General features: G+C 44.2%; 2 protein-coding genes and 1 long non-coding RNA gene across 3 annotated transcripts; 1 reads left to right on the top strand and 2 right to left on the bottom strand.

The window, feature by feature from the left end:
* Positions 1 to 942: 942 nt before the first annotated feature.
* On the top strand, positions 943 to 22,376 carry LOC129047158 (uncharacterized; the record flags this gene model as incomplete). Its single annotated transcript, XM_054518503.1, has 14 exons — positions 943 to 1,068; positions 4,377 to 4,500; positions 6,122 to 6,257; positions 6,346 to 6,373; positions 7,797 to 7,922; positions 9,553 to 9,690; positions 12,384 to 12,518; positions 12,797 to 13,123; positions 17,176 to 17,288; positions 17,931 to 18,048; positions 18,732 to 18,831; positions 19,235 to 19,431; positions 20,794 to 20,931; positions 22,290 to 22,376. Coding segments are annotated over 14 exons (1,893 nt in total), but the record flags the coding sequence as incomplete, so codon positions are not given.
* Positions 22,377 to 43,526: 21,150 nt separating this feature from the next.
* Positions 43,527 to 44,572, bottom strand: LOC118699388 (uncharacterized). The gene is made up of 3 exons (XR_004982066.2): positions 44,481 to 44,572; positions 44,162 to 44,218; positions 43,527 to 43,846 (listed from the first exon to the last, which is right to left on the bottom strand). It is a non-coding gene; the product is annotated as an uncharacterized LOC118699388 (long non-coding RNA).
* Positions 44,573 to 44,837: 265 nt separating this feature from the next.
* LOC118699389 (uncharacterized) lies at positions 44,838 to 100,630 on the bottom strand. Its single transcript, XM_054518502.1, is given in 22 exon segments — positions 44,838 to 44,891; positions 45,063 to 45,218; positions 45,350 to 45,526; positions 45,721 to 45,858; positions 45,915 to 45,969; positions 46,422 to 46,559; positions 46,681 to 46,829; positions 47,030 to 47,252; positions 47,415 to 47,563; positions 47,748 to 47,994; positions 48,550 to 48,679; positions 83,931 to 84,227; positions 87,529 to 87,597; positions 88,120 to 88,290; positions 89,590 to 89,725; positions 92,670 to 92,780; positions 95,036 to 95,211; positions 96,046 to 96,162; positions 96,928 to 97,317; positions 97,320 to 97,419; positions 98,637 to 98,825; positions 100,469 to 100,630. Coding segments are annotated over 22 exon segments (3,534 nt in total).
* Between the last annotated feature and the right edge of the window lie 19,445 nt (positions 100,631 to 120,075).

The raw sequence follows: 120,075 nt of genomic DNA on the forward strand, positions 1-120,075 counted from the left end.
AAATGGGCAAATTTGGGCTGGGGAGCTGCATGGCCAAAAGGAGCCAGGTTTACTGCTGGCCTTGAGCCACTGAGGATGAGGCAGCATGTGGCCAGGTGGCCAAGAAGGCCAGGCATGGTGGCCTGTGTCAGCAGCAGTGGGGCAGCAGGAGCAGGGCATGTGAGCGTGGCCCTGTGCTGGGCTGCGCTGCGGCCACAGCTGCAGTGCTGGGTGCACTTGTGGCCCCTGGGCAGCAGAAAGTCCTTGAGGGGCTGCAGCGCGTGCACAGAAGGACAGGGAGCTGGGCAAGGGGGTGCAGCACAAGGCCAGTGAGGAGGTGCTGAGGGAGCTTTAGCCTGGACAGTGGGAGGCTCTTGAGGGACCTTCAGGCAAACTTCCATCATTCCCTGCATGACAGTGCTCAGCACAAGGGCTGGTTCACACCAAAAATTCATCACTCATTGCATCCAAGGGCTCTAGACACTGGAGTGGGTGGCACTTCCATCTGGTGGTTTGTTGGCTCGTTGTTTTGCTAGCATGAGAAGGCCTGTTCATTTTCCTCTTTTTCCAGTAAGCAATGATGCTTCTGTACAATGTTTCCTGCCCTTTTGCAGCCCTGGATGGGATTGTGGTCCAGTTTGAGTTTTTACGTCTGCAGCAGCAGTAGCAAAGGCATTGCTGTCACTTTCCTAGTTTTCCATTTCAGTGCTTTCAAGCTCTAAAAGCTCCGTTTTTCTGAGGCAACTTGCTTGCTGATGGCAGCCATGGAGGAAAATCAACTTCATAGCCATCTAGAGTGGTGTTGAATTGGCCCATGTAATTTGGTGGCTGTGATTTAGAACCCCTCTGTCACCATGAAACGTTATGATTTTTTCCTTAGAAGATGTTGTGGTAGATCTGAAAAGAAATGAGGTTCTACATGATAGGAAATGGCCTGTGCCTCATGCTCCTCTCTTGCCACAGATGACAGAAGCAAGAGCCGCCTCTCCCCTGGCCCCCGCTGCTCCTGGAGAAGAAGCCAAAGAGGAGCAAACTGAGGTGGATGAGCGCCAGCCTCCATCAGTGGTCAGACCACCATATTCTCAACGTGTAAGTGCCAGTTGTGTGTGGTGCTGTCTTTAGTGCAAGGCAGAGCTGCAAGGTTTGGAGCAGGCAGCACTTTGCTGTTGCTGGCTGAGGATGCTGGGTGCTGGAGTCCTGCCAGGAGCTGGGGATTTCCTCCGCTAGCGACCGCACAACTTGGCCTTTGAGCTGTCGTGTTGAGGCAGCAAAGGGCTGGTGCCTCTGGGAGAGCATCTGGCTGCTTGGCTCAGGGAAGCTCTATCGCTTGGCTTCTGCAGTGCTATGGCCAAGGGCAAAGGAGGGAGTGCTGGAGGTGCCAGGCCTTGGTTTGTTTGTTTTCCCTTTCTGGAAAGGCGTGTTTGGCTTGTGAAAGCGGTCGGCACTTTCCTTGAGTAGTTCTTCACTTGTACAGTCTCTTTTGGGCCAGCTGTCTTTTGGCTTTTGATAAGCTGCAAGGGGAGGATTGTGTGGTCCATGCAGCTGTGGGGGGCCATTCCTGTGCCGCGTGGCCAAAGAAACAAAGTGCGGTGTCGCGAAGCTTTCTTGTGAGGCCAAAAGCAGAAGCGGCCAGTTTCTGTTGATGCGTATTGTGGTGCAGTCTGCAGCTTTGGCAAGTGCCTCTGAGCCTGCAGTGGGGTGAAGCTGCAAGTCCTTGACTGCTGTCTTGTGTTGCTCAGAACAGGAAGGCCATTGTACAATGGTGCCTGCTGTATCTGAAGTGAAATGGGCAAATTTGTGGCTGGGGAGCTGCATGGGCCAAAAGGAGCCAGGTTTACTGCTGGCCTTGAGCCACTGAAGATGAGGCAGCATGTGGCCAGGTGGCCAAGAAGGCCCAGGGCATGGTGGCCTGTGTCAGCAGCAGTGGGGCAGCAGGAGCAGGGCAGTGAGCGTGGCCCTGTGCTGGGCAGCGCTGCGGCCACAGCTGCAGTGCTGGGTGCACTTGTGGGCCCCTGGGCAGCAGAAAGTCCTTGAGGGGCTGCAGCGCGTGCACAGAAGGACAGGGGAGCTGGGCAAGGGGGTGCAGCACAAGGCCAGTGAGGAGGTGCTGAGGGAGCTTTAGCCTGGACAGTGGGAGGCTCTTGAGGGACCTTCAGGCAAACTTCCATCATTCCCTGCATGACAGTGCTCAGCACAAGGGCTGTTTCTCTGCCAAACATGCCATCACTGCATCACCAAGGGCTTTAGACACTGGAGTCGCTGACACTTCCCAACTTGTGGCTTGTGGGGTTTCCTAGAGGTGAAGGCCTGTTCATTTTCCTCTTTTTCCAGCAAGCAGGGATGCTTCTGCGCAAACTTTCCTGTGCTTATAGGCACTGGGAGGGATTCTGAACCCTTTTTGGTTTTTCTTGTCTACTGCAGCAGTAGCAAAGGCTTGCTGTCACTTTCCTACTTTTCCATTTCAGAGCTTTCAAGAACCAGAAGCTGCCTTTTGCAGAGACAACCTTGCTTGCAATGGCATCCAGGGAGGAATATCAATTCATAGCCTTATACTCTTCTATTGGATATGCCCATTTCAATCTGGTTGGAGTGACTTTGAATGCCATTGCTAACAAAGTTGATGATTTTCCTTAGAAGATGTGGTGTTGATACGAAGAGAAATGGGCTTATAAGCGTTAGGTAACGGCCTGTCCCTATGATTCTCTCTTTGCCACAGGTGAGAAGAGCAAGAGCCATCTTTCCCTGGCTCTCTCTCCTATTGCAGAAGAAGCCAGAGAGGAGCAAAATGAGAAAGATGACCACCGCCTTTGTCCAGCCGTGGTCACACAGAACCTCCTCATCATTCCAAGAGAGTAAGTGCCAGTTGTGGGGGGCACCATCTTTAGTGCAAGGCAGAGGTGCAAGGTTCTGGAGCTGCCAGCACTTTGCTGTGTCTGGCCAGGATGCTGAGTGCTGGAGTCCTGCAGGACGTAGCCATTTCCTGCAGGCAGTGAGAGCTAGAAATTGGCCTTTGACCTGTCATGTTGGGCCAGTTAAACTCGCAGCTCTCTGGAGCTTCTGGCTGCTTGGCTCAGGGAAGCTCCATCTCTGGGCTTCTGCAGTGTTATGGCCAAGGGCTCACGTGGTAGTGCTGGAGGTCAAAAGGCTTTGTTGCTTGCTTTTCCCTTTTTGGAAAGTGGTGTCTGGCTTGTGAAGTGTTCTGCAGTTTTTCTTGAGTCGTTCTTCACTTGTAAAATCACTGCTGGCCCAACTGCTTTTGGCTTTTGAGAAGGTGCAAACAGCAGAAGGGGAAAGTTTCTACTGATCTGTGTAGTGATGAAGTATGCAGCTTTGGCAAGTGCCTCTGGAGCCTGCAGTGGGGGTGAAGCTGCAAGTCCTTGACTGCTGTCTTGTGTTGCTCAGAACAGGAAGGCCATTGTACAATGGTGCCTGCTGTATCTGAAGTGAAATGGGCAAATTTGTGGCTGGGGAGCTGCATGGGCCAAAAGGAGCCAGGTTTACTGCTGGCCTTGAGCCACTGAAGATGAGGCAGCATGTGGCCAGGTGGCCAAGAAGGCCCAGGGCATGGTGGCCTGTGTCAGCAGCAGTGGGGCAGCAGGAGCAGGGCAGTGAGCGTGGCCCTGTGCTGGGCAGCGCTGCGGCCACAGCTGCAGTGCTGGGTGCACTTGTGGGCCCCTGGGCAGCAGAAAGTCCTTGAGGGGCTGCAGCGCGTGCACAGAAGGACAGGGGAGCTGGGCAAGGGGGTGCAGCACAAGGCCAGTGAGGAGGTGCTGAGGGAGCTTTAGCCTGGACAGTGGGGGCTCTTGAGGGACCTTCAGGCAAACTTCCATCATTCCCTGCATGACAGTGCTCAGCACAAGGGCTGGTTCACACCAAAAATTCATCACTCATTGCATCCAAGGGCTCTAGACACTGGAGTGGGTGGCACTTCCATCTGGTGGTTTGTTGGCTCGTTGTTTTGCTAGCATGAGAAGGCCTGTTCATTTTCCTCTTTTTCCAGTAAGCAATGATGCTTCTGTACAATGTTTCCTGCCCTTTTGCAGCCCTGGATGGGATTGTGGTCCAGTTTGAGTTTTCTACGTCTGCAGCAGCAGTAGCAAAGGCATTGCTGTCACTTTCCTAGTTTTCCATTTCAGTGCTTTCAAGCTCTAAAAGCTCCGTTTTTCTGAGGCAACCTTGCTTGCTGATGGCAGCCATGGGAAAATCGAAAATCAACTTATAGCATCTAGAGTGGTGTTGAATTGGCCCATGTAATTTGGTGGCTGTGATTTAGAACCCCTCTGTCACCATGAAACGTTATGATTTTTTCCTTAGAAGATGTTGTGGTAGATCTGAAAAGAAATGAGGTTCTACATGATAGGAAATGGCCTGTGCCTCATGCTCCTCTCTTGCCACAGATGACAGAAGCAAGAGCCGCCTCTCCCCTGGCCCCGCTGCTCCTGGAGAAGAAGCCAAAGAGGAGCAAACTGAGGTGGATGAGCGCCAGCCTCCATCAGTGGTCAGACCACCATATTCTCAAGTGTAAGTGCCAGTTGTGTGTGGTGCTGTCTTTAGTGCAAGGCAGAGCTGCAAGGTTTGGAGCAGGCAGCACTTTGCTGTTGCTGGCTGAGGATGCTGGGTGCTGGAGTCCTGCCAGGAGTGGGATTTCCTCCCGCTAGCGACCGCACAACTTGGCCTTTGAGCTGTCATGTTGAGGCAGCAAAGGGCTGGTGCCTCTGGGAGAGCATCTGGCTGCTTGGCTCAGGGAAGCTCTATCGCTTGGCTTCTGCAGTGCTATGGCCAAGGGCAAGGAGGGAGTGCTGGAGGTGCCAGGCTTGGTTTGTTTGTTTTCCCTTTCTGGAAAGGCGTGTTTGGCTTGTGAAAGCGGTCGGCACTTTCCTTGAGTAGTTCTTCACTTGTACAGTCTCTTTTGGGCCAGCTGTCTTTTGCTTTTGATAAGCTGCAAGGGAGGATTGTGTGGTCCATGCAGCTGTGGGGGGCCATTCCTGTGCCGCGTGGCCAAAGAAACAAAGTGCGGTGTCGCGAAGCTTTCTTGTGAGGCCAAAAGCAGAAGCGGCCAGTTTCTGTTGATGCGTATTGTGGTGCAGTCTGCAGCTTTGGCAAGTGCTCTGAGCCTGCAGTGGGGGTGAAGCTGCAAGTCCTTGACTGCTGTCTTGTGTTGCTCAGAACAGGAAGGCCATTGTACAATGGTGCCTGCTGTATCTGAAGTGAAATGGGCAAATTTGTGGCTGGGGAGCTGCATGGGCCAAAAGGAGCCAGGTTTACTGCTGGCCTTGAGCCACTGAAGATGAGGCAGCATGTGGCCAGGTGGCCAAGAAGGCCCAGGGCATGGTGGCCTGTGTCAGCAGCAGTGGGGCAGCAGGAGCAGGGCAGTGAGCGTGGCCCTGTGCTGGGCAGCGCTGCGGCCACAGCTGCAGTGCTGGGTGCACTTGTGGGCCCCTGGGCAGCAGAAAGTCCTTGAGGGGCTGCAGCGCGTGCACAGAAGGACAGGGGAGCTGGGCAAGGGGGTGCAGCACAAGGCCAGTGAGGAGGTGCTGAGGGAGCTTTAGCCTGGACAGTGGGAGGCTCTTGAGGGACCTTCAGGCAAACTTCCATCATTCCCTGCATGACAGTGCTCAGCACAAGGGCTGTTTCTCTGCCAAACATGCCATCACTGCATCCAAGGGCTTTAGACACTGGAGTCGGTGGCACTTCCCAACTGGTGGCTTGTGGGTTTTGCTAGGAGGTGAAGGCCTGTTCATTTTCCTCTTTTTCCAGCAAGCAATGATGCTTCTGTACAAACTTTCCTGTGCTTATAGCACTGGGAGGGATTCTGAACCCTTTTTGGTTTTTCTTGTCTACTGCAGCAGTAGCAAAGGCCTTGCTGTCACTTTCCTACTTTTCCATTTCAGAGCTTTCAAGAACCAAAAGCTGCCTTTTGCAGAGACAACCTTGCTTGCAAATGGCAGCAGGGAGGAAAATCAATTCATAGCCTTATACTCTTCTATTGGATATGCCCATTTAATCTGGTTGGAGTGATTTGAATGCCATTGCTAACAAAGTTGATGATTTCTCCTTAGAAGATGTGGCTGTTGATACGAAGAGAAATGGGCTTATAAGCGTTAGGTAACGGCCTGTCCCTATGATTCTCTCTTTGCCACAGGTGAGAAGAGCAAGAGCCATCTTTCCCTGGCTCTCTCTCCTATTGCAGAAGAAGCCAGAGAGGAGGAAAATGAGAAAGATGGACCACCGCCTTTGTCTCAGCCGTGGTCACACCAGAACCTCCTCATCTCAAGAGAGTAAGTGCCCGTTGTGGGGGGCACCATCTTTAGTGCAAGGCAGAGGTGCAAGTTTCTGAGCTGCCAGCACTTGCTGTGTCTGGGCCAGGATGCTGAGTGCTGGAGTCCTGCAGGACGTAGCCATTTCCTGCCGCAGTGAGAGCTAGAAATTGGCCTTTGACCTGTCATGTTGGGCAGTGTTAAACTGCAGCTCCCTCGGAGCTTCTGGCTGCTTGGCTCAGGGAAGCTCCATCTCTGGGCTTCTGCAGTGTTATGGCCAAGGGCTCAAGGGGTAGTGCTGGAGGTCAAAAGGCTTTGTTGCTTGCTTTTCCCTTTTTGGAAAGTGGTGTCTGGCTTGTGGAAGTGTTCTGCAGTTTTCTTGAGTCGTTCTTCACTTGTAAAATCACTGCTGGCCAACTGCTTTTGGCTTTTGAGAGGTGCAAACAGCAGAAGGGGGAAGTTTCTACTGATCTGTGTAGTGATGAAGTATGCAGCTTTGGCAAGTGCCTCTGAGCCTGCAGTGGGGGTGAAGCTGCAAGTCCTTGACTGCTGTCTTGTGTTGCTCAGAACAGGAAGGCCATTGTACAATGGTGCCTGCTGTATCTGAAGTGAAATGGGCAAATTTGTGGCTGGGGAGCTGCATGGGCCAAAAGGAGCCAGGTTTACTGCTGGCCTTGAGCCACTGAAGATGAGGCAGCATGTGGCCAGGTGGCCAAGAAGGCCCAGGGCATGGTGGCCTGTGTCAGCAGCAGTGGGGCAGCAGGAGCAGGGCAGTGAGCGTGGCCCTGTGCTGGGCAGCGCTGCGGCCACAGCTGCAGTGCTGGGTGCACTTGTGGGCCCCTGGGCAGCAGAAAGTCCTTGAGGGGCTGCAGCGCGTGCACAGAAGGACAGGGGAGCTGGGCAAGGGGGTGCAGCACAAGGCCAGTGAGGAGGTGCTGAGGGAGCTTTAGCCTGGACAGTGGGAGGCTCTTGAGGGACCTTCAGGCAAACTTCCATCATTCCCTGCATGACAGTGCTCAGCACAAGGGCTGGTTCACACCAAAAATTCATCACTCATTGCATCCAAGGGCTCTAGACACTGGAGTGGGTGGCACTTCCATCTGGTGGTTTGTTGGCTCGTTGTTTTGCTAGCATGAGAAGGCCTGTTCATTTTCCTCTTTTTCCAGTAAGCAATGATGCTTCTGTACAATGTTTCCTGCCCTTTTGCAGCCCTGGATGGGATTGTGGTCCAGTTTGAGTTTTCTACGTCTGCAGCAGCAGTAGCAAAGGCATTGCTGTCACTTTCCTAGTTTTCCATTTCAGTGCTTTCAAGCTCTAAAAGCTCCGTTTTTCTGAGGCAACCTTGCTTGCTGATGGCAGCCATGGAGGAAAATCAACTTCATAGCCATCTAGAGTGGTGTTGAATTGGCCCATGTAATTTGGTGGCTGTGATTTAGAACCCCTCTGTCACCATGAAACGTTATGATTTTTTCCTTAGAAGATGTTGTGGTAGATCTGAAAAGAAATGAGGTTCTACATGATAGGAAATGGCCTGTGCCTCATGCTCCTCTCTTGCCACAGATGACAGAAGCAAGAGCCGCCTCTCCCCTGGCCCCCGCTGCTCCTGGAGAAGAAGCCAAAGAGGAGCAAACTGAGGTGGATGAGCGCCAGCCTCCATCAGTGGTCAGACCACCATATTCTCAACGTGTAAGTGCCAGTTGTGTGTGGTGCTGTCTTTAGTGCAAGGCAGAGCTGCAAGGTTTGGAGCAGGCAGCACTTTGCTGTTGCTGGCTGAGGATGCTGGGTGCTGGAGTCCTGCCAGGAGCTGGGGATTTCCTCCCGCTAGCGACCGCACAACTTGGCCTTTGAGCTGTCATGTTGAGGCAGCAAAGGGCTGGTGCCTCTGGGAGAGCATCTGGCTGCTTGGCTCAGGGAAGCTCTATCGCTTGGCTTCTGCAGTGCTATGGCCAAGGGCAAAGGAGGGAGTGCTGGAGGTGCCAGGCCTTGGTTTGTTTGTTTTCCCTTTCTGGAAAGGCGTGTTTGGCTTGTGAAAGCGGTCGGCACTTTCCTTGAGTAGTTCTTCACTTGTACAGTCTCTTTTGGGCCAGCTGTCTTTTGGCTTTTGATAAGCTGCAAGGGGAGGATTGTGTGGTCCATGCAGCTGTGGGGGCCATTCCTGTGCCGCGTGGCCAAAGAAACAAAGTGCGGTGTCGCGAAGCTTTCTTGTGAGGCCAAAAGCAGAAGCGGCCAGTTTCTGTTGATGCGTATTGTGGTGCAGTCTGCAGCTTTGGCAAGTGCCTCTGAGCCTGCAGTGGGGTGAAGCTGCAAGTCCTTGACTGCTGTCTTGTGTTGCTCAGAACAGGAAGGCCATTGTACAATGGTGCCTGCTGTATCTGAAGTGAAATGGGCAAATTTGTGGCTGGGGAGCTGCATGGGCCAAAAGGAGCCAGGTTTACTGCTGGCCTTGAGCCACTGAGGATGAGGCAGCAAGTGGCCAGGTGGCCAAGAAGGCCCAGGGCATGGTGGCCTGTGTCAGCAGCAGTGGGGCAGCAGGAGCAGGGCAGTGAGCGTGGCCCTGTGCTGGGCAGCGCTGCGGCCACAGCTGCAGTGCTGGGTGCACTTGTGGGCCCCTGGGCAGCAGAAAGTCCTTGAGGGGCTGCAGCGCGTGCACAGAAGGACAGGGGAGCTGGGCAAGGGGGTGCAGCACAAGGCCAGTGAGGAGGTGCTGAGGGAGCTTTAGCCTGGACAGTGGGAGGCTCTTGAGGGACCTTCAGGCAAACTTCCATCATTCCCTGCATGACAGTGCTCAGCACAAGGGCTGTTTCTCTGCCAAACATGCCATCACTGCATCCAAGGGCTTTAGACACTGGAGTCGCTGACCCTTCCCAACTTGTGGCTTGTGGGTTTCCTAGGAGGTGAAGGCCTGTTCATTTTCCTCTTTTTCCAGCAAGCAGGGATGCTTCTGCGCAAACTTTCCTGTGCTTATAGGCACTGGGAGGGATTCTGAACCCTTTTTGGTTTTTCTTGTCTACTGCAGCAGTAGCAAAGGCCTTGCTGTCACTTTCCTACTTTTCCATTTCAGAGCTTTCAAGAACCAGAAGCTGCCTTTTGCAGAGACAACCTTGCTTGCAAATGGCATGCAGGGAGGAATATCGAATTCATAGCCTTATACTCTTCTATTGGATATGCCCATTTCAATCTGGTTGGAGTGACTTTGAATGCCATTGCTAACAAAGTTGATGATTTCTCCTCAGAAGATGTGGCTGTTGATACGAAGAGAAATGGGCTTATAAGCGTTAGGTAACGGCCTGTCCCTATGATTCTCTCTTTGCCACAGGTGAGAAGAGCAAGAGCCATCTTTCCCCTGGCTCTCTCTCCTATTGCAGAAGAAGCCAGAGAGGAGGAAAATGAGAAAGATGACCACCGCCTTTGTCCAGCCGTGGTCACACCAGAACCTCCTCATCATTCCAAGAGAGTAAGTGCCCGTTGTGGGGGGCACCATCTTTAGTGCAAGGCAGAGGTGCAAGTTTCTGAGCTGCCAGCACTTGCTGTGTCTGGCCCAGGATGCTGAGTGCTGGAGTCCTGCAGGACGTAGCCATTTCCTGCAGGCAGTGAGAGCTAGAAATTGGCCTTTGACCTGTCATGTTGGGCCAGTGTTAAACTCGCAGCTCCCTCGGAGCTTCTGGCTGCTTGGCTCAGGGAAGCTCCATCTCTGGGCTTCTGCAGTGTTATGGCCAAGGGCTCACGTGGTAGTGCTGGAGGTCAAAAGGCTTTGTTGCTTGCTTTTCCCTTTTTGGAAAGTGGTGTCTGGCTTGTGGAAGTGTTCTGCAGTTTTCTTGAGTCGTTCTTCACTTGTAAAATCACTGCTGGCCCAACTGCCTTTTGGCTTTTGAGAAGGTGCAAACAGCAGAAGGGGTAAGTTTCTACTGATCTGTGTAGTGATGAAGTATGCAGCTTTGGCAAGTGCCTCTGAGCCTGCAGTGGGGGTGAAGCTGCAAGTCCTTGACTGCTGTCTTGTGTTGCTCAGAACAGGAAGGCCATTGTACAATGGTGCCTGCTGTATCTGAAGTGAAATGGGCAAATTTGTGGCTGGGGAGCTGCATGGGCCAAAAGGAGCCAGGTTTACTGCTGGCCTTGAGCCACTGAGGATGAGGCAGCAAGTGGCCAGGTGGCCAAGAAGGCCCAGGGCATGGTGGCCTGTGTCAGCAGCAGTGGGGCAGCAGGAGCAGGGCAGTGAGCGTGGCCCTGTGCTGGGCAGCGCTGCGGCCACAGCTGCAGTGCTGGGTGCACTTGTGGGCCCCTGGGCAGCAGAAAGTCCTTGAGGGGCTGCAGCGCGTGCACAGAAGGACAGGGGAGCTGGGCAAGGGGGTGCAGCACAAGGCCAGTGAGGAGGTGCTGAGGGAGCTTTAGCCTGGACAGTGGGAGGCTCTTGAGGGACCTTCAGGCAAACTTCCATCATTCCCTGCATGACAGTGCTCAGCACAAGGGCTGTTTCTCTGCCAAACATGCCATCACTGCATCCAAGGGCTTTAGACACTGGAGTACCTGACACTTCCCAACTTGTGGTTTGTTGGTTTCCTAGGAGGTGAAGGCCTCGATTCCTTTTCTCTTTTTCCAGCAAGCAGGGATGCTTCTGCACCATCATTCCTGCTCTTTTCAAGCTCTTGAAGGCATTCTGCACCCTTTTTGGACCTTGATCCAGGTGAAGCTTTTGTGTTTCCAGGCCTTCATTCATGGCCTTAAAGATTACTTTAACAGTGCCTGTGACTTTCTACAGTCCAGGGAATCAGTGTGTGTTGTGTTAGGGAATTGAGCAGGAGGTCAATGCCCTTGCATTCCAGCTGCTCCTCAGAGATCATAGCACTTGTGGGGAGTTGCTGGGCTTTATTTCTGTTTCCAGCCACTTTAGCACCATCAGTGTGCTTGAGTCCAAGAGAACTTACCCAAGCACAGACGCATAAAGACTGCAGTTCCCAGTGCAATTCTCTGGGTCTGATCTCTTTTCATAAGGACCTAGACACTCCAAGTTCCCCAAGTGTGTGCTTTTCTGAAGCAACAGGAGAGCAATCTCAGGATTGCGGGTGATTGGGGCACTGGCTACCAAGTTTTGATGTGTGAAGCAACAGAGAGGACAGTAAAGGGAGGTTATAGTAGTGAGATCTATCTGCCTATATTCCTATCTATCTATCTATGTAACATTTCCATAATTGAATTTTCCTGGCTCTGGTCCAAAGCTGTTGGTGGTGTAAAGGTCACCTAATTCATCCCTCTCAGGAGAGGATTAGAGACATGTTCCCTTGACCGATTCTGAGCAGGCAGAGATATTTCCCCCTCCAGCTATGTTGGTTTTTCCCTTTAGAGTTGTTTTCCTCCTCCAGTCTCTTGTGCCCTCAAGTCCTCAGTTAATTTGTAGATTTCTGCCTGTCCTAAAGAGGTGGAACAATTCCATGTTTAGGTGGTGTTTGGTGACTCTGGTCATACGTGCCATGCCATACGTGACACATGGTTTCCTTCACTGGCATCCCCACGACTGTGTAAGTGCATTCGTTAATGGGGCCTTAGGAGAGTCTCTGTTTCTGCTGGTCAGAATTCTCAGCTGACAAAAGAGGGAGAAGAAACACCTTGGTCCTCTTCCATATACTGAGGTAGCCATAGAGGCTCTGTGACCTCCATCAAAGATCTTTGCACACATTCTTATCTCCTGAATGACCAGGATTTCTTACAAGAGTATAGATGTCAGGTATGCAGGAATGCTGGTGCAAGCCTGAAATGAACTAGAACTCCAGAAGTGTCTCTCACAAGGGCTGAGCTCACCCAGGAAGCCACCTGCAGAGCCAGGATGGAGCTGTGGGACAGGGTGGGGTGTCAGTCACTATTGAAAGACAAACAGGACATGGCAGAAGCAGAGGGAGGCCCTCAGCAGACCCTTGAGAAATGCCACACCTTCCCTGTCAGCTGCCTGAGAGGCTGTTGGAGCTTCAGTCCCAGATGGCCCCTGATTGTAGGGCCAGGGTCACTTTGGAATCTGTGCCTCCCCTCGAACAGAGAATGACCCAGCAGAGCAGCAGCACAGTGCTTTGGGAACGTGTGAGCCCAGCAGTCTTTGAGTCTTGGCCCACAAAGGTCCTATGGGAAGTTGAAACCCATCTTCTCTTCCTTTCTGTTCAGGTGCTTCTAGAGAAAGAGCAGGAGCAGATTGCTTCATCAGAGATGCCATGGCAGACTCAGGGAGAGCTGTTCCCAGCGCGAGAGCAGGAAGAGCAGCTCAGGCAGCAGGTGGAAGAGCCACAGGAGAATGGCCAGGTAAGCCTGACTGGCCAGGGGACAGAGGGAAGGGCAGGAAGAGGGGCATAAACCAGAGCTCTTGGGACTGAGGAGGCCAGGAGTCCCACAGGCACTGGAAGCACAGAGCCTTGGAATCTGCAGAGATCAGCCCTGGGACAGGAGGTTTGCAATGGAAGCAGATGTGGGGAGGGAAGCAGAAAGAAGGGGCTGAATAAATGTGATTTTGAGGCTTCAAGACGGAAAAAGCTGAGCCTGATGGCAGCTCCCAGTCACTTGCTCTGCACTTGTGTGTACAGAACATCAAAGCAGAGCCACAAGCAGAGCTGCCCGAAGCTCAGAGTGCCATCATGGCAGTGAAGAGGAGGAACAAGGAAGACATGAGTAGAATTCAAGAGGAGAATCTCCATCAGCAGAGGAGCGATCAACAAAACCAGGTGAGTGAAAGAGTGGCAGCCACTCCACTCATGAAATGTCCTCTCCCTTCTCCTTCACAGTCTATCAAGGGACACGTGCAGGCAGAGCTGCAGGACTCTGAGGCTAGCAACAAGGCAAGGGAGAAGAGGCTGGAGGAAGAAATGAAAATCATCAGAGAGAAACTTAATCGCCTCCCTCAGGCTCTAGAAGTGAGTGAAAGAGGGATGCAGTCACTGCAGTCACCAAGCTGGTGGTTTCTGCCCTTCTTGCCTTTCCACTCAGAGCAGAAGGGAGTGGGGTGATGCCTCTGATCCTGCTGTAGTATGTATCACAGTCACTCTGAAGGACATTTCCTGGTGTGCTGAATCTCAACTGCTGCCCTGGACAGTGACACTTGTCCTTTGGCCTTTTGGCCAGCAGTCATCCAAGTTGATTCCTGCTGGCCTGTTCCTGCTCTCCTTGTTTCTTGAGGTGTTTTTACAGTAGAATGTGGTGACCCAGATGGAGGATTGGAACAAGCTGTCTGTATCCCTTGTCAGTCTGTTCTTTGCCTTTCCTGACAGTTGATGACTCCTGGCTGACAGGGACAAGCTGTAGTGTCTGACTGCTTTGTTCTGTTTGACTTGAGGTGCGAGTGTTGACATCTCACCGGGCAGCCTGCGAAGACTTCCAGCGAATGTCTGGCAATGAAGAGCCCCAAGTTTGCCATGAGGCACAGGAACAGTGCCCACCAGAAATGCTCCAAGTGCAGCACATCATGGGCTCTGAACCTGCTGCCGCAGCAGCATCATCTCGAGGAAGCCTTTCTGTCAAACCTGGAAGCTCAAGCTGGGGCAGTTCCTTCATCTCCCTGGAAGAGGAGACTGAGGAGAAGTACCTGGAGATGCTGGGTACGTCTGGGGGATTTCTTGTCTGAGGGACAATGTGTTGTGTGCAGGTGTCAGCAGAGCTATACCAGATGCTCCTCCTGAGTTTGGTGTCACAGGGCCATTTAGGACTCCCCAGAGGAAGTGCTGTGCTCCGAGGCAGCGAGAGAGTGCTCTGGGTGTTCCTGCTGCCTCTGAGGGCACCTTGGACTGGCTTGGGTTTGCCTGAGCTTCCCTCTCCACTAAAGGCTGAAGCAAGGATTGTTCTTGGATCAGCAGAAGGCTGTGACCTAGCAAATGATCTAGGCAAATCCTGTGTGCTAGTGGCCACACTAAACAAAATTTTTAGCTTCCTAAATTCTCCTTAGACTCCTGACTTCCAGCCAGTCATCAGAGCAAAAACACTTCACAGAAATGGACTGCTTTTGGAGTTTTGTCTTTTTGGTTGGGGATTTTTTTTTTTTTGGGGGGGGGGGGGGTGTTTTTGTGTTTATTTTTTGTAGGGGCCTTTTGGTATTTTGTTTCTGTGGGGTTTTTTTGTTGTGTTTTGGGTTTTTTTGGTTGATGGTTTGTGGGGTTTTTTTGGTGGAGTTGGTTTTTCCCCATCCTGAAAGAGCCCTTCTGCCCCACATCTTACTGATGGCATTTTTATGACTGTTACTGTTACCACTACTGCATCTGCATTATATTTTCATGAGAATGTTATCTTTTTGTCAAAGAGAACTACTTTGAAAGAACATCACATTACAGGACAAATAGAGAGCACGAGGTGTTTTCCATCTGCCCCCAAAGAAAAAAGCAATACTTTTAGAACAACTTTTATTTAATCTTCTAGTTTTATGCTTATCAAGATGTGTCCAAGAGACACATCCAAGTGGCATGATCAGATAAAACTGTACTGCAGGCATTTCTCAGGAGAGAGCCTCCAGCCCAGCCATGGTATATTCTTTAGATCCATGGGTATTTTTCCATACCTGATTCCCACTCTTTCCCATGACTGTTAGAATCCTAGCCATTGGCCCAAGCCCTGCTCAGATCAGTCCCTAGGAAAACACATCAAGTCCTTTGTGATTCTGCAGCACCACCCAATGAATCTGCTTCTTGCCTGGAACATCTGCCAGTGCTGTGCTCTCAGATAAGACCTGGTGGGGCTGAGACCAGAGCCCGGTGGATTCTGTGTCTACCATCACCTGTTGGGACCAAAAGGGCATTGATCTGTGCCTCGGTGGGGCTGATCTCAAAGCCCATCCTGTTGTGTTCTGAATGGGGCAACAGCTTGTAAGGGGCTCAGGCTCACTCTGGCTTCTTCCCATCAGTGCCTGTCAGTGCTCATGCTTGGGCTTTGCCAGCCTTGTTGTAGTCACTGCCCTGCCCCTGAGGGCTGGGCTGGAGGGACTGCAGAGGCTGGAGCCTTCCTTAGCTGGGAGAGGGGCATCTTTGAGCTCAGCCTGCTCATAAACAGGTGAGGGTCCTGATGCTGAAAGTCCTGTCGGAATCGATTATAGCATGAGCTGCTCTGGTTTACAAATGGGAAGGAATTCTTTTGGCAAATTGCTGAAAGGTGGAGAAGATTTCCTTCTCTCCTGGAAATGCATCACCCTGGGCTTTGTTTCTTGTCAAAGAGAACTCTTCAAAGGACTGTACAAAATCAGTCTCTGTGCCAGCCATCTGTACTGCAGGGCTGCCTGTCCTGTTCCTGTTGCTGTTGTGGTTGTTGTTACCCAGCTGAGCACAAAGGGCTCAGAGCCCCAGGCAGTGGGGCTGCCTTTTATATCTCCTGAAAGCTGCGATCTCTGCTTTCAAGTTAGCATCCTGCATTTTATTTCCCTTAGGGAGAATGGTCAACCAGGAAAATCCCATGGTGAAATACACTGAACTGGAACATATTGGCAGCGGGTGAGTCCAACCGCAGTTACTCCTGCACAACCATGGGCCAGGTGTTTTTCTGGTGGAATGTCTATCCAGCGTGAAGTCAGGCAAGCTGCAAAGATGTTCACACACTGGGGATAGATTGTCCCATCTCTCAGTGCTGCTCAGAATTTGTGAGTAGGCTCAGAAGGCATTGTTAGCGACATCTCCATGTTGCCAAGGTCTTGCCTGCATCAAGGAACAGGACCTGGAAGATCTCCTTGTCTCTCAAGTGTGGGACAGCTCTGTGTTAATTTCTTTAGCATTTTTGGATGTCTCAAAATCATACTGGCACACTAATGATAAAAGAAGAAACTTGCTTGCCTGAAAGAGCAACCTACCCCCATCAAAGCTGTGAGATAAAAGTTAGCAGGAACATTCCTTTCCCCTGGTTTGCAGAAGGAAAGTCTCTGTGGTCAGCATAGGAACCACACAGTTTAGAAAGTGAAACCCAAGAGGAAAGACTAAACTCCCTTTAGAAGTTGAACCCCAGTGCTTCAGGAACAGGCCCAGTGCCCATGCACTTGAGAGGAAAATGCATCATCTGCCTTCTGGCAGAGCCCTCCTGCATCCTCTGCAGGTTTTGACACTTCCAGCAGAGATCTCCTGTGTGAGCTGGCTTTCACTCTAGGAGCTAAACAGCTTCTCCTTTCTCTGCTTCTGTTTTGTTTCTAGGGGTTTTGGACATGTGGTCAGAGCACTCAACAATGCCACAGGAGGAGAGGTAAATGTCAACAGGCCCTGCAAACTCTGCTGCTCTTGAGGGGCTTTCCCCTCTGGTGTGAGCTGGGGCTGGAGCTTTGGGTAGAGCTGTGCTGAAAGGCACAAGAAGCACAGACTGGTGCCAGCCTGCAAAATACATTTGGGACTTTGTCCTCCTCAGCCTTCCTCGGAAGGAAGGCACGGAGCGCAGCGGTTCCTTTCCGAGAAGGACGCGCTCACTCGCTCTCCATTGCTAAAACAAAGGTGGTGCCTTTGAGCACCTCACTGCTCTTTGGGGCTACAGCTTCAGAGTCTTGGATCCTCATTTCTGGCTGCCAGCAAATACATCTGAAAGTTCCTGGTAGTTCCTTAGCCAGCTGCAGTGCTGCACTTGGGAACTGCACGTAGGGAGAGATCTGTAAGGTGCCCTAAAAGCCCTGCCCATAGGCCAAGATGTATCCACAGAGTATTAAGGCATGGATTACTTCTTCTGAATCCCATCCAAAGCAGCAGAAAGTGTGGTCAGAGGTTTGTGGGTGATAGGTGAGACACCACTGTTACCAAGTGGTCAAGGCAAAATGTCAGTGGCCCCACGTGTGCTGTAACTGGCCCCCAAGGGAGCAGAGAAATGGGCTGTTGGAATGTCAGTTCCTCATTACTGCAGTGCCTCATCACAAGGCAGTTTGGCACAGCTCAGCTGTGTCATTGCAAAATCACTTGATCCATGTGCATTGTGGTCTCATGCCACCAACTTCTCAAGTTACTGATTTTCAATGTCATTTTAGGTGGCCATAAAGAAAATAAATCTCCAAGGACTGGGGAGGAAGGAACTAACTGTTAATGAAATCATGATCATGAAGAGGTATAGGAGTTCCAGTGTTGTGAATTATTTAGACAGGTGAGAGGTCATGGTCTTATCCCATCAATGGGCATTTACATACAGCAAACATGAGAAGTTAAAAACCCACTTTGATTAGTGGCAGAAAGTAGAGCTGTAAATTATTATTTATTCATATTTCTCTACTCATCTCCAATGGATGAGAAGAGAGTGCATCTTGTCTGCATGAGTTTTCCCTGCCACTCATCGTTTGAAAATTATTCCAAACTTATTCATAACCTGGATCAGCTGTATCTTCCTAAGTCAATACCCTCAAAGTACACTGCCTCCACATTTTTTCAGGATTGATTTTTTAAAGTTTCTTAAATGCTGATGGACCATCCTAAAGTGGATTTCCCTTAGATTGTTGCCCCTCTTTGCCATTGCTGTGCATGCCAGGAAGACGAGGTGCTTATTTCCAGAAACACCATGCCTGACAGGTTTTTACCTGAGCTGTTACTAAACTGCATTTTTCACTTGCTGGCCATCTAAGACTTCTTTTTCACAGCTGTGTCTTTCTCCTCCAGAACTGCACAGACTTCAGATTGTCTATTCCTTTGATTCTGTCTTAGTCACAAAGGCACCTGGAAACAAGAAACCTGGAGGCAAAAAGTCAAGCTAGCCATGCATGTTTATCTCCTTGCCCTTGTTTCCTTCTTTCAGCTACCTTCTGGGTGAGGAACTCTGGCTGGTTATGGAGTACATGGATGGAGGCGCCCTCAGTGATGTCATCCACAAGACCTGCCTGTCTGAAGACCACATTGCAGCCATCAGTCGGGAGGTCAGCAATCCCATCTGTGCTTCTGAGGGCTTGAGCAGGATTGTCTGGGAACAGGGGCTCAGAAGAGGAGTGATTTCCTGTTCCAAGCTTTGTTTCTGTGTGGCTGCTATGCTATGGGCAAGTAAAAGCACCTCAAGTGAAAGGCCTGCCAGTGCCCCTGCACTCCCTGTACTCAGTGCCAGTACTCTTATCTCCTGCTGTTGTACTCTCGCTCTGTCTCTTGTATTTGCTGTTCTCCATCTTGCCTCGCTAAACTTTTGCCTGTCTTCACTGCATTCCTTGCCTGTGAGAGCAAAGGTGCTGGTGGCAGGATTTGAAACAAGCAGCAAAGAAAAAAGAGACTTAATTTCTCTCAGTCCTCAGCTAAAAAGGACAGGAGTGCAGCCCAAATGCTCTTTGCTTCTGAGCACATGCACTGCAGCAGCAGTCATTCTGGCTGGTTTGCAGGGGACAGCCTACAACAGCAGGTGCTGTTGCTCTTTCAAAAGCTGACGTGCCTTTCCTCAGAAAGGACCTGCTCTGCCAGTGTTGGAGCAGCAAGCTCTTCCTCTCAGTGGCCATTACTGTTCTGCCATTACTCCCCATTCCCCTGGAGAGGGAATCTTTTAGATTCTTTGTTTCCTTTCTGGTGTGATGAAATAACATCACTCATTTTTCCCTTCTCTTTCTGTATTCTTTCTCAGTGCCTGCAAGGACTGGATTTTCTTCATTCAAACGATGTGATCCATCGAGATGTGAAGAGCGACAACATCCTTCTCAGAACTGACGGTTCTGTCAAGCTGAGTCAGTATATTATTGGTTATGTGCAACATTCCAGGGATGTGGGTGTGGGGCTGCTTTGCGTGACTGCCAGCTCCCCAAAAATGGTGCTGGTGGCAGTGCAGGGACACCCGCTGTGAGCTGAGGGCACAGTTGCAACATGCTCAGAGGTAGGACAAGGAACAAGCAGTCAAGGGTGGCCTTGTTCTGTGTGTGTCCCCCTTCCAGAGGGAGGGAGCTACAAGTCTAAAGTTTCCAAAGAACAAAAGCCACTGCTGGAGGCAGTGTAAAAAATGGGGGAATTTTTTAAGTCGCCAATGCCAGGAGATTCAACAGCACATTTTCCAACTTCTACTGGGGAATTCTTTTGTACGCTTTCCTAATTGCACAGAATTGAAATAAAACCAGTATTTTGCTTTCTCCTCAGCTGATTTTGGCCTCTCTACTCAGCTCACCCCTGAGCAGAGCAGACCGTGCTTGGTAGCCGGGACTCCTTGGTGGATGGCACCTGAAGTGGTGACAGGTCAACCATATGGCCCCAAAGTGGACATATGGTCTTTTGGAATTGTGGGGATTGAAATGGTAGAACAAGAACCTCCTTACTGGGACCAAAGTCATGCCTCGGTAAGGAGCAAATACTCACTCATCCCACTGTCTTTCTCGCCTGTCCCATGTCCTGTGTGCCATTGGACAAAATCCCATTGCCATCTGCTGGAACTACTTCCATCAAGTTTCCCTCTATTCCACTACTTTCCCTCCTAAAAATGTCCCTGCAACACATCAGCATCTGCTGTAGATTTGGATACATCAGTGGTCGAACTCAACCTTACCATATGCAAACAAACTCCATTCTCAGGAAACACTTTCCCTTGGGTTGTAAGTGGCTCCAGTTCTTTTTTCTGTGGAGATGGCCCCAGTAACAGGAAACAAGCACCTTAGAACTGGTGTTATCTTTCCATAAATGAAGGAAGGAAACCCAAACCCAACAAAGTTTCTAAAACTGTGGTCTTTAGAGAGGAACCTAACCTCCTGTGCAGTTTCTTCTCACTGGGAAACATGCCTGAAACCTGGGCATGAGGGTGTAAAGGACACAGAGTCTCTTCTGCTTCTTGTGCAGTGCTGCTGCACTGCATTTAGTGACCGTGTTTCTCTCCTAGCCCAAGGCCCGTTCTCTGCATCACCAAGCCAGAGCCTGGTGATGTGGAGAGCCAGCCAAAAGCTCCTGTTTGTTTCCTGGCACTTTCTGGGATGGGCCTACCATTAATGTATTGACTTGAGTAGCCAAATGAGCAGAGGGTGACCACAGGGATGCCACCTCTCCTCCTTCTGACCATGACAATTTTTCTTTTGCTGCAAAATGGGAGGGAAGCTGAAATTTTCAGACTGCTGAGAGACAGAGCTGCAGGTGGCTCCTGTGTGGCCAAGCAGGCATTTTCATCCCAATACATTTGTGCAGGCATCTTAATGTGTCTGTGTTGAAGATGAGATTGTAAATGTTTGTTTCCTTCTCTGGGGATTAACTGATGGATTTCCTTTCTTTCCTTCCAATTGCCATTGTTTTCAAGAACAGCACAAAAAGCTTGATGAGTTTTGTTCTATGGCATGTGTGCTTAAAGGACCAACAAGCACTGCAGAGATGCCTTTCATGTACTAACCCTTGAAATTAGTTTGTATAGCACAGCTTCCAAAACGCCTCTCAAGCTGGTATAAATCCTCAGAGAAGCAAATGTGCATTTGTTGATGTAGTTCCCACGAACTAGGTCAGTCAATCAAATCAGCTGCCAAGGCAAGATCTGCGGGATGGTGGAAAAGCTGTGGCTGCATGGGGGTTTGGGTTTTTGGTTGGTAAAGGAAAGTCATCTCTGGGTCTTTGCAAGGGCAGAAACTGCCACTGAAGAACAGAGGTTAAACAAAGGGATCTGGGAGAGCCTTAGAGATGTGAAAGCAGCAGGTGGAGCCTCGTGGTTTTTTTTTTTTTTTCTCCAGGCTCGACGCCTGATAGCCACAGTAGGGACCCCAAAACTGCGGCAGCCCAAGCTCCTCTCAGCTTTGCTGCGGGACTTCCTGAGCTGCTGCCTGCAGACAGATGAGGAGCAGCGCTGGTCTGCCAAGGAACTCCTGCAGGTAAAATGTAAAGGGGCTGCAGGTGAAACAGGCTCTGAGGGATGGGCTCCTCCTCCACTCAAGTCCAAGGCATCAGATAAGCCCCCTTCCTCCTCACCTCCACTCTTGGTGCTCTTCAAATGAAAATGGTGAGGAATCCTAGACTGGGCTGGGCTGGCAGGGCCCTGTAAAAGGTCCTGTGGTGCAAGTGTCCTGCAATGAGCAGGGACATCTTTAAACAAATCAGGTTGCTCAGAGCCCTTTGCCACTTGACCTGGAATGGCTCCAGGGATGGGGCACCTACAAGCTCTTGGGGCAAGCTGTGCCAGGGTTGCACCATGCTCTGAGTAAACAAGTTCTTCCTTAGACCTACTCTGACTTGATCCCCATTTTGTTTAAAAATATTCACCCACATCCTATTGTAACTGGCCCTGTTAAAAAAGATGTCCCCCACTTTCTTCAAAACCACTCTGAAGTCTTGGAAAGCAACAGTAAAGTCTCCTTCGGGCCTGTTCTTGACAAAATTGAATAATTCCACCTCTCTCCTCATTTCCTGAGATGAGAGCTGCTCTGTTTTCTGTTTCTGTCGCCCTCTTTTGTAATTTGGTGGGGTGTTCAATTTTATCTAACAGCAAAAGAATTGAAGTAGAGCAATGCAGGGTACAGAGACATGAAATGGTGGTGGAGGAACCCAAGGAAGCCAGGCCCAGCTGAGCAGTCAGAGATTTGGCTGTGGGCTGGAGGGGCTGTGGGGGGCTCACTGGGAGCCTCGGAGGGGCCCTGGTTTGTGCCCCCCAGCCCACCCTTAGAGGTTTCTGCCACGCAAACAGGGATAGCTGGGAGGGACTTGTCCCAGCCCCATCTGCTGCCTAGCATGCTCAAGCAGATGGGAACTGTGCCAGGGTTACTGCCAGGTTGTGTGGCAGAGGGGGAACTGCAGGGCCCAGTGCCACTGGGCTGGCCCTGCTGGGAAGGAGGGTGCCATCCAGCACACGAGGGGCAGGCCATGGAAAGGCAGACACTGCTCTGTCTCCCTGTGGGAATCAGCACAGTGCCTGTCTTGCAAAGGCAGGGACCTATGTGAGTCATTGGAGTTTCCTGAAAAGAAGAAACTCCAAGGACAGAAAGCACCATTTCTACAGCACTGGCAGGGCAAAAATCTCAGCAAGATGAAGACACCTGGATAAATGGATGAGTGGGATTCTGGGCCAGGTTTGCCTGTGATGGCAAAGTCCTGCACATAAAGATGGAGCTGTAGATGGTCCCATTGGTCCTCTTCCTGCATCCTTCTAGAAGCCAGAGGAATCCTGTGAAGCACTGAGCTTGGAAAGTCAAGGTTCCTTGGTTTTTGTTGATTTGGTTTCTTTCCCTTTGGGCAGCATCCATTTGTAAGATTTGCTGAGCCTGCGTCCAGCCTGGTGCCACTGATTGTTTCAGTGAAGAAGAGGAAGGAGACAAGAATGTGACAATCACATCAGGATCATTTATTCCTCAACCTTCTTAGAGTAGGATTGTAGGTTAGGATTAGGATTAGGATTAGGATTAGGACTTGGACTGGGATTAGGATTAGGATTAAGGTTAGGGTTAGAGTAGGATTGTGTAATAGGACTGCAGAGTAGGATTGGAAATGAATAAAGTTTCTGAAACCACAACTTGCCTTGAAGATTCCCTTCCTTCTCACTCTGCGAATAAACTCAAGAATTCCATCTGCATTGTCTGTTATTTCTTAAAGGTGGAAAGTGACACAGTGTCTTTGGCATGGTGTGAAAGTGGGGAAGGATCTTCTCCATTCATCCTCTCCAGACCACACTGCCTTTGGAATATGGCGCACTGGTCTGTTTTTGGCCAGCTTTGGTACTTTCAATTTGAGGCAGAAAGGGCAATGGCATTTGAAGGCAAAAGCAAAGGAGAAATGAGGCAGGCCAAACATCTTGTGCAGATGCAGGCGTTCAGCTGTGACTGGAGAGCATTGGGGTTCCTGCCACTTGGATTTGGATCCCTAGGTGCAATGTCTTTGTCTGGAGGAGAGCCTTGCTCAAGTGAGAAAGCAGAAAGATCAGAGAGGGTGCTCGGCAGGGTCTCCTGTGGTGCAGAGCTGTGAGTGCCTGTGAGGTGAGAGCGGGCCCGGCCTTGCCCGGGCTGGAGCCCCAGCAGAGCCGCGGCAGAGGCCGGAGCAGGCTGAGCCCCGGCAGAGGCAGGCTGGAAGGAGGCCCTTGGAGCTGCGAGAGGCAGCAGCCGGGCCCTGGGTGCCTGTTCCTGGGAGCGGGCGAATCCTGCGCTCTCAGAGCCCAGGTGGCAGCTGGCTGCTGCCAAGGGGAAGCGCAGCCGTGCTGGGCACAGCCCGGCCTGGAGGCATTGGCCGTCTGGAGTGTGCCCAGGAGCAGAGAAAGGCCAAGGGCAGCCGAGGGCCGCTGGGCTGGCTGAGGATTCCTCCTCTTCTGCCGGCTGCCCTGCAACTCCTGGCCAAGGTCAGCAGTGTGTGCAGCACTCTGGGCACCGGGGCAGGGAGCCGGGCTGCTCGGCAGGCTGGAGCACAGGGCAGCCTCCTTCAGGCCCGGCACTTCTGCCAGGGGAAGCGAGGCCAGCGTGAGGCAGGGACAGCTTGGCAGGGCACGTCTGCAGGAGCCAGCGCCTCACGCAGCTCTGGCAGGAAGCGCCTGCAATCCTGCAGTTCTGCACTCAGCCAGAGCAAAGGTGTGAGGTGCAGAGTGTTTGGCAGAAATATTCAGGCCCACCAGGCCAGCCTGCTTTGTGCTCTCTGGCACGCAGCAAGCGCTGTGCAATGCAGCTCTGAGCTGCTGGGAGAGAGGCAGTCAGGGATGTGCCTGAGGCTTGTGCTTGAGGAGTGAACTGATTTGGAAGGGAGGAGAATAATTTCAGTAGGCGATCTGTGTTTTCTTTATTCCTTTCTGAAAGACAGATACAATGTGGCTTCATTAAGCAAAAGCACAGCTTTTTTTTTTTCCTGCATTTTAGTATGACAACCCAGGCAAGCCCTTCAAAACCGCAACTGAAGCATTTCCCACCCAGTGAGCACAAAAAACCCCCAAACCCCCCTCCCCCCATCTTTCTATTGTAGATCTTGACATTTTGGGCTGTCCTGCAAAGGATGAAGCTGCCTTTAAGGTCTGAAGCACCTTCTTGTCTTGCCAGCAAGGACACAGATGCTTGAGCAGTTCTGGAATGAGGCTATGAGCTTGTTTGCTTTTGGCTTCTCGTGTTGTTGCAGCCCCTCTGTGCAAATAACCCTGTGAGCTGACTGAGCCTTGCTCACTCTGTCCCTCCCAGTGTCTCGGCAGAGGCAGCAGATGGAAGTCTCTTCTGCTGGAAAGGGAACCTATTTGCAATGGTGTAGTGATCCCAAAGTCCATACAGTACCACACCAAAGGATTAGGCCCTTCACTCTTCAAAAGCTTGTTACTGATCCTGCCTAAGGTAGTTCTACTGCGTATCAGCCAGGGCTCACACCTCTATTGCAGGGCTGTTCTTCTCAGTAATCATCGCTCAGCTGTCTCTCACTGACATAGTGCTGACTGAAGACCTGTCTCTTCCATATCCCCTATGAAAAGATCTTACCTTAGAGTCTCAAATTTAGCATGCATGCGTGTGTGAAAAAAACCCCACAAACCTTTAGGAAAATCAAGACATTAAAGCAGATTTCATTTATCAAACCCACAGCAACTGCATTAAAATGTGGGTCTATGAGCCTTCCTTCAAAATTTTTCTTAATCATAGCTCTAGAGTAATTTTTGAGAGATAAGTATGCTGCCCCTAACAAGCCCAGATGACTTAGCAAGGGGTAATTAGTCATCCATTAAGCATTCCAGCAGTTGCATAGCATTTTATTCTGATAACTGATCCCTGGATATTGCAACCAGCTTGTGATTTGTGTCTGCCCACTTCTTTTCCATGTTCTGAGCCAAGAGCAATAGTATCCTTGTGAGTGCATCTGAACACATTTGACAGTGACACCTCATCCTATTGCCTATATTCTCCCATGGAATATTCCTTGCTCTTTTTTCTCTGCCACCAATGGGGATCTGCAGTCCCTGCCCGGCACTGCTCCTTGTGGCTTGTCAAGGCAGAGGCGATGCTCTGGTGCACCTGGCGCAGTTGAGCCTCGGGCCCGGGCAGGGACTGATGCTCCGAGCTGCCACGGATACGGCGGCGAAGGCGAGCGTTGCCGAGGCCTTGCTGGGAAGCTGAGCGGCGCCCGTGGCGCTGCCTCCCCGGGCAGGGCTGTGCTCTCAGCGCCGCCGGGGCTGCCGAGCAGCGCTTTCCACGCGCCTGCGGCTCCGGAGCCAGCCCCGCAGCCACGCTCTCCCGAACCGCACTGACCCGTGCCCATTCTCGGCCCGGCTGCAGGACTCCCTGATTCTGGGCTCTCCGGCTTCCCGGTCCGCCTGCAGGAGCCTTCGCTCCCGAACTCCCGCCGCTGGGCTCTCTTCTCCCACGTCTTTCCCCTCTTTCCCAGGCCCTCTCCACTCTACTCCGGATCTCCCCCCTGTTCTCAGGTTCTCCCCTATCTCCTGGGTTCTCCCTCCTCTCTCGGGTTTTCCCCAGTCCCAAGCTACCCCTTGTCCCAAGCTCCTCCCTCTCCCAGGCTGTAGCCAGTGCTTTTATTCATCTCCCTGGATCTGCCCTTCTCCCAATTACTCCTCCCTCTTCCAGGATCTCCCCCCTCTCCCAAGGCTCTCTCCTCTTTCTCTGGCTCTACCCTCTTGGAAGGCAACCCACCCTTTCCCAGGGATCTCACCCCCCCTCTCCTGTGATCTCCCCTACTCCCAGGCTCGTTCCCCTCTCTTGGGATTTTCCCCCTCCTCCCAGCATCTCTCTGCTCTCCCACTCACTCCTCCCTCTGCCAGGTCTCTCTCCCCTCTGCCGGGATGTCCGCCCATTCCTGGAGCGCCCCATCCCCCGGCCCCTCACCGCCCGTCCCTCGCCGCCTCGGCCGGGCTGCTCTGGGGCCGCGCTCGGAGCGCAGCGGGGCCAGGCCAGGGCCACGTCAGCTCCGCGGTGGGGGCTCCTCCGGCCTCGCTCCGGACACGAGGAGCTCCTACCTGTGCTCGCTTTGTACCTTCAAGGCTGCTGGATGCCTTGCAGTGACGCTGGAGTGCCTGGGCTATTCTGGTCGCTTCTTGTCCTCAGCTCAGCAGTGTTATAAATGATCAATCGAAAGCCAAATTATCAAAAATGCAAAAAGATTTATCTTTTTCTGTCACCAAAATACAATCCTCAAAACCACCACAGGCAAAGAGACAGCTTCAAGCCTCGGATCGGCGCTCGGTGAACCTGGATCTGACCTCTATCGCATCGGACCCCCCTCGTTCATGAGAGCCGCTTCTTGCGGGGATATTTTATAGTTTATTATGCCCGAGGCAAAGGAGTCCAAGTTTCTTTTGTAACTTTTCACAGTTGGTTCTTTCACTGTGCAGAGCTGGACAATCGCCGTTTCCTGGTCGACAGCCAGCGTTGATCAAATCCAAGAAGTCTTGTATTCACATGCATCTTTCTGGCGACTTTGGCTATCTTGATCGATGTTATCAACAGGGCGATGATCGATGATCACTCTTAGGCGTCTTCCGATGGCTCGGGATAACAGTGATCATCACACTGGGTGTGTCTATTCATGAGCTAACTGCTGATTATTCTCCTGCCACCTTCAGGAACTTCAGAATTTGAATAGACGTCCGCCTCTCTGGCTGCTTGTGGTCTGAGACTCGTTTGGATTTTGCAATCTTTATAAAATACATTCTTTTATAGCATGAATTATTTCTAACATATATTACAGCAGGAAGATGGTTCCAAGCCATCTTGGGTGTGAGGGATGTGTGTGCAGTTTGTGTCCTTGAGTCCCTGTGTGTTGGAGTTTGATGTGTTCACTCTGGCAGTAAATTCTTGGGTATCATGATTATGAGCCTGGATTTACCTAGGCTTTTAAGTGAAGAGAACAAGGAGACATTTTTCTGTGCAGTTCCTAGAAAACAGGTATATTTTCCATGGAGGTTCTGTCCTATTTTGATTTGTCTCGGAGGAGCTTGTGGGTTTATTTGCTGCTGGAGTAGTTACTGAATATGAATAATTTTGAGTAACTAGAAGAAAATACTACCTCACAAAAAAGGATGCTGACTTTTAAAATTTCAGAGGTTTATTATAAAATACAACAAGACTGAATAAAGAAAAATTGCACCAGTGAAAGCATGGAATCAAACTGCCATGTGCTTCTTTACACAGTGGCTGCTCCGCCTTTTATACCCCTGTGGTTACATCACTAACCCTGGCCCTTCCCAAAGTCTGTCTGTCAACTCTTTTTTACCATCCATTGGTGGAGGCTACTGTCTTGCGCTTTGATTGGAGGTCAGGTGGTGTCACAGCCGCGCCTGCTAGCAACAAGCTTTTCCCATCTCCTGCAAGGGGCACAGTGTACTCATCCTCCCTTTGAAGCAAAGTAGAAATTTTCCAGGGTAGAAATCCATTTTGATTTAGGTGAAATGTACATTTTTGAGTTGAGTCTGTGGTTAGAAAACATAGCTATTGCTATTTAGCCTGACTGCAAAACCTAGGCTCAGAGAAACTGCTTCAATGAAGGACAGAGATAAGGGGTGGGGGGGAGACAGAGCGTGATAGCGAGAGACAGAGAGACTGCTGTGAGAGCCATCGACCTGACCTAGGAATTCTTCCTGATAAAGAAAAGCTATCGGCAAATGTCATGCGAAATTCGTAAAAATGAACATGTATGAACCTATTGTGAAATTGTATGCATATGTATCTGAGATATGTATCTGAGAGGGGGATAGAAAAGGACCTGAAGTTCCCAGAAGTACGCATGTCATTTTGAGGGGAGCAATTCCCACATGCGTCCAGTGCTGTAATAAACATACTGGCTTTACAACTTTCACAAAAGTTGTGGAGTTTTGAGTATCTCCGCAAAACATTCTGGAGACCCAGATGGGACCGTCTCTGTCCCCTCAGGGGCAGAGGGGAAAGACGGACCTCCAAGGCGTGCCCCGGGATTTTCCCGGAGGAGCTCTGCTCATCTCAGCTTGTCTCCTGCGGAGACAGACAAGGCCCTGCTGGTGTGCAGAGGATACGGTGTGTACATCACCTTCACAAGTCTTTCGCAGCCAAGGCTGTCTGGTGGTGACAATAGCGAGGGGGGAAGGGGACTATGGGTAGAACAAAGGATGTCTAAACAAGATTACGATAACATAACTACATATCAATAAACTTATTTTAACATATATACAATTTTCATCCCTTAATTCTGAAAGTAAATCCATCACATTATGTATCTATAACACTGAGATGTCGAGGGTTTTTTGTTGCCAGGTAGTAGTGGCTTTGCAAAGTGTTGTTTGGGTTGATTAATTCTATGCTTTGGGATTTCGTTTTGTTTTGTTTTGGGACTTTTCTTTCCCAATGGTTTATGAATAGCTAGCATAGTTTTGAATAGGAGGCTCCCATTGTGGTACTTCAAAATAGGAAAGATTCCAGGAAATAATGGAAGCTGCAGTTTTTCTTGTAGTAGTGTAAAAATGTATTTAGTGATATAGTTGATCACTTCTGTGTAGAAATATTCAATAACTAAAGCATTAAGAATGAAATATTGTAGGTGTACAGGTAAACTATTCTTAAAAAGATTTTCTGTGTCCTGGTGCTGGTGCATCAAGGATCTCTATTGCTTGCTTCCAAGGATTACTGTTTCCAATTTGGGGTTGCTTTTTTATTGTAACAGTGCTATTACTGTTGTTGAATCTCAGCATTTGAGTAAAATCTGTATGCAGTGATCTTTGTGTTTTAGGCTGTAGCAGATCTGAGTCACTGCCATCAGGATTGAATTGGTCTTGTGAACGGTGGTGTGAAAATGTTTAAGGGCAGTCTCTGACACGAAGAGCTGCATTGTTTGCTGTTCTAAGTCCCATTCTTAAATAGTTGATGTGATTCTGTGCAAGTGCCATCTCCTAACAATCCCGGTATAATATAGTGCTGGCTTACAGATGAATCCTGTGAAAAATGAATTTGACATCTCTTTCAAGAGGTGCTCCTAAACAAGACGTTTGTAGTCTGTACTTTGACAAGATCTATGGGCAATAGTTTTTTGGGAAGTGGGTGAATGGTGTTCTGCTGGTGAATCACAGGCATCCTGTACAGACCATCAGTGTGGTGTGAGCTTGCTGGATCAACATCTGCCTCAGATTCATTGGTCATTTAATTATTGGCATTGTGTAGCACTTTTCCCTCTGTCACATTAAAATATCCCCATGGACAAGGTCCTACATTAAGGTTGAGGGAGATGGGGATTTGGCTCCAAATCTTTGCAGTGTTTCACTTTCTGTTCCAAGTCAACACTTGGTTCTGTGGCACTTGAAACAAAGTTTTTAAGAAGCAGCCTCTAACCAGTCTGGCTGTAAGCAATTCCTTTTCCATCTCACTGCCTCTTATGCAGTAGGATCTGCATTGTCGCTGTAAACCCTGAATATTTTGCCCGAATGTCAGTAAAGTCAGGAACAAGAAGAAAACCATTGCAGTTCTCAGTTCATATATATATTTGAACATTGTATTTCTGCCTCTTCTAAGGCACATAGTCATTCATGGGAGTACAGGTTGTGAAAAATGTGTATTTTATGATTGGATTTTCACAAATATTAAAATTAATATTATATGTGTTATGTTAGAAAGTTATGCTGTATTAATTTTCTTAAGTAGTGTGTTAAATATAGTTTTATGTTATAACGTAATGTTAAAATAGAAACTATGCTATGTAAGATAGTTTTTTTAAAGAGAGGAATGAAGTACTCACACTGAGATAACAGCCACAAGACACCTAAATCTTTCAGAGAAAAAAAATTATTACTCCCTTATCAAAAGAAACTAACTTCTTCCTACCTCACTCAGCCCTGAGACACCATCAAGATTAAGAAGTTAACACTAACCAGACAGAATCCTTTGTTTAAATAAAAGTTATGCTTCATATATCAAATATATGAATATACAGCAAACTATTACTTTTAAGAATTAATCCTCTGTAAATGTGTGTCCTTTTTCAAGCTTATTTTGCCCAGAAAAAGGTACCCAGGTTGTCCATAACCCTTTGTTTTTATTGTCTCATATTGCCCTAATCCTAATTGTCCAAATTTTTCTTACTCTAATTTTATTGCTATTTTTATAACCATTTTATTACTATTAAACTTTTAAAATTTTAAAAACAAGTGATTAGCATTTTTCACAAGGTTAAAGCCAAGAAGCCAACACTGTAATACTGAGTGTGAATGCATAGGAATGTGAATGTATGATGTTCTGCCTTTGCAGTGTGTGCTTCTAAACCAACATTTTCCTTCTGAATGAAGTTATTTTTGGTGGTGGTGGCAGTGTTGATTAAGTTCCTGTCTGGTAACTGAATTCCTCTTAAGAATTTAACATTCATATCTGATGTATATCCTAATCTAGATGAAGAAAAGTGGACTGCCATTGCTTTTTTGAGATTTTTTTTTGTGAAATGTACCTGCCCATTTGACTTGTGGAGCTTGGTTGGAGCTGATTCGAAGGCAAATACTCATTTCCCTTAAATGAGTATTTATAAATAAATAAATAAATACTCTTTTCCCATTAAATGCAAAGCTGGCTTTTAATGCTGAAATCTGTCCTTAGCAAGAAGGTAACCAAATGAAGGCTGAAAGCTGGAATTCCATAGAAAAAGTGAAGACACTTAAAAGGTGGGTTTTGGGTGTGATAAAAGTTGTATATGTCAGTGCAAACAGACTTCTGAACTCTCACCTTTCCTCTGGCTGTCCAATAATCTGATTTTCATCATTCTTCCAACTGATATGGGGTTGTTAGCCACTTGCTGGAAGAATGTGCTGCCAGGTCTGACAGATCTCCGGAAGGTTTTGCTTCAGGTCTCTGAAAGAAAAATAAAGTCTTTATTCTTTAGCACTGCAGCTGCACATGGAACAGCCAGCACTAGAGTGTTTTCCACATCACTACTTTCATGATATACTTTTTCATGATACAGCTATGCAGACCATGGGAAAATAACTTAAAATAGCGTATGAGCTAATGAACTTGGGCAAGTGCTGAGGGGCTTCTTTGTGAGCTACAGACCTGAACAATAGCAGTGCCCCAACTGAGAGTTTTGGAGGGTCTTTTTCTACTTCACTTTGAGTCACTGTGACAAATTTTGCAGCCCTGGTTGTTTGCCCTGGTTGTAAGTGACCTAATTATGGAGAGATCATGTTAATCTCCTTTCTCACTTAGACCATGCAGATTCCAAGTAGTATTTAGCTGAAAAGGAATGTCTCTCCATTATATTGTCTTCAATTGCAAGTGACCTGGAAGCAAAATTCAACTGTAGTTTTTCCCATAAGGTAATTCAGCTGTGCACATTCTTCTCTAGGCCACTCTTTTCTTCTTTCACCTCTCTTGTTGATGAAGATCTCTGTCTGGTGATGCAAAATGTGCACAGAGGCACTTGAGAGGATGTTGTTGAAGACACTTGTGTGGCTGAAGGACAGGTCCTGGTTTCAGCCAGGAGAGGGTTAATTTTTGCAGCATCCAGGAGGGGGCTTGCTTGGATCTCAGATGTTAGTCAGTAACAGCTCACTTTCAGGACCACCTCATGTCTTTGCCAGAGGTGGGGGACATGACTCTCTCTCTTCTGGGGAAAGGGAGTCCCTTCTGGTTGAGACAATGTGGTGAACAGAGCAGTCTGGCATGTGTTTATTGTCAGGGCATGCCTGTGTAATTAATTTCTTTTCTTATACTTTTTATTATAGTATCAGTGCTATTACTGGTAATTTTCTTACCTCATTGCTGTTTCCTGTAAACTGTCCTTATCTTGACCTGTGATCTTTACCTTTTGTGCATTCAGCTGGAGGGGGCAGGGGATGTGGAGGTGACGTGGCGGTGTTTTTAGTGGGAGTACTAAATTGGAGAGCACCATTTGTAAACTACACAGTCTTAATTGACACCCAGTATGCAGCACTAGAGGTTGAGATAACAACAGATCTGCCCAGAACAGGTTGGACACCAAATTGATTTAAGCATTTGTTGTCTTAGGTAGGGAGCCACTGGTTTCTGAGAAAAGAGAGAGGATAATTCAGATCCTCCCAAAATCTGTACTGTGTCGCAAATTGGTGCTTATGTGCCCTCATCACTCAGCATCCCTCTATTAGCCCTACTGGGTGAATATTGCCCTCCTTGGGGCATTCCTTGATCAGGGAGATCTCCTCCATGCTCTCAAAATCAAACCAACCATTTCTGTCTACACAGTTATGTTCTACAGAATGGTATTTTTTTATACAATGGGACAAGAACTCTAAGCCTACTAATGCCAATAGCCAAAGCAAAAGTATGGACACCTCTAAAAAAGAAAGAAGCAGGGGCTACCCTTTATTTGCCAGTGGGCATCACAAAGAAGATGCACAGGAAGAAGGAATGTCTGATATGCAAAAATTGCAAGGCAAATGCTCCACCTCTACCTTTGTGGAGCATCTAAGACAGGCAGACCTGAAGCTTTGATGTGGGTGAGCCGTGTCGGCAAATGTACTTCTGGAAATGAAGCACTCAGCAAAGGTGTTCTTACAAGTTGTATTGAATATTCTGTGACTATTGGTATTACAGCCATGCTCTGTGTCTAAAACCAGCGACTGCCAACTATGGAGAAGGTCGTGTGAGCCTTATTATTACCATATGCAGCTTCTTCCAAGTACAAAGCTCTGAAGGACTTTTTCAACCCCACACAGCTGGTGTTCTCTGACTTTTTAAAGATCTGCTTGTGGCCGTGCGGCAGAAGCTGCCAAGACCACCGCCTTGCCAGGAGCATCTCCTCTAGGAAAGGGATAGATACCAGACACTCGCACTACATGTTGTATCTTGAAGGTCAATGGCTAAGAAACAGGTGGGAGGGGCTCTTTCTTTGGAGTTCCAGTGGTGGTTTATTGGCCAACACTCTGAAGAGGTTCAGGGACAAAAGAACCAAGAGCAAAGGAGGGTTTAGGGTTTTATATGGGACAAGGGAGGCAGAGCGTCAGATCTGTGGGCCAATGGGTAGAGGGAAGAGAGGCGGTACAAAGGTGGGCTTGCAAAGGGACAACAAACTGGAATTCAGGGGAGGAGCTGTAAGGAATGGGGACCAATAGGAAAAGCAGGAGCGTGGAACATTGTAGAACTGGGGAGGAGAAGAGAGATGATGTGACTTGGGTCATCAACATATAATGGCAGTGAACTGTGAGAGAGCATCTTTTGGTCTCACTCTGACCTAAAGGGGTGTCTCCTTCCAAGGCATCCCTGCCTTCACATCTCCCTCTGTGTCCTGGGATGCAACATCTGCTTATCACAAGGGTCAAATTCTGCTTTTTTGCAGGACTTAAAGCAACTTGTACTGCCTCCACACACCCTGTATCATCAAGGGAACAACCAGACCACTTCATTCAAGTAAAATAGCAGTTAACTCTTGCCACTCTACAATGAGGAGCAGTCGGAAGCTCTTTCCTGTGTTGAAAGTGTGCGGAAGACCACACTCTGAAAAGCCAGTGTCCATGAAAGAGAGAGCAGTCCTGCAACTTTTTTCAAGTAAAGGGAGAGAGTTCACTAGACATTACCCCATGGGGTCTCTCTTGAGGTTTTGGAGGATGTAGCCTCCTTTTATCCTAAACTTCTGGCTGCATGTTGCCATCTTCCTGTGGGGATTTACAAAATCAGAGGGTTTTGGGAAAGCTGCAAGATGCAGGCTTCAGATACAGCAGAACTGTGAATAGAGCTATGCAGCAGTCATGAGTTAGGTCAGCAGAAAAATTATTTAAACTGTAGAAAAGCAAGGGCAAATACAACAATGGCTTGTGTATTAATGCTTGTCTGAATAGCTCTCTAAGCTGCAGAAAGTTTATCTAGCAAGATATTAGGAAGGTTAAAGCTTAATAATGGAGCTCTGTGCGTTGTGTTTTAAGGCTTACAAGTAGGTATTGTATTCCAAATAAGCAAGCATTGTTTTAACCAAAGGTACGTGTGCTTATGGTGATTGGATAGAACTACTGTCAGTATGCTTTTGCTTTGTCTGATTGGTCAAGAAGCTTATAAAGTAAGTTGTAACATTAAGTTTTCAGGCTTGCTGCCTGGAATGTGAGCTGCTGGCATCTTTCCATTGTCATAATCATGCAGTGAGACTGATGCTGAAAAATAAAACAGCTCGAGGCGCTTTCAGCAGCAGCCCCGTCTCGTTCGTGTCTGTAAATAGCCCCTGGCCGGCATCAAATGGTGCTTCCTCTGTGAGGAGTTACATTAGACTAGAATACAGAAAATCATAGCAAATTCAGTCGCCAGAAGCCCAAGTTGTTAAAAAGGAGGAATAAACCATCCCCTTCACCAACTGCACCTGATGTCCGTGTAAGTAACTTTATTAAGGGGCTCTTGAGCTATGCCATGGGAAATCATTTATCTAAAAGAGAATGGGAAATGAGAAAATTTTACAAGATAAAAGACGTTCAGATTTCTCAAAAAATGAACTGAAAGATTTATTAATCTGGGTAAATGCGAATACTCAAAATATAGACTTGCAGTCTGCTTTTACCTTTGATTTTTGAGATCAGATAAACTAGAAAATTTATCATCTATTCTCTCTCAAAAAGGAAGAGACTGTAAGCAGACTAATGCCTGTCTCCTGAGCTTTAATGGAGAGCTTGAAACAAAATGATCATAACAGCGACTTTCTCAAATGCCAAAACAGAACATGTCATTCTGAGACGTTAATTCCAAGTGATGCTGAGCTGTCATCCTCTTCTGTGAAGATTTCTACTTCTGTTCAGAGTTCCTTCCCTTCTGGGGTGTCCGAGATTTCTCCAGGCAGTGTGGGCAGCACCCCGATCCCCAGGAAATAGGAATCGGATCAGCTTTCAGCTTCAGTCGTGCCCTCCGTTCCTTCCAAGATTCCCTGCGTCCCTGCTGCTGTGACGAGCCGTCCTCCCATCCTTCCGCAAAAGCAGCCACTCCTGCCATGCCCAGAAAAGCATTCAGGATTTTCGTTGCATTCCAGGAATGTAGGCGTTCAGAGGTTGTGTTCAAGAGAAGGTAGAAGTCGCGCGGACCCAAGAGACGAGAATTTGAAGAGGCTTTGCAATACAGTAGCTGCTTGTTCTGAAATTGTGCAGGCAGAGACTGCCGGGGAGGGCTCTGAGTCTGCTCTGCCTAGCCGTAAGGCTGTGAGAGTCACTCCTGCCACTGCTTCCCCTTCTCGAGAAGACACCCCCTCAGATCTGGTTCAAGCAGGCAGATTGCTTTGCAATTCTGAGAATTCTTTTTGTGTAAATTCCTCCCCCAAGTCTCTCCCAGAGTTTTCTTTAGTTCCCCAGCCTCCAGATACAGGCAGTAAGGGAGCTTTAGATTTAGCTTTGCCTTCAGAAGACCGGGCAGGAAAGAAAACAGAAGCAGCAGGCAGCAGCCAGAGGCCGAGCCAGAACAAGATAGCTCTGCCCAGAGAGATGCCTGGGGCAGAAGCAAGAGAACTCAGAAAAGTTTCTGTAGAAACACAGACAGATCGCTTAGAAGCCTTGAAATCTGTTTCATTCGCTGCTGAGGGGAAAAATAGCGTGTTAAGGTCGCAGCTTGATGCTGGCAATTTTCCAGCTGATTCCCTGCAGGCAGAGCTGCGGTGTAGAACCTGTAACAGTGCATTAGAAAGTGTCACAAATACAAATTCAGCATCTGCAGTTCAAGAGCAAAAACCAAGCTCTGGCTTTTTTCCTGGCACTAATACAACCAGTCCTCAGCCGATAACTCCATTATGAAGTTTGCTGAGAACATGAAAGTCTCTTCCTCTGCCCTTCCTAGCAGCGATCCCAAAGAAGCGTGTTGTTCAGGTGGCACTGTTGCCAAGATTTCAGAGTTCTCTTCCCCCGCCCATACAGGCAACGCTCCCAGAAAAGTTTGTTGCTGTGGCAACACCCCTGCCAAGAACTTCGAGCTTAGCAGAGTTCCCAGAACAGCTGATGTCAGTGACCATGCTACCTGCTCCCCTGAGTCAGACAAAAGAGCAGTGAGAAAGATGAAAAATAATCTAAATTAGAGGTTGACCCTCCATTGCGATTACCTAATTAGTCAAATATTAATCAAAATTTAAAAAAAGATTTAGATTCAAAGAAACAACTCCTTACATTACCTGTAAGACATGGTTGTAATGATGTAAATCCACGATTTGAAAGTCTTTCTCACCATGATATAAAAGAACTGTGTTAGGCTTTAAAAGAAAGTGAGTTCTCCTTATTTTAATAATATATTGAAAAGTATTTTTAATTCTTATGACTTAATCCCTGCTGATTGTCAAAATGTAGCTGCCCTGATTTTAACCAATTCACAATATCTTTTATGATAATTACAATAGAAAAAACTTCTTAATAAATTGGTTGAAAGATATGCAAATACTGCTTATGAAGATACAGATGTTAGCCAATTAGCAAGTGACCCACCTTACCACAGACCGGAAAATCAAGCAGTAGAATTGCCTCGGCCTGTATTAACAGATATTAAAGATGCTGCTTTGTTTTCAGTTGAGCCAGCTAGTACCCATGTAAATGCTTATACTACTATCAGACAAAGTGAAACAGAATCCTATGCTTCTTTTTTAGATAGATTAACCCAAGCAGTTGAAAAACAATGTCCAGATGAACAAGCTTGCTCCTGTATTGTTCAAAACCTTGCTTTTGTAAATGCTAATGAAGAATGTAGAAAAATTATTTTAACTTTGCCTGATCAGCCTCCAACTGTTACACAGATGCTAACAGCTTGCAGTAAGCTTACTGCTCCACATCTTGCTAATATACAGGTCAGTGCTTTAGGAAAAACATTGGAAGATAATCTGACATAATGAATAGATAAATTTATAAATATATAGATAAAAGCTCCTAAAAAAACAAGAAAAAATTTGGGGAAACTCTGTTAGTACTGTACAATTAGACTCTGATAAAAAGACTTGTTGCTTTGCTTGTAAACCAAGTTACATTAAAAAGGATTGTCATATGAAAACATTCCAACCAAAACAACTTTCTATTTGCCCTCGATGTCGAAAAGGGAAGTGTCTTGCTAAGTACTGTCACTCTCAGTTTGACATCGATGGCAGACCTTTGTTGTTAAACTTAAAAAACAGCGCAGATTACCACCGTGCTCAGATACAAGTAGTGGTACCCCTGGCAACCAATTACCCAGTCAAGTGGTGTTAGTACCTCAGTCATTTATCCCTCAATCAACCAATCCTCAAATGGTTCCAACTCAATAAAAGAACCCTCAAGTATCAAGGTTCAAATTAGCCTCCTCAAAACTGATTCATCTATGAAATAATTTGTGTTGTGTGAGTATTCCTACTGAAATTGTCAATCTTTTTCAACAAAAACACGATTTTTTGATTCTAAGCAAAGCCAACAACAAAATTCTTGGACTCTCAATCCTTCCTTCTGTTGTTTCAGTAAATTCTAATGAAGAGCTAGTGATTTTAGCTCTTGCACTTGATGTTCCTATAGTAATTCCACCAAAAACACCTATTGCTATTGCAGTTCTGTTACCCATTAATACACCCACGCAAAACAACTTTCCAAAGAATTCAATTGTGTCTGTGCCATCTAGTACCTCAGGTCCAGAGGTCTTTTGAGTGCAATGTTTGAACCGTGACTGACCGCAACTGACTTGTAGCCTAATTCACTGTGGTAAAACAATTTATGTTACAGGCATGCTGGATACTGGTGCAGATGTCACTGTAATTTCTCACATGTTCTGGCCCAATGATTGGGATTTGGTGGCTGCTTCAGGTTCCCACACAGGGATTGGAGGTGCTACTGTGTGTTTTCAAAGTGCATCCATGATTACTATTACAGGTCCTGAAAGAAAGACAGCAACGGTGCATCCTTTTGTTGTTCAGAAGCCTCTCACCGTCTAGGAGAGAGATGTCCTGCCCCAATGGGGAGCAAAACTGGAGGTGAGACTGTGATGGAAACCACATCAAAACCTGCCACTTTAAAGCTGACCTGGAAAACTGGTCTTCCTATATAGATTGATCAATGGCCTTTAACAGAGCAAAAATTAAATATCCTTAAAAAATTGGTAAAAGAATAATTACAGCAAAATCACATCATCCCCACAAATAGTCCCTGGAATTCACCAGTATTCGTCATCCACAAGAAGACATCAGACTCCCAGAAGTTGTTTCATGACCTGAAGAAGATCAATTAAGTGTTTGAAGACATGAGACCTCTTCAACCTAGACTCCCTTCTTTATCAATGATCCCAAAACACTGGTCTCTCATTATCATTGATTTAAAGGACTGGTTTTTACACATTTTCTTCATCCTGATGATGCTCCAAGATTTGCCTTTTCAGTTCCCGTCATCAATCGAAGAGAACCCATGAAGAGATAGCACTGGAAATCATTGCCCCAAAGAATGAAGAAATTGCCTATAATTTGTCAGTATTTTGTTGCCTAAGCTTTGTCTCCAGTTCAATGGAAGTTTCCCAGATCCATGATTCTGCACTACATGGATGGTTTGCTCATCGCAGCTCCAGCGCAGGCAGAGATGGAGTGAACCCGTGCTAGTGGTGTTACTGAAATTCAAAATGCTGGACTTGAAATTTCTGCAACAAAAATCCAAGAAGTTCCACCCTAGAAGTATCTGAGATGAAAGATGACTGAGAAAACAATAACACTGCAGGAGATAGAGCTCCAGACCAGTGTCAGCAATCTGCAAGACTTACAACAGCTTCTAGGAGAAATCAATTAAGTCAGACCTGTTCTGAGAATCACCAACGATGAACTAGGTCCACTTTTCAATTTACTGAGAAGAAACTGTGACATCAGTTCTCCAAGAACCTTAACACCTGAAGCTCATGCAGCCCTTAATAAGGTCATAGAAGCTCTCCAAAGACAACAAGCTCATCGCTGTATTCCAGAAAAGCCTTTATTTTTTGCGATTTTAAGAGAAAAAATGCAACTTTGTAGTCTCATTTTTCAGTGAAACCCTACTGAGACAGATCCTTTGTTGATAATACAATAGATTTTTCTTCCCTACAGGTTTCCAAAAACTATTTTCACAGTTTTAGAGGTGATAGCAGAAATTGTAATTAAAGCCAAAACCAGATTGCTAACTTTAGCAGGTCAAGAATTTGCAGTTATCTATTTACCACTGAAAAAAGATTATCTTAATTGGGCAATGCAAAATTCTGATAATTTGCAATATGTATTATTAGACTTCCTATGTGTTTGTCCTCTTCATTACCCAGCTCACAAATTATTACAAGCAAAACTGACTTTAAAAGAGAAACCTAAATTAAGTGAAGAACCTTTCAATGCAGTAATTCTCTTCACTGATGGCCCTGGCAAAAGTCACAAATCAGTTGTAACTTGGTTGAACCAAAACACTAATGCTTGAGAGTCAGACATTCAAATAGTAGAAGAGTCTCCTCAGATTGTTGAGCTTGCTGCTGTAGTTCAAGCTTTTCAGCTCTTTCCACGACCTTTTCGTTTAATCACAGATTCTGCTTATGTTGCTAATGTAGTTAAGAGATTAGAAGGGTCAATTTTAAAGGATGTTAGTAATGACACTTTATATCATTGGCTTTCATGTCTTTATACAACTTCGCAATTTAGAACTAATCCATAGTTTGTTTCTCACATCAGGGCTCATTCTTCACTTCCTAGATTTTTAGTAGAAAGAAATGCAACAGCGGACAAACTGGCAATGGCTATTTCAAACGCTTTGCCAAACATTTTGGAACAAGCAAAATTGAGTCATGTCTTTTTTCACCAAAACGCACAAGCACTTGTGCGAATGTTTCAAATTTCCAAAAGTCAAGCTAAGGCTATCATCAGTACTTGCCCTGACTGTCAGCTTGTGCAGCCTCCTGTTTCTACAGGAACGATCAACCCACGAGGTTTGCAAAGCCTGCAGTTACGGCAAATGGATATCACTAAATACCCTTCTTTTGGTAAATTTAAAAATATTCATGTTTCAGTAGACACGTTCTCTAGTGCAATTTTTGCTTCTCTTCACACAGGTGAAACTAGTAATCCTGCTTGTCATCATTTTTTGCAAGCTTTTGCTTTATTGGCTGTGCCCCAAGAAATAAAAACTGACAATAGTCCCGCATATATATCTCAAAAATTTGCCATATTTCTAAAAGAATTGGGTGTTCGTCACATCTTTAGTATTCCTCACTCTCCCACAAGCCAAGTAATTATTGAGAAGGCACATCAGACATTAAAGCACATTCTAGATCAACAGAGAGGGGGAGCAGAGGTAACACCACAGATGAGGTTGAACAAAGCTTTGTATGTTTTTAATTTCTTAAACAGTTTGGTTGCAGAACCTGATCCACTGATTTTTAGGCATTTTTCAAATAACACACAGCAAACCTGAAAGAAAATCCTCCTGTTTTAATTAGAAACCCTGAGACTGGACAAATTGAAGGTCCTTTCCGATTAATCACCTGAGGCAAAGAGTATGCTTCTGTCTCTACAGGTGCAGGAATTAAGTGGGTCCCAGCCAAAAACGTCAAACCATATTGCACCGCAGAACGTGTTGACGAGTCCAAAACCGAAGAAGCAAGTATGCCGACGTGAGCCAAAAAGAGGGATCCTGGGTCACTCCTGACGTTCCTTGTGCATCAGTAGAACCTGCAAACTCTGATTTTGTGTTAATGTTATTTATAAATGTGTCAATTGTGTGTCAATTGTTTGTTTTGTAGAGCTGATTTTTGGCAAAAGTGTAGGCTTTTGTTTTTATTAGGTTATAGATCCCTTCTATTGGATCTTCAAGGTGAAATCTTATCTTAAGGTCAAAAGCAAAATTTTCAAATTGATATATATGTAAGGATTTTGCCAAAACTTAGCTCATGAACAAGATAGAGCAAAATCAAATTGTATGTTGGTGTTGGTAGGTTTTAATTGTTTTTTGTCATGCAAATTTGCCTGTAGAACAACCAAAAACAAATGTTTGGGTGGCCTTAGCCAAGGCAGCAGGCTCGGATACCATATGTTTGTGTAATTCAGAACCCGAAAAACCTTTCTCAACCCATCTGGTTGGTGAGCCAGTAAAAGATTTGCCTTTGGTCAAAAAGCAATCCAATGGTAAGTCAGGTGAAATTAACAATGAGAACAGTCCTGCATTGAATTGGAACGTTTGGGCGAAAGAACTTCCCAGAGCAGTATCTCTGGGATACCCCAAGAATTGGAAATCCTTGGTTCTTTAACAAAAGATTTTTGCTTTACCTTTACAGCTAGTGATTGGCAAGAAGGTGATCCTCCAAAATACAATGTTACTCCCCATTATTTTGCATACAGAAACTTAAGTTTTTAGTGTAATTTTTCAAATAGTTAAGATGTGCTTTCTGAGGCTGACCAATATCCACGACAATTGGTTCATTTGTGGAGATAGGGCTTGGCAGGGCATTCCATCACACCTTGAAGGCGGCCCATGTAGCATTGGGATGCTCGCTGTAATTGCGCCCACTGCCAAAGCAGTCATGAAAAAGAAACAAAGGGGAACAAAGTCTGCTCGTCATTATCATGAGAACTGTAAAAGTGATTTCATGCCTTAGAAGGCTGCGAAAAGAGTTTCAGCAGGTTTGTTTTTACCCCAACTGGCTTCAGCAATGGCATTGAAACAATTAGATCGGGTTGGATGTTGGCTGAGTAAACAAACTAATGCCACATCCACTGCAATCAGTGACGTGTTGACCGATGTTGATAGTGTTAGACATGCTACCCTTCAAAAAATAGAGCAGCAATTGATTTTCTTTTATTGGCACAAGGACGTGGTTGTGAAGAATTTGAAAGAATGTGCTGTATGAACCTGTCAGATCATTCTGAATCCATCCACAAAAGCATACAAAAACTGAAAGATTTGACAGCCCAAATTAAAGATGATGGTGGCTCCTAGTTAAATGATTTGTTCCAAGAATGGAGCTTTGCACCTTGGCTAAAGGAACTTTGCAAGATAGGTCTCTATGTACTGGGTGTTTTGGTAGTGATATTAATAGTAATACCCTGTATACTCCAGTGTGTGTGACGAATGATGAACAAACTGTCAAAGAAGTTTTTATCATACAAGAGACAGAAGTAGGAAGTAGATTCACAGAAAGTGCTCAAAATCTCACAGAGATGGTAGATGAAGGTATAGAAATAGAAGAAGGTTTTGAGTTAAGACCCTGGAATCTACAAGAGTTTTTTGAACAATGACTTGTAACTATTGTCAGACGTAATTTATGCCCTTTCCACTGACTGGACCTTCACAATATTAAATTGCTGTTTTGTAATATAGCAATGCTTAGTGCCAACAAGAACATGCTTTAAGGAGATAATAAGCAAAAATATTATAGTAAAGCTACGAAACGCAAGTAATAAATGACAAGATTGTGAAAGTTTCTTTTTAAGTGAACAGAGAGGAGGAATTGTGGGAATCCATAAAATTAGAGGGTTTTAGGAAAGCTGCAAAAGGCAGGCCTCAGATACAGCAGAACTGTGGACAGTGCTAAAGCAACATTCATGAGATAGATCAGCAGAAAAATTATTTAAACTGTAGAAAAGGCAAGGGCAAATACAACAATAAGCCTATGTATTAATGCTTGTCTGAATAGCTTTCTAAGTTGCAGAAAGTTTATCTAACAAAATATTAGGAAGGTTAAAGCTTAATAATGGAGCTCTGTGCGTTGTGTCGTACAAACGGGTATTGTATTCGAAATAAGCAAGCATTGTTTTAACCAAAGGCACGTGTGCTAATGGTGATTGGATAGAACTACTGTCAGTATGCTTTTGCTTTGTCTGATTGGTCGAGAAGCTTATAAAGTAAGTTGTAACATTAAGTTTTCATCGTGAGCTGTTAGCATCTTCCCATTGTCACAATCATGTAACAAGACTGATACTGAAAAAATAAACAGCTCGAGGCACTTTCCCAGCAGCCCCATCCTGTTCGCATCTGTAAATAAACCCCCAGCTGGCGTCATTTCTGACTGGGCCTGAGGCAGGGGCTGCCATTCCTCACTTGTGGGGACACCAGAGCTGCCAGAACCACACCGAGCCTGCAGGCACTGCCCGACAGCGCTGCAGCCACTGGGACAGTCGCGCCTCTGGGGCTCAGCCACTCCCTGCTGCTGCTGCTGCTGCTGCTTTTAGGCACACCCAAAGCTCACTGTTAGGCCACGACGGTCTCTGCTTCTGCCTTCTTCCTGTCCCTGTGTAGAGATGGAGCATTGCTGTGCTTTCAGGAAGCTCTCTGGGAAAAACTTCCAGCATTGCAAGCTCCTGTGCCCTCCATAGATGCATGCTGTGGAATCCCTCAGAGATGGCTTCAGAGCATCCTCAAGCTGGCTTTTCTAAAACCCAGGGTGCTTGTTCTCTTCAGCGTGCTCAGCACAACCTTCAACTCCATAGTGCTGTGCAACTGAAGCAGCAGGACAGGGACCTTTGCAGCCTGAGCGGCCCTTGTTCCTTTCTGCCCGTGCACAGAACACAGCATGGAAGAGAACGGCAGCGGGGTCCCGCGTGTCCCCGGGCTCAGGATTTGTGCCGCTTCAGCTCCACGGACACGTGGGTAAAGTGACAAAGCCAAACTGTTTATTAAGGGAAGGCAAAGCAAAGGGGTGAACTGGGAGGCAAAAAAGGGGATGGGCAGGGCGTGGGGCCTGGAGAGAGGGAGGGAGGGAGGGAGCTGCCAACAGGGAGGGAGATGACAGGAGCTCCTGGAGCTTCCCACAGGCTCAGCTGTGACCAACAAGAGCTGTGCCTGGAGTTCCAGTTGGAGCCCTGTGCTCTGCAGGTGGTCTCATCTTCATTGGGAACTGGGGGTTGCCGAAGGACACGGGTTCTTCTGATCCTGCAGACCAAGTTCAGCAGCTCTTGCCTCGAACTTCAGCTGGATAAATTGGTTGATGAAGGAGGGGCACTCGTATTCCCTCAGGGCTTGAAGGGCTGGAAAAAAGCACAGAGCCACGGTTAGAGGCCGGATTGCGGGAATCTAGGGAAACACTCCTGCCAGGGCCATCCCAGCCGGCTCCTGCTATGGCCAGAAGGGAGCCGGAGACAAGGGCTTGGGCCGGAAGGTTGTGGCCTCGGCTCCCCCACGTGTGCCTGAAAGCTCTCCGGGCTCTGTCCCCGCCGGCCCTCGTCCGTCCGCACAGGGAGCAGAGCCCTCGGCAGCCCGGGCAGGGATTGTAGCTCCGGAGCTGGGATTTGCAGCTGCCCCCGGCGGCCCCCGCTGGCACCCCCGCGGCTGCCCCCACTCACCCTGACTGAGGACCTGGAGCTCCTCCTTCTGCCCCATCATGAGCACTCCGGCGACCCCTGGCAAGACAGAGCCCGTGGCGGCGCCAGGCGGCACAGCTGCCCGACACGGGCGCTGGCAGCCCTGCGGCCACACGCCCTCCTGCCCCGGCAGGGCTGCTGCCGGGCCCCTGCCGCACGCCGCCGCCCGAGGGCACGGCTGCGGGAGGGCGGCGGCAGCGCCGAGGGCGGGCGGGGCTGCAGCGGCCCGGGCGCGGCTCCCGCTGTAGCCAGGGCAGCAGCCGGGCCGGGGGCAGGGAGAGGCGCGGGGCTGGTGGCTCACCGATCAGCCTGACGGCTGCCTGTCGCAGGCGTTTCTGTGGGCTCTGCAGGAAGGGCAGGGCCCAGCGCAGGTGCTCGGCCGCTCGGCTCTCGTCCTCCAGCAGCTGCGGGGAGCACCGACAGGGAAGGCTCGGCGCGGGCTCTGCCCCTCGGCCGGGCGCTCCCTGCGCCCAGCAGCGGCCGAGCCGGCCCGCACGGCCCAGGGCAGGGAGCGGCGTGTGGGGCGCAGGCTGGCGCCGGGCAGGGGCACAGCTGCCAGCCCCAGCACGGGGGGCAGGGGGGGCTTCTCCAGCCTGCGGCTGGGGCTCCCGGGCTGTCCTTACCAGGCGCTCGGCGAACTTCATGCGCTGCTGCTTCGTCAGCAGCTCCTCCAGGTCCCTCCTCCTCCGGAAGCGGGCCGCACAAAGCAGGGCTTGGAAAGAGGCCTGGAGAGCAGCGGAGAGCCACAGGTGGCACCAGAGCCCAGGGCACATGATCCGCATGCCTGTGCCAAGGCCAGGGAAGGCTGGAGCCTGCAAGCTGCCAGGGTAGGAGGCAGCCCAGCTCCTTGCCAGGGACACAGCAGCATCCCACAAAAGCTGACCTTTGCCACACTCCGGTTCTCATCGTGCCAGCGCAGGAAGAGAGGGAGCAGGCTCCGGCTCACAATTCTCGTGAGAGGCTTTTCCCCCTCTTCCACTACCAGCTCCATCACTTTGCAGAAGAGCTGAATGGAGAGCAGCTGCACGTGGCTGTTGTCCTGGAGGAAAGGAAAAGACCTCAGCACCAACTACTCCAGGCCCATCAGGGCAGAGGCCCAAAAGTGCACGAGGCACAACATTTCTGGGCAGCGTCCAGTGCTGGGGGCTGGCTGGGGACACAGAGCCTTACATTCTCCAAGTGTGGCAGGAGTGGCTCAGCCAACTTCAGGGCGGTGGCGCTGGGTATCTTGAGGTCTTTCTCCTGGAGCATGTGTGTGAGCACAGAGAGGATCATGCTGACCATCTCTGCATCAGGATCCGCCAGCTGCTCCAGCAGGTGTTGATAGAGGCCGCGTATTCCTCCACCCTGTGTGCAAGAGCAGGCCGTGCTGTGAAGCCAAGGACAGCCACAGCACCAGCAGCTGCTCGGGGCACTTGGGCAGCTGAAGTGGGAGGCAGGAGAGCTGGGAGCAGCTGCCTCTGCTGCCAAAGGCCGGCCAAGGCCAAAGGTCTGTGTTGGCCAGCCCCACCAGCGCAGCTTCAGCCACTGCCCCTTCTCACCAGCGAGGGCTCCTTGCTGAGCACCACGAGGCCTCTGAGCTCCAGGTGCAGCCTGTCCCTGCACTCGCTCGGCAGGTGCCTGGACACAACCGACAGGGCACTGGCACCGTGCTTGGTCAAGTCCAGACACTGCAGGACCTGAAAGGCACAGGGCAGTGACAGGGGAGCCGGCCAGCAGGAGCCCAGAAGCGCACAGGGCCGGGCCCAGGCAGCAGCAGCAGGCGCGGGCAGCGTCCCAGGTGGCTGCAGCTACGAGAGGCCAGAGAGCTGGGAGGCAGCTCAGCCAGGCAGTGCTGGCCATCAGGCTCACCTCCACAAAGAAGGCCAGGGCAGGCAGATCCCAGCAGGGCTGCTTCCCAATGAGCAGGTTGAGCAGGTGCAAGGCAATACGGGAACACAAGGGGGTCAAGCTATGGCGCATCTCCCTGGCAGGGGAAAAAAGGCAGAAAAGCCCTGAGCCAGGCAGGCAAACCTCTGCCAGGACTGACTCCCAGAGGTGTGATCTTTCTCCAGCACCATGCAAGGAGACGTGGGTGCTTTGGGAGACAGCTGCTCCTGGGCACCCTCCTCTCGCAGCCTATTCCAGTCTGCTTGGTCGCCCGTCGCTGACAAGGCCCTCTTGCCCACAACCACGGGGACTGCGTGGGGCACTCCGGGCACGGGGCACAAACGCTGGCGGCGGTGGGAGAAGGGGGTCTCACCTGGCCAGCAGACCGACTGCATGGTGCCGGGTGTCGGCACAGAGCAGGGTGTCCCAGAGGCGCTTGCGCTCCAGAGCCACCAGCTTCTTCTCAAAGTCCAGCAGGCAGAGCAGAGCCTTCATGGCCTGCACTGCAAACCTGTGTACAGAGCAAAGGCGAGGTCACGCTGGGAGCACTGGCCCTGGCCACAAGGGCATGGGAAGGACAGGGCGACTGAGACCTGTTGGGCTTTGTGGGAAGGCAGTGTTCCTCCCGGCACGCTCTCCAGAAGTTCTCAACCTCCTCTGGCATCTGCTCTGTGGTGACAAAAACTTGGAAGAGCAGAGCCACAAACAGGCGGGCAGAATGAAGGACTAGTGTCTCATGCCACTCAGGCATGTGGACAGTCTTCCACAGCACCACAGTTGCCTGCAAAGGAGAAAGCACCCCGAGGCAGCAGTCAGTGCCCAGATGTCCATGTTTCAGGGCCCAAGGGGAGATGCAGTGGGAGCAGCCAGCCTGCTCCCCCTGAGCCTGCCCCTAGCCCAGCTGCAGGACAGGGAGAGAGCATGGAGAGCTGCTGGAGAGGTGACCTGGAGGGTGAGCAAAGGCCAGTTCTAGAAACTCACAGCCAGGGCAAAGATGGCCTCGTCATCCCCACTGTAGAAGAACATGCTGTAATGTGGCCGGTCCTCTGTCACAGACAGGAGTGCTGGAAGCACCTTCTGCACTGCGGATCCTGAGGAGCCGATGGTTCTCCACATCAATGCAGCAGCTCTGTGGGACCAGGGCTGCGCGTCAGTACCGTGCCCCGTGCGGCTGGGTGGGGCCGGGTGACGGAGCCCCGGTGCCCTGAGGGACGGGGGGGAGCATGGCAGCAGGCTCAGGAAACAGAGGGGCCCCAGAGTCCTGGAGCTGTCCGCCTGTCTGGCAGACCCCACTGGACAGGCTGGACAGGGGGAGGGCCCTAGGGGCCACTGAGCACCAAGTTCCCGAGGCAGTTGTGCTCTGTACCTGTCACAGATTGGGGCACAGCGCAGGAGGCTCATCACCACATTAGCAGGGTGCTCTTGGGCCAGGCTCAGAATGTCCCTTTGCAGCCCAGTGTCCACAGTGAGACGGGACACGAGTGTCTGGTGAATGTCCCTCACCATGGCTGGCACCTAGAGGAGGCATGGGGAATGCATGGAGTGCTGTGCAAGGGGGCAACTTGCCCAGCTTCCCCCAAGAAGTGCTTGCCTTCCCATCCCACTTTGCTGGCTTCAATGGCTGAGGGGGCCTAGCAGACGTAGCTTGAGGGGCCACAGGATCCTGGGAGGCCTTCAGCCCTGGCCCCAAGCTGCTTACCTGCTGCTGAGATGAAAAGAAATCCTGAGTGGGAGCAGGAACCGCAGTGCAAGTGGGCCTGGTGTTGGTCTTTGAGAGGGCCCACGTGCTTTGAGTCCTTGCGTCCTCACTCAGGGCCGTGACAGCCTCTGGCCTGCCCTCAGCCATTGCCCTGACAGAGTCTGCTGCCTGCTCAGGGGAGGCTGAGCTGACATCAAGCTCTGCCCGCAGCTTGGCCGTGCCCTCGGTTGCTGTGGCGCTGGTGTTTCTGCACTGAAAGCACAGGAACCTCCGCAGTATCAGCAGCAGAAGGAAGGGCAGGAAGAGAGGGATGTTCCGTGGCCTGCTCCAATTGCGGCACTGGGCCGAGCAGTGCCAGCAGGCCCGGCCCAGGTGGGGATGGCCGCAGGTACCTGCGCTGCTCTGTAGAAGCGGCCGCGAGTGGGGTCCTGCTCTCGTGTCCGATCCTTGCCCGCATCTGGCAAAGAATGAGTGCAGCCAGAGCTGAGGGGCTGCGGGAGAGGCCCGAGAACACGGCCCAGCCCTGGCAGGGACAGCCCCCCGGTGGCCAGGGGATGGAGCACGGCTGCTGGGGGGCAGCCCCAGCCCCTCTTCCGTCCTGTTTGCGGGCTCATCCACAGGGGCCGGGCCGGCCACAGGCACCAGCCCTGCGGCCCGGCTCTGCCACTCACCGTTCTGCAGTGGCTGCAACTGCTCCGGCTCTGCAGGCTGCTGCACTGGGGTGGCTGCAGGGCCTTTCCTTTTCTTCCCCCGAAGCACCTTGAAGAGGCTGAGCATTCTGCCTGCCATCCCGCTTTCTGACCTTGAGGACACCTTTGAGCCAGATGCCTGGGCAAAGGTCTGAATCAGCGAGCGCCTTGCAGGTGCCTGCGACAGAGAGGCCTCAGGAAGGCTACAGGACAGCGCGTCCTGCACTCTGGTCTCGAGGCCTCCTGCCACAATAACAGGAGGCTCCTTGTGAGCAATGGAGGTCACTGAGTCCTACGGCCTGGCCACGAGGGCACCACCACAGGGATGGCAGATGCCTGGGAAAAGCTCCGAGTCAGGAAGTCCTGCAGTCTGGCCACCAGGCCAGCCACAGGAGTAACGCCTTGGAAAAGCTGTGGGTCAGCGACGAAAGAGCCGGCTGTGTGGGGCTCCTCACAGCACAGCTCTGGCACGTCCTGCCTCACAGCACAGCTCTGGCACGTCCTGTCTCATCACATCCCCCAAGCACTGTGGTGTTGCCTCGTCACCACCAGCACCCATGTCACCACGTGTCACAAAGGGTCCTGTTCCATTCCGTTCCATGGTAACCATGCTGCGCCGTGTCAGCAAGGGCCCTTGGACACGCTGCCAAGTGCTCTGGGGCCACCCCCACCCCGCCCAAAATGCCTCTGATTGGAAGAAATCCACTGCCCCAAATGTCTAAGACAGCCCGGGACACACCAAGCCCAGCCAAGTGCTCAGGGAAAGACTCTCCATGGTGCCTGGCCAGCACAGCCCAGCTCGCTGCTGGCTCTGGAGCAGAGCAGTTTCCAGCAAGCACAAGGCAAACACATCTTGCCAAGAGTTAAGGCACACCAGATAGAGGAGATGGCATGAATGTGTGCATCAAGGCCTTTGAATTCACAGCTCCCCAAGAGAGCTTTGGGGCACTCGGCTGGACAAACACGATCCGGCTCAGACCTGTGCTCAAAGGTGGGCAACAAACCCTGCTGCAGGTGCTTGGCTTGGTCTCTGCAGGCCCAGGCAGATGCCAAAGCTGCTCTTCACATCCTTCCCCTGCCCCTCTGCCAAGTGCAAGGGGCCTCAAGGACTGAAGGAAACACAGGGAGTCAAATGGAGACACTTGCACCTATCTCACTGGGGGCTCCTGGAGAAGCAGTTTCCTTGGGAATCAAGCCCCTCTCTTCCAAGGGCACTTCCCCAAATTTGTACATTTCCTGGGCAACACCAACACACTCTTAAGTGCGGGGTGTGGAAGTTCGTGGACATCACACCATGACCAATATGATCCAGCGAAGCCAAATTTATTATCCCTAAAAAGACTACATTTATAATAAATTTCCACTGTCCACGTGTCTCTAGCTAATACATGATTGGTTAATCCTAGCTGTTCATGCATCTAAAATAGAATGCTGATTGGATCATCTAATTTTTTATGCATCTTGCTGTGGTTGTCTGGCCCACCCATGGCTCACTTTCCCAAGCTTGCTGACAAACTTGCTGAGTCCTGATGACTCTTCTTGTATCTTTTTCAAGGATATACCGAGCCCATTTCTGAATATGTCCATAATTCATTCTTTGTGAACGTGTTCATTGTCCATTATTACAAGCAGGCTGGATTGTGCATTGGCTGAATATGGCCATTGTCTTGCAAAAACTCCTCAAGCTGCAAAATATTCTCGACACTTAAGAAACCCTGGCAAGGCTGAATTGCTTGTGCTCCTTGCAGCACAGGCACTCCAGCTGGAGCACATCTTCCTTCCCCCAAGGCTGTTTCCATGCGTCGCTCCAGGCGCGCAGCCCCGGGCCCCTCCAAACACGAGCTGCCTGCTGCCTCTGCACATGCCTGAGCTCCTGCCTGCGCTCAGGGCAGCAAAACCGGGCTGTTCCCGGCCAGGGAGTGGAGCCCTGTTGTTGAAGATATTTTGCAGGGAATTTGTGCCTGATGTCAAGCATCTGTTGAATGCTAGGGGCAAACAGTGTCAATTTCCCAAAATAGCACAGTCCTCCTTATGCTTTCTGAGGAATCACAGGCTCAGCTTTATCTCACAAATGAGAAAAACTCCAGGAGGTAACATCCTTGCAGATTTTTGTTTTAGGGATACAGACTATATCAAATTGGCAGAGTATGCCATGGTATTGTAATATCAGGAAGAAAGAGGAGATATCCAAGTGCTATCGTTGCCGGGTTTTCCTGATTTCTCCCTAATAAGCTCTTTACCCTTGTGGTACTCAAAGAATAAACAATAATTTCCTGGCACTGATCCCAAAATATCCAATTCCTGCAGTCACTGGCTTGTAGGATTTAAACCTTGAGCGATTGTAAATGCCTCAACTCCTAAAGGATTTCTAGGGATTTTTTGTGTTTCACACCAATTTTCTGTGGTCATCCCATTTTGATTAGTACACCAATTGGACCAGGCCTTACTTAAGGCCTGGTGGTGTGCCCTAAATGTGAGCTCTGGTCCAGTTTTCGAATTCTTCCATTGAGTCTAAAGGAATTCCAATTAAACAGGTGCAAAATGGATGCGAAGGTGTAGCTAGTGATAAGCAGAAAGATTCTGCCCTGTTCTGGTAGCCTATGTAACCCTCATGTCAGCTCGCTGCTCTATATTGTATACTCCCTGCGTTTCCTTAATCACTCCACTAAGCAACATTGTTAATATTTGCCAGGCTGGTGCCATTGTTGCCCTTGTCATCCATCACGCCTGCGCTTTGCCCCAATTGCTTTAGCTTGTTCCCACTCAAAATCTCTAAAGTGATGTATTTGTGGTATTGCTATTCTTACTCTCCATTCAGCCATTATCTTGCTCTCTAGTACAATTTGGTTTACTACAGCAATTAAAGCAAGTTTAAACTGCAACCACAGTAACAATCTTTGCTTATGTATTTCTATCAAAGATACATCTTGGAGATAACTCTGATATCTTCTTGAGTTACGCCTTAAAGATTTAGCTCATGCCATTCTTGGGATAAGAGTGTTAAGTGTGTAAGAGCAGTTATTGCATATTAGGTTAATAGGCTTAAATTTTTGCTTTTTCCCTCGGACCACTGCTAAATGATGTTCTTGACAAACTTGTCGCCAAGTTTTTAAATGACGCTTTATACAACGAACCTTAAGGCATGCCTTACATGCACAACCATGCAGATATCAAGAATTTTCTATCTGATTTACAACTTGTGATGGAAGTGAAGGTAAAAGAAGTCTGTCTACATCTAACCTGTGTGTATTAAGCTTATGTGGAGTTGCTAGTACTTCCTCTGCATAGTCCAGCAAATTTGGTAGATATTCTAACCCTTGTTCAGCGGTCAGCTGTCGAAGAATTGGATTCAGGGCCGTCTGGAATCGATGCTTTTGCCGACTCTCCACCTCTGGGCACAACATGGGTTGAGGACGGTGCTTTCAGATAGGGCTTCACCCCCGTGGCTGGAATCCAACGAATGCCTTTATCTGTAAGTAAGCACATAGAAGCTCTTCCTCTTAATTTGACTGTAGCTGGTCCTTCCCACACCCCTGTTTCTGGACTTTTGAACATGACCTGAATGCCGTCAGGCAATTCCTCACTTGGGTTACGCGTGAGGGCACGATGCACAAGAATAGGTGGATCTTCCCTATCTCCTGTTGTTCTAAGGGAATTAAGCACAAAAATGGCTTTAGCTGTTTTTTCCTCAGGGGATAAGCCTGGAGTTCCCCCTTTTTGTTTTCGCAGCATGCCCTTGAATGTCTGATGGGCACGCTCAATAATTGCCTGTCCAGAAGGATTGTGAGGAATACCAGTGTCACGTCGAATACCCCACAAATTACAGAAACATTGGAATCTTAAGGAACAGTAAGCAGGACTATTGTCAGTCTTAATTGCTAAGGGGATACCTAATATGGCAAAGCAATTGCACAAATGTTTCTCAACACGACGTCTCACCTGTTAAGGGAGTAGCTCATATAACTCAAGAATAGGTATCAATGCAAACATGGACAATTTTTTTCTGACCAAATTCTGCTACATGAGTTACATCCATTTGATATAATTGCAAGGGTTGAGTACTCCTAGGGTTAACACCATGACTAAACCAATGCCATCTGGTTGACAAGTCAGGACAGTATTGCACAATACCAGAAGCATCAGTAAGGGGAATAGCAAATTGTTTACCTAACATTTTTGCAGATTGATGAAGAAATGCATGGGAAATTTTGGCTTGCTGAAATTTATCAGAGTTTGGCATTGGCCAGACAGTGGCTACTAACCGATCAGCTCGAGCGTTACCTTCAGACAGACCAGGGAGAGCTTGATGACTACGAACATGAGTAATCAAGTATTCTTGCTGTCAATGATTTAGGGTTTTAAGCAATGGGCATAAAAAGGGAATACAAATGCTTATTAGACACCTCCTTAAGTACTGCTCTTTCAAGGCATTGGACACAGCCAACTACATAAAGTGAATCAGAAACAATGTTAATGACCTCATTATTCCGATTTTCAAAAGCCCAAATCACAGCTTTCAATTCTATTGTCTGCAATGTATCTTTTAACTCTCCAAAAATGACATGCTTTTTCCACACTTTGTCTTGATGCCAAGTGCAGGCAGCCCTTTTGGACCTTTTACCTGCATCTGTAAATACTGTCTGCCCAGACACCGGACAGTCAAATCTCCAGGGTCTGTCCTCCAGACGCTGATGCTCCACTAAGGATAACACCCGGTGCTGTGGATAAGTATAGTGAACTTTACCGTCATATCCAGCCAAAGCTATCTGTAAAGAAACAGAATGCTTAATTCTCTATTTAAGATATTAGTCAGCTAATGCTACTCCAATTGAATATGGTTCATGTCTCTAGATTTCTAATATTCTCTCACTGCCCTTCATAGTCAAATGAGCAAAAAGTTCTAGTTGAGTGGTAATATTTCTAGATTGTTTTACAGGTAAAAATACTCCTTCTATAATAACGAAAGGATTAGCTTAAGTTTTAACCTATTGATAAATCAAGGTGAAAGGATGCTTGGCATAATTGTCATCCTCTTTGTTCTGGGTGATGATCATCAGTTGAACTGGAACGTCTTCAATCAGAGGATGTGCATGTGAGGTAGCAACCTTTGTGACAATGTGATCTAAGGCTTGCTGTTGTTTTTTGTCTTGGGTCTTGCATTCATCTGCTCAAGATGAAATACTTAGTAACTGTATTAGTGGTCCAAGTTCTTTGTTAGTTATCCCACAAATAGGTCTTATCTATTGAATATCTTCTACTAACTTCTGGACATCAGATACAGTTTCCATTTCAGTGCTAATGGTGAGTTTTTGTGGCTTCATTACAGACTGATCAATCTGCTACTTGAGATATTTCTAAGGAGCAGAAGATTGCACTTTATAAGGAGCAATTCTTATACTCCTTTCTTCTAGCAAAGCTGTCGTGGTTTTTAGAGCAGTTACATAGTTTAATTGTTTTCCAGCCACTAATATATCATCCATGTAGTGATAGATGATAGGGAATTTTGCTGCCGAACAGGTTTTAATGCCTAAGCCACATGAATTTGGCACATCGTAGGGGAAATTTGCATGCCTTGGGGCAAAGAAATCCATTCTTACCTTTTGTAGGGTTCTGCCTTCTTGATAGATGGAACAGAAAATGCAAAATGAGTAGTGTGTTCTGGATGCAAGGGAATGGTGAAAAAACAATCTTTGAGATCAATGATCAATAGATTCTATGACTCAGGTATCATAGCAGGAGATGGAAGACCAAGTTGCAAGGCAGCCATACTTAGCATGATTGCATTAACAGAACGTAAGTCATGGAGCAACCTCCATTTCCCACTCTTGTTCGGGATGACAAAAATTGGAATGTTCAAGGGCCAATGGATGCCAGAGCGACACTGACTTATTTGAATATATTTCATGCAAGATATATGCTTAAATTCCACTAGTTCACCCAGTGTTGCTTGCCACAGACCATAGTGACAAGAAGTGCTCTACAGACTTTGGACTTTTGAACAGCAATGTTTTGCTGGCCCAACCTAGAACAGTCCTAGCACTCTGGAGAAAGGGTAAAATAATTCACACTTGATTTTGAAAGCCTGGAGCAATGGAAAAAAAAATCATCCTGAATCAGAGAATGTTCAAGAGAAGCATACTGGGGGTCACAAACTGAATGAAACAATAATGTCTAAAACCAGAATGCTTGAAGCTGTGGAAGGAGAATGGGGAGATTTGCCTTGCTACCAGATCCCAAATGTGCTGTGGTTCCAGTAGCCCAGTTTACAACACTCTTGGGAAGAATGAGAGAGCCACAGAGCAATTAGCAGTGCTCAGACCTGCTGGAGAGCACATGAGGTCCTATCTGAAAACCACATGCAAGTTCGATTTTTGTAAATTTACTCTGGAAAAGTAGAGAAGAGTTTAGTGATAGCAAGTAGGAGTTTAATTCTAGGATCCCCTTTCCTATTCCCTCTGCTCTAAGAGAGGTTGGTTACTTTTTCTCCTGCAAACAGAGAAGGGAGCCTTTTATTTCCCCCCTCTCCTGAGGGGTGAGATATAAACCCCCTTACAGCACTTAGTAGACTGATAATGCAGAAGCTGTATAAAAGAATCAGGTGATATGACACATTGAAAACAGGAGTCAAAGAAACACAGATAGCATTTTTCAATAGTACCAGTTCAGGATAAATTTCATTTTCGCATGAGTTCCTCCCATTCAGAGCTGAAACTGAGAAAACAATCTGCCAGTAGAGAGGTCCCAGCTGTGTCAAGGTTCCGTGACAACTAGAAGTCATGACTGGCCATGCCTCCACAGATGTGTCTCTGGGCTTTGCAGGATAGCAATGAGATCAGAAAATTATAAAAAGGGCCTGCCATAAACTGCTGCAGCCTGCAAATGCCTCAGGCATTTGTTGGGGACAAAGCAGCTCCTGTCACCCATGGCTAGTGGGACTTTGCTGCAGCACTTTTTGGTTGCATATTTTCTCATGGCTGTCACCTGTGTGGTGAAGGATTTTTTTATTTATGCATTCATCATTTGTGTTAAAACAGCAATAGTAGTGCAAAAATTTTCACTAGTAATGCCAATAGAAATAACATAAGCTCCCCAAAAGAAAACGTTAAACAAGAGCAGTGTTACCAGCCAATTCACAAACCTTTTCTAACAGTGGAAAAGTGGAAGGTTTGTTGTGAAAAGTATTGATCTTTTACACTGTTGAAACTATCAATACCATGTGCTGGGGTTGGAACTCTCCAAGAAACAAATATTGATTTCCCTCTTTTCTGATGTACAAATGACAGACAATGGCTGAACGAACTCTGAATCTTTTAATTGTTTTGAGGGCGACAGATTCTGTAGGTATTGAATTTTTATTGTTTCGTTGTTCTCCTGTTTTCTGCTGCCACCCACCTACCCATCTTTGAAACCTTCGAGGGGAGATACTTTGCTTTTTTTTCCTTTTTTGTGTTAGAAAGACAAGTGAAGGAGTAGTTGAAATTAATGTAGTATTCCCTATACTGCAGTTCACTGTCAGGTCTGATTCATCTAACTTTAGTATTACCTTCAGGAACATTGTAGCAATTTATTTGAAACACAAGTACTAGTGATGATATAGCATTCTTATTTTTTAAAAACAACACACGTTCCAGAAAATCATGCTATAAAATAAATGTCTTCTGTATAATAGTGAACTGTGGACATTCCATCTCAGTGTAAATGCTACAAACAGAAATCCTGCTTCAGAATCTTTAATTTCACCAATTTTACAACAAATATGAATGGCAAAATTGAAAGAGAAAGACGGAGGAATACATAAGCACATTTGTTTCTATTGATCCAAATGCTAAGCAGAATTTGGAGCACAACGAAAAGGATTAGAGCAGAGTAAATTTTTTTTCTTTAATTTTATTTTATGGAATAAGCACTAATCTTCAATACCAGGTATATGTCATGTAAAGCTTAAAAAGTAGTTGTTCATTGTCCTGAAGGTCACCCAGATGCAGTAAATAAATTTCATTTTTTTGGGAAGAGATCCAGGCTTGTTATGTACTCTGTGAAACATGACAGCAAGGGACTGTCCCTCCAATCCATTTCAAGCAAATGGGATTTTTCCCTCTGGGGAAGAGGGAGAGAGAGGAGGTAGCTGGATCTGATCCTGCTCTACCTGTGCTCATCCAGGGACAGCAGCTGGAGGGACAGCACTGCAGAAGTGTCCCCATGAATGAGAAATGGGTCAGAGTGTGCCAGTGTCTGGATCTGGCTGTGCCACGCTCACCAGGCTGGTGGCAGCACAATGGCAGCAAGTTGGACAAGTGCCAGGCTTGTCCCCAGGGGCTGTGCTGGCACCCACAGGCTGAAATCCCCTTCTCCCTCAAACAGAAAAAGAGAAAGTGTGACCCTGTGCTTCACTGTGATGCCAGTAGCTTATAATAAATATTAAAAATAAAATATTTTGACGTTTCATTTGAATGCCATAGTTACTTATTTCAGGTGGACCCAAAGGCGGGTAGGAAGGGGTTACCAACATCAGTGTGTTCCTCCTCCCAAGGGAGAGGAGGAAACTCCCAGCAATTCCATCACAAACCTCCCAGCAAGAGAGCCAGGACACTGATGGCTCCTGTGAGCCCCAGGCTGAGCCTTTGAGCTGTGGGACCTCAGGAAGCGTTGGAAGGGCCGGGACAGCACAGAGAGGTGCTGGGGCTGTTTCTGTACCGAGTTCTCCCTGCACTGCTGGGGCTCTTCAGCATCAACTCATCCCAGGGGTGTGTGACTGGCACAAGTGCTCCGGGGCTGACACCATTGCTGTGTGTCATTGCAGGTCCTGCACATACTCATAGCCCAAATGCACGGCATTTTATCAGGCACTTCCTTTTTTCTCTTTGATACTAATGAATTTAAAGAGTTTAATGGTGATTTATTTGATTTAGACATTTTATAACAAACATACTGAAGTAAGAAGTTGGCACTAAATTTTGAATCGATACCATAATTATAGAATGTGTTCCCAAATGAAGTCAATTAATTTCTATTATTTTCTACTCCCATTGTTTGCACTGAAATTTGACTTGCACGTCATTTATTGAAAAATAAGAGACATTTTCCAAAGCCTTCTTAACATTTATCAACAATGTTTACCAATCTTTTCATTTTTAACCTAATCTGCTCTTGGAGACCAAAATATATAACCCTTCTGAACCAAAAAAAAAAAAAAAATTTGCATTTTAGATCACATCACATCTAAATTCCAAGTAAAACATGTCTGAGCTTTATCTTTTTCTGACTGTACCCTCACCTCCAAGAACCTGACCTATTCAGAGGTATCATGTAAATGTCATTTAGTGCACCATTATGGACAGTTTGTGGAGTTGCAGACTGGTGGGGGGAGTGTAAAACACTTACACACATCATTGTCAACTGCTCATTGCAAACTCAAGCTTAACATTTCCTTGTCCCAGCAATTGAGCAGTAACATTAATTCAGCTGCTACAAATCCAGAAATTGTTTAAGCCAACATAAAATGGGTCATTAACAAATAGGCATCCTCGTCATTGTTCTGGTGATTATGAACAGAAAATCATGTTCTACTGGAAATGTGTAGGCTGTGCAATGGAGAACATTGGATGTTCAGATGGCAGAGGTACTAGGAACAGGCAAAAAGTGCTGGTTTCAGTCTTATCTATCTCTATGTTATCTCAAATTTATGGACAAGAAGCCCTTTGCTCCTATTTACAGCACAGCTGAGTGTGCAGCCCTTTCATACTATGAAAGAACATGGCTCTGTTAAGGGAATATCTCAACAGTTCATTAATCTGAAGAACAAATTGGCCAGATTTTCCTTTATCTCTTTCATCTCAATATTTTTGCCCTTTTGTAAGAAGCCAGGCATTTTCTCTTCCCCCTCAGGGCCAGGCTCGTTTCTCTATCCCCTGTCTGCTGGCACATCTCCATGGACTTGGAGCTCCTCACCTCTGGAACCTGGCTCTGGCTGGCTTTGGGGCCCAGCCTGGCTATTTGTCACTTGCAAGCAGCACGTGTTTCTCCTGGCATTTTCTGGGAAGAGCTGAGTGCAGCACTAGGAACGTTCTCCAAAGGAACCTCAGCCTTCTGCCACGTGCTGCTTCCATGGAGCAAATCCAAGGGTGCTGCGTGACCGTCGGCTTTTCATCAGACAAAGCGCTGGGAAGGCAACGCACAGTGTCCTGAAACTGGAAGGGGATGAGGGCTGACCCTTTGTTCCACCCTCCAGAGACCTGCAGGCACAGGGACAGGTGGCTGCACCCCAAACCACGTCTGTCAGCAGCGCCCTGAGCCGGAGCATTTGCCCCAACTCCCCTTCCATGGGCGCTCCCCAGCAAAAGCCAGGATCAGCTCCTCTCAAGCTGTGCTGTGGGCTTGCTGGCCTGGAGGGCTGACCCCACACATGGTAAATGGGATTTAACCAGTGAGACACCAGTTCCACGGTACCTCAGGGGCTGCATTTACACACCCTGACGTGTCAGTGCTGCCCAGTGACTCTGTGCTCACCTCACCCCCACGGAGATGTGTCCGTGTGCCAGGAACACACTGAAAAAGTGGGCAGAGTGTGGATCCACGTCATGTGAATGTCAACTGCTCTAATTAATGGTAGGCCTGGAAAGATGGACTCCATGATCTTGGAGGCCTTTTCCAACCTTGAGATCCTACGATTCTGTGACTGTTAAGGCACCATTTTGGTCATATTGCAGAGAACATAACCAAACACAGCAAAAACCAGAGGAGGTTTCACACCAGTTCAGCCTGATATTTCATGCTCTGTGCCTGGTAGCAAGTTGAGGCATTTTACTATATCTTGCAACATTCTATTTTAAGCTCATAGCATCTAAAATATTTTCCAAAATTGGCCCAGTGCAATCTTATTATCACACAATCATCCAAGTTAAGGAATACATTTTTGAAAAGTAGTTCATTACAAAGCCCTTTATTGTACTCTGGTGTTGTCAAGGATACCAGTATTTATGGCAAATGCCTTCCATAAGCAAGCCCTGACTGCTGTAACAGGAAATAATCACAGAGACCGAGTTGTATTTCTGTAATTTGCTCCTATAATAAACAGAATGTCAGTTCAAGCCCTAGAAGGTTTTGTAACCATACCTACTATTCAAGATTACAGCTGATTTTGAGATTCATCTTGCTTTCAGTGCACTCTGAGTTCTACCTAGAAGCTGAAAAAAACCAAAAACTGGTGTGTGAGAACAGCACATTGATTGCTGGCAAACATTAAGGTTTCAATTCCTTATCAGAAAGGTGGTATTGGTGACCAATATTCTGTTTCATGTGTCCTCACAACTTATCTGGTGGAAGTCTGACTGTTCGAGGGAAGTTTCCTTACTTGTCAACCAAATATCCTAATGTCCAACAGCTATCAGCAAAACTTAATCCAACTATTAAATATAGGGAATTCCTCAATGCTTTTTTTGGGGAATTGGCTGTAATTCTGACTGCAGCTGTGTCAATTCTCAGAATCCAGTGCAGCATAACCATAACAGGCACCAAAATCCAGTGGAAGAGCATCTAAGTCATAAAGCAGCACCTGGAGCCAGGGGGGAATTTCCCTAGAACCTCAGAATGACTTCCCATAGGTCAGAGGAGTCAAAGCTGCAAGGTGGGCACTGCTGAGATGTGCCAGCAGCCAGCAGTGACCAGCAGCTGGGACACAAGGGGAGGCTCTGTGTGGTTTTCCTGGAGCCAGGTGCTCGCTGCCTTCTGTCCCCTGCACTGGATCTGCATTGGCATGGGCACAGATGGGCACTGAGGGAATCTCGGGTTGCTGTTGATAATTGCTGCCCTGAGATGCGTAGGATGTCTCTGCTTCGGCCCACGCAACTGAAGAGCGAGTCTGGACTCTTCACTTTTCGGTCTTGAGGTTGTTTGTTAATTCTTATCTACAAAATTTTCTTTCTGCCCAGCTGAGATCTGCTCAGCAAGGCAGCCACAAGCACTCTGACCGCCCTCGAGGGGGTGTTGTCTTTTTATGCTACAAACTACGTATAACATATTTACCCATAATTCCCAATACCTATCACCTATGTTAGACAGTGCACTTTTACTCTAAACCAATCCCAAAGTGCCAACATCACTGCAGAAAATGGAGAAGAAGAAGAAGAAGAAGAAGAAAGACAAGACACGCCCAAGTTTCTCCATCTTGTCCCCATAACCCCCATACCAAAAATCCTAATATCTACATTTTTACCCTGTGATAATTTTATTATTACGCTATTCAAACCTGTGTGACTTTCAGGTCCTCATACAAAGTTGGCAACTTGCTCCAGGGGTCAAAATCAAATCCCCAGGTGTTCTGGGCTCCATGCCAGGGTCTACGAGCCCCCCGGCGGGGCCCTCGGCAACTCTGGACACCCGGAGGGATGTACTGAGTTCCGACCAGGGAACTGAAAATCAGCCTGGGAAACAGAGCAGGGAGCATGGCCCTCTGCTGCAAGGACACAGCCACAGAACAGCCCAGGGCAGGAGGCACCTCAGAAGGTAAAACTTCCTGTGTGAAGGGGAGGGAGCCTTGGTGACATTCCCTGGAGCCCTGTCCAGCTGCAGCTTGGAATCCCCCAGCAAGGGGGACTCTGCCACATCTTGAGGAGGTTGTTCCAGCAAAGGCTTGTTCCTACTGCAAGAATTGCTTTTTCCTGTTGACACAAAACCCCTCCCAGTGTTACCTGCACTGTTGCTCTCTGTCTTCTCCACGTGGCTCTTTGTGAGCAGAGATGTTCTGTCCTCTTTGTATCACTGCTCTAAATGCTGGAATCATATGATGAACCTCATGTTCACCAGGGAGAAAAGACCCAACTGCTCCAGTGTTCCCTCACAGCAAAGGTCCTCCAGCCCTTTGATCATCTCTGTCCCTCCTTTGGACCCTCTCCAGTCTGTAAGAGCAGCAGGTGATTTGCAGAAGCAAACAAACTCTACAACTTTTGTGAAAGTTGTAAAGCTGGTATGTTTATTACAGTGCTGGATGCACGTGGGAATCATTCCCCTAAAATGACATGTGTACCTCTGGGAACTCCAGATCCTTTTTTATCCCCCTCTCAAATACATATGCATGCAATTTCACAAGAGGTTCATACATATTCATTCTACTGTTTTCACGTGGCATTTGATGCTAATTCTTCTTTATCAGAAAGAACTCCTGGGTCAGGCTGCCCTCTCTCGTAACAGTCTCTCTGTTTGCCCCCCTTATCTCTGTCCTTCCGCTGCAGCAGTTCCTCTGAGCATAGGTTTTTTATGAGAACAGGCAGTCAGACTAAGCAGCTACGTTTTCAAGCTACAGACTTAACTCAAAGATGTACATTTCACCTAAATCAAAATGGATTTCTATTCTGGAAAATTTCCAGTCTGTCTCATTTCTCCCCCCCTTTCCTAAAAATAAGTAAATTCTTTTACTTAATGCAACTCCCTACTACAATAAGTGTCTCTTAATGCTTTACCATGTACGTTTGATAAGGAGGTTAACACAGTTACTTGCTGTCGAATTCTCCAATTCCAAATTAGCAATATAAAGGATAACCCTAAACTTATTCCAACTAATATTAATAAAACTACAATGGGATGACACAACTCATTAAAGATCCCATTTGCAGTTGGTGACCACCCAAAGATTACATCCTACCAGTGATGATCTGTGTTTTGTTTTATTCTTTGCAGAATTCTGGTTATTTCTTTTTTATCATGTTGGACAGTAATTAGAGTTTTCTCTCCACTTTCTTGAATTTTCTTCAAGATCTCCAGTAGGTCTTTGTGTTAAAGTAATTGTTTTGCCAATGTGAGGTTCATTCCAATAGGTGATAGTCTGTGATACATTGTGTGATTGGTTTTAATTAACTGATGGGATGTTACTGGGGCCAAGTACAAAAAATCACACTGAATATTCTTAACAAAATTACAAATACAAAAATTAGAATGATTTCTACTAGACAAAATAACATTGTTATTACAGATTTTTACAATAGCACAAGCAGTTCTCAAGCACATCCAACCTTTACCAGTATATAAGAGCACAGTTTTCTGATCAGTGACTGGATGAATTTCAAAGTAGCAAATACTCTGTTCAGTGTCTAAACACACATCTTGGTATTGCTTTCACAAATGAATCCTAGTTGTTCTCTAGTAATACAGGATTCTAAATTTACTGTTTGCCATTTTTCATTCACCTTTCACGCCCACACCCTATGTTCTGAAGGGTAGAGGTAGAGTGTTGGGGTCAGTCTGAATAATGAAGGGAGCTTGGGAAAATGGGAAAATCCTCTGTACATGTTAGGCAGGAGCTTCTACCCAAAATTCTCCAGTTCTGTTATTCAAATTGTTGCCAGAAAGTTCCATGTTCTCTGTATTGGACATTTTTTGCTGCATTAATTGTAATATTTCAAATCACCCTTTCCTGTTGGTTCCTCTGTTTAGACCCTGCCTTAACCTCTCCCCTTTTAGAAATGTATAAACACCCCTGAATACCCTGAACCATGGCTTTTTCTAGTTCGTTCCTTGTATGGTGCACGCTGTTTAGTTTGTTGTTTTATATTACATTAAAGTTATTTTCCAGAGCAACTAGATCAAGCTGTCTCTCTTGCCAAAGTCACCAGGGCTGGTTCTTGGAGAAGCCACTGGCCAGCTGTCCTGGCTGGGACTGGGGGGCTTCACCTGGCATCTGAACAGGGACCTCTGACATTCAGGGGACCTGCTGGGAACCAGCCCTGCCTCCAGGAGTGGGTCATAGGACCTTTCCTTTCTTGATGGAGTGAAGCCTGGGAGAACTTCGCTGGATAAGTAACAAGGAGGACGTTGCCTTATCATCATTCTTCTGAAGAAGGTAGGAGAAGGGCGACACCTGCCCCATTTGCTATTTTCCCCTTTGTTAGCATTTCTCAAAGTTGTTTTAAAAATGGGGGGAAGGATGTCTGTAGTGGAGAGAGATACCTATAAAGCATTTAAGACTGGCAAACCGGGGAAAGAAATCTGAAAAAAAAGGAGCTGCAAGAATTGGTTGGATGGGTCTTTACAGATGCCTTGGAAATCACCGATTCTAAGATAAATTCTACTAATTACTGGGATTCAGTTGGAAAAGACATTTACAATTCAGCTGCTAATCGGAACCGCTCCGCACAAAAGCTAATTCCCATCTTTCAAAAAATGTATGATGTTGTCCAATTGGAAGAGAAAGAAAGATGAGAAAGAAATTACTTGGAGAAGAGAAAAGGTTGGATAATTCTGACAAACCCAGATATGCCAACCCTGCTTTTTCCTTCAAACTTTATCCATCAGCCGACCCAGAGGACAGACACGGGGCTGAGATGGCCGATGCCTGTGCCCGTAGCTGGCCCAGGGGGAAGCGTGGCTTAGCCGGTGACCCTGCCGCCCTGTGTCCGTCGTCACCAGACCCTCCACCTGAGACCCACGGTAGCAGTGTGCAGGCTACCTTGGACTTCTCCCATTCTCTCCCACCAGTTCCCTCACGTTCTCCTCACCCCGTCACCCTGACTAACACTGAGCAATCCAACCCCATTAAAGACACTAATGGCTGTGTCATCACTGAAGGCCATCCTAAGACTGTGGCCCATTTTGAAGCTCCTTCTAACAACTTCAGTCCATGCCCCTGCTTGTTTGCAAACCCCACCCCAAGCCCTGCCCATCCCAAACCCGGGCACACCCAACACCCTAAGGGAACTCCTCCTCCTGCTAACACTGGAAGTTTGTCTAATAGTCACCTCCCACTTCTGGAAGCCGGAATTACACCTGAAGGGATCCCAGAAGGGCCCACCCCCAAGATGGCGGCATCCAGGACATCAAAGTCCAACGTGAGATTTGGTGAGGGGAGGTATCGGAGATGAAGGAAAGTGTTTATGGCTAAGGACAATTCTTCCCTGAGTTATTCTCCTCCTCTTCATCTGAGGAAGATGTCCGTTGGTTGGAGTCTAGAAAAGGTGCCTGGGAAAGGATAAAGAAAGAAGCAATAAAGAAGGTGACTGGGAAATAGTAAACAAATTAGATGTCATGGCAGTGTGATCTAACAGGAGGGGCAATCTCACTTAGGAAGCTTTGGCATCCAGTGAGATTAAAGAATTAAGTAAGACCGCTCGAGAGCATGGAAGAAGTTTACCATATTTTTCTAATCTCCTTTCTGCAACCTTCTCTGCTCATCTTTTAACACCCCATGATTTACGCTATATTATGACATCATTGTTATCCCCCACTGAACATTCCTTGTGGGAAGTGGGGTGGAAGTGATTATTGAATAAGTTGTTGCAAGATGATGCTGCTAATCAGTTGTGGACCAATTTAACTACAGATGAAACAGCGGGAGAAGGGAACTTCACTGACCCTGATATGCAATCTGTGGCTCTTTCAAGGAGTGTTCTAAATAGCATTAAAGACGCAGCAAAAAAGGCTCTCATACACATACCTGAAGCTAACAAACCTCAACTGGACTTTGCAGATATTAAGCAAGACCCTGCAGAACCTTATATGACCTTTTTGGATAGACTTAAATTGACCCTTGATAAGCAAGTCACAGAAGACCAAGTAAGAGAAAAGTTGCTAAAGCAATTAGCGATAAGTAATGCTAATGTGGAATGCAAAAAGGTCTTGTGTGCCCTCCCTTCAGAACCGAACCTACCATCCCTCAGATGGTGGAAGCTTGTAATAAATTGGCTACTCCTGAGAACACTGCAACCTTTCAGGCACAGATGCTGGCCAATACCTTGAATGATTTCCAAAAAAACTCTCAAAAGCAGCAAAGCCAAAAGACAGGACAATGTTATAACTGCGGGCAAAGGGGGCATTGGGCAAAGAACTGTAATGAAGCTAAGAGGGGGACTTACCAAAACCAGTGTAATTGTGGAAAAAACAAAGAAAACACTAATCAGTTCCATCAAGTGCAGGCTCACCACTGCTGTCAATCAGAAACTTCCAGCCGAGCGCGGGACAGAGGCATGCGAGGACATAAGAACCCCTGTCATCCAGCACACCGATCACTGGAGGCCGAGTATTCCACAGCTGCAGCACCTCATCAGAAGCCTTCCCACCTTGGTACCACTGGAATTGTCAACTGCCCAGTCAGTGATGATCACAGATATAATACATCATGCCATTTCTATGAGTTGTTATGCCCAGAAGCTAGACTGTGGGATCTTTTAATAATGAGACTAGATAGGTGTAATGCAGAAGGTTTATACATGTTACCTACGGTTCTCATTGTCACTTCTGTTCAAGAAATCACTGTTCTAGTGTGGTGTGCTGACCCCCCTTGCTTCTTCCCAGAGGGATGGGCTTTTGCTCAAGCCTTTTTGTTACCTGAAGTGGGTGAAAATTTAGCTTCAGAGCCCTGTGTTGCCTGGACTAAGCAAATTGGTTCAGGGAGAATTAAAGTTACTTGCACTCTCACTTGTAGATACCAGTGCAGATGTTATGGTAATTTCCCAGGACTACTGGCCCCCAGAATGGACTCTTGTTCCATCTTTGGACACCCTAGTGGGAATCAGGGGACACAGCAATACTATGCGGAGTCTGCACCCAGTTTCTTTTAAAGGACCTGAAGATTGTGTGGCAACTGCAAAACCATTTGTCATCAACAAAAGCCAAATACTTGTTTGGGGGAGAGACATTCTATCCCAATGGGGTTTAAAATTAGAAACAAATTTTTAACAAGGGCCACTGATGAGCGTGGTGCAGTTAGATTGACCTGGACGTCAGACAAGCCTGTCTGGGTAGATCAGTGGCCCCTTCCAATTGATAAATTGACTGCACTAGAAACCTTAGTAAAGGAACAGTTACTCAAAGGATGTACTGTCCCCACAAACAGCCTGTGGAATACCCTCATATTTGTTATTTAGAAACCTCGCAGTGATAAATGGAGACTACTCCAAGATCTAAGGAAAATAAATGAAGTAATTGAGGAGATGGGACCATTACAGCCTGGCTTACCATCACCAAGTATGATTCCTAAGGATTGGGTGCTAATAGTCATTGATTTGCAAGACTGTTTTTTCAGTGTCCCTTTACAACCAGAGGATGTGCCAGGGTTTGCTTTTTCAGTGCCCTCAATTAACAGGCAATTGCCATTGAAGAGATTTCATTGGACCGTATTACCACAAGGCATGCGTAACTCACCAACCATTTGTCAGTGGTATGTGTCTAAAATCCTTTCGCCTATTCGAGAGAAATTTCCTCAGTCCGTGATATTTCATTACAAGGACGACATACTGGTTGCTGCACAGGATGATGTTGCCCTAAAAACTCCTACCACAGAAGTAATTGCTAAAATGCGTGAGGCTGGATTACAAATAGCTCAAGATAAAATACAGCAACTTCCTGCTTGCTTGGCAGTACTTAGGCTACAGAATTACAGTGTACAGTTGTGCCGCAAACCGTACATCTAGAAGACAGCCCTGCGACGCTACGTGATCTCCAGAGACTCATTGGATCCATTAACTGAATTCGAACTCTCCTAGGGATTACCAATCAAGATTTAGCCCCTTTATTCGAGTTACTAAAGGGAGACAGAGATTTAAACTCCCTGAGAGAACTAACAGGAGAAGTAAAACTGCTTTGGCCAAAGTGTCTGCAGCTTTACAAAGCCGCCAAGCCTATTGATACCATCCAGAACTACCCTTTCTATTTGCAATCTTAGGGGAAAGTCCACATCTGTATGGTCTAACTTTTCAATGGAACAAAAGTTTGTTTGACCCCTTATTGATTTTAGAGTGGGTTTTTTGTCTTACCAAATGTCTAGGACCATAACTACAATCCCTGAAATCCTAACACAGTTAATAATGAAAGCTAGATCTCAGATTTTATGCCTTTCAGGAAAGGACTTTACTGTTATGTTTATACCTGTTACTTTTTTGTACTTAAAATGGCTCATTCAGCAGTCTGATATTTTTCAAATTACATTGATGGGTGTTTCAGGACAAATCTCAGTTCACTTTCCGAAACATAAGTTGTGATACCTTTCTTTTAATCTAATTCCTAAACCTTTGAGAAGCCATACCCCTCTTAACGCTCTCACCATTTTTACAGATGGTTCCAGGAAATCAGGCAAATGACTAATTACATGGAAAAATCCCCTCAACAATAATTGGGAGTTGGATAAAGAAATCATAGAAGGATTGTGACAAATTATGGAACTCGCTGCAGCTGTTCGTGCTTTTTCTAAGTTCCTCATTCCTTTTAATTTAGTTATTGACTTCTTTTATGTTGCAGGTGTGATGGAAAGAGCAGAAGGTTCCCTCCTCAAGTTTGGTTCTAATGAAAGGTTGTGTAAGTTACTTAAAACATTAATCTTCTTTCTTTCCCTAAGAAAACAGCCTTATTTTGTGACACACATCTGCTCTCGTACCACCTTACCTGGGTTCATGGCCAAAGGTCATGCCCATGCTGACCACCTCACGATGCCCATCCCAAACTTTTTTGAGCAAGCTCGTTTGAGACATTCATTTTTTCATCAAAATGCTGGCAGTTGGATGTAACACAGTATCCCTCTTTTGGCCAGTTCAAATATATACATGTTTCAGTCAATAGTTTTTCAGGAGCTCTGTTTGCTACTTCACACGGGAGAAAAAGCTCGAGACATTATCAAGCACTTTTGACAAGCTTTCTCATTGTTAGAAATGCCTCAAAAAATAAAAACAGATAGTGGGTGCAGATATATTTCACAAAAAGTACAACAATTTTTTAGTTTATGGGGCTAAATCATGTTACCGGTATTCCCCATTCCTCTGCAGGAAAGTCAATTATTGAGAGAACACATAGGTCTTTAAAAGACCCTTTAGAAAAACAAAAAGGGGGAATGGAGACCTTATCAGCAGTAGAGAGGCTATCTAAGGCCATATCTGTTTTTAATTTTCTTAATAATTCATTTATGGAACCATTACTGCCAATTTTTCTGCATTTTAGCAACTCCACCCAAGCCAGGCTGAAGGAGACACCCCCAGTTCTAATAAAGGACCCAGAGACTTCACAAATCTCTGGGCCTTTTCCACTAATCACATGAGGTAGGGGATACACTTGTGTATCCACAGGTGTAGGACCCAGGTGGATCCCTGCTAAGAATATTAAACCGAATCTACAGCCACTGCTGGGAACAGCAACAAAACCAGAAGATCAATGCAAAGAAAAAGGAGAGGAGACAATAGAAAGGGGAACTCCAACATCACAATGAAGACTTGGATCTCCCTGTTTATCTGTTACAGCCTCCTTCTCTATGGTGACACTTGGATAGTTTTACAACCAAAACAAAATGTTTGGATAACACTTGCTAAATCACAAAGCAAGAGACCCTGTGCCTTTCAGTTGCTAGCCCTAGTAACCCCTTCTCCACCTGTTTAGTTGGATTACCTATGGATGTGTGGCCGATACCGGTGGATACCATCTGTACCTTAAAAACCCAAGGGCATAGGACAAAGGTAGTAAAACCTAATCCTGATGACTAGGATCATTGGATCAAAAGGCTGCCATATACACCAAATGAACCTCAAGAACTAGAACTATTGGGGTCGGTAAAAATGGATTACTGCATCAAATTTTGATTTATGCGTAATTGGAGAGATGTCTCATCAAACAACAAATTATATTGAAATGGAACTCTATGGTGCAATTATACTGCTTATGCTTGGTCCAAAACATACCCAATTTAATTGCCACCAGGCATGGTTTTTATTTGTGGAGATATGGCTTGGTGAGCCATACCATCTAGAATAGGAGGTGGCCCTTGTAGTTTAGGACGTCTTACTATGTTACCACCCAATATCACCATGGTGCACAAATTGATTCAGGCTAAAAGATCTACTCACCATTTTTAAAAGGATCACAATGATAAGATTACCTATTGGACAAAAACTACAGAAATTGTGATGTCTTCTTTGCTGCCATGGATGGCCGCCACAAAAGCTTTAAAGCAATTAGATGGGATTGGGTGCTGGCTAAGTAAACAGACTAATGCTACATCTATTGCCCTCAGTGAACTGCTAACTGATGTCAACACTGTGCGACATGCCACTTTGCAAAACAGGGCAGCAGCTGATTTTCTTCTTTTGGCACATGGACATGGTTGTCAAGACTTTGAGGGTTTATGCTGTATGAATTTATCTGACCATAGTGAATCGGTTTATCATAGCATAAGCCTTTTGAAGGAAGGAGTGGATAAACTTAATTGAACAAGGAAGTGATGGGATTAATAGCCTTTTTAAAGGGTGGAACCTATCGTCCGATGTAATCTCTGTTATAAAGACAGGACTGCTCGTCTTGCTGGTGTTGATGCATACAGGATTTTAAGTTTACTGTTTTCCACTTTTCATTCACCTTCCGTGCCCACACCCTATGTTCTGAAGGGTAGAACATGGTTTTTTCATTATTTAATCCTAGTGCAATGACAGGGTGGATAATGTAAACAGTGGCATTACGTATGGTAAGCACAAAGGCAGTGGCCACATTAGAAGCAGGATCATAGGTGAAATTTACCACAGTCCACAAGGACTGAAACTTCCTTTCAAAATTAATCACATTATCCCAGACAACTTTCCGAATTTCAGCTGGAAAATTACCTTCACCCCCTTCCCATATGATCAGAGCTGCTGTTGCCTGCATCCATAACTGTGACCATGGTCACAAGGGTTTTCAGAATGAAGAAGATGTTGACTCCATGATCAGAAGGCATGATTTATTATTTTATGGTATATGTTACATTAAGACTATACTAAAAAGAAATAGAAAGGAAAAGGTTTCTTCAGAAGCTAGCTAAGCTAAGAATAGAAAAGAATGAATAACAAAGATCTGTGTCTCAGACAGAGAGAAATGTCTCTGCCATGAGTGGTCAGTAAATCCAAACATCCACAGGAGACCAATTACAGGTCTACCTGTTGCATTCCACAGCAGCAGATAACCATTGTTTACTTTTGGTTGCTGAAACTGCAGCTTCTCACAAGGAAAAATCCTAAGAAAGGATTTTTCATGAAAGATGTCTGCGACACATAACTGTGCTTGTATACTACTGAAAGCTAAAGACACATTATCTTGAACTGTACTAAGCACTTCTACTATTAACTTGTGGTCTTGGTCCCCAGCTTTTTCCCACTTTGGCAGTACTTTTGAAATCTGCCACTGGCTAGTTCCTAATGCCAACAGAGATGACTGTAAAGGCTGCTTCAATTTTGCTAGGCCACCTGCTGCAGTGGCCAGTTTATTAATCACTATTTCTGAATCGATTCCATTTAAAACTCTCAATCCTGTCCTTAATGTCTCAGTTAGATCCTTTCTGCTCCTGAGGTATACCTGTCTTTGTAACCATGTTGTCCAGCCCTCAAAGGATGTCCTTAGGAAAGAGGAGCAGGCTGGTTGGATTTTTGAGATGTTAATTTGCATTAGCAATTCAACACACTTGGGAGACCATTCTGGATTGAACAATGGTTGTTGTTCACTCACATTCCTCACTATGTATGGGCCTTTCATACACTTCAGGTTCAAGTTTGGGTTGGGTCTGAACCTAGTGTGAGTTGCATAAGGTCTTGCTGTTGTAAAAAGTGCAGTATCTATTTTAAATTTAAATGAGAGCCTGATAGCATCACGAGCCCAAAGGCAAATCACTTCTACAGGCTGTATTAAGGTGAAATTACACCAACAGTCTGATTTGCTTGGGCTATCACAAACTTCCTGGTGCCTGTATACAGGAGAGGTTGAGACACTAATTGCATCTGGTCTCTCATGAGCCATCTCATTGACCATCTGGCCCCTATCTTGATTTTTTCTCCTCTGACCCCTTGAAGTGTCCACAGTTCCCATTCCTGCCATTGCTGCTCCTCATATACCTGACCCTCATGGATTACTACAGTGGATAGGTTTAATTCTTTCATCTCAGAATGTTCTCCCATGGATCCAGTATACTGATTAAAAGCCTGGGACCAAGGCCAATCAGCATCGCTTTGGATAGAGGTACTCTAATTCTAAGACTACAGTTATAATTATATGCAAAACAATTCTGTAAATGAAATTACAAACTACACCCGGCCGCAATATACTTGTTTTGCCTGAGTAAGTTTTAGTCTCAGTTCCTTGTCTCCTGGTGTCACTCTCCAAGGGGCTTCTGGAGCCTTCTTCACTCAAGAAGAGTGCTCCTTGATCTCAATTGCAGTGAAGGTAGTGAGAATGGTCCTGGGAATGGTCCCTTCCACTGTGGTTCCAAAGTCTTTTCTGTAAGAGACTTTACATATACATAATCCCCAGGCTGTATGCTATGTACTGCTCCATCTAGCTCCCTGCTCTGAGTTCCAGACATGTGTTTCTCAATTTCTCTGAGCTGTTTGCTTAAAGCCACCATGTTGGTGGCCAATGTTAGCTCCCAAGTGTGGGTGGACATTCCCTTTTGTATTCCATATGGTCTTCCATAAAGCATTTCAAAGAAACTCAGTTTTTCTTTAGCCCGAGGTTTAGTTTGAATTTGCAATAGTGCCAGTGGAAGAGCTTGGGGCCAGGGTGGATTAACTTCCTGCCCCAGTCTAATAAATACCGATACCCCCCTTTCCTTGGGAGGTCTGAAAAGTCAATTTGCCACTGCTGTCCAGGCCCATGGCCTCTCCCAGTCTGACCGAGTTTTGGCTTGGGGGTATTTTTGGGGTTAGTCTGGAGGCAAAGATCACACACTTGAGAGACTGTTGGGTCACTTGAGTAATAGTGGCATATAAATTCCTGGCAACAACTCTCTCAATCAAGTAGGTGTTTAGGGCATCTATTCCCTAGTGTGCTTTCTGGTGTTCTTCCCTTACTAGTGACCACAATAAATGGGAAGGGATTACCAGCTTTCCTTCAATGGTAGCCCACCCTTCTTGGTTATATGACCCTTTTTGATCTTCAATTAGTTTTCTATCTTTCTTATTGTATTCTGGCTTACCTTCAAGGGAAATTTGTCCATCTGGAATTAGGGCTCCTTCAAAAGTTACCTCACCTTTTGCTGCTTCTTTTGCCTCTCTATCCACCAGCTCATTTCCTTCTTCCAATTCTGAGCTCACTCTCTCGTGTGCCTTAATATGCATAATTGCTACCTTTTCAGGCAGCTGAACTGCTTCCAGCAGCTGGATTATCTCTTGTCCATGTTTGATATTCTTTCCTTGTGAGGTAAGCAGTCCCCTCTCTTTCCAGATGACTTCATGTGCATGCACGACTCTGAATGCATACCTCGAGTCTGTATAGATGTTTATTCTCTTTCCTTTTGCCATTTCCAAGGCACAGGTCAGGGCAATTATCTCGGCCTTCTGCACAGAGGTGCCTGTTGGTAAGGGTCCAGGTTCTATTACCTCTCTGCAGGTGGTCACTGCGTACCCAGCATGTCACTTTCCATTGGCAACATAGCCACTCCCATCAGTGAACCAGGTCTCTGTGTCGTCCCAGGGAGCATCCTTTAAGTCTGGGTGGCTGGAGTAGGTAGTTTCAATGGTCTCCAGGCAATCATGGTGTACTGCTTCTTCTTGATTTCCACTGAGAAAAGAAGCTGGGTTGACAATATTAGTTACCACTATCTCTGCATCATCTTGCTCTACCATGATGGCCTGGTATTTCAGGAACTTCTGTGGTGAAAGCCAGTGGCTGCCCTTTACTGCCAGTAGTGTGGACACTGTGTGGGACACTAGCATAGTCATTTTCTGTCCCAGGGTAAACTTGCGTGCCTCTTGAACATTCAGCACGACTGCTGCTACGGCTCTGAGGCAACCTGGCCATCCTTTGGCTGTTGCATCTAGTTGCTTAGGGAAGTAAGAAACTGCCCTCCGATATGGACCCAAGTCCTGAGCCAATATTCCCAGGGCAATTCCTTGTCTTTCATGGGAAAATAGAAAGAATGGTTTACTTACATCTGGAAGTCCCAAAGCTGGAGCTGACATGAGGGCACTCTTTAGCTGGTGAAAGGCCCGTGTGGCTTCCTTTGTCCACTGGAGATCTGTGTTTCCATTGGCAATAAGAGCATAGAGGGGTCTGACGAGCAATCCATCATTATAAACCCACAGCCAGCACCACCCTGCCATGCCTAAGAAGGCTCAGAGTTCCTTCATTGTCTGGGGTTTCGGGGTTTAGCATATGGCTTCTTTGCGAGCCTGCCCTAAAGTCCGTTGCCCAGCGCTCACCTCGTACCCCAGGTAGATTACTTTCTGTTTCACTACCTGTGCCTTTTTCTTTGATACTCTGTTTCCTTGGAGTCCTAGGAAATTCAAAAGGCTTACCGTCCAGGCCACACATGCTTCCCTCGTCCGAGTGGCTACTAGAAGATCATCCACGTACTGCAAAAGCCTTCTTCCTTCCTGTGCATCTTCCCAGGACTCTGGATCTTTGCAAGTTGCTCCCCAAACAGAGTGGGGGAATTTTTGAAGTCTTGAGGAAGCACGGACCATGTGAGCTGGGTTTTGCACCTGCTTTTAGGGCTTGCCCATTTGAATGCAAAAATTTTCTGGCTGGCTTTTTGGATAGGGAGGCAAAAGAAGGCATCTTTCAGGTCTAAAATGGTAAACCAGGTTAGCTCAGGTCTTAGACAAGTTAGTAAAGTATATGGATTTGCTACCACAGGATATAAATCTTCTGTTACTTTATTGACAGCCCTCAAATCCTGTACTCTCCGGTATGACCCATCAGATTTCCGAAAGGGTAAAATGGGAGTATTGAAATCAGATTGGTGTAATTGGCATATTCTTTCAATAACCCTAACCACAGAAAATTTTCAATTATTGGGCTGATTCCTTCCCTGTCTTCCTTTTTTAAGGTGTACTGCCTAATTCTCACTGGTTGTGTCCCTTCCTTAAGCTTAATTACTATGGGGGAGGCATTTTTAACCCTCCCTGGTACATCAGAGGCCCATACCCAAGGAAATACTTGACTTAATATCTCTTCATCAATTTCCTCCTTAATTTCAATAGCTGTTAAGGTTAAACTTAATAACTCTGTGTACTTCTGATCATTCACTTTCAGAATAACCTCTCCATTTTTGAATGTAATGGTTGCTTGTAACTCCAATAAATCTCTCCCTAAAAGTGCTTTTGGCAAATTGGGCATATACAAAAACTTATTAATACCCCATTGTTTTCCCAATTTGTACCTTAAAGGTTTGCAAAAATATGCCTTTTCAGAGTGGCCAGTTGCTCCCTGCACTACAACATAATCATTCTCCACAGGTACTAAAGCTTTATTTAAAACTGAATATGTGGCCCCTGTATCCAAAAATTCCACCCTTTTCCCTTCTTTCCCCAGCCTCATTGTTATAACCAGTGGGTCCACTGGGGTAGAATTCCCCGGTCCTCCTCAGTTGTTTTGTACATGTGCAGCCACTTGTTGGTCACCTCGTCTCCCTTCTTGGCATTGATTTTTCCAGTGACCAGTTCTTTTACAAATTGCCCACTGGTTTCTGCCCAGCCAAGGTGGTCCTTGTTTGGGTGGTCCCTGATTGTGTTTTCCTTGCCTTTCCTCCTGTACCACTGCTACTAACTTTTTCATTCCTTGTTTATATCCTTCTTCCTGGTTACTAAATACCTTCCATGCCTCTTCTTTGAGGTTTCTCCCTTCCAGCCCCTAGATATTCTGAAGTTTATGTCTAATATCTCCAGCAGACTGCCCCAAAAATGAATTAACTGGCTGATTCATCCCTATCTCAGACCCCAGATCCAATGATGTATGACAACGCATAGCATCCCTTAAAAGCTCTAGAAACTCGGACGGCGTCTCGGAAGGCCCCTGCTTAAGGGAATAAAAGGCAGACCAGTTTATGGTTTTTGAAATAGCTCTTTCCACTCCTGTTGCTATCCACTCTTGATAATCTGCTAATTTCTTTACTTCTGCTGATACATTGGGATCCCATTATGAGTCTTAGTGGGGGAAATATTCTTTTACATCTAGCTGCTTGCTCGTGCAGTAATCCTCTGCCAAAGTCCCTGCTGTCTTTAAGATCAGCTGTTTTTCTGTTTCTGTGAAATCATCCAGTAGTAACTGGATGTCAGCCCAATCTGGATTGTGTTGTTTGATAACATATCGTAGACATTTGGCAGTAAGTATCAGATTGATGTGATAATTCCTAGCAATCCTTTCCCATGCCTCTAAATCCAGAGTGGTAAATGGCACTTTAATCATTAACTTCCCTTCTTCTGGTCCCAATGCCTCTCACAGAGGGGTCTGTAACACTCTTGCCTCCTAGTTCTAGATGCAACTGGGATGTCAGGAGGGGGGTGGGTTCTAGTGGGTGTGCTTTCCCAGCCTGAGTCCTCCTCCTTTTTGGGGAAGTCCTCTTCCTCTTCATCCTCAGCCTCAACCTCCCTTCCCCTAGGAGAAGCTTTTATCAAATCAAATGTATCTCATTCTTGCCCCACAGAATGATAAACCTTGTCTGATCTCATACACCATTGTCCTATACTGCATGCTGAACAACAATGCTTGATTTGCCTCCTCTTTGCTTTGTTTTCCTTTCCAAGAGCTAACACCAGTGGGTCAGAGGGAGCTCTGAGCCCACAGTCTCTTTGCCATTCCTGGTGATTTCTTAAAACAAAAAACATATCAGCATACGAAACCTCATTCCATTTACCTTCCAGTCTTAAAAACAACATTAACTGCAATAAGGTGTTATAATCTAAAGTTCCAGTGGGTGGCCACTTTGCTCCATCCTCTAACCTGTATAATGGCCAGCGTGTGCACTGTTGAATTAGATGTTTTTTATTCTCAGCGCCCCCCCTGCTGGTGACTTCCTTCCAGTGGGCCAAGATGCACCCCAAGGGGCTATCCTGACGAACTTCTTTGCTCTGGTTAGTTCCCATTATCTCCTTCTCCTTGTCCTTTCTCGTTTCCATCCAAACCTCTCTTCACAGAGCTTCACGGTCGTTTCCCAGTTTTCTTCCCACACACACCCCCAGGTGGCAGGTATCAGATGTGATCTTCCACACACAAGCTTTAAGATCTTAGGGTCTGAATCAGCTTGATCAGGAAACCTCAGTTTATGCTCGGGGCATGTGCCCTGACGCTTATTAGAACAGCAATACCAGCATCTCTCACAAACTCCGCACTGCAATAATGCCCACACAGCGTGCCAGCCTCTCGATGCACCGAAGGCTCTCAGGAATTGCCTGCAGAGGAAGGCTATTCCATTTATCACTCCAGGGAATTCTAAATCTTCTATGGCAAGTTGTTCCCAGTCCAGACTTACTATAGTACCAGCTGAAGTCCAATAAAGCCCCTCTAAATGAACTCGTTCATCTCCTCTATCTATCCAATAATTCACAGGATTCACAAACTCCCAGGTGACAAGTCCAAACCACTGGGGCAGAGGAACCCCTTGAGTTCATGTAGCCACGGTTAAAGTGTGCACAATCTACACAAATCGCCACCTTTGAACACTATAAATATCCTCACCCACGCTTCTCCACTTGCTCCACTTCTTTGCCCGGCGCTCCTTGCCCCCCAGCCTGCCCCAGCTGGCGCCTCAGGCCTCACTCGGCCGCTTCAGTGGCGGGTGGAAACCCCCCTGCACTGTAGGTATATTCACTTACTCGCTCTCTTTCATACACCACGCACTCGCACAATTACAAAGACACTAACATTAACCACACAATGCATTTACCGTACAATGTCCGGACACCACAAACACACACACAGGTTCCCTTGACTCACCCCCAGAGTGGCCAGTGGTCGCTCTATTGAACAGTGAACCCCTGTTTCTAGTCCAGCTGCCCCATCGACTGGTCTGCCTGCTGGCACAGGAATGAGGCTGAGCACTCAGACGTCTTTGAGTGACTCATTCAGCCGTCTTATCTCTCTCTCCCCCAGGGCTCCTCAAGACATACCGTGTTTATCTCTGCACACCAGCAGGTTCTTGTCTGTCTCCGCAGGAGGCAAGCTGAGACAGGCGGAGGTCGTCCAGGAAAATCCCAGGGCATGCCTCAGGAGGTCTGTCTTCCCTCTGCCCCTGTGAGAACAGAGACGGTCTCCTGCCTGGCTCACCAAAAAGATTTGCGGAAGCAAACAAACTTCACAACTTTTATGAAAGTTGTAAAGCCGGTGTGTTTATTACAGCACTGGACACATGTGGGGACCACTCCCCTCAAAATACATGCTGTACTTCTGGGAACTCCAGATCCTTTTTTATCCCCCTCTCAAATACATATGCATGCAATTTCACAAGAGGTTCATACATATTCATTCTACTGTTTTCACGTGGCATTTGATGCTAATTCTTCTTTATCAGAAAGAACTCCTGGGTCAGGCTGCCCTCTCTTGTAACAGTCTCTCTGTCTGCCCCCCTTATCTCTGTCCTTCGGCTGCAGCAGTTCCTCTGAGCATAGGTTTTTTACGAGGACAGGCAGTCAGACTAAGCAGCTACGTTTTCAAGCTACAGACTTAACTCAAAGATGTACATTTCAACTAAATCAAAATGGATTTCTACTCTGGGAAATTTCCACTCTGTCTCACAGGGGAGAACAAAGCACTGAAGGGAGAACCATCCAAATTCAGTGGATGCACAAACTTAGACTCAGTGGATGTGACCTTGGCTGTTGCTGGAACAAGTTGTTGGAGGAAGCAAGAATGGAAATGGAAAAGGGGTGATAAAAAAATTAAATAAAAATATAAATAATAAAATAATAAAAGAAAACTGAAATGAAAATAGAGAGGAAGAAAATTATCCCTAATGATCCTTTTCTCCCAAGAGTTTTTGACAGTGGAGCACTGTTACAGCTGGCACCAGAGAAACAGGAGCAATTATTTCTTCAGTGAGGACTTTATCTATTGTGTCCACTCTGTCCTCCACTGCTCAGGCTCCATTCAGGCTCAGCAGCTTGTTTGTAAATCATCCAGTTTTCCTTCTTTCCAAAAGAGACTGATGACACAGTGTTTGGTTATCAGTTTCCCTTGGACAAAGCAGGAGAAGCTTCTTCCTGACTGACCTGCGTGGGAAGGGACCTGCTCTATAAATGCACAGTGCTAGAGGACCTCCACCACTTTCTGTACCTGTATCACTGTCCTAGGGTGACGTTATGATGCTTGTGTCCCCAGCTGTCTGTTCTGTTTATGCTGGATATTACATTCTGTGCCTTCAAGACTGGCTCTGGGAGCAAAGTGGGAGAAGAAACACAGAGGTTTGTTATCAGCCTCACTCACTCTTCCACAGTCTGCTGGAACACAGAACTCCACTGTTGTTGTTTGGGCATGGATGGGGCAGAACACCGTGCTCCTTTTGCTTTTTCATACGTTAGTTAGTTAGTTAGTTAGTTAGTTAGTTAGTTAGTTAGTTTAGCTGGCTGAGGCAGTCCGAGTTTTCCCTGGACTGTTTTTCTTTCCCTTTTCTTGGAACCGTTTGAACCTGCTCCAGACCCGGACCCTGGGAAACACCGAGGAAACATCGTACTCTGCAGCTTGCCGGGGCTACTCTGCAGCCTTTCCAGCGCCGGAGGGACTGATAACAGAGCGACCAGCCACCGGGGAGACTTTCTGAATTTGTCATCTCTTCAGAGCAGCGAATCAGTTTTGTCATCCGGTATTGTTCATTTTGTGTGCCGGGGAGTGCTTTGCCTGTTAAATAAACAGGTTCTTTCCACTTCTCTCCGAGGAAATCCTTCCCGAACCAGTTGGGGGGAGGGGCCATGTGGGTTGTCTTTCTAGGGGGGCCACTTTTGAAGGTTTTCTCCCAAATTTGCCCTAAAACCAGGACAAGATGGAACAGTGTAAGTTGCAGTTCTGCTGCAAAGTTTGGACAATTGCTCACAAACGAATGATCTCTCTTCATCACTGCTTCAATCTGAACATGATTTATGCTAGTCTTATAGAAACAATTTAAAGAGAAAATCAGTTTAAACTGCTTCTGTACTCGCAATTTAATTGTTTTCTAACCAAGATATCAGAGACTTGGCTCTTTTTTAAAATAAAGGCAAACACAGAAAGGGTTATGCATATTCATAGTTTTCCTTAGAAAAGGTGTGGTTATGCAAACTGTTTCTTAAAACTCACTATTTTCATTAGCATGCATGAGGCACAGGCGCAGTGCACTGCTGCGGACCCTCTGAAGAAGGCTCCCCATCTTCCTCGGTGGTCTCCTGAAGGCTGGAGGTCTTCATCGCCGTGCCCTTTTCACATTTCCCTTCTAGGCATGTACAGTCTCTTGTTTGCTGTTTCAGTGATTTCCTCACTGTTTTTAGCAAGCTCTGTCCTTCATTTTTGCAAGTTCTGTTCTGTATTTCTTGCCACATTTCATCCTGTGTCTTTAGCTTCTGGCTAATTATTGCTAGCTTCTGTGTTGCTTACAATGTATCTGATTCTTGCCTGAGTATGTGCCTCACATTAACCTTTTAACCTTTTCAAATATTCACAGTATAAAAAATCTAGGCCTGATTTTGTTGCTTAGCATTCTAAATTTAATACATTTTGATTTAAAAAAATTAATAAAGCTGAAATTACTGTAGCACAAATTGAATATCATTAAATACTGCTTATTACAATTTAACTTTAAACAAATACGACTTTTGCTTGGGAAAGTGAACACAGTAAGAGGGCTGAGGTAGTTAGGTCTGAGCAGCAGGCCTCAGCCAAAGTTGACTTATAAGATGAACCCTGGACATTATGGGACTAACACCATCATTATTATTTATGCTAGCCATTTAACACCAAACAAGTGCTTCAGAAACTTACACATAACCTTGTGTAAATATCTGCAAGAAATGTATAATTTTAAGAAATCTTCCCAACTGATATGAATAGAGGCTTGTTCACAGGGTATTTAAGGGAAACCTCCAGACAAGGCCTGGGCTCTGGCCAAGCCCCTGCCTCTGCTGGTCAGGAAGTGTGCCATCAGATCCACGTGTTTCTATGCTAAAGATGTAATCAAGTCACTTTAGCTTGGTGATTTCAGCCTATAAAAGCTGGACCCACTTTCAGGGTGAATTTGGATACCTCAGCTACAGGTGAGGATTTTCCCAGCTGCTGGGAAGATTTCTCCAGCTCCTCTCTATGAAATGGGGCTCCACAGCAACTGGACTCTGGACAATGGTAAAGCGTTCAGGCCATTGGTGATGGATCTTTCTCAATCACTGTCCTGTCTCTCATAGTAATGAGATTACCTTGCTTGTTTTTGCTTGTCACTAAAGCCAAGCACACAGTTTTATTGAATGTATTGTTTCACTTTTCTGTTGCCTTAATATTCCTAGTAAAATATGATCTTTCTTTCCATTGGTGTCTGTGTCCTTTAAAACACCCCTGTCAATTGACAGAACAAGGGCCTAAGACCTACTGGGATCAATGTTTCTTAGATTTGTTGAAGTTGCCTAAGCAATGGTTTGTGCCCCTCATTTTTTTCAACAATAGCCCAAGTCTGTAGAAAAGGGGAACTTAAGCAAGTATCTTGAGTTTCCTGAAAAGAACAAAATTCTTGGACAGCAAGCAGCATTCCCAAAGAGCTAGCAGCAAACTGAAGATACCTTGATGAACGGATTAGTGAGATTATGAGCCACGTTTGCCTGTGATGGCAATGTTGCCTTTTTCCCAACCTGGAAATGAAAGTAGAGATAATTTTAGTAAGGAGATAATTTAAAAATGGATCTTTATTTGGAAGTTTTCAGGGGCAGTTATGGAAAGATGTCCACAAAAGCCCACTCCCTCCAGAGATGAGTACATATTTGTAGGTTTTAGGAAATTAGCATCATTGATAAAAAGCACTAATTAGGACAACAAGTGGTGATGCAATTCCCCCCCAGGTCAAGTTCCTTCTCTGGAGTCCCCCCTCTTGGCACTGGCTGTACTTTGTCCATTAAAATGCATCTCAAAGAGTTGTTCTTGTGTGCCAGGAAGAACCAAGATGGCACCAGGGCCTTGGACCCCCCCCAGCGCTTGGAGCTCTGGAATTTGTTTTGTCTTTCTGCTTAGGAAAAGGACTTGGAAAAGTATTGGGAAAACTGGTGACTGATACAGTAGGATACAGAGCTACAAACATATATGCAAAGAATATAGAAAACATAGAAAAATAGGCAAAACCCAAATGGCATCAGCAAGGTTTTGGGAATGAACACGTATGTCCAGATGGCCTTCTCAGCCATATTTCTGTGTATTTCTGGGAACCAGAGGAATCCTGCTTGAGCCTGTGCAGAGATGGATTTGGGAAGTAGAAGTTCTTTTCTTTTTTTCTCCTTGGGGCAGCTCCTGTTCCTAACATCAGCTGAGCCTCTCTCCACCATGATGCCTCTGATTGTTGCAGCAAAACAATTCATGGCAGACAGAAGACACTGACAATTCCAGGGACATGGCTTTCTCCAGTGCCAGCTGTGAGTGGGACTCAGAACAAAAACTCTGTAAACCACAACTCCATTGGAAGATTCCCTTCCTTTTCATTCTGTAAATAAGCTCTACATTCCCCTCTGAATTGTCAGTTGTTTGTTAAGGATGGGAACTTCTCTTTTATGATTTTTTTTCATGTGGTTTGGAATTGGATAAAGGTATCCTTCATTTACAAACTCCAGACCAAACTGCGTTTGGAATATGACCCATGGGCAGTTTTTGCCCAGCCATGGTACTTCTAGATCAGAAAGCAAAGGCAATGGTATTTGCAGCCAAAACTCAACAAAGCCTGGGACAGCCAAAACATCCTGGGGAGACACAGGCCCCCAGCTGTTCCTAGAAATCAGCAGAGTTCCTGCCAAATGGTTCTGTAGCATTAAGTGCAATGTCTTTGCCTGGATCAGAGCCTTGCTCAACTGAAAAAGCAGAAAGATCAGCAAGGGTGCTTCCAAAGGCCCATCACATTGTTTTTATTCTGCTCATCTGGCTTAAGTTTGCAACTCAATGTGTGGCTGCAGTTAAACTGATGAGGAGGAAAGAAAAACAAAACAAACAAACAAACAAACAAAAAACCAATAAAAAAAGAGCCTCATGGCAGGGCTATGACATTCCACAAGAGGAATCACTGGTGTGCATTTCATGGACCTCTCTCAATCCTATTGAAGTCCTGTAGTACTGCTTTAAAATAGACAGGTATGAAACAACTTTGGGAGACAGAGACTAAAATGGCTTATGGGATTTTTTTTTTAAGAATGAGGAAAACTACCCAAAAGGCGTTTCTTTATAACATTTTGAAATATACTACATAAAAATTAACCACTGCAATAAGTAAGAATTAAAAAAATAAGTGCTTTGTTATACAAATAATTAGAAACACAGAAATGTGAGGATATGAATGCATATTTTCATAAAAATATGAAATTACAGACAAAAGTCACTGATGGTAGAGACAGGAATGTGACATACACACACACTGAGTCCATGCAGCAACAGCCAATGCTTATTGAATGGCTGTGGGAAATGGATTTGTGAAGAATTCTCACAACCTGACAGAAAGCTCACAGTCTTGTACACCTGTATGCAAACACTGAGGTAAGGTGTGCTGACTTAGGAAGGCCATGGAATAGAAATGACATTGTGGAGAGAGACTGAACTAGAAACAAGTTTCAACAAGTTTCAAAATATGGCCCTGCAAAAAGACTAGATATTTTAGAGAATTAGAACTGTGAAAGATGCATTGTAGCAGGACCATGTGGGGAAAAATAGAGGTGATTTGTGTTAGAGTTAATAGCAGCATTGTGTGGCAAAAGCTAATAGGTTGAAAAACATTTATAAGGTATTGTAACCAGGAAATGGCATTGAGTTTTACATCTCTTGTGTCTCACTATTCATCGAAACTGATAATGGAATGAAATCTTTTTAAATGCCTTCCAGTTGCCCATCTCTGTAAAAGCTGGGAAAACCAACAAAAGGCACCCTCTTTTATAGGGGCTTCAAATTTCCCACTCTTACCTAGCTGATTGGACAATGGTCTTAGCTCCACCAGCTCACTGGCCAATGATATGGGTGCATTCATGGTTCAAACGGATTGGCTGAAGTCCCCTGTTTGAACTTGAATCCAGCCTATCAGTAACACACCCCGGGACTTGGTTGCTTCTACTATCCAATGGATGAGGCTGGTTGAGTTGCTGTCTTGTTATCCCACATCATCTGCGCAGCTTTAGGCCACCTATAGCTGTCACAACCAGAAACTACATGCACTGAACTATAATACAAAGGTTGGTACTTTAATTACTCCTTTTTTAATTGTACTTTAATTAGGTCTTTTTACACTGCTGGATATTTTTTCTTCTGAAGAGAAGCTAGGATACTGCTCAAGAAAACTGTCGCATCCAATAATTCCCTGATTTCTTCTGGTGCTGGGTAAGACCTTCAGGCTGAAAGACTTGACTGAAGGCAAAGAACTAGTTCTGTGTGGTTTTGTTGACTGAAGACCCAGTACCAGTTCTGCTCCCTGTCATATGGGAGGATGCACCCATTGATGACCCAGTACTGTTTCTGGTTGGTGTCAGGTTGGTGAATGTGTCCCTTGATGACCCAATGCTTGCTCTGCTTGGTGTCCCACTGGAGGGTATGTTGCTTGCAGACAAACTGTAACTTCTGTCGGATATCGCATGGGAGGATATGTCCATTGATGATCCAAAACTTGTACTTAGGTTTTGGGTCATCAGTGGACATATTGGACAGTCTGATGTCACACTGGAGGGTATGCTGCTTGCAGACAAACTGTAACTTCTGTCAGATATCCTGTGGGAGGATATGTCCACTGATGATCCAACACCTGTTCTGTCTGGTGCCACACTGGATGATGTGTCGGTGGTATACAGAGTGTGCGTTCTGCGTGGTACCACACTGGAGGGTACAGGCACAGTTCTGTCTGGTGCCACAGTGGATGTTGTGTCGGTTCCAGAAACAGTATAGGTTCTGAGTCTAAGCTCTCCCCTGTGTGCTGGAATAAAAAAAATAGAAAAACAAATCAAGAGCAAATCTACGTTTCCTGTTAAATACCTCTCACAAGGGTATGTATGTGAAGTACTTATAACTGTTTGCTTCTAAAGTGCTCATTTGAAACACACGGCACCTGATTATAGATACTAATCTTTAATAGACAAAGGACATTAGCACAAGTATCCTGCCCTCAGAAGGGTTGGAAAACAATGGCACTTTATTTGAAGTGCTACACAATACTTACAGAGATCTTTTATCCCTCATCATTATAATTCCAAGGCTGTGTTTTTTAATGAAGTAAACAAACTTACTCTACAGTCTCCCTGTCACTGTTATTGGGGAACACTTGCCCTGTTGGCCACAGAAGGGATTGATTTGTTTTTGGATATATTTCACTATTAATTGAAATCAACACTTAATGTTCTTCAAATATTAGTCAGGCATATTGTTGCAGGCAACATTTTAATTAAATTACTGTCATATTCAAGCATGTTACAATAGTCTGACAAGTTAAAAGTTCACATAACTAGAATACTGAGTATCAAACAATTTTTGCATAGAAAAGGCACTTTCTTTACCAAATAGCACGTGTGGGGTTGAACTAATGTGTTTTTGAAAACTTTGTCCTAAGTTACATAATGTGATTTATAATATAAGTTTCACATTGTTATTATTTTAAACTGCATGATTTATCATATTTGGTTACAACTATTACTTGTGTAAGCAAAGACACATGACAAGGAGAGCATTTGTACTGGGATATGTGCATTCCTTGGCTATGTAGTAATGTTGGCAAGTGATGCTCAGTTGATTAAAGTCAGGTAAGAATTGCTACTACTCCTGTAAAAAATTAGTTTCTGGGAGACATCAGTGCTTGGTCTATTATAGACACTTCCAGATAAGTAAACACTGTCAGTATGCTTTTCTGTTTCGCCTGTACTGATATCTCCATTCTTTCATGTCTGCCATCATCTCAGTAGCTGGAAAATTCTCTTTTGTGGCATATGTTGGTTTTGCATGGGTTTATTTTTGGTCAGGAGGGAAGAAGCCAGCCATGAAAGTGATATTTCTGTGAGGAGGTGCTAAAAGCTTCCTCCATGCCAGGCAAAACCAATTGCTGTCTCCCTCTGAGAATAGGCACACTGCTAAGTCAATTACAAAAGCTTGTAATGCCTCTATGATAATTTATTTATGAAAGACAAAACCTTGGGAACTCTCTTTTTCTTCCTTGGAGAGGTGGGTAGGTGCCAGGGTCTTCCTGCTCCAGGGCTGGCCATGAGGCCAGGACAGCGCAGCCAAGATGGGCACAGCCAGGCTGGCGCCATGTGGTGCGGCTGTCTCAGTGGGGCTCACAATGAGCTTTATTTGCTTAGCCGCTTTTAGCCAGCCATGCTGCCAACAGAAGAGCCAGAAGTAGTGGCAGTGGATTTTTTTTCCCCTTTTTGGTGCACCACATGAGGAGAGGCACTGAGTGGAGCCGGCAGCTGGCGCGTCCCGCATGGCGCCGGCGGGAGCCGTGTGATCAGTGTGAGGGGCATGGCGAGCAATTGCCCAGGGTGAAGCCTGCATGGGATCAACCTTTCAACGCTGCAGAGGTCTATAAAACTTTTCAATTGATAGAACTTGAGAACAAATGAACTTACGAACACTAATTCTCTCATGAGTCAGAGAAAAGGAAAAGGGGAAGACATGAGAGGAGAGCAACATGGCGACACTAAGGTTGGTGCAGAAGAGGGAGGGGGAGGAGGAGGTGCTCTGGGCCTCAAAGCTGAAATTCTCCTGCAAGCTGTGGTGAGGACTATAACACAACAATCTATTTCCTTGTAATTCATTAAGTGCATGGGGGAATACAGAAATCACCTGCAGCCTGTGAGAAAAAGGTGGTCATCCTGGAACGTGTGGATGCTGAGAAGCTGTGATCAAGTGAAAGACTTGAAAGAGAGAGAGAAGCCTTGCTTCCAGAGATAGAAGAAAAACACCTTTGCTTTCATACTAGAACAGCTTATCCTTAAAACAAAACCCCATGAACCAAGTGGCCCATGAAAAAACAGTTGTGGGAAGACTTCTTTGCCCTTGGGAGTGACTCATGTTGCAGCAAATTTGGGCGGGGCTGCTACTCGTGAAAATTAGAACGACATTGGAAAAGTTCACAGAGAACTGTCTCCTGTGGAAGAGACTCCATGGCATAGCAAAAAAACACCTCTCCCTAAGCAGACTGAAGAAAGACTTTTAGAAGTGACAAACTGACTAAAAGCCCCATGTTTTGTCTCCCTCTGTTGTTGGTCGGAAGGAAAGAAGGGCTATGGAAGGGTTTTAAGTCTCATGATTCTTTTTAAATTTCATTAATGGATTTTTCTTTATATATTTTAAAGTTTTGAGCCTGTTTTGCCTTTAAAGTCTTTTATTTCTAATCCTTATCTCAGCCCATGAGCTTTTTAATTGTTCTTTCCCCTTCCTCTACTCAACTGTGGCAGAGGAGAATAAGTAAAGGATTTTTTGTAGGTGCACTGGCTTTTAATGCACTGTAGGTGCATTGGCTTTTAGCCAATGTCAAACCCATGACACTATCAGATTTTACTTTACTTACTATCACTGTAAGAACATTCACATGTTTCAAAGCAAATAAACCATTCATTACTATCCGTACTAAGAAAAAGTTACAATTATTTGAGGTCCACATTTACTGAATTCTGTCCTACACTATTTCCAAGAAAAAAAATGCAAGACAGAGGGTGACAAGAAAAAAGCCCAGTCTGACAAATTTCTACAACTTAGAGAAAGCAAAGTTTAAAAAGCAAGGAAATGCAAAGAACTGCAATGGTTGCGGTTGCAAGGAAAGGCTATTACAAAAACATTAATGGTTTAAAACAGAAAGAAAGGTGAAAGCCTTTAAAAAAATTTAAAATAGTAATGAAAGAAAAAAATCAAAGACCAAATACCCATCCACCTGCCACCAACACTCCCCCAAACCAAAAAAATCCAAACAACCAATCAACCAAACACAAACAAAAATAAAAATAACCAAGCAAATGGGGACCACTAAGAAAAAAAAATACTAAAAATTACAAAAATTTTAATCCCTGTCTTAGCTTTCACCATCCCCTTCCTCTTCTGAAAAATGTCTCTGAACATTTCTGTTTGTGCTAGTTTTAATGCTACATTATGGAATGCTACATTTACAATTAAGTGTTTTGTGCATTTACAATTAAGTGTTGTTGCATTTGCCTACAGCAGCTGTGCAGCATGAAGGGAGATGCTGGCTGGGAACCCACATCCTGTAATTGCTTGAAAAGCACACTTACTAGCAGGAGCAGGAATAGGAGCAGCAGCTCTACCAGATACTTGGGGTGAAATGTGAGGCTGAAGAAGATCTGTTTAGTAAAAGTAGTCTTAATAAGCAAGGAAATGCACAGAATGGAAATAGTTAAGGTTACAAGGAATGGTGATTACAAAATGTTAATGGTTTAAAACAGAAATACAGGAAAAAGCCTTTGGTTAAAAAGAAAGAAAGCAAGCAATTAAAAGAAGTAAAAAAAGAAAAAAATCAAAAATCAAACACCCACCCACACACCTCAACCCCTCCCCAAAACCAAAAAATTCCAATCAACCAAGCATCCAAACCCAAACTAAAACCAAAAAACCCCACAAGGAATAGGAGCCAATAATAAAAACCACTAGACTAATAATTTTAATCCATGTGTTAGCTTCCACCATCTCCTTTCTCTTCTGAAAACAGTCTCAGAACATTTCTCTTAGCACTAGTTTTAATACTCTCTTATGTTTATATTTAAGTATTGTTTGCCCAGAGAAGCTGTGCAGCATGAAGGGAGATGCTGTCTGGGAACCCACATTCAAGTGACTTTAATTGCTTGAAAGGCACAAAGCACACTTACCCACAGGAACAGGAGCAGCAGCAGGAACAGCAACAGAAGGAGGAGGTGGAGGAGGAGGAGCAGGAGCAGAAGCAGGAGCAGGAGGAGGAGGAGGAGGTGGAGGAGGAGGTGGAGGTGGAGGTGGAGGCAGTGAACCACCTGCTTCAGATTCAATGTGGCAGTGTGAAGATTCTGTTTGGAGAAAGTAAATTGTAAAAAGCAATGAAATGCACAATACTGGAATGGCTGTGTTTGCAAGGAAAGGCTGTTACAAAATGTTAATGGCTTCTAACAAAAAGAAAGGGAAAAGTCTATGAAGGAAAGGAAATTTCAAGGAAAGGAAAGGGAAGGGAAGTTCAGGGAAGGGAAGTTCAGGGAAGTTCAGGGAAGTTCAGGGAAGTTCAGGGAAGGGAAGGGAAGGGAAGGGAAGGGAAGGGAAGGGAAGGGAAGGGAAGGGAAGGGAAGGGAAGGGAAGGGAAGGGAAGGGAAGGGAAGGGAAGGGAAGGGAAGGGAAGGGAAGGGAAGGGAAGGGAAGGGAAGGGAAGGGAAGGGAAGGGAAGGGAAGGGAATTTCAAGGAAAGGACATTTCAAGGAAATTTCAACAACAGGAAAGCAAATTGAAAGGAAATTTCAAGGAAAGGAAACCTCAAGGACAGGGAAGGAAATTTAAGGAAATTTCAAGGAAAGGAAATTTCAAGGAAATTTTAGGGAAAGGAAATTTAAGGAAATGAAATGTCAAGGAAGTTTCAAGGAAAGGAAATTTTAAGGCAAGGAAATTTCAAGGCAAGGCAAGGAAATTTTAAGGAAATTTTAGGGAAGCGAAAGGAAATTTCAAGGAAATTTTAAGGAAATTTCAAGTCAGGGAAATTTCAAGGTAAGGAAAGGAAATTGCAAGGAAATTTCAAGGCAAGGAAATTGCAAGGAAATTTCAAGGCAAGGCAAGGAAATTTCAAGGAAATGAAAGGCAATTTCAAGGAAAGGACAGAAAATTTCAGGGAAAGGAAAAGATATTTCAAGGAAATTTCAAGGCAAGGAAAGGAAATTTCAAGGCAAGGAAAGGAAAAGGAAGGGAAGCAAAATTCCAGGAAAGGAAAGTTCCAGGAAAGGAGGAAGGATAGTAATATAAAAAAAAAAAAAAAAACCCTCAAAAACCAAACACATACCCACCACCCACCACCACCACTCCCCAAAACCAAAAGAAATCCAACCAACCAAGCAACATTCAAACTACAACAAAAAAAAACCCTAATCAAATAATGACCAATAGAAAAAAAATACAGCACTAATTTTAAGTCCTGTGTTAACTTTCATCACCTTCTTTCTCTTCTGATATATGTCTCTGAACATTTCTGTTTGCACTAATTTTATTGCTTCAATATGTTTACAATTCAGTGGTGTTGTATTTTCCTACAGAAGCTGTGCAGCATGAAGGGAGATGCTGGCTGGGAACCCACATCCAAGTGACTGTAATTGCTTGCAAAGCACACTTACCATCAGGAACAGGAGTAAGAGGCACCAAAGCTGCTTCGGATTCAAAGTGAGCCTGTGAAGATTGTCTTCCTGTTCTTAATGCTCCAATTCTGGCAGCTGCCAGTGAGTAGAGATCCCTAAGATGTCTAAACATGTTCTTTAATTAAAAGTAAAAGGAATCATTAGTGCCAGGCAAGCTACACTTAAATGCCAAATAGCACACATCCACATTTGTTACAAAAGACAGAATTTTTTTTAGCAGAGAAATCAAATACAGTTTGGAAGCCAGGCAGATTCTTAGTCCCAGGACTTGAACATCAAAAAGGTCTAACACTGGATTTTGTATTTCTTCTAGAATGTTGAATACTAATGTAATTGAGGAGCAGGGAATGAGTCCACACCCTAGTTAGAAGATGCTGTGATGTTTTCAAGTATGCAGTACAGCACTGAGCTCTTGATACAATTTTTTCATTTTATTTAAATACAAGGCTCACTGCAAGTTCAATTTTTGTTCACAAAAAATTACCACATAGTTTCAAGCTAATGTTCACACTTCCAAGATGAGTCAATTTACTAATCCTTCCACTCCACAGCAAAAAAATTAACTTGCAGTAACAAAAGAAACATCACAAACCTACAGACCTCTGAAAACAAATAATCTGATTGCACTAGAACTGGAAAAATGTAGCTGTTTCCATGTATGCAGTGGAATAATGTCCCAATTTTGTTATATTGGTTTAGATTGATGATAAAGTTAGCAGGAGCAGAGAGCACAGATGATTTGGCAGTACTGGTGACTTTATATCTACCCCAAGTAGTCTCAACTAACTGTTGAAATTATTGGTCTTCTTTACAATGCGTAATCATATTTTATTTGGTATAATTTTCCCCTTCAGATAGTATGAAATTGGAGTTTTGAATGTAAACCTGTGATACAGACAAAAATTAACCTTGTACCACAAACAGGGATTTACAAAGGTTTTTCAGTTTTCCTTTTCAGTTTTCACATTGCTGATCTTCAGAATAGATGTTAACCCAACTAAAATCAATCGGGTTGTTTCATTGTGGTGCAGTGGCAAATTAACCCATATCACATCTTTTTTCATGAGAAAAAAATCTCCAAAATGTCTTGGTTCTGTGGTTCTAGTCCTAAAAGAGGATTCTTGAAGATTCTAAGGCCTTTAATTGAAATGTTCCCATCACAGACTAACTAAGGCAGTTCTAGAGGATGTGCCTGCAAACAACTCCACTGCTTTCAATGACAAGTGTCCCTAAAATGATTCCTAAATGCTTACCTCACTCAAGATTACAGGATTGCCCTTAATACAGTTTGGCATGGAGTAAAATTAAAATCCATTAGGTGACCTCTGTCTATAAAAAGGCAAATTTTATCATAAAACCTCAATAATGTGCATGCAAAGGAATCAAACAGGAACTAGAGATGAGGGCAGAGGAGAGAGAGAGGGAAAAGGGGGAAAGAGAAAAAGGGATGGAGAAAAGGAAGTTCACAGTGACACAGACTGTGAGCCATTGCTGCTGTTTGTATATGTATTGAGTTACCAAATGCACCTGAGGCTGCAGGTGAACAAGAACTTCACAGTTCTGCCCCACCAGCGAGCTCCCCAGCACATACTGTACTATGTTATTTATACCACAAGCACTCTGTGCAAATATGAAATGCAACTTTTTGTGTTTATGCTTCTCTTCTGGAGAGAAAGAGGGAACAGGCTGCAGATGCTTCTGCAATCATTGTGGGAGTTGGGATGGGACTAAAAAAAAAAAAAAAAAAAAGCAACATCCACTACCAAATTAGAAAATCAGGATTTAAAAGCTGGCAATTGCCACAATGCCTCCTGTGGAAAGATGCCACCCATGGGACCTTTTGTGCAGCTCTAAAATGGATCATCACTGCACTGGGGAAATATTTGTAATTCAACTGTTTGACAAAAAAGTTCATCTGTGCTAATTAAGCTTCATGGGAATCTCAAGGCATTATATATTTCATATTTCCATATTTTAGTGTGGAAACACGATAATGCACACATAATTTATGTCTTTATCATATTGAAATGTATGTATGCATGAAAGAGGGCAACGGTGAGAAATTATAATCTGCCTTTCTTTAATGTTTGATTTTGTGACCCTGATCCTGCAATTATATACTGCATTAGAAAGGAAAATCTACAATAAATTGGGAGGAATTACTGCAGAAGCTTACACACTGTATGCAATACTTACCTGACTAAGTTCCTTGCACTTTACTTGATTACCTACTCTCTGTCTAATTCAGACAGAGAAGCACAATGAAAGACATATGTACTCACTCTGCCTTTTTTTCTCTCATTAGGAAAAAAAATCTGCTTTAGCACTAATGTATTCTGCACAACTACAAAGACTAAGGGATAGTTTCTGTATAAGACCAAACTTAAAAACAATAAGGATGCATTGCACTGAATCTGCATTCAGAGCTGAAAATATGGCACATTATTGGTAAATTTCTCTTTTTTTTCCACTCATTGTTTTGTCCTAAAAAAATTAGTATTTTGAAATGTGCAAGTCTTTAAACCTACATAAGCAAAATAGCTTCTATATTTAAACATTCTAAATAGCAATCTCTTTTAAATGAGGAATGCTCTAAACACCACAGTTAATTCTAGAACCGTGGGTTGAAAAAGTCTGATACTGACCAAGAAGGAGCCTGAAAATCTCATCTTTTTTGTTTGTTTGGTTTTGCTTTTTTGTGGGGATCTTAGTTTTGGTTTTGTTTGTGGGTTTTTTTTAATTAGTCTTGAGTATATTAGTGAGGAAAAAAGTGAAGGGGATAGAGGGATATTAATTTCCAAATATATATACTTCTGTCCATGTTTGTTTTCCCATCCGTTATTTAATACTGTAACTGCAAAACTGAAAGTTGACATCATCTCTGAAATACCATGTGCAAGAGTATACATGGAAATTCTTTCAACTGTTGACACTCAATACTTTTGAAGCTTTTTGCTCTCCACATGCTCAGAGCATAATCTGTCTGCCTGTTGCAGCTCAGATGCAAAAAAGAAAGAAAATTAAAAAAAAAAAAAACAGGATTGGTTTTAGACTCTAACCTGGAATGATCTAGCCTCTGGCCTGTCTCTCATTGCTTCCTCTGAAAGGGTCTTCAGGCTGGGGAGTGGCATGGCTGCTGCAGCATCTGATGCCACAGCCTCATCTCTGACCTAAAGGGAAAATACCCCAGCATCAGTGGTAATTCTCCTTCAGAGACACCAGCGGGGATGAACGGTGTCCCCTTGAGCCCATTGAGTGGACTTGCTTTGATCACTGGACCTAACATCCATGGATAAAGTATGACTGATTGAATTTTCATTGCAAATAAATCTCTCATTCACAGTGCTGGGAGAGAATGCTACCAAAAAAAAAAACTTGCAAACCTACCAAATTCCAAAACAAATGCATGCTTAGGATTAGTATGGAGGTTTTTTTTAACATGAAGACAGATCACTGGACAGTAAAATGGCAGACCAGTTAATTACTGTGATTTTTATAAAGAACATTCATGTAAAGTTTGGGCATTCATAATTCTTGTCAAAGTAGCACCCTAGGGTTCAAAACTTCAATATTTAGAAGGAAAAATACGCAGATCAATGTTCAAAAACTTAGTGGATAGCTTATTAATCCTTGTAAACACCTTTGTGGACTGGTCTTCTCCTCCAAAAACTGTTCCAGATAGAGGAAATAATTCTTCAAGGAAAGTCATCATCTGCATTTCAACTACAATCTAAAATGTGACAAGTTTCATCTAACAGTCCAAAACCACTAAGGGCATAAAACCTGTTAAGAACAAAACTGAAGATGATTAGAGATTTTTGAGTTAAAAAAAAAAAAATCCATTTCACTAGCTAAGAATAGGAAGGACAATGGGTGAGACATCATCTAGCAGATATTCTTTGCTTAGAAGTGTTTGGATTGGGACACCCTGACAGGTTCTACCAACTAGGCTTCAGGTTAGGGAACCCACAGTGTCTCGGTAAGTCAATCAGCAATAGCAAAAGACTCAGGGGAATTTTGTGCTACTGAGAATATAGACAAAAGCTTTTCCTCCCCCTGCCATAAAGTTACTTCTTCAGGGAAACAGACCCAGTAAAATTTGAATTGTTTTTATTATAACAACATCCATTACTATGTTTTTCATCAACATCCATTAGGAATTAAAACTGCTACATTTATATTTCATGAACTTCTCATGAACGTACTCTTATTGAATACGTTCATTCCAGCTGACTTTACTCTGTGGAAGTGAAATCTTCTTTTAAGATACATAAATCACATCAACATTTCCAACAAATGGGAGAACCTGCATTGCTGAAGACCAAACTGTCATTTATACAGGATACCTCCTTCTACAAATCAAAAGGAAACTCCAGTGGGAAAAGGGTATTTCTAAATACATCTGTCTTCTAGTTTAGTGACATTTACTGGACAAGTTTTCTGGAAAATTCTATTGAAAGTAAATCAATTTTATGCTTGTTTTCCAAAATAAAACAAATCAAAAATGTGTAGAAAGGAGAATCTCTTTTAAGCAAGAGAGTCTCCAAGTCAAATGTACTTACACGCTGAAGTTCATTTAATTGCTCTTGCAGTCTGCAGGCTTTTTCAGCATCTTTTTGCATCTCGTTGAAAGCCCATCTGCATTCTGCAAGCTGCAGGTGCAGTGAGTGGGACTCTACCTCTGCTGCATGAAGCCTTCATAAAAATCCAAATATTTCTTGCTGCAAGATTGCTATGTTTCTCTGTCAGCAAACAAAAACAAGTTGATGGGCTATAAAATCTGCTATTTTAGCAATAAAATGAATAATATTTAAGACCCAAGAAAGTGAAGACAAAACTATAATTTTTTTCTTCTATCTCTAAAAGACATACACAAAAGTCTGAATCTGTCACCTACCAAGGGTTACTGCAAATTCTATTTTCAAAGAACTATTTTCACCTAAAGTCTACTATAAATATTATGAGAGAAAGTGTTTGTCTTTTCATTTTTGTTAAAGGGAAGAAGGTTATCTTTACTGAAAGAAAGGGTGGTAAACATGAGAAAATAGAAAACAATAATAAAAAGCAACCTTAACACTTACATCAAGCCAAAAGCAAATTTCTTATTATAAGCTAATACAGATCTGATAGAACTTGAAAAAAAAAATCTTTTACTTGGATACACTAAACCTCCTCCAAAAATTCTTTGTCAATAAAGAAAAGACCTATTCACACCCTAATGTGTGACAAATCAACTTGTGGAGTGTCCATATAGTAGCACTTGACTGCCCTGGACTCATCACCAACCTGAAACCAAAGAAATGCTGCTATCAAGGGAGCTTCACCGTTGCTGTAAACCTTCTGTTTCCATGAAGGAGGACTGTCAATCTGCTTACTGTGCTGGGCAGTCTGTCATGGAATCCAGCTTCCAGGGCCTGGCATTTACTCTCTGGAGGCCACGAGCCAGCCTCTCTATCAGCGAGTCCCTCTCCAGGTAGGCTCTGCACCCACGAGCGTTCCCTTGAACTGTCTCCATCAGAAGGCTCAGGTTGTCCATCAGTTGTGCAAAGCAGTTCCTGGCTGTGCCGATCAGCGAGTTACTAGAAAGCCAGAGCTCCGAATCTTGAAGAAAAAACAGGACAAAGGAAACATTGAGCAGGTTATTAGTTCCCGTTTCTTGTAAGATCACGTTCTTTTTCACTTCTACAGGATGGAAGCTGTAAATATTCTGAAACACAGAATGCTGAATCTGAAACACTGTTCCAACTTTGCTTTTTAATTTTCAATTTATTGAAAACAGCATGATCAAAGAAGAAGGTGCCTGAAACTGAATCCAAACACATTTGATTCAATGGCAACTTTTATACAAATTTAGGGTTTAGCCTTTTGGAAAATGCATCACCTTGTCTTTGTCCTGTTATTTCCCTTTCTTCACATAAATTATCCCTCTTCTAAGATCCTTTCTTCTGGGACAAAAATGTGGGGATTCTAAAAGTAGAGGTTAATAAAGAACCAGGGATGGCAGCAATGCAGATGAACCAAGGGAATGTGTATCAGTTCTCACTGTAAATAAACTCCAGAAACACTCTCCAGCCTTCAGCTTCCATGGCTCTATATACTGAAAGGATATAATATCCTATCAGCTGCTTAAGAAAATGAATCTGTTCCAACAGTACAGAAATGTGATCATTCAGAGAATGTAGAAAAGAGTTATTATTTTATCCTGCAATGAAATTACTTCTTCAGGGAAACAGTCCCACTAAACTAAAATTTGTATTGACTAGCTCAGGACATAACCTCTAGTCAAAGACGTCTATCATAAATATCAGAAATATGTCTTCAGAGCTGTGATCCAGAATAGTTTAGATAAAATCATAAAAATGGAAATTATATAACCACCCTGACTTATTTATTTTTAAATATATTTCTGCTACAACAATATACAGTTAAAATTACCTTGTTTGCTGAGAACACCCTGCAGTTCAGAGATGGAACTGATTATTGCAGTATAGAGGTTAGAGCTAGACAACCAGTGAAGTGCTTCAATACAGTCAACTCCTTCGTCTCCAAAACCTGTGAAAGAGAATTGCAGCTAGCAGGATAACTGAATCACTAAGATATGGCACACTGCTATCTCCAGCTCTTTCAGAAATTAATCAAAAATAAGCATATAAACAACAAATTAGACAGAACAATTTAGACTGTTTTAAGCATGCTTCCAGAATTACTTTAAAAAAAAAAAAGTAGATGAATCTTCTAATTTGCAAAACATTTTTGATACTATTTATCCTTTTAGAGGGAAGTATAAACTGGTCTGGCAACAGAAAGGGGCAAGTAGACATAATCTCAAAGGAAAATTTTGAAATCCTATGCTAATATTTTACCTGAATCAGAAAGCAATTTTTGTGGAAAATTCTAGGAATTTTAGTAGGAAATAGGTATTAAATATTATTACAAAAAGAAGAGGAAATACTTCTTCCAAAAAAAAAAAAACAAAGGTGACAGTTAATCATTTAGGAACATTGCAAGATCCTTATCACAGAGAAGATGCTGCAGCGCCTAGTTCTGAAATCTGTAACATAAATATCAAGGATATCAGATACTGTTGAGTTCACGTGCATAATTGCAATTTTACTTGCAATGCTTAACATAAGAGTAGGCATTTGCTCTTAGAGTGAAATACTCTCATGAAGAAACACAAAAAACATAAATCCATAAATAATAATTGTCAGAATGTCATTAAATATGTCTTTATGCCCTAGCAATAGTAATAATATTGCTCTTTGTTATTCCCTAAGCGTGTAATTTGATTTAACTCTTTAAGAACATTTCACTTACGTGGCACAGGATGCCTGCCTCTGGATTCTCCCAGACAAACTTGAATTCCAGAGCTCTCTCTGCATCCATCTGTCCAGACGAAAAAGGTACAAGAATATCGGGCCAGAGCCCTCAGCCTGTTAGCAGCCAGAACTGCGATCACAGCTCTTCGGAACACATAAACCAGGTTCTTGGCTCTTCTCTGCCTCAGCCTGCCTTCGTCCTGGTTTCTTTCCATGACAGCAGGGAGAGCATAAAGGAGGCTGACGATCTTGTGGTTCAAGAGTTGGTGCTGGTTCACCTGTTCCTGGAGAATGTCTCTTTGGCAAGACGTGGCGCACAGTCGGCCATAGAGAGAGCACAGGGCCCCTGACAGCAGCGCACAGGCTGCCAGCAGGGGTGAGCGTCTAATAATGAATTTTTCAAGGAATTGTTTTCCTGGGTCAGTTGTGCACACATTTGTTTAAGGCCACACAGTTTTTGCCTGTTTTTCTGCTCCCTTTCTTCACATTCCTGCAACAGAAACAAACCAAACAAAAATGGAAGAAATATTAACTATTTTAATATAAATGGAAGAAATATTAACTATTTTAAGATGGTTTTTACCTAGACAAGATCAAAAAGAAAATTCTTAGTTTTGCCATTCAAATGATTCATTAAAGGAATAAAAATTGTTAGTAATGATAGTGATAAAAGTATCTCTTCTAGTCAACAATTACAGAATCAGATATATGAAACCAAAGCAATGGTAGGAGGCAAATTTCCATGATCATCAACTGCAAATGGACTCCTGATTTCTGACAACAATTCACCCACACCATGACAGCTCACAGAAGGTCCAACACCACTTGTCTGCCCACAGTACAGTTTTAGCGGTTGACTTAGTTGGAACATCCTCCAATTTCAGAGAGGACACTGCTCTACCAAGCAGAAAACCAGTGTAAGTGAAAGGAAAAATGAAAGGAAGGCTGGAATATGAAACTAGACAAATTTAAGTTTTCACCATGCAAAGACTTCCAGTCCTGAAATCTGCATCAAATACAGCATTATTCTGTGAAGTTGCAGTAGCTCACAAATAAAAAGGGACATCTATTTCCTTTATTCACAATGCTTTTAATTGAAACGGGTGTGAAGGAATGTGATGGTAAAGACAGTAAATAATTTTTGTGGAATAACATTTTGGATTGCAAATAACTCATCTAATAAGCAGTGACAGTTTTACATTTTAAAACCACTTCTCACCGTAGCATCAGTAAAGCAGAGACGCTTAACACTGTTGAAATCTACCACTGTTCTTAGGGTCAGTACATAAGTAATTGAATTGATCCACAGGTAACACCACATTATTGTTACTCCATACAATCTCTGCAAATGATGATGCTGAAAAAGTATCAGCTGCCCTCAGTAATTCTTAAAAAAAGGAAATTTGATCTTACAGCTTCAACATTTTCAGAAAAAAAATACTACCATCTGTAGACGAAATCAGGCTTCTCAGCTGGGGCTGTAGACCAAATTCTCTTCAACAAACGCTTCAACAAAGTAAGTTATTTCTTATTTTAAGTGATGTTAATATTATCCCGCAATGGGCTGGTTTGTTGTTTGTGGGGTTTTTTTAGTTGAAAAATACAGTTTAATTCCCAAATGACCTTAAACTGCTAAGGGGCTTAAACTACTGAAATAATCCATTAAATGTTACAAGAAAAAAAAATTAGAAGTTCACAGCACCATACCTGTGCTCTGGCTTGAATTTCTGCAAGGCAATTTGAGTACTGCTCTTCAAGATAATGCTTTTCTTTCTGCCATAAATGTTCCTGTGCTTTAAAGTGTTCAGACATTTTCTCAAAAGCATCCTCCTGGTTCTGCAGAAGGTTGTTCATAGTGTCAGTCTTTTGCTTGCAAGTATGTTCTAGGTGAGGTATCTGTGTGACAAGAATTAAGGAAGAAATTATTATTTACCTTTCCACTTTAAGTTAAGCACAGACCATTTCAGCATAAAATCTAAACTGTGATTTCTTTAATATTTTCATTAAAACTATGTAAAACCCTATCATAGCAGATTAATTACTTGGTTCTCAAAACAAAACTGAAATATATTTTGAAACAAGTATTTATTTGGTTTTGGTTTTGCCATCCTTATACCACCTTGCAGATATTTGTCACCTTCTTTGTAGGAAACCTGAACCAGACACTTAAAACACTTTTTTAAAAGAATTGTATTAAATTTCAGTAAATTAGTAAATTTAGCAAGGTTTAGTAAATCAGTAATCCAAGTATATCCTTTAGACGTTTGTGATGGTTGCAAACAATAATTAAAAACAGCATTTAATTTTTCGTTTTGTTTGGGTTTTTTTGGGTTTTGGTGGGGGTTTTTTGGTTTTGGTTTGTTTTTTTTGGGGTTGTTTTTTTTTTTTAAAGCCAAGACATTCCAGATTATTATTAAGTTTTAAAACAATTTCAGGGAGTTCTAACATAGAGAATGTTTTCTTTATAAATAGCTCCTAAGTTTATGATGTGTTTTCAACAAGCATGAAAGGATTCACTCTTGTGGTTTAACACCACACATCCCATGCAAACTAAATGGAGGAATGAACCGAGCCAACAATGATCTCCAAATGCACACACTTGCACTTGGTTCTAGAAAATATTAGCAAGACACTTCCAGATAGATCACACTGAACTGTAGGAAAACTGAACTGTAGAAAAAAAACAACACAGTCTAAAATCCCAGAACAGATGCTACGTACATGAGAAGAGCCCTACAGACCTCATGATCAGTCTCAATAAAAATGCTTAATTAAAAAGCAGGCACAAAAAGATATAAGCCCCACAAACACTGCCAACAATATTCACCCCTTCCCTTCTCTTTCCTTCCCTTTCCTCTTCTACTTCAAAAGAGAAATAAACCAGAAAACAAAGTGAAATCCTAAGGAGTGGCTTAGCCACTCTTAGCTTAGTCTCTGGAGCCAGCTTAAGCCAGCCCCTTATTTAAAAAGGGGCTTTTTTTTCCTAAAAACACAAGGTTTACAGCTCCTCCTTCACACAAATGCTGACATGTTTTATAATAGGTATTACAAAAAATGTCATAATCCAAAAGTTGCAATTCAACAAAAAAACCCACACTGGCATTCTATCAAACAGTAGATCTGAACCATAAACACATAATTTAAAAATGGTATTCCTGGAGAAAGCCTATTTTGCCAATGGATTATGGTAAAATAAAGACTTGCTTTATGACTGTAAATGACTACATTCTGTGAATTCTTCATCAGTAAGATGAATTTATTATCTTTTAATTAGGTCCCTGTGGCTACTATCAGATATTCCTTTCAGAAAGTCCTGCACAGAAGGTGGAGCTGAGAGACTTGAGGCACACTCCAGTCACATCTAAAGGCCCACAGCAACAGCATCAAACTGAGCTGTGGACAAGCCAAAATAAACAGTGTTTATTTGTTTGTGTCCAAATCCTTTGGGGGGGATTACTATCAGTCCTTTTTAACGAGACTGCAGTGTGAACAAATGTCACTGAGCTCAGCAGAGACAGCTGATGCCTGGGGACACTCACCCTCTGGTTAGCCTTGCTGAAGTTCGAGACCAGGGCTTCAATATTCTCATGCAAGAGGGCACAAAGTTCTGTCCAAGGTAACTCTTCCAGGGGGACGTTTGTCTGTCTGGAAAGCACCTGGGCATTTGCCAGGGTCTGGTATGTGTTCAGGAGGATGGACATCTCCCTCTGGAACACAAAGAAAAAATTAATTGCTGTAGCTGGGCAATGTTCAAATCAAAAGAGATGCATCCTATGTGTGGTAGGTAGCAGTGCTGCGCGCAGCTGAAAATGAGCCCTCAAGGCTCCTTCTCACAGCTTTACAAAATTCCTCAGTTCATTTCTAATAATTGCAGCCATAATAGTGCATAATATTACAGCAGAGTAAGAAAAGAGATTTCCCAAAATTTATCTAATTAGACACAGTATGTAAATAAAGTATGTGAGTAAATCCCAGTCCTGGGGGCCACAACCATGACCTGGCACAGATAAAAATTTCCATGGTCTTAGTGGATGCAATTCATTCACCCATGTTAATACCTTGAGGTGCCTCCAAATTGTTCCCCAACACTTGCACAGCACACAGAAAACTGTCCAGTTGGCCTGGCAGCACAACACACTCTAAATTCCTTTAAAAACTTGTTTTGCATGGATTAGATATGATTAAAGCGCTGGCCAAAATGGGCCTACAGCTCCATCAGTCAAACTCCACAAGCCATGCCTCATTTATTTACAGTGATTTTAATCAGTGGTATATGAAATTGATTCAGATTATAAATAAATTTTAGCAACAACAGCATGCAGTAGAAATTCAATTCTTCATACTTTTAGTACATACAAGTGCCTTAGAAACTTTGATTAAGATAACAGAAATGTTATCTTAATGTTTCTGAAATGCCATGAAGACTGTATCAGTACAGTCAGAGATCAAGATAAGATTATCAGACTAGAGTGGAAAGAACATAGGGAGAGTAGAAGTGGTATAAAATATGAAAAAATACTGTACAGGTCAGGAAAGCAGGAAGGGAAAATGAAGGGAAGTAAAATGCACTGACATTTTTACATAATTTAGGCATGGGTATAGCAAAGACCAACAGCAATATATTAAATGTTATCTATACTTAGGTTCTGCAACAGCCTTCTGCTTTTTCATTTTGGGCAGCAAAATCAGAGCTGTCTCAATGGAGTAAACAGGATCACATACAGGCACTTCTGCTTCCCAAACAAATACAAACAGCTTTGGGAAAAATGCAAAGCCATCCAAGGCAATAAATACCTGATCTCATAAGGCAACCACTAATACAACTCTTCCAAAAATGAATATTTTATCACCTGCTCAGGACAGTCTTGTGGTTTGAAATCCTTGAGTAAAACAATTAAAATAACCAGCTCTATGAATATGACAGTGAGACAATCTTCTTTTTTTTAACCTTTCAGTAACATAACATTAATTTTGAGTCTACCATTAAGTACTGTTTCCATTACCAGAAATCTTGATCATGAATGGAATCTTGTCCTGAATTCTTGTCATGTATAACATATATTTTACTAAGGAATACAAATAAAAAGGAAAACTCCTACCACAGCAACAGCTACCAAGCACTTCAGGTTTGGAAGCAAGCACTTCAGTAGAATATTTTCAGCTTGCAATTGTGTTTTGTAGTTAGAAATAGCAATCATTAATGCCTGTAGTTAGGGCAGACAGTTGCTTTTCTCTGTATGTATTCCTTTTGTGCCTGATGAAATGACTTTTTCAGGCTAAGTAGGCCAGCAAATGTCTTTTAATACATTAATGCTTGCATGGAAGAAGCTGTTATTCTCCCAGAAAGAAAAAAGAAGATCCTAATTTTATTTGCCTCCAGTTTATGAATGACAGATCTGCCTGGGCAGTGGACAGCTAAGACAAAGTGTGGAATAACTCCATCAAGTGAACAAAAGACACCCACAAATCTGAAGACTCTCTGATGCAGGTCTCTGCTCCTGTCCACAGGGAACAGACCTCATGCACCTTCCATGCTCAGAGCTCTGACAGAGAAAGAGGAGAAGTTTGCAAGCCGCCAGCAAAAAAAATGTATATTGCTAAGAGTAGAAACAGAGCAAATGTAACCACACAATGAAAGGAGAGATTTTCTAAACATGCTAAGAACTTTCCTTTGTCCATGCTGCTATGCAAAAAGATGGGAAAATTGTTACTCAAGGTGTAGCTGGGTAAAGAGAGTAGAAAGGCCCAAAGTGATCATATAAGAGGAGAAAGTTTTCAGAAAATAATCCAGCAAAGTACATCCAATGTGCCAAATCCACAGCAAAACATGCAAAAAACAAAACAGCAACAAAATATCCCCTCTGCTTTTCCATCTGAAAGCCTGAAATAATTTTCAAGAAATTTTTACAGTCAAATACATGCACTAAAACTAAAAGGGTGTATGAAATAGAAATAAACATTTCTATAATGATAGCTAATGAAACTTGACAAAAAAGTTGGGTAGAAAGAACATTCTTCACATGAAATGATCATCAATATCTACAAAATGCCTTAATTAGGAACGCCAGTACATCCTACCCATACTTAAAAAATATTTTCAAATTAGCTTCTCCAAGGCATTGCTTACATTCATGTATTAAATTTTTTAAAAGGTAACATAATAACAAAAAGGGTAAGAGCATAGCAGAGTTCTTCCACAGCTCAGCACAGCAAATGCAGCAAATCTTCAGCACAGTACATATTTTGACAGTATGTTTTAAAAAACACCTAAACTAAACGATGTGTGCCACATTTTTTTTCTTACTATTGAGCCTTCATGCAGGCTGAAGCTGCCAGGAGGAGTCACTAGTGTCCCAGGGGATTCTTCAGTTTCCTTCCTTTCCTCAACCTGGTCTTTCCATTGCATGCTGGAGGATAAATGCTGTCTTTGTAAACTGGAAAGTTTCCACACAAAGATACTTTACCCAAAATTACTTCTGGCAAATGCACTGTGCTCTTTTAAAGGATAATCAATGGATATGACAGATACTACTTTAGCACATCACATGGATTCTGAAACTGCTTGCCTTTCTTAATTGAATGAAGAAATTTATATTCCTTCTAAGAAAGATTTTTCAAGAGGTTATATTTTCAGCTACCAAGCATCGTGAAATGCAATTCATAAGATTATTTGGATATGACCTCAAACTTACATATAAGAAACAGAATTCTTCATATTTTAATTAACACAACATCTGTCTTCAGAGAGACCATGTATTAATACATAAAGTTCAAAACAGAGAGAAATAGATATGCTGACCAAAAGCACATTCTGTTGTCCTTTCATGGAGTTTGGATTTTCCTGTTTTCAATTATTTGTATTACTGAGGTTTTCCAGGGGAATTCTATTTTTTTAAATAGACTCGTAAAAAGGTGGGATTAACAGTAAACACTACACTTGCACTCAGAGCAAAGCGCATGTGGAGCTTGTTCATGTACATAAACAAGGAAGAAAACCTTACCAGTTCTTCACCTATAAAAGATAAATCTCTAACTTCAAGGAATGCTACCCTCCAGTTCCTTTGTATGTGGTAGAAATAAAGAAGGAATCAAGAAAACTGAATTATCTCTACTTATTTAATCATCACTTGAGAAATCTAAGGGACTGTACTTAGAGAAGGTCATAAGAAAATAACTGAGAAAGTGTCAATGCTTATTGGTGTTACTCAGAAAACAAGAAAAAAAAAAGTGTATATTCCTTCCTGTTTTCTCATCTGGTTTTTCAAAAGTCCAATATGAAGGCTTTGTTAGTCAGTATGAGATCACTGAGCAATTATCTTACAGGTTTTTCATACTTGTTTTTTAAAATAAACCCTCATTGCTTAATGGATCAAACCCTGTGTGATACAGTTTAATAACACAAGAATTTGATATTCAAGTATACATATTACATTTTTTCATGTATTCTCTGGTAACTGCAGATATAATAGCTTTGAAGCCAAAATGTACTCAGCTGAAATTTGAAACTGCAGTCTCAGGATGCATTAATATCTCACACCTAGAGAAGTTGGATGTATGCACTGTATCTCCAAAATTATCTAAGTACCCATTCCAAAGATACAGGACAGAACATTTTAACAGTTTAACTATTGTGAAACATTTCCTTTCCCCTCACTGTTTCAATGCTACTTTGAATTCTCAAACATAAGAATGTGACATTTTATTTTAATATTTATTCTATTAACTTAATAGTCCCCTGAGAATAGGAGATATTTTTCTATTACCTTTTGCAATTTTGACACTCATTGCAAAAAATCTACTCAGTGTTTTCACTGGAGCAAGGAAGTCCTGGCATTTTTCAAAGATTGTACCTTTACAAGGTACATCTTCTTTCATCTTCTGTTTCATTGTAAACTTCTACCACATATTTAACTAAAAGTTTACCTGCATGATTTCTGTAGCGGATTTACATTGTATATGTGCTAATCTTGCTGCTGCAGCATCTTCTTCCAGTTTCTTTATTTTCACTGTTTCTGCCTAAAAGTACATTTTGAAAATATTCAAGTCCAGAAAGATGATAATATCATGCAAAGACAACTTAATTTCTTCAGTTTATTGGGTCTCCATAAACCAATTTGTGGCATCTGAACTACTTGCACTTTAGAACTGTGAAAACTCATATCAATAAATAAGTAAAAGAAAACAATTACATATCCAGAATATTAAAATAAGAGTTTTTGTTTAGTTAAAGAAATTGATGTAGGATTATGTTCTTGCTGCATTTTTTATACTCACAGATACTTATCTCCATGTAAAGGCCTGGACATGGAATTTCAATTGAAAAAATGCTTCTAGCAATAGCAGTAACTACAGAGCTGCTATAATAGAAATTCACATGCAATTTTAACTACACTGTTTCCTGTCAAAAAAATATTTTCACTTAGACTGATGACTGATTTGAAAAGAACAATACACTCCAAAAGGACTCCTGCCTTCAAGTGATGCAACAAAGATCAAGAAAAAGAAATTAATATTAAAAGTCATTTAAGACACCTAAAGTTACACAGATACAAGTGAAGTCATTCATTTTGGACAGGTAAAGCAAAGTAGCAAGTATGTGAGACTGAAGCTGACTCTAAGCACTTCAGTTAGGGAAACATTAACTGAAAAATAAATACATAAACAAACAAACAAATAAATAAATAAATAAATTTAAATACAAGCTGATGGCAATAAATTTTAACTCTGTATAATCTCACATATTCACAAAAGGAAATAACTGAGAAACAGAGATCTGTGGAAGGCCTATTAAAGAGAAAGTCGCAGCACAGAGCTTACCAAACCCACTCCACAAAAGCATCAGCCAAAAGGCTTAAGCTTTGCCTCCTCCCACAAGATCTATCTGCTTAAGATGCTTCAATAAAAAATAAAAAAATCACAAATCCTGCGCAAATACTCCCTCTGTACCCATATTGCTAAGAGTACTTTCCCAGTGACATAAACCCCTTTCCATCTGCAGTTCAAACACCACTCTCAGGTCAGGCTCGCAGCATCCACCTGTGAATCCACCTTTCCTGCCAAGTGATGCTCTGCATTTTGTTAATCAAACACGGGGCACTCATAGCCTAACTCAGAGGTTTCACCCCTCAGAAATGAAACTGCTCAGTTGTGCCAGTGCTTGCTGAGGCTCCCAGCAGCAGGCAGAAAGCTTTACCTCCAGTTCTTTGATGAGATACTCCTGTCATGTATTCTTGAAATCCAGACGCTTGGCCTGAAGCCTCAGGATCTTGCTGCAGCCATCGTGCTCTGCCTCCATATCCTTCAACTTCCTGGCAATGCTGTTCAGGGCAGCATTTGTCTCCTAAAGATAAATAGGTACATGAATAAATAAATACATCAAGAGGTACTTTTTCTAAGATAAAGTATTGCAGTAGAGAGTTCAATAGAGGAGGAGAGACCACATCAGATGATGATGTTAGAATTTTAAAATCTCAGATGCCAGCACATGTTAACAGAAGTGTTTACCCAATGCAGGCATGCTTTTAATTGACCACCAAGAAATCTCTGTTGGCCCAAAAATCACTGTGAACATGACCTTCTGTGGTAACACTAAAATCAGATCCAGATCTCCACAGGAAATCTTTCCCTGAAAGAGTGCAGCTCTTCCAATCTCTTCTGTGTCCCAGCTCAGTGGCAATGTTAGAAACATGGTGCATTTGGGAAAATGATGGGGATGGGGACATGGGGACAAAAGTTCATTTTTGTCATGATTTTAATTGCTAAAACTTCAGATGTTTTGAGAGACAATTACTCCCATAGACCAAATAATTTCATTTTCTGCTATTCTGAAAAGGATTTTCTTCTTTGTAGAAACTGAATTACTTTAAAAACTTAAGAAATATGAAGCCCTCAGTAGAATAAAATAAGATGGTCCCCACTTCAATTTCTGCATACAGAAACTGAACTAAGCTACAGGTTGGGAGAATTACTGACATTACTGGACTCTGCAGCTCTGTGAAGTCACTGCTACAAAATCCCCATAGTCCATATGAATTTGGACCAAATTTAAGCTAATCCTCTAGCTTTGCATGTCCAGCAAGACAGGTTTTTTCCCTTTAGAATGAAAAATAAATAAATAAGTCAACCAATAATCCAAAATTAACAATTTCTACGGATATATATACCTGGAAAGATATAGAAATATTTATTTCTTCAAGTTTATCTTCCAGATATTAACTAAAGTGAACTGGGAAATATGAAATAATTAATACATAGTTTGCTGTAAAATACTACAAAAAATTTAAAAACATTTTATACTGGAAATGTAATTAACATCAGCAAACTAAACTTGTCATGCATATATGAAGCTTGTTAAACAAGTCAGTATGAGCTGCAAGATTTCAGAGTTTTGAAGAATTTCTGAACTTTTTGGAGGTGGTGTGACTGTTTAATACTATCCCCATAGCAACCTGCAAATATTTGCTCATGAAAGACATGGCTGGATTTTGTTTTGTTTTGTTTGGTTGGTTTTCTACTGTGTGTAAACGACACAATCTCCCAAGTATTCTAAGGAAAAAACCGTGCAGGGATATGATCTCCTCCCTAACCACGAGGTGATGCTATTGCCCTTCCTATCGAATCCAACCCCTCCTATCCCGGGCCAGGATGTGCCCAACAGAGCTCATCACGATCACAAAGCAGAGGACTACTTTCCGGCGTGTTCCAGACACACATTTCAAATATTCTATGACTGCACTCCCATGCCTACCTCAGCATTTTCACAGCCAATTTCAGAATTACAGTTTGTGAAGTGCAGTTTTTCCAGCCTGGATTTGCCTACATGCTCAGAATCCCACTTTTCTGCATGTATTAAGACCACAATTAAATCTCCTTAGCTTTCATTTTATAACTCAGAATAACTAAAGGAGATTTAAACCAGGCCTGTAAATACACAACACAAAAGACTGCAACGCATTCAAACTCATAATTTATAAACCCAGATATTTCTGATGTTTATCTGACAAGTTTTAATGAACTAAGCTTTCAAGCAACAATTAATGCAGTCAAGTCCAGATGTGAATTTTTTTTATTTCCCAGAATTTTATAATTATACATAACATAACTCTAGGGTGGTGGGCAGGGGAACAGTTACAAAAGCAAAGGAGAAAAATTGAACATTTTTACTACTGAAGGCAGGTTAGGGTTTGGCACCTAGCAGTGAATCACATTTTCCTTTCAGAGAGTTTTGAAAGTTCTGAAAGATTTCTGAGTTCAGTGACATCAAGATTCTGAAACCCTACAGCTCACACTGACCTGTTTCACGAGCTACATATATTCATGGCAATCTTAGTCTACTCATGTTAATTACATTTCAATTTTGTCGCTTTAATACATTAACCAACAAAGCCCCTACAACCACTGGCAGAGAACACTGCCAGGGAACTGACAGAGAAGACAATGTCCTGAGCCATTTGCTGCTTCTTTTGTCCTTTTTCAAGGACGAACATCACTTGACAGAGCATGGCATACTTTTTTAACTTTGATCTATTGATGCAGCATTAAACTCTCTGAAGGTAGCTTCTATAAAACACTGTGCACAACAGAAGGCAATACTCTTCCAGAGCCTCCTCAAACTAACTCAGCCACTCACTGTTAGCCAGAACTCAGAGCTTACCCTGCTGCACCTAGAAACTTAAAAAAAGAAGCTCTATCTAAAACAGGCTTGTTCACAGCCTATATCCTGCCCTACCTATGTAAGAATCAGCTTTGAATGAAAAGTGACTTGTGTTTCTGCTTGTTTTGAGAAGGACCTTAGGTCCTGTCCACAAGCTCCTCTGTTTTCACTACCACTGTGTACTGATAACTTGGGTTAGGTGTTTCCCATGACAAACAGCCACAACACCTTCCATCAAAGCCCCAAACCAGCATTACACACTAAGTGAAATTTCATGAAGCTGTGTCATGAACGGCAGAAGAATTGCAGCACACAATATGCGTGAACAGCAAATCTCAAAGTTTATTGAAAGCTCACACATATTTATATTGGTGTTAATGAAGCTTATACATATTGCAAAGCTGAGCTCATTATTGGTTAAAACACACATGAATCAACCACACCTACCTCTATGCTCTAATGATTATTTTGTTCCTATGTTTAGATTCTTGTGGCTATTCTACCTAGGCTATCTTCATTTTTCTGGCAAAAGATTTTCTCCCCCATCTTCATGTTGCAGCAAAGGTCACCATGACCCTTGTCAGTGATTGGACACTGATTACTTAATCCCCAGCTTGTTTCCCCTATCCTTATCCAACGGTATCACATCGAAGTGGCCTTTCTCAGCTAGCCAATTATCCACAAAGCTCTCCACAAAGCTGTAATCTTCAGAACTATTCTGCAGTATTTAGCTATTTGGGTTTTTTTTCCCCTTAAACCAGAAAAACCCCAACCCACCCCACACTTTTCACCAAAAAACTTTCAGCCAGCATCTAATGGAACTTTCCATCTATTAATACACCATACCTTACAAGCCCTTTCTCTTTCAGCTTTTTCTTTAATAAGGAATTCCATTCTAGCGAGGTATTCTCTGAGGATGTTATCTCTATCCACTGCAAATCTTTGCCGTTCCTCTTCCCACTGCCACTGAGAACTCTGAATCATTTCCTCAGTCTCTGCTTCTTTCTGCTGGTATTTGTCATTGAGTACTGTTGTTTACAAAAAAAAAAAAAAAGGGAAAGAGAAAAAGACAAATAGCACTGCAAATAAGCATGTTCAGAAAAAAAAAGAAAAAAGGTATAGTGAATACAAATTCACAACACAAAATCTGTGTATTGTGATATCCTGTGAAACACTGGAACATTAACACTTCCAGTTTCACTACAGAGAAACAATCACATTTTGTGTTCCTGTAGCATCTTTCACATAAGGACATAGAAATGCTTTGGAAATTTTTACAAATTAAAGCTCTTCTCCCTTTGGAAAGGAATAAAAATTCAACTTTTTCAAGCGAGGCCTCTATAGCATGGGGAACTTAATTGCATTTTTCTGCAACACTTGGCTAGCTTATTTCCAAATGTCTATGTGAAGCTTTAGTCCGTATCAATTAATTTCAAGCTCAGTTTAAGTAACAGCAAATACAGATACCTGCCACATGAAAAAGACTGTAGGAAAACCTAAGGCAGGTTGGGCTAATGAGCAAAGGCTTGGCTTTCCTGAGGAAATTTACTGCTGCTCAAGAGATTTGAATCTTCAGCCCAGAAACTGCCCCAAGATAGGCAAACACTGCATATATTTCTCTGTGAAAGCTTAAATGCCAAGGAAAAGTTCTTTTCCTATAAGCAGTTTTACTAGGGACTTTGCTTCATTTCACAAACTGGCTTTTGGGTCAAAATATTTTCTATTAGCCCTTTATATTACTGAGTACAACTACCTATGTTGGTGTTTATGTGATCACCATTTTCTAATAGATTTTAACTTCAAATTCATTCCATTCTTCTGAAATTTCTTCCTAGTTGGAGAAGGATAAAACAACAAGAAGAGACGTGGTGGGAAAACACAGAGAATTAGTGGACACAATGATGGGGAAGACCTATCACATGTTAGTAAGTCAAGCCTCAAGAACAGCAGAAAAACAGTTTGGAGAAAATACTAAAGACAGGGCACAGGTGAGGTGCTCTGTCCAAGAGTTAAGGTGGGATTGTATCAAAAGCACCACATGAGGTGAACAAGGCTCCAAGAGGCCAGGAATGAAGAAGTGCTAAGTTAAAAAATGAAAAAAAAAAAGAGAAGCAACACGAGAACTAGTTTGTTTGACACTAAGCTTCCTTGACATTTGTCACAATAAAAACAAAATCAGGAAAAAACCCCAACAAAAAACCAAACAAAACCAAACAAAAATGAAAATAAAAACCCAAACAAACAAAAAACCTCAACCAAACAAAAACAGTTTGAGAAATTTAAACCAACCATAAGATTTGTATAATTTGTGTGTTCTCCAAATGAGTGAAAGTGCGTATTTCTTATTATCTTTTTAAAAAATCAGGCCGTATAAGTGCACTGGCAAGTTTGAAAGTCTCCTTCCATCCTTGTAAGGTTACAAACTCCAGAAATGCTCCAGTCTTTTCACTGAACACCTAAGTTTCACAAGTACATCTCCTGTAGCAAATTTAAAGAGTATTATACTTACTTAGACAACAAAAAATGCATCTCCCCGGCTTTTAAGTGTGAGAAATATCACTCTGTTTGAGAAGGATTAAGAAAATTTGAGTTTCTGAATGCAGAACAAGTAAGTGAAAAATGTCTAGGTAAAACCCTTCCTTTCTGCAGACTACTGTCATAACACATGCTATTTGTATAAAAACAAAACCAAAGATGACAGAAAGAGACCAGGTATGAGCAATGAAAAGATAGAAATATTTGAAAATATGAAAGAACAAAGCAGTACTATGAGAATTCCTGAGGGAAAAGAAGAAGTAAGAGTGTAAATAAATTTAAAGAAAAGAAAAGGAAAGACTGTAAATAAATTTAAACAGGACTACATTTTTTTCTCCCCCTGAAATGGAAAAGGAAGAACTGCTGGACATAGTGATAAGTAGGATGTGGAGAGGGACACCTAAATTACAATTCTGTACACACTGAAGGAAGGAATAACAGAAGGTAAGGAGCCAGAGGAAAAAAAAGTATTGATAGGTTTAGCAGCTTATATTTAATTCCTATGAGACAGCAAGGGTTTTGTAAACTCTTATGAGCTTACAGAAGCAGAGGAGTAAGACATGGGAAAATAAGACACTTCCAAAAAACGCAGTAACCATAAAACCTTGTGCAATCTCTGCTTGTTTTAATGACTTGGGACTGACGTAGCCTCTGGTCTACAATTTCTCTTTTTTCTTTGAAAATTACCTTGCAGTTCCAAAAGTTTGCTTTTTGCATCAGATACCTTGTCCTCTGCAGAATACAGCTGTATTTAGACGTCTTTCTAGCTAACAACATTTCACTCTGCAGACGAAGAAACTCTCCTTTCTCGAGTTCCGACCTTAAATTCATTACTTCTTTTTCACAGTGAGAGACCTAGAAAATAAATATTTTGGAAATTGCATTCAGAGCTGCCATCATATCCGTCTGAATTTGAAATACAGTCTTGAAACTACACATTGTAAATATATTTTTTTTTTAAATGCAAACCAATCCTGTTCCTAGATCGTTTTCATGTACCTTGAATACACCCCTCTGTTTTTCCAAACATACTCTTTCTTAAGAAAATAAAAGTTATAATTATATTCGACAGGAAATTTTCTGGTAACTGTATTTAACAACTAGAAAACCATTGTGTTGGGATACTAGATTATCAGACACCTCGTAACTCATTACGAAAACACAAACTTCAATTATGTTCAGCAGTCATCATAGCAATTAATAGCAGAATGCTATTAAACACAACAAACAGAACAAAGAAAAGGCTTCAAAAAGAGTTCTTATACAGCTTCTGAACTCACAAGGCAATTGGTGGAAACTCAAACATATGTATCAGAAAACCCTAATTTTTTTGTCTCAGTATAGAACCAAAAAACCCTAAACTAACCAAACCAAACCAAACCAAACCAAAAAAACTCCCAAAAAACCCCAAAAACCACCAAAACAAAAACAACAACAACAAAAAAAAAAAACACAAAAAAACCAAAACAAAAACAAAACAAAAAAACCCCCAGCCATCCAGTGACAGAACTGCTGAATTCTTACTATGTTAGCCACTTCATTTTGGTTGTCTACTTAAACATTTTCAAATAAAATAGAAACTAGCCTTTTTTGTTCTGAAACAAAACCAGCCTGTTTTGTTTTCAAACTAGAATTTTTGTTTCTGTCAAAATTTTGTTTCTGTTACTTTCTTTAATTGTCACAGCATGGCCAGCAAATGTAGTACTTTATGAAAGCTTCCTACTACCACTTGCAGGAGATTTTTCCGTCCATTTTCATGTAACAACTAGAAGTGCTACAACCACAAAGCTCTCAGAAGATACAAAGACAAAACCACACAAACTCCCTGGAAAGTTTCAAAGCATGCACAATTTACAGTCTAACAAAATTCAGAGTGTGTTTTCTACTTCCATTTTCATATATTACTAGCTCATCAACCCTTAGTTTTGAACTAAAATACATTTTCTACGAGCTACAGCTTTTATCTAAGACACCATTTTTAGCAGGAGTCTATGAATCTTCAAGAAAGCATTTGAGAAGATGAAATAGCTCCTGAGTTCTGTATTGCAGAAGGTATTTTGGAGCTCAGAAGCTAAATTTTCAGTGTTCACTTCACAAGTCTGCTGGATACAGCCAACCTTGACCATTGCAGAAAAGCAACTTTTCACTAGCTTCAATTCCACAGCTGGCAGAAAATGCAGAGTAGTTTTGCAAGAGGGAGAAATGTTCCTTCACTTACCAGCTAGAGTATCATTTTGCTAACTTCTGCACCTGAAGGAGCAGCCTGCAGTCTGATTTTCTAACCAAAGTATGTATTTGTGGAATTTTGCAGTTCCCATAGAACTGGCAGTTTTGTACAGACTAAAGAGAGACAAATTGTTTGTGCCAAAGATCAAACTCCTATCGAGTCATAAAACACGGGGGTCATGGTAAGACTTAAAGCCAACATCTACCAGCCCAATTAATGTGGAACACGCTCCTGTGCCTCCTGGGCAGTGTTCCTGCTTGCTGGCAGAAACTATCTCTACCTCCTGATGACTCTCTGACAGCTTGCATGTGTGACACCATATCTGGTTCTTCCTCAGCCTGAATTGCATCATTTCAGGCATCCAGAAAATAAATAAGCCACAAAAGCAGGAATTAAACTGCTACACTTAAAAATCCAGAACTGGACCTCACCGGATAGCTTTCCTGGAAGTGATGCTGTTTGAAGAGGGTAATCTCATTGTAGTCAAACTGCAGTTTTTTAAGTCTTACAAACTGTGGAGAAATAAGAACACAGTTAACCATGTATACTTTTACTTGATGAGCTTCAAAGATTAGTCTCCTATATCATAAAACCATTAAGGCCTCTAGCAGAGATGTGCTTTACTTTACATGTCAATCTACTAAAATATTTTTTTTTAGCCACTCACAGTACCATGTCATGTGAACAATTATCACAGCTGCAATTTGACGTTGGCTTTAGAAAATGGAATTGTACTGCTAGTCCTCTAAGCCTGAACATTGTAGAGAAATATATATATATATATATATACAGTAGAATATCAACTGTCAGAGTTGTCAGAACATCAATAAAAAAATGTTATGTTTGTGTAGATTGAGATACATTCTCCTAAGCCTCCTAAGCAGATTGCAAAATCTGCTTCTCTGCAAAACAATTCTAAGGGCGATAAATGAAGGTACTATGATTTTTAAAATAGATCAAATATCCAAGGTTGCCAGTTTAATAGAACACTTGCTATGTTAAAGGCTGCTAAGTCTTTCACAAATTGCACAAAATGTTTGCATTAAGAAGTAGCCCTGAGAACTAAGAAATTAGTTTTACACAACACCATTCTTTGCAACTTACACCAAAATCTCATCATGAACAGCAAATAAAAATAAAATTTTTTAAAAATTGTAGTTTCATAAGAGAATGAAAATGTTTTCTGTCACATCCACATCACTTTGAAGTTTTAAAATTCTTTAAATTACTCTGAAGTCATAGAGGAAAAGAAAAAACTAAATCTGAAGACTATCACCTGAGAATGCTAAAGATTTTGAACATGCAATATTCCTCTGTAATAAAGCCTCTGATTTGGCCTTATCATAAAGCAGAGCAATAGGGCTCAGGAGCTCAGTCCCTGAGTAGGGACTGGGTGCCCGAGGCTAGCTCTCTCATGCCAACGCCGCAGGGCTACCATCTAGCAAGCATGGTGATTATCAGCTCTATAGTGATTGCAAGCTCTCAGGATTTCAGCTCTGCTTGCTAGGTAGTGGTGCCCCGGGCTGGAGGCTGCAGCAGACGGAGAGAGAGGAGAAGGAGACGGCGCAGGCTGTTCTACGGAGATGGCTTTATTTGGGGAGGTCCGTGAAGGGTCTCTGCTCTTCTTCTTTCTCCCCTAATGGGGTACAGTATGCTTCTTTTATAGGGTTGGGAAGGCTCCAAGCTTGACCAATGGTAAGGGGTTAACATGACATTGCCTTATAGGGTTACAGAGATAGGTTAAGGGCAGAGGACAGGGAAACAGGAATTTTCTTTTGCTGTTTCAGCATTCCTATTGTTCATATTCTCCATGGTGCTTTTCCTAAATCTATGGGGTTTACTACACCTCTGTTAAAATCCACATCAATAGCTCACTAGCACATAGAGTGATAAATGCAAAAAACATGCTATTTCTTAGGAAAAAAAAATCCAGTGCTATGGACTGGCTTGTGGGAGCACCATAATTAAACAAAACAGCAGAAGAAGTTTTTCCTTGGGGAATTATGTTTGATGTATCATTAAAAACTTGTGTCAGCTTCTTCTTGCAAACTTCTGATTATATGCTGAATACTTCAGAATAGGCCACTGATTTAGATGTGAGGAAGAAAATCTCCTCAGTGAGTGGTGAGACCCTGGCACAGGGTACCCAGAGAAGCTGTGGCTGCCCCATCCCTGAAGTGTCCAAAATCAGACTGGACAGGGCTTGGAGCAACCTGGGTTAGTGAAGGTGTCCCTGCCCATGGCAGAGGGTGGAACAAGACGACATTTGAACGTCCCAGGACGTTTGAGGGTGATAGAGACCACTCAAGAATAAACTCAACCGTGATCTTAAGGGGCACTAACTTAAAACAGGCAAAGCCAGGAGCAAGTAACAAATCCGCGGTGAAGCTACAGAAACCCACCGGACAGTCTGCAGCGGGTGCCGCAGGAATTCCAGCGCTGGGACGGGCTGGGAGCCCTGGACGGGAATTCCGCGGCTGCCTGGATACGCGGGGTGATGTCTCAGCTCCGAACACGGCGCGGGGCTCCGCCAGGCTCCCGCCGCTCTCTGCCGCCTCCCAGACACGTTTAAAGGCTGAAGGGCTCCCCAAGGTAAAATATAACTGCAGGAAATTAAAAGGACTGACTGACACGAAAGCCAGACTGAGATGTGCGTGTCCTCAGGGCAGCGCCCAGGTCAGGGAGAGGAACAAACAGCCAGAAAGTTTTGAATGTCCGTGCACAGAATTCAAATCAGAGGGCTCTCTGGACCACAGGAGCACATCTCCCTCTATGAGGAGGGACTTAGGGTTAGGGAAAGGTTCTTGTGAAACCTCCCAAGCTGAGAGATTTTGAGCCCCAGGTGTGAGTATGTGTGTCAAACAACAACTGAATAAAACCCACCCTACAGTATTCTGGAAAAGCACTTTCTACTTCTCCAAGCACTGCTGTACTTTCTGTAGGTCCATTTTTTAAGTTCCTGTTAAATTCTCTCTGCACACTTAGTGTGAAGATGATTTAGCTCTTTGTTGGCACCAGCCACACTATCCTGAGCTTCTTTCAGCTTTTGTCTTACAGCACACATCCATCAGGATACCCAGGATATATCATCCAAGACTGAAGGTTTTAATCGCAAGAGATAAAAACTCCACAACATTCCACCCTCTGGGATAGGTCTCAAAACTTCATTTCTCATATGTGACCTGATCTCTGTAAATGGCTTTCAGCCATAGTTCTGCTGATTCTGTGTCATGTAGTTATTTTAAATATGTGCCAAATGAAACAAGGGGGATGGAGAATGTGTCGTGTGTTGTTTCATTTTTTCATAATTATTTCCAAGAGACTTTAGTGTACAAGTCTGTGATTTTAAAACAAATAAAATAATAAAGTAGAGAGTAAGACAACAAACTAACTCCATAGACAAGCCAAGGTCACAGAAAAGTGAGGTTTAAATTTGGATATCTGAAATAAAGATTGAATTATAAAAGGCAGATGTTTTCACAGTTGTCTTCTCTTTCCTTTTGTGAAGAGAGGTTGTCAGGTCCAGTCTATGGCCATGGTCTCTGTGTGTCGTTTTTTAGAGTTTCATGTAAGACTTTGCTTTTATTTGCTTCTTCACTGGGGTGCAATTCTAGTTTTTTGTTTGACTCCTGTAGCTGTTGCTCCTGTTCATTCAAAAGTGGTTGTACCTGATGCTTCCAGTGTAATGCATTGCTTAATTCTCCTACACTGTCAAACCTCTCACAATGTGATGAATCTTTGCTGAAGCATATTTATTTGCTCTCACAGGCCCTGGGCTTTGTCAGCTTCTTTTTTTCATCTTACTGAAATTCCATTTGAATTCTGCAAGTTGTAGGTGTAGTGAGTGGTGTTCCATCTGCTCTGCATGAAGCCTTCCTGCAAATTCAAATATTGCCTTCTGCAAGTATGATTTTCATACTGGACAGTCTGTCACACAACCCACACTCCAGACAAGGACTCTTTCTCCAGATCAGTGGTGCACTTGCTGTGGACTAGTGGAACTGTCTCCATTATTACATTCAGCTTGTCCATAATTTCTGAAAAGGAGTTTCTGGCTGCACCTACTTTTAAGTGTCCACAAAGCCTGGACTTTGGTTTGTTAAAAACATTCAATCATGGAAGTGATTATTGCAGCATGGAAATTAACTAGGAAATCAGCTGAGTACTTCAAAGCTCTCAATTTCTTCCTTTTCACAAACTGGCAGATTATGCCTGTGTTTGGATACTCCTACACACACTTGAAATCCAGTGCCTCATTTTAAGCCCTTTCGTCCAGGTAAAAAGGGAACGAGAAGACTGGGCTAAAGCTTTAAGCCTTTTAGCTGCCAAAACGGCAATCACAGCTCCTCAGAACACATAAGCCAGGCCTTTGGTTCATCTTTCCTCAGCCTTGCTTCATCTTGATTGTTTTCCTCATCAGCAGGGAGAGCATTCATTAGGCTCCTGATTTGCTGTTTCACTAATTTGTGGATGTTGACCTGGTCCTGGAGACAGTCTCTTTGAGAACACATAAGCACACAGCTGGCCACAGAGAGGACACAGCAATACCATGCTCCTTTTTGCCTGCTAATGTCCTGGAGATTGTCCCAGGTTCGTAAGTAAGAAGAATTAGAAGCTTATGGAAGTTTTCTATACATGGAGAGAAGTAAAAAAAAAAGCTGCTATTAAGCACAGGTGCAAATATGGAAGAATAAAATAAAGAGTAATTGCACAGCCACTGTTGCATACAAAATATGTGAGATTTTGTTTCCACAGCAAGACCCAGCTACTGAGGATTTGGAAGTCAGCAAATCTGTTTGTGGCAGCTCACCATTACTCTGGAGCCCAGCAATCATATGCCCTGACCATCACACTGAGGATATCCTTCAGGAAGAAAACATGCCAGAAAAAATCATCTTCTTCCAGAGGCCACTCTGAATTCTGCAGAAATAATGATGGTTTATTTTGTTCTGAGCCAGTTAGCTGGTGGGAAGAGAAACCCTCATGAAAGCCTAGTAATTATAAATTGGACAATTAGGAGTAATCCTAGGAAGCTGGGTTTTGAAGCATTCAGCAGTTTACTCTCCATCCATCAGCTCCTGAGGCATGGACAGTGCAAAATTAGAGACAGGATGAGAATTGGACAGAGAAGCTGGAGATTTTGGGGCTGTTACACCAAGCAGAAAATGCTGGAGAGGTTTTAGCATTAAACTCTGGTGCTGAGAGCAAAACCTCTTACTTAATAACCCTGTTATTCTCTGTTGCTTTTGGGGATTAAACCTCTGTTGCAGCCAAGGATTTTAGAGACATTTAACCCTGACTTCAATTTCCCTGGTGCATGTGGAGAAAGGAGCTGTTTTCCTTGCTAAAACACATGCCCTGCCTGCTAGCCTGCTGTCATCACTGTCACAGGGGCTGGTATGGGAGAAGATACCTTTGGGTTTGATCTCATCAGCCAGATTTTCAGCTGCAAAAAGGCAGCTTAAACATCACTGACAGCTGCTGAAATTTGAGATGCAGTTTTTTTAAGATGTAAGAAAATGGTATAAGTTTTTTGTTAGAAAATAATTAATTTCTCTCTGACTGGAGATATGTATCTCCTGCGGGATAAAAGCATAGCTCTAAAGAACATGGGTGATTCCAATACATGATCTTCTTCTTTCCTGCCTTGCTTGTCCATGGTCCCATGCAGCTGATTTTACTTTGGGTTTAACCATGTGCTTTTTCATCACTTTCCTTAGTCTTGTAGTTATGCTTTGAGCATCTCTGGGGAATAAGAGGTTCCAATTTGTTCCCCAAAATGTTTCACCTGGTCCTGCATATCTACAGGTGAGCCTGCTTTGGGGTGATGCCTGAACTCCTTCCACCAAGACTATCCAGGTCCATCAGGAGCTTGGCGCACCAAAAGCCAGTCTCCAGCAGAGCCTGAATCAGGTCCCTGAGGACCAGCTCTACTGATTCCAAAGGGCTGGGATGAGGGGCTCAAAGCCTACCCACAGGGCCTGGGGCCACTGGAGAATCCCTCAGAGCAAATCTGCTTGGAGCTGCCAGGACTGAGCCTCGCAGGTGACACACGGACTGAGAGCACCTGGAGTACAGCCCAGGGAAACGCTGCAACTGCAATCTTACTCTGCACTAAGGACAACTTCTGCCTCTCCTCAGCTGCCATCAGCACTGCTGCCCTCTACCTGAGCAGAAAAATAATGAAACAAAAGATCCCTTGCAAAGGTGGGCAAGATCATTCTGATGACTCATTTGGTCTCCAGGCCTCTAAATATACTGGGAGCTGTCTGTGCCAGGGCTGCAAGAAGGACACTGACCTCCTGCCACAATTACAGGAACTGCTGAATGGAAGAATTACCTCAACGTCTTCAGCAAACTCCTGTAAATTCTTGACCATGGCTCTGCCTGGGTCAATCCTTATTCAATGTCACCACCAATAATCCCTGACCCCCACAGCTTTCAGCAGGGCAATAGAGGTAAGCTGACCTGATGTCTTTGTTCACAACTGGGCCACACTCTCTGGTAAGACTCATGAGTTGGTATTTCTTACCCAGCAGAGCCTGAGGTGGACAAGAGAACAAACCAGAAAAGTCAGAGATACAGACAGGGAAAGAAAGACCTCAAACTGACATTTTCAATATGCACTCATTCAAGAAGAAAATTGATTTTACAATCACAGCTCTATTCTGCAGGAGGGAAGAAGGAAAAAAAATGAGTGCAAAGAGCAGGAGGGATTATGCTCACCAAGC

This window comes from Molothrus ater, assembly GCF_012460135.2.
Source record: "Molothrus ater isolate BHLD 08-10-18 breed brown headed cowbird chromosome Z unlocalized genomic scaffold, BPBGC_Mater_1.1 matZ_random_MA36, whole genome shotgun sequence".
In the NCBI taxonomy this organism is placed as follows: domain Eukaryota; kingdom Metazoa; phylum Chordata; class Aves; order Passeriformes; family Icteridae; genus Molothrus; species Molothrus ater.